The 144,179-nt window shown below is 43.5% G+C and overlaps 2 protein-coding genes across 2 annotated transcripts in view; both read right to left on the bottom strand.

The window, feature by feature from the left end:
• SSTR1 (somatostatin receptor 1) overlaps positions 1 to 899 on the bottom strand; it is a gene marked incomplete at its 5' end in the record, with an annotated part of 1,077 nt that extends 178 nt beyond the window's left edge. The window contains one exon of the mRNA XM_038756049.1: positions 1 to 899. This exon is cut by the window's left edge and continues 178 nt beyond it. Within this exon, the coding sequence (XP_038611977.1) occupies positions 1 to 899 (899 nt within the window).
• A 50,748-nt stretch (positions 900 to 51,647) lies between these two features.
• Positions 51,648 to 143,510, bottom strand: TTC6 (tetratricopeptide repeat domain 6). Its single transcript, XM_038756925.1, is given in 33 exon segments — positions 51,648 to 52,137; positions 53,412 to 53,637; positions 55,863 to 56,033; positions 56,576 to 56,728; positions 59,781 to 59,991; positions 61,866 to 61,939; positions 63,524 to 63,643; positions 66,428 to 66,541; positions 67,028 to 67,168; positions 68,208 to 68,357; positions 68,961 to 69,044; positions 69,046 to 69,096; positions 71,066 to 71,226; positions 74,499 to 74,575; positions 76,232 to 76,314; positions 77,253 to 77,403; positions 80,011 to 80,131; positions 81,417 to 81,586; positions 82,980 to 83,116; positions 85,604 to 85,776; positions 88,148 to 88,277; positions 92,529 to 93,003; positions 95,243 to 95,652; positions 98,426 to 98,506; positions 101,054 to 101,155; positions 102,437 to 102,541; positions 106,383 to 106,539; positions 110,964 to 111,182; positions 114,767 to 114,912; positions 118,582 to 118,782; positions 119,473 to 119,562; positions 136,915 to 137,985; positions 143,422 to 143,510. Coding segments are annotated over 32 exon segments (5,886 nt in total). The 5' UTR covers positions 137,980 to 137,985; positions 143,422 to 143,510; the 3' UTR covers positions 51,648 to 52,000.
• Between the last annotated feature and the right edge of the window lie 669 nt (positions 143,511 to 144,179).

Here is a 144,179-nt window from a genome sequence, read left to right as displayed (position 1 = left end):
CCTCCGGCCCCTCCGCCGCACAGCAGGCGCTGGAAGCTGCGCTTGAAGGGCTCCGAGAGGAAGCCGTAGAGGATGGGGTTGGCGCAGCTGTTGGCGTAGCCCAGGATGACGGCCAACTGGCTGACCGTGGCATCGCCCCGCCCAGCGAACACGCTGACCAGCTGCACCACGTAGAAGGGCATCCAACAGAGGACGAAGACCGAGACGACACTGACCACCATGACGGTGATCTTGCGCTCGGAGTGGCGGCGCTGCTGCCAGCCGGCCCTCAGGGCCACCCCGCGGAGCTTGGCCAGGATGAGCGCGTAGCACAGGCCGATGGCACCCACGGGCAGCACGAAGCCCAGGAGGCACGTGTAGAGCGCGAAGCCCACGAGCCAGCGGCGTGCCGGCTCCGGCATGAGCACGTTGCAGGCCACCGTGCCATCACGGTTGGCCGCCGTGCGCGCCAGGACGGCGATGGGCAACATGACCAGCAGCGCCAGTGCCCACACGGCTGCGCTAACCAGCTTGGCCACGCGTGGACGGCGCAGGCGTGCGGCGCGCAGCGGGTGCACCACGGCCACGTAGCGGTCCACGCTGAGCACGGTCAGGCCGTACACGCTGGTGAACATGTTGAGGGCGTCCAGGCTGAGTAGCAGGCGGCACAGGGCCGCGCCGAAGGGCCAGTGGCGCAGCAGCGCGGCCGTGACCAGGAACGGGACGCTGAGCAGCAGTAGTTCGTCGGCCACCGCCAGGTTCAGGATGTACAGGTTGGTGGCCGTGCGCATCCTCGCGTGGCGCAGGATGACGAAGATGACCATGGAGTTGCCGCCGAGCCCCACGAGGCACACCAGTGAGTAGACCAGGGCGATCAGGACGGCGCCCCCCACGCTCCCGGCCTCGCCTGACCCCTCGCCCGGGATGCCCTCACCCTCTTCTGTCCCGTTCGGGGAGGGGAACAAGGTGTCGTTGGGGAACATATCCCTGCCCGGGCCAGAACGCTGCAGTCTTCGAGCGGGACCTCCGCTACAGCACGTCTCTGATTACAGGGCGGCCCGCGGAAGCTCCGGCTAAGCTTGGCTCTGGCTACAGCGCGGCTCTGGCTACAACACGGTTCTGGTTACAGTGTGGCCCACAGGAGCCCCAGCTACAGCGTGGCTCCGGCTACAGCTTGGCCCGCAAGGCAACACCGCGGCTCTGGTTACAGCGTGACCTGCGGGAACTCCGGCTCCAGCGCGGCTCCAGCCAAAGCGTGGCCCAGGAAAGCTCCGGCTACTGCGTGGTTCTGGTTACAGCGTGGCCCAGGGGAGCTCCGGCTATTGCGCAGCTCTGGTTACAGCACGGCCCGCAGGGGCTCCGGCTACAGCACTGCTCTGGTTACGGCACGACCTGCGGGAACTCCGGCTACAGCGCGGCTCCGGCCAAAGCGTGGCCCAGGAAAGCTCCAGCTACTGCGTGGTTCTGGTTACAGCGTGTCCCAGGGGAGCTCTGGCTACTGCGCGGCTCAGGTTACAACGCGGCCCACAGGGGCTCCGGCTACAGCGCTGCTCTGGTTGCAGTGCGGCTCCGGCTACAGCACGGCCCGCAAGAGCCCTGGCAACAGCGCGTCTCTGGCTATAGCGAGGCCCAAGGGAGCTCCGGCTACTGCACGGCTCTGGTTACAGCGCGGCCTGCAGGGGCTCCGGCTAAGCGCGGCTCTGGCTACAACGCAGCCCGAGGGAGCCCCGGCTATAGTGCGGTTCTGGTTACAGCGTGGCCCCGGCTACAGCGCGGCTCCGATTACAGCACGACCCGCGGAGGAACCGGCTACAGTGCGGCTCTGGTTACAGCGCGGACCGCGGGAGCTCTGGCTACAGCGCGGTTCTGGTAACAGCGCGGCCCAGGGGAGCTCCAGCTACTGTGTGGCTCTGGTTACAGCGTGGCCCACAGGGGCTCCGGCTACAGCACTGCTCTGGTTACAGCGCGCCTCCGGCTACAGCGCGGCCCGCAAGAGCCCTGGCAACAGCGCGGCTCTGGCTACAGCGCGGCTCCGGTTACAGCGCGACCCGTGGGGGCCCCGGCTACAGCGCCGCTCTGGTTACAGCGCGGTTCTGGTTACAGCACGGCCCGCAAGAGCCCTGGCAACAGCGCATCTCTGGCTACAGCGTGGCTCTGGTTACAGCGCGGCTCACGGGGGGCTCCGGCTAAGCGCGGCTCTGGCTACAACGCGGCCCGAGGGAGCCCCGGCTATAGCGCGGTTCTGGTTACAGCGTGGTCCCGGCTACAGCGCGGCTCCGGTTACAGCGCGGCCCACAGGGGCTCCGGCTACAGCGCTGCTCTGGTTACAGCGCAGCTCCTATTACAGCGCGGCCCGCAAGAGCCCTGGAAACAGCGCGTCTCTGGCTATAGCGCGGCCCAGGGGAGCTCCGGCTACTGCGCGGCTCTGGTTACAGCGTGGCCCGCAGGGGCTCCGGCTACAGCGCGGCTCTGGCTACAGCACTGCTCTGGCTACAACGCGGCCCGAGGGGGCCCCGGCTATAGCGCGGTTCTGGTTACAGCGCGGCCCGCAAGAGCCCTGGCAGCAGCACGGCTCTGGTTACAGCGCGGCCCGCGGGAACTCTGGCTACAGCACAGTTCTGGTTACTAACCGGCTCTGGTTACAGCGCGGCCCACAGGCTCTCCGGCTAAGCGCGGCTCTGGCTACAACACGGCCCGAGGGAGCCCCGGCTACAGCGCGGCTCTGGTTACAGCGCGGCCCGCGGGAACTCCGGCTACAGCGCGGCTCCGGCTACAGCGCGGTTCTGGTTACTGCGCGGCTCTGGTTACAGCGCGGCCCGCGGGAACTCTGGCTACAGCGCGGCTCCGGCTACAGCGCGGTTCTGGTTACTGCGCGGCTCTGGTTACAGCGCGGCCCACGGGAACTCTGGCTACAGCGCTGCTCTGGTTACAGCGCGGCTCCGGCTACAGCGCGGCCCGCAAGTGCCCTGGCAACAGCGCGGCTCTGGTTACAGCGCGGCCCGCGGGAACTCCGGCTACAGCGCGGCTCCGGCTACAGCGCGGTTCTGGTTACTGCGCGGCTCTGGTTACAGCGCGGCCCGCGGGAACTCTGGCTACAGCGCGGCTCCGGCTACAGCGCGGTTCTGGTTACTGCGCGGCTCTGGTTACAGCGCGGCCCACGGGAACTCTGGCTACAGCGCTGCTCTGGTTACAGCGCGGCTCCGGCTACAGCGCGGCCCGCAAGAGCCCTGGCAACAGCGCGGCTCTGGTTACAGCGCTGCCCGCGGGAACTCCGGCTACAGCGCGGTTCTGGTTACTGCGCGGCTCTGGTTACAGCGCGGCCCGCGGGAACTCCGGCTACAGCGCTGCTCTGGTTACAGCGCGGCTCCGGCTACAACGCGGCCCGAGGGAGCCCTGGCTATAGTGCGGCTCTGGTTACAGCGCGGCCCGCAGGGGCTCCGGCTACAGCGCTGCTCTGGTTACAGCGCGGCTCCGGCTACAGCGCGGCCCGCAAGAGTCCTGGCAACAGCGCGGCTCTGGTTACAGCGCGGCCCGCGGGAACTCCGGCTACAGCACGGTTCTGGTTACTGCGCGGCTCTGGTTACAGCGCGGCCCGCGGGAACTCCGGCTACAGCGCGGTTCTGGTTACTGCGCGGCTCTGGTTAGAGCGCGGCCCGCAGGGTCTCCGGCTAAGCGCGGCTCTGGCTACAACGCGGCCCGAGGGAGCCCTGGCTATAGTGCGGCTCTGGTTACAGCGTGGCCCGCGGGAACTCCGGCTACAGCGCGGTTCTGGTTACAGCGCGGCCCGCAGGGGCTCCGGCTACAGCGCTGCTCTGGTTACAGCGCGGCTCCGGCTACAGCGCGGCCCGCAAGAGTCCTGGCAACAGCGCGGCTCTGGTTACAGCGCGGCCCGCAGGGGCTCCGGCTACAGCGCGGCTCTGGCTACAGCACTGCTCTGGCTGCAACGCGGCCCGAGGGGGCCCCGGCTACAGCGCGGTTCTGGTTACAGCGCGGCCCGCGGGAACTCCGGCTACAGCGCGGTTCTGGTTACTGCGCGGCTCTGGTTACAGCGCCGCCCGCAGGGTCTCCGGCTAAGCGCGGCTCTGGCTACAGCGCGGCTCTGGTTACAGCGCGGCCCGCGGGAACTCCGGCTACAGCGCGGCTCCGGCTACAGCGCGGTTCTGGTTACAGCGTGGCCCGCAGGGGCTCCGGCTACAGCGCTGCTCTGGTTACAGCGCGGCCCGCAAGAGCCCTGGGAACAGCGAGTCTCTGGCTATAGCGCGGCCCAGGGGAGCTCCGGCTACTGCACGGCTCTGGTTACAGCGAGGCCCGAGGGAGCCCCGGCTACAACGCCGTTCTGGTTACAGCGTGGCCCCGGCTACAGCGCGTCCCGCAAGAGCCCTGGCAGCAGCGCGGCTCTGGTTACAGCGCGGCCCTCAGGGTCTCCGGCTAAGCGCGGCTCTGGCTACAACGCGGCCCGAGGGAGCCCCGGCTACAGCGCGGCTCTGGTTACTGCGCGGCTCTGGCTACAGCGCGGCCCGCAGGGTCTCCGGCTAAGCGCGGCTCTGGCTACAACGCGGCCCGAGGGAGCCCCGGCTACAGCGCGGCTCTGGTTACAGCGCGGTCCGCGGGAACTCCGGCTACAGCGCGGCTCCGGCTACAGCGCGGTTCTAGTTACTGCGCGGCTCTGGTTACAGCGCGGCCCGCGGGAACTCCGGCTACAGAGCGGTTCTGGTTACAGCGCGGCCCGCAGGGTCCCCAGCTAAGCGCGGCTCTGGCTACAACGCGGCCCGAGGGAGCCCTGGCTATAGTGCGGCTCTGGTTACAGCGTGGCCCGCGGGAACTCCGGCTACAGCGCGGTTCTGGTTACAGCACGGCCCGCAGGGGCTCCGGCTACAGCGCTGCTCTGGTTACAGTGCAGCTCCGGCTACAGCGCGGCCCGCAAGAGTCCTGGCAACAGCGCGGCTCTGGTTACAGCGCGGCCCGCAGGGGCTCCGGCTACAGCGCGGCTCTGGCTACAGCACTGCTCTGGCTGCAACGCGGCCCGAGGGGGCCCCGGCTACAGCGCGGTTCTGGTTACAGCGCGGCCCGCGGGAACTCCGGCTACAGCGCGGTTCTGGTTACTGCGCGGCTCTGGTTACAGCGCGGCCCGCGGGAACTCCGGCTACAGCGCGGTTCTGGTTACTGCGCGGCTCTGGTTACAGCGCGGCCCGCAGGGTCTCCGGCTAAGCGCGGCTCTGGCTACAACGCGGCCCGAGGGAGCCCTGGCTATAGTGCGGCTCTGGTTACAGCGTGGCCCGCGGGAACTCCGGCTACAGCGCGGTTCTGGTTACAGCACGGCCCGCAGGGGCTCCGGCTACAGCGCTGCTCTGGTTACAGTGCAGCTCCGGCTACAGCGCGGCCCGCAAGAGTCCTGGCAACAGCGCGGCTCTGGTTACAGCGCGGCCCGCAGGGGCTCCGGCTACAGCGCGGCTCTGGCTACAGCACTGCTCTGGCTGCAACGCGGCCCGAGGGGGCCCCGGCTACAGCGCGGTTCTGGTTACAGCGCGGCCCGCGGGAACTCCGGCTACAGCGCGGTTCTGGTTACTGCGCGGCTCTGGTTACAGCGCCGCCCGCAGGGTCTCCGGCTAAGCGCGGCTCTGGCTACAGCGCGGCTCTGGTTACAGCGCGGCCCGCGGGAACTCCGGCTACAGCGCGGCTCCGGCTACAGCGCGGTTCTGGTTACTGCGCGGCTCTGGCTACAGCGCGGCCCGCGGGAACTCCGGCTACAGCGCGGTTCTGGTTACTGCGCGGCTCTGGTTACAGCGCGGCCCGCAGGGTCTCCGGCTAAGCGCGGCTCTGGCTACAACGCGGCCCGAGGGAGCCCCGGCTACAGCGCGGCTCTGGTTACAGCGCGGCCCGCAAGGGCCCTGGCAACAGCGCGTCTCTGGCTAGAGCGCGGCTCTGGTTACAGCGCGGCCCCCGGTGCCAGGATAAGGTGAAGGCGGAGGCAGAGGCGGAGATGGGCAGCGTCGGGTGGCATGGCAGGACCGGCTGCTTCGGGGTCGCCTGTCGGGGGGCTCGATGCGGGCCGGGAGCCGAAAGGAGAGAGGGAGCATCCACGGAAAAAAGCAGAAGAGCCAGGCTGGGCTCCCTGCCCATCGCCACGCCCCCCCTCCGCCCCCCAGGCTTCCCCCAAACCGGGCGGGGGGCGGCCTCTACCTGGGTCCCGCCTCCCCTCTCGGGGGGCCGACGGGGAGGGGAAGGGACCCCCGGTCACCCCCTCCCCGGGTGCCCGGAAAGATCCCTCCTCCCCCGATCAGCTCCCTAAATAATAGCAATCATATGTTGCCAATTTGTACTTCCCAAGCGCTTAGTACAGTGCTCTGCACATAGTAAGCGCTCAATAAATACGATTGATTGATTGATAGTAATGGTATTTGTTAATAATAATAATTGGCATTTGTTAAGCGCTTACTATGTGCAAAGCACTGTTCTAAGCGCTGGGGAGGATACAGGGCGATCAGGTTGTCCCACATGGGGCTCACAGTCTTAATCCCCATTTTACAGCTGAGGGAACTGAGGCCCAGAGAAGTGAAGTGACTTGCCCAAGATCACACAGCAGACATCATCATCATCATCATCATCAATCGTATTTATTGAGCGCTTGCTATGTGCAGAGCACTGGACTAAGCGCTTGGGAAGTACAAATTGGCAACATATAGAGACAGTCCCTACCCAACAGTGGGCTCACAGTCTAAAAGACGTGTGGCAGAGTCGGGATTCGAACCCAGGACCTCCGACTCCAAAGCCCGGGCTCTTTCCACTGAGCCATATGTTTTTGTCAATTTCATTCAATCGTATTTATTAAGCCCTTAAACGCTTACTACGTGCAAAGCGCCGTTCTAAGCGCTGGGGGCCTACGAGGTGATAAGGTTGTCCCACGTGGGGCTCACAATCTGAATCCCCGTTTTACAGATGAGGTAACTGAGGCCCAGAGAAGTGAAGTGACTTGCCCAAGATCACACAAGCAGACATGTGGCAGAGTCGGGATTCGAACCTATGACCTCCGACTCCAAAGCCCATGCTCTTTCCACTGAGCCATATGTTTTTGTCAATTTCATTCAATCGAATTTATTAAACCCTTAAGCGCTTACTACGTGCAAAGCACCGTTCTAAGCGCTGGGGGCCTACGAGGTGATAAAGTGGTCCCACGTGGGGCTCACAATCTTAATCCCCATTTTACAGATGAGGTCACTGAGGCACAGAAAAGTTAAGTGACTTGCCCCAAGTCACACGGCCGACAAGTGGAGGAGCCGGGATTAGAACCCATGATCTCTGACTCCCAAACTCGTGGTCTTTCCACTGAGCCTAAAGACATTCTCCACCTGCCCGGGCTTGTAGATAATAATAATAATAATAGTATTAAGCGCTTACTATATTCCAGGCACTATATTAAGCGCTGGGGTGGATACAAACAACCCTGTATCCACAATGGGCTCATGGCTTAATGGAAAGAGCACGGGTTTGGGAATCAGAGTTCGTGGGTTCTAATCCCGCTCTACCACTAGTCAGCTGTGTGACTTTGGGCAAGTCACTTCACTTCTTTGTGCCTCAGTTATCTCATCTGTAAAATGAGGATGAAGACTGTGCGCCCCGAGTGGGACAACCTGATTACCTCGTAGCTACCCCAGCGCTTAGAACAGTGCTTGATGCACAAGTAAGTGCTTAACGAATACCATTATTATCATTATTATTATTAATCCCCCTTTTTTACAGATGAGGTAACTGAGGCACAGAAGGGTAAAGTGACTTGCCAACGGTCACACAGCAGACAAGCAGCGCTTAGAACAGTGCTTGACACACAGTAAGCGCTTAACGACTACCATTATTATCATTATTATTATTAATCCCCCTTTTTTACAGATGAGGTAACTGAGGCACAGAAGAGTGAAGTGACTTGCCCACGGTCACGCAGCAGACAAGCAGCGCTTAGAACAGCGCTTGACACACAGTAAGCGCTTAACGAATACCATTATTATCATTATTATTATTAATCCCCCTTTTTTACAGATGAGGTAACTGAGGCACAGAAGAGTGAAGTGACTTGCCCACGGTCACGCAGCAGACAAGCAGCACTTGGAACAGTGCTTGACACACAGTAAGTGCTTAACGAATACCATTATTATTATTAATCCCCCTTTTTTACAGATGAGGTAACTGAGGCACAGAAGAGTGAAGTGACTTGCCCACGGTCACACAGCAGACAAGCAGCGTTTGGAACAGTGCTTGACACACAGTAAGCGCTTAACGAATACCATTATTATTATTAATCCCCCTTTTTTTACAGATGAGGTAACTGAGGCACAGAAGAGTGAAGTGACTTGCCCACGGTCACACAGCAGACAAGCAACGCTTGGAACAGTGCTTGACACACAGTAAGCGCTTAACGAATACCATTATTATCATTATTATTATTAATCCCCCTTTTTTACAGATGAGGTAACTGAGGCACAGAAGAGTGAAGTGACTTGCCCACGGTCACACAGCAGACAAGCAGCGCTTAGAACAGTGCTTGACACAATAAGCGCTTAACAAATACCATTATTATCATTATTATTATGAATCCCCCTTTTTTACAGATGAGGTAACAGGCACAGAAGAGTGAAGTGACTTGCCCACGGTCACACAGCAGACAAGCAGCGCTTAGAACAGCGCTTGACACACAGTAAACGCTTAACGACTACCATTATTATCATTATTAATCCCCCTTTTTTTACAGATGAGGTAACTGAGGCACAGAAGAGTGAAGTGACTTGCCCACGGTCACACAGCAGACAAGCAGCGCTTAGAACAGCGCTTGACACACAGTAAACGCTTAACGACTACCATTATTATCATTATTAATCCCCCTTTTTTTACAGATGAGGTAACTGAGGCACAGAAGAGTGAAGTGACTTGCCCACGGTCACACAGCAGACAAGCAGCGCTTAGAACAGTGTAACAATTCTATCATTATTAGTAGTAGTATTAAGTGGCCGAGGCGGGATTAGAACCCATGGCCTTCTGACTCCAGGCCCGTGCTCTAGCCACTAAACCAGGCTTCTTGGCATGCAGAGATTAGCGCTTAGAACAGTGGTTTGCACATAGTAAGCGCTTAACAACTACCGTCGTTATTATTATCCTTTCTGGTGGCGCACACCTGTTCCTCGTGATACGGTGGGTTTTGACAATCTGCTCCGGGCAAATCCCGCGCACCTGGAATCAAATCAGAATCAACTCCTTAGGGGCACGAGGGGCAGGAGACGGATTAAGTGCCAGGGGGTCGCTAGGAGGGGCGGGTTTTTGTGTAGCCCCTCCTCGCTCCACGGGGCAGGACCTGATGGATGAAGGAGACGGTGCCTTTGAAGATCCACGGTAAGGGGATTTGGGAAAGACTGGCGACGTATTCTCCTCTCCGGAGAACTTTATTCTGGAGGCGACTAAGCAGCTCGCCAGTCTGAAAGCGCCCCACATAATAATAATTGTATATGTTAAGTGCCGTCTACGTGCCAAGCATTGTTCTAAGTGCTGGGGTAGATGCAAGGTAATCAGGTTGTCCCACGTGGGGCTCGCAGTCTTCATCCCTATTTTACAGATTCATTCATTTAATCGTATTGAGCTCTTACTGTGTGCAGAGCACTGTACTAAGCGCTTGGGAAGTACAAGTCGGTAACGTATAGAGACGGTCCCTCCCCAACAACGGGTTCACAGTCTAGACGGGGGAGACAGACAACAAAACATGTAGACAGGTGTAACTGAGGCACAGAGAAGTGAACAGATGAGGTAACTGAGGCACAGTGAAGTGACTTGCCCAAAGTCACACAGCTAAGGGGAGGAGCTGGGATTAGGACCCATGACCAGGAGGCCTTCCCAGACTGAGCCCCCTCCTTCCTCTCTGCCTTGTCCCCCTCTCCATCCCCCCCGTCTTACCTCCTTCCCTTCCCCACAGCACCTGTATATATGTATATATGTTTGTACATATTTATTACTCTATTTATTTTACTTGTACATATCTATTCTATTTTATTTTGTTAATATGTTTGGTTTTGTTCTCTGTCTCCCCCTTCTAGACTGTGAGCCCACTGTTGGGTAGGGACTGTCTCTAGATGTTGCCAACTTGTACTTCCCAAGAGCTTAGTACAGTGCTCTGCACACAGTAAGCGCTCAATAAATACGATTGATTGATTGATTCCCAAGCCCGTGCTCTTTTCACTAAACCACGCTGCTGCTTTGTCCACCTGTGCCCTTTTCCCGGTGTGCTCCATGGGGGTTGTTTCTCTGCTTCCTTTCTCCCCCCTCCCCCACCCATAAACACGCATGGCACAGTGGATAGAAAGTCATGGGTTCTAATCCTGACTCTGCCACTTGTCTGCTGTGTGACCTTAGGCAAATTATTTCATTTCTCTGGGCCGCAGTTCCCTCATCTGTAAAATGGGGGTTGGGACTGTGAATCCCACGTGGAACAGGGACCGTGTTCAACCCGATTGACTTGTATCCACCCCAGCGTTTTGTATAGCACCTGGCACCTAATAAGCACTTAATAAATACCCCAATTATTGTTACTACCACAAACGCACACCCCTGGCAGGTTGCCCCGGATCCCACCCGACTCCCTCTGATTTAGCTCCACGGGGAGGGAGTTAACAAGTGGATGCAGCTAGATTTAATTAGAAGTGGAACTAACCCAGCCACCCAATACTCGCCTATCTCTGTCTGCATTCTGCATGCCACCCTGTCCGAAAACTTCAATGACTAGCTGTTGGTGGCCAACTAAAGAAAAACTCTGTACCACCAGCCAAGCTCCTGCCTCATCTTCCCCACTCTAAAAGTCATCTGAGCCAAAGAGAATATCTGCTGTTGGGAGTGGTAGATCAATTCATCAGTAGTCTTTATTGAGTGCTTATGGTGTCAGAGCACTATGCAAAGCACTTGGGAGTGTTACAATATAAGAGTAGGGAGACATGTTCCCTGTGGTGAAGGGTCTTTATGTCTTATGGGTAGTTGGTGTTTCCCTAGCTTTGCGAGGTAGGAAAGAGGAGGAACTCACTCCCCAGGAGTGAGTAATGGGGAGAGTAGTTTTGCTATGTCCTGTTCACCCACTTAATGACCCTCAAATTAGAATTACCTAATCCCAGCTCAGCCACAAGTAGGCTGCGTGACCTTGGGCAAGCCACTTACCTTCTCTGTGCCTCAGTTACCTCATCTGTAAAATGAGAATTAAGACTGTGAGCCCCATGTGAGGCATGGACTGTGTCCAACCTGATTAGCTTGCATCTACCCCAGTGCTTAGAACAGTGTATGGCACATAGTAAGGGCTTAATAAATTCCATTTAAAAAAAATTATCCAACTCTTCAAGTAAATTACAGGTTCATTTCTAAAACCGTTGCGTGTAGGAGACTAAATATCAATCATTTCACCAACTTTGAAGTGAAGCTTCATCATTATTATCATTAAACTGTGTGCAGAGCTCTCTAATATGTGCTTGGGAGTACAGAAGTTAAAGATGGTTAGTAAGCCTTGGCTTACTCTACCGATTTCCCTATCTGTAGTTTCTTTTAATGCCTGTCTCTGCCATCTAGATCATAAGATGCTTGAGGCCAAGGATCTTGTCTACCAAGTCTATTATAGTATATTCTACCAAGTCTATTGTAATGTATTCTTCCAAGTTCTTAGAACAGTGCTCTGCACACAGTAAGAAGTCAAATACCATTGATTGGTGACATTTGGAAAGAAAGTTCTGTCTGCATATTGTAACGTTTTTCACAAATTCTCTCTTATAAGTACACTATACCTATTTATAGTGCATATTTATGTATATGTATATCTCTAGAGAGTGTTTATGTAAAGGTAGAGGTCTAGAAGCAAAAATGAAGCATAAAAGAGTTACTGAGGTCCAAAATTAGCAATATTGGAGAAATTTGATTGAGAATAATTATTCAGTATAACAATAAAGTCATTACAATGTAAGTCTTAATAAAGAACCTGCACTTATAATTTTGTGGAAAGAAATTAATGGTGCAATGACTAGTTCACTTCTAATTTTGAACAATATTTTTTTTCTAACTAGGACTTTCTAGCCAGTTAAATTGGCTTCCAGGGAAAATCCTTGAAATCATTTGACTGGAGCCATTTAAAATTAAACTAAATCTATTACTAGATCATTGCAAATCAACAGATCCCAAGTTAAGACTTATTTAGGGAGAAATTAGTCTAGTGGGAGTCAGAGAACCTGGGTACTAATTCTGTTTCTACCACTTACCAGCTGTGTGACTTTGGACAAGTCACTTCTCTATGCCTCAGTTTCTTCATCTGTAAAATGGGGATTCAATAACTCATCTCCCTCCTGCTTAGACAGTGAGCTCCATGTGGGACTGTGTCTGACCTGATTATCTTATATCTTCTCCAGTGCTTAGCACATAGTAGTTGCTTAACAAATGCCATTATTGTATGAAATGATGACTTTCATTGTTCAGAACACTTAAGAAATTTCATAGTTCTTTATAGTGTGTGCTTTACAATAAACAAATTTATTGGTTATTTTTATTGACCTTATCACAGCTTTAGCCCTTTTGCTGTCTCAATAGCCCCAAATAGTGCATGAAAACTGAGAGAATTAAATAGAAAATGCCAGCTCGCTCTTTGGAGAAGATAGATTATGTCAAATTTTCTACAGATTTTTTTCATCTGGCATTGTAACATAATTAGGGTTTTAAAGTTTGGTATGTGGCATTTTCAATTATTCAAAAGTTGGCAAAAGGTGGAAAATATAAAGAGCAGGAGAGATGGAAGCATAAGATCATAAGAAATGCCATTACTAGGTCAGACCAATAGTTCACCCAGGGTGATATTCTGTCTCCTCAGTTGGCAAGAAAAGATGCTTGAAGGGACTGTGTAGTAATTGTCCTTTTCAGTGATTCCCTTCAGAATTCTTCTGTAAGGTGATGGTTCCTACAGCCTTCCATGGGCCGATTTGACTATGTTTCTGCTTACATTTTCTGAAGTCACATCTCTTCCAGGAAGCCTCCCCTGATTAATCTCTCATTTTCCTTTCCTTTTATCGCCCTCCCCCAAATATCACATCAGCCCTTCTAGGTCTTCCAGGCAATTAGGTAGGAACTCCTTTCAGTCTGACCCCTCTTCCTGTAGCACGTCAGTACTTCACTGCTTCACTTTACCTATAATTTATGTTAATGTCTGTTTTTCATCCTGGAATTGTAAGATCATTGAGGGCAAGGATCATTTCCTCTTATCAATCAATCAATGGTATTTACTGGATTCTTACTGTGTGGAAAGCTCTGTACTAAGCATTTTGGAGAGTATAATATAACAGACATGTTGGTAGACGTGTTCTCTGCCCACAAGGAGCTTGCAGTCTACTTTGTAGCACTCTTCTAAACAGTACAGTTCTCTGCTCACCACATAATAGGTGCTCAATAAATGTTATTGATGGATTGATTGACTTGAACTTTCTCCCATCCCTAATTTCCTTCTAATAAGTCATTATGGGTCTTTTTCATGAACCTATCAATGAACTATTGATATTTTCTATCTTGCACAACTTACAGTGGTATAGATTCTCCTTGTTTGACCCCAGTATGAAAAGGCATTCCTTTTTGTTTCTTTTGACAATATGACCTAGTCTTAGTGATGTGGGATTTGGTGAACTATAATTTTGTATTTGCCCTGCCTCCACGCCTTTATGATTTTATAGACTTCAGTCATGCCCCTTCTCAGCTTGGGTCTTTTGGCATTAAAAAGTACAGAACTTTATGAAGTGTTCTAGGTAACAGATCTCCCATTACTTTATATAGTGGTAAACTATGCTTTCGATTTGTGTTCTCTATATTTCCATTTTCTTGGGTGTATAAGCTTTTTTATAATCATTGGAAAAAATGTGGGTATCGTGATGAACACCAAATGGGTGTCTCTTCCATTTCATTTATTTCACGTTTGCTGCAAATCTCCCACTTTCAAACTCCAGTGGGTGTTAAAACCCTGAATGACCTTCATTTTTGAGATACCATTATAAGGGATGAGATTGTCCAGTTGAGTGGTAGAGTGGTTGATATAAATACAACAGGGCTGACACTCCATTCCACACAGGGTGCCTGGAATGATAGTCCCTTGTCGCACTGATATAAAAATTGATGTTTCCAGATAGCAAGGATGGAGAGTTGAAATAGCACGAAAGAGGAACTGGGTGGAAACGGGAAACAAATATCCAACTAAGTGTGTTTCCTCTCACTAGTCCAAAGCTGATTACTGTTTCGACTGGAAGCTCGTTATGGAGATCTTGTCCATAAATTCTGTTGTATTATGTTCTTTTGAGCATTTAGTAAAGTGCTCTGCACATAGTAAGTGCTCAATAAATACCATTGATTGCTTACTGATAGCCTGTCCCATGTCATGATTTGGGAGTGAGGAAGGTCAAAGAAAGTAGACATATTCCCTCATTATGGAGAGGGAATGTATCTGTCAACTCTGTTGTATCGTACTCCCCCAAGTGCTTAGTTCAGCGCTCTGGGTTCTAATCTCAGCTCCATCACTTGTCTTCTGTGTGATCCTGGGCATGTCACTTTTCTGTGCCTCACTTACCTCATCTTTAAAATGGGGATTATGACTGAGAACCCTATGTGAGACATGGACTGTGTTCCACCTGATCCACTTGCATGTACCCGAGCACTTGTGCTTAACAAGTACCATTAAAAAAATAAATACTATTGACTGATTGATGAAACCATCCAACAAGTATCAGATTCACGGCAGTAATGAGAACCCCTTTTAATAGGTACTGTGCCCCTGTAGTCTCTGCAGTTTCACAGTCTATACAGCAGGTGGGGTTAAATTGATTTAGAAGTGGGTTGTGTATGAGGAAAAAATGAGGCAGGGAAGGTGTTGGGGGGATGAGAAATGCCCAGAAAGGGAAAATCTGGTGGAATGAGGCTTTGCGCACTTGGGAGAGTACAATATAGCAGAGTTGGTAGATAAGTTCCTTGCCCACTGTGAGCTTACAGTTTAGAGGGGTAAACAGGAAGTTGGTGGGCATACTCATGCCCTGTCTCGTCTTATTTTAATAATGATAATGATGATGATGGCATTTATTAAGCGCTTACTATGTGCAAAGCACTGTTCTAAGCGCTGGGGAGGTTACAAGGTGTTCAGGTTGTCCCACGGGGGGCTCACAGTCTTCATTCCCATTTTACAGATGAGGTAACTGATGCCCAGAGAAGTTAAGTGACTTGCCCAAAGTCACACAGCTGACAGTTGGTGGAGCCGGGATTTGACCCCATGACCTCTGACTCCAAAGCCCGGACTCTTTCCACTGAGCCACGCTGCTTCTCATGGTATCACAAAATGAAGACGGTATAATAATAATGGCATTTATTAAGCACTTACTATGTGCAAAGCGCTGTTCTAAGTGCTGGGTATCTTTTAGCTTGCTTTATGGAGTGTCCAAGGCAGTGGCACTATTGTGGCAATTGTCCAGGCTGAACTATTCTTAATTCGCTGGTTGCAATCTTCCAGGGCAGAGAAATAGGTTTAAAATGTAACTTCAGGAGGCCCTACGTCTGCGTGTGCTTATTTCAAGGGAGAAGGATGATTGTCATTTCTCCTGCCATAATGGTAAAAAGGATACTGTGGGGAAGTTGAAACCTAGCCGAGCTGCTGCTGATGCAGTGTACCTTTCATGGGTGAATATAGCAGCTTCTTCTCCTGTTCTGATCCCTCTAGACTGCAGGTTCCCAGTGGGCAGGGAACATTTCTACCAATTCATACTCTCCCAAATTCTCAGTACAGTTCTCTGCACACAAGCGCTCAATCAATACCCCTGATTATTTGATTCTGATCATCCAGTGAGCCAGTGAGGAGTCATGGGAGGATTCTCATTTACTTAGAGATCACTAAGTGGTGAGATAACTTCAGTGGCATTTTCAGTTGATAGCCTCTCAGGCTCATTGAGCATCTGTCTGTCAGGTGCTCCCTGAGAGAAGAATTTGAGGTATCTGCCCAGAGGGTTGACACCACTCTCCTGCTTTGTTTGGAAATGTGCTCTCACATCTGAACTGGATGATGATAATGATGATGATGGTATTTGTTAAGTGCTTACTATGTGCTAAGCACTGGGGAGATACAAAGTGATCAGGTTGTCCCACGTGGGGCTCACAGTCTTAATCCCCCTTTTACAGATGAGGTAACTGAGGCACAGAGAAGTTAAGTGACTTGCCCAAAGTCACACAGCTGACAATTGGCGGAGTTGGGATTTGAACCTGTGACCTCTGACTCCAAAGCCCAGGCTTTTTCCACTAAGCCACACTGCTTCTCTAAGATCACAGCTGAAGTTAATTGATCTTTCAATAATCACCTCTCACCCAGTCTGAACAGCAAAACTAGCAACTGTGTGCATTCTTTTTGAGGCAAACAGCATGAAGAATGAGGGATCCCTAATATCTTTAATATGTGGCACAGTACAGATCAAGCATTTATTCCATTTATAATAAAATATTTCTGCCAATGTATATTCATCACCAATTGGTATGTGATTGAATATTTCCCATATAAAAATAATGATAATAATAACTGATATTTAAGTGCTTACTATAAATAATGGGACATTAATTAATGTCTGACTCCCCCTCTAGATTGTAAACTTGCTATGGACCGATTACAGATATGCACATAAGAACTGTGGAGCTAGGAGGGGAGGAGAACAAAGGGAACAAGTCAGGGTGACGCAGTAGAAAACAGGAGAAGAGGAAAGGGGGTTTAGTCAGGGAAGGCTTCTTGGAGGAGATATGTCTTCAATAAGGCTTTAAAGGGGAGCGGGAAGGAGGGAGAGTAATTGTCTGTCAGATTTGAGGAGGGAGGGCATTCTGGGCCAGCAGTAGAACATGGGCTATGGGTCAGTGGTGAGATAGGTGAGATCGAGACATAGTGACAAGGTTAGCATTAGAGGACTGAAGTGTGTGGGCTCGGTTATAGTGGAAAGTAATGAGGTAGGAGGGGTCAAGGTGATTAAGTGCTTTAAAGCCAATCGTGAGGAGTTTTTGTTTGACACAGAGGTGGATGGGCAATCACTGGAGTTTTTTGAGGAGTCGGGAGACATGTGAACATTTCTGTTGAAAAGTGATCCAGGCAGCAGAGAGAAGTATGGACTGGAGTGGGGAGAACAAGGAGGCCGATGCAGTAATCCAGGTAGGATAGGATGAGTGATTGTATAAGTGTGGTAGCAGTTTGGATGGAGAGGATAGGGCAGATTTTAGCGATGTTGTGAAGGTGGGACTGACAGGATTTAGTGATGGATTTAAAATGTGGGTTGAATGAGAGAGAGAGAGGAGTCAAGGATAACGCCAAAGTTATGGGCTTGTGAGACGGAGGATGGTGAGATGGGAAAGTTGAGGGGAGAACTGAGTTTGGATCAGAATATACCTTTTGAACACTTGATATTCACCCCACCCTCAGCCCCCATGCACTTATGTACATACCCATAACTTATTTTAATATCCATCTCCCCCTCTAGACTGTAAACTCCTTGTGGGCAGAGAACATGTCTACCAGCTCTGTTGTACTCTCCCAAGAGCTTAATACAGTGCTCTCTGTACTCAGTAAGCGTTCAATAAATAAGATTGATTGATTACTACACTACCCAGGTGATTCAGGGACTGAGAAATTTTGGTGTAAATTGAGCTCCTGGTTTCTCTAATCATAAGACATATGCAACGGGAGATTAGAGTTTTATGTTTGTGCTGCATGGGAGCAAAATGCGTCACACAAAAGCCAGGAGAGTCCTAGGAGGAAAATTATTCCCTCCTTTGTACTGTTTGCTATTATTCCCATACACCAGTAGAGTCATTTTGGATGTGAAAGACACTGCAGCCGACAATAATCACAAATCACTCTGAATGTGGGCAATAAGATAACTGCTTTGAAAAAAAATAATTCATCACTCTGCATGCTTCCAAACTCCCTTTGAGAATCATTTCCAAAGACACTCCCGGCATTTATTTTTACAGCACATCAGATGCAAGCTTGAAATGACAAAATTGGAGACAATCATTTCAGTCTCTTTTTTCCTCTGTGTTTTCGGGTATTTTAAAATCACATTGTGGCATATTATTAACAATATGAAGAATGAAGAGGAAACAAAAGGACTTGATACCTTGTATAAAACTGAAATATACTATGACATATAGTTCAGTAAAAAGTCACTGAAAATGGAACTTCCAATTTTAAACCGTCTAAAAGCGGATCGTTGAAGCTTTAACTGGTGGAAGTTCATTGAATGATAGGACCCACTGGTGATTATCAGCCTGTCTAGCCCAGCCTAGGCCCCCACTTGGTTAGTGGGGTGCAGCTGTTATACAGATACCTAGAAGATGGAAGTTTAGATTATCTCTCCCTCATTTAAATGCTCCCTCCCTCCATTAGAATGAGTGATTGTATTAATGTGGTAGCAGTTTGGATGGAGAGGAAAGGGCAGATTTTAGCAATGTTGTGAAGGTGGGACCAACAGGATTTAGTGATGGGTTGAATGAGAGAGAGAAATCAAGGATGAGGCCAAGGTTATGGGCTTGTCTTTACTAAGCATATTTATTGAGTGCTTACTGTGTGCAAACCACTGTGCTAAGCATTTGAGAGATTACAATATAACATGAGACACATTCCCTGCCCACAACGAGCTTGTGAGACAGGATGGATGGCGGTGCCATTTACAGTGATGGGGAGGACAGGGTTTGAGTGGGAAGAGAACAGTGATTGGCACATAGTAAGTGCTTAACAAATACCATCATTATTATAAGGAGTTATGTTTTGCATGTGTTAATCTTGAGATGACAGGAGGATATTCAAGTTGAGATGTCTTGAAGACAAGAGGAAATGTGAGTCTGCAGAGAGGGAGAGAGATCAGGGCTTTAGATGTAGATTTGGATATCATCCACTTAGAGGTGGTAGTTGAAGCCAGGGAGTGAATGAGTTCTCCAAGAGAGTGGGTGTAGATGGAGAATAGAAGGGGACCCAGAACTGAACCTTCAGTTACCCCCACAGTTAGGGGGTGGGAGGCAGAGGGGGAATCCCGCAAAGGAGACTGAAAATGAACGGCCAGAGGGATGAGGAGAACCAAGACATGACAGTGTCAGTGAAGCCAAGCTTGCATGACATTTCCAAGAGAAGGAGGTGGTACACAGTTTTGAAGACAGCTGAGAGTTAATAATAATGATGGCATTTGTTAAGCACTTCCTATGTGTAAAGCACTGTTCTAAGCGCTGGGGGATACAAGGTGATCAGGTTGTCCCATGTGGGGCTCACAATCTTAATCCCCGTTTTACAGATGAGGTAACTGAGGCACAGAGAAGTTGTGACTTGCCCGAAGTCACACAGCTGATAAGTGGTGGAGTCGGGATTAGAACCCATGACCTCTGACTCCCAAACCTGTGCTCTTTCCACTGAGCCACGCTGAGAAGTCATTAGAAATACCCCCCATAGCAGCAACATTTGTGTTTAAGGATAGATTCTTCGAGGTGGAACATGTGGCCTTCCATTTCACCAAGCTTTGGCATCCTGCTGTTCATTCTTCTCACATGCCTGGCCCAAAGGAACTCTGTCTCCATGAGCTTCTGCTCAGTGCAGGTGAGCTGATTGCATTCCAGGGCCTCACTGTTAGCACTCTTGTCCTGCCAGCTCATGGATGAGTGGATGAACCTGCTCTAGATGCTGGATGAATCATAAACACACACAACATGGTGTGGAGTTGGATGCTGTATTGCTGCTACTCTCTGATTTGCATTCTGTTGGAAGATGTTAGACTTTTTTCCTGTTTTCCCTCTGTGTAACACTGGACAGTTCCCTTCCTTGGTAACAGAATGTGATGACAGCTCTATGTATTGTGTTGTTGAACAATCAATGGTATTTACTGAGTGTTTACTATGTGCAGAGCACTGTACTAAGTGCTTGGGAGAGTACAATACAACAGAATTAGCAGACAGGTTCCCTGCCCATAATGAGTTTGCGGTCCTAGATGATCCAGAGGTGAAAATCTCTGGTTGTGGGTAGGGTTTTCTGGAAGCAGTTGTTTGTTTCTTTCATTCTGATTTAGTATCAGTCCTTAGTTCTCTGCTGAATCTGAAGGCAATTTATAATTATTTCCTTTAAATGGTATTTGTTAAGCGCTTACTTTGTGTCAGGCACTGTACTAAATACTGGGGTAGATACAAGATATTTGGATTGGACACAGTCCCTGCCCTATATAGGGCTCACAGTTCTAACAGGCACAGAGAAGTTAAGTGATTTGCCCATGGTCACACAGCAGACAAGGGGTGGAGTTGGAATTAGAACCCAAATCCTCCAGCTCCCAGGCCCCTGCTCTTTCCTCTAGGTCACATTACTTCTCATTTGCAGTCTAATGGGTCAGATGTTTTGGGGTTTTTTTTCCTCCATGTATTGGAATCACTTGCATTGGAATTTCCCATAATTATGAGCTTGTCAGATTTTGGCATCCATACAATGAACCTATTCAGAACCTTATAGAATTTTTCTTTTTCATCATTGCTCTTTGTCATTGTAGGCAGATGCACTAATGATGGTGCCAAAGTAGCTTTGCTTTAGAGGCAGGCAGATACAGTCACCACCCGCCCCAACCTGCAAATCTTAGGGTATGTTTCACTTATTTGTCATGTTCATAGTCATCTTTTAACTCGAAGTAGTGTGGCCTAATGGGTAAAGCATGGGTTTGGAAATCATAAGGACCTGGGTTCTAATCTGCCTCTGCCACTTGTCTGCTGAGTGATCTTGGGCAAGTCAGTTAACTTGTCTGTTACCTCATCTGTAAAATGGGTATTGAGACTGTGAGCTCCATGTGGGACATGGACTGTATCCAACCTGATTAGTTTGTATCTACCCCAGAACTTAGTAAAGTGCCTGGCACATAGTAAGAGCTTAACAAATGCCATTAAAAGCCTTAAGAAATGTTTCACTTGAAGTTTTAGCCATATTGAGCTGGAGCTGTTGTGCTTCAGTAGCTTCTCTGAAATTATCTGACTTTTGTCAGTGGTCATTTCTCTCTCTTTGTATATTTAGTTGTCCTTCATGTTTGAAGACATCACTGACAGTAAAACCTGTGTATGTGCTTTTGTGGGTATGTCTGTCTGAAAGAAGATTCACAGTATAGCCAGATGCACACACACAAATTGTCCTTTTTGTACTGTCACATTTGGTGCTGTTGGTCCCTGCTTTGGACTCAACTACCCAGTTCTCTGCCCCTCACATCCATGTTCTAGTAATAATATTAATAATGACTATGGTACTTTCTAAGTGCTTACTATGTACTATGCACTGTACTAAAAGCTGGGGGAAATACAAGGAGACTGGATACAGTCCTTGTCCCAATGGGGCTCTCTCACCGGCCCCCACCAACCCCAAACCACCCATCTCTAACAAGACCTACAAAAACTTCACCGCCATCCTCTTCATTACAACCCCACAATTCCCCCTGCTCCCTCCCCCGCCACACACACACCGCCTCAATAATACTGTTTCACTAGGCCGAGTGGAAACCACACTTCATTCTGGACTTCTCCTTTGAACTGGACCTATTTCTGCCCAAGTCCATCTCTTCCCCATCAGTAAGACCTGACTCACTGTTATTTCTTTCATAGTACTAAGAGCTGAGGTAAATGCAACCTAATCAGGTTGGACATAGGTGATATCCCACATGGGGCTTAGAGTCTTAGTCCCCATTTTACAGATGACGTAACTGAGGAACAGAGAAGTTAAGTGACTTGACCCTTCTGATGTTCCTATGCTACCTGATGCTCCAGGCTCCAGAGGAGGCTCCCTTTCTCATCTCCCCTGATTCCTTTTTGCCCCTCAGTGCCATTTACAGGCCATCTTACTTCTTCCATCACTCATCTCTGCATCATCAAGGGTGTTTTTAAAAAGAAAATGTGAAATCTGTTTCTTCCAGTCATGATAGATCACCTGCAGCAGCTGTTGCGTAATCCTTCAGGGGCCTGTAACTGAATACTGGTATGTCTTCAAATGATGCCATGAAAAGAAGTAGCCAGCAATTTTCCAAGTCAGTCCAGAAGGCAAGTTCTGTCCAGCATTTTCCTCCCATCTTGTTTCCTTCCCCTTTGGCCTGCTACCTCTGTTGCTCCCCAGCTATCTCCTAAATGCCTCTTCCCTTTTTCTGGGCACCATTTTTACTTAAATCCGGTTCCTCTTCCGTGATTTGCCTTGAATCAGTGGAGTACACTTTAAGATGGTGAGCCCAGTGCACCATGAGAGAAATTTGCCCTTTTCCTCTCTGGTGAAGACCCAGCCTAAGGGGTTTTGTACAGAGCTGGAGCACATATTCCTGGTAAGGAGAGGTTTCTAAGCAGAAGCAGAGCAAGAGCCATTCTCATCCCTTAGTATTTAATTTACTCCCTTCCAGGAATTCTGTTCTGAAAGAGGCTCTTAAAATCCTTGTGAAAATGCTGGACAGCAAGATTTTGAATAGCCCTTTTCCAGGGGAATAACCTGAGATCTGAAATTTAAGAACAGGCTTCACTCTTTTAGGCTCATTTTGTTCTATGTCACTTTCACTTAACATCTGCCTGTATTCATGAATAAGCCTTAACTTTAAGATGCCATGAGTCTCAAAGTTTACTACAGGGAAAATAGTAGTGGGAGATTGAGACATTAGAGAATTGATGCCAGTATATTTTGAATATAGGGAGTTCTACAGTCAGGATTGTGTTCTTGAAGAACTGCGTATTAGGGAAAACTCTCATAGTAATCTTTGATTCAATGGAAAGTAATGAGCTGGGGGATAGATTATATACATAGATCTATATATATCAAGTGCTTACTATGGACCAGGCACTGTACTAAATGCTGGGGTAAATACAGGCTAATCAGATTGGACACAGTCCATGTCCCACGTGGGGCTCACAGTCTTAATCCCCATTTTACAGATGAGGCAGCAGAGGCGCAGAGAAGTGAAGTTATTTGTACAAGGTCACACAGCAGTCAAGTGGTGGAGCTGGGATTAGAACCCAGGTCCTTTGACTCACAAGCCTGTGCTCTTTTCACTAGGCCACATAGATACCACTATGACTGACATTTGTCTATACAAGCTTGTATATTTTGTTATGTCTACCACTAGCAGAATGCTTCATACCCTTAGTACTCTTGCTCTTTTACTGTATCAAATATTGTAGAGTTGCAAAAAGTACTGTATATTAGAATAGGCTTAGGCAGAGGCTAGAAGGCCTTTTCCAACGCCACAGACATACTCAGAACTGTATTTTTCGACGCCAAATTGTACTCGTGCCAACTGGTGGTAGGGTGGTTGAGTGTTATGATGTCAATAGACCTTCCCCAATTAAGCCCTCTTTTTCCCGACTCCCTCTCCCTTCCTTGTTATCTATGTACTTGGATCTGTGATCTATGGGCATGCCAGGGCAGAATACTCAAAAAAACCTCATTCTTTTACCCTTTTGCCCTTGGATACCTTGAAGGACAACCAGTCCAGTGCAGGCAGTTATAATTACAGCTCCCACAGAATCAGACCATCTCATAATTGAAATGCACTGTGCTTTGTTCACAGCTGAGCTATCTATTAACATTTTTATTGAAAAATCAGAGTAATTCACAGACTCAGCGAATTCTCCGGGGCTAAGAATGGATTCAGCTTCTTGCAAAATACAGTCAATTCAAAGGCTTTACTTAGATCAAGAAGAAAGAGTTTGGATTAAAATTAAGGGGACAGATTTGTTGAAGGGCAGGTCTCTTCACAGAAGAGAACATATTTCACTACAGAGTCTCAGGGATCTCTCCAAGTTGCCTGAAGAGAGACTGTACACCTGTGCTGCAATCTATTCCACAGCAGGAATTCTTGAAACCGCTTCTGAGCAAACCCCTATTTTTCAGGCTCTCTGGAGCAAAGAAGAAGGAGGAACCTAGAGTAAGAATTGTCTTGTGATCCATAGGGGGTTTTTTTTGTTGCTTTTTCTGGTATTTGTTAATTGCTTACTATATGCTGGGCACTGCACTAAGCACGGGGTAGATACAAGCTAATCAAGGTGGACACAGTCCATGTCTTAAACGGGACTCTCAGTCTTAATCCCCATTATATAGATGAAATGATTGAGGCACAGAGAAGTTGTGACTCACCCAAGGTCACACAACAGACAAGTGGTGGAGCTGAGATTAGAACCCAGGTCCTTCTGACTCCCAGCATGCTCTTTCTACGAGGCCATACTGCCCCTCGACTATGCCTGGGACAGCATAGTAATTGTTCCAGCCAGCCTGAATGGAGTCAACTTCTTACTTTCCAAGGTCTGTTTAACTAGTGTGTTGCTTATATAACTACCTCCTGCCAGGCCTGAGGTCAAGCAATAGAAGGCCAGGAGTTAGAACAACCTGTCCGCTCTTTTCTTTTTCCTTTGATCTCCATATCCTTCCACTGTGTTAGTAACACAAAAAAGTTGGGGGTTCATGGGGAAGTGAAGCTTGCATGCCCTGTGCATACTAGAGATGGAGCCCAGTGTAGGAAGTTCACATATTTTAAAATTGGCTTTCCTATTCTTTCACTCTCTGCAAACTAGCCCCTCCATTTTCAAACCCCTTGTGTTTGCCAATATTTTGTTCACTGGGAGTGAAAGTCCTACTCAATAATAGCAAGCAAACTAGATCCTCGCAATAGGGGGCAATAAGCTAGGTAATCAATTTCTCTTTACCTGTTCTTCCATGAGCCTGACCCGGAAAAAGGAAGGGGGTTTCTGGGGAAACAAGGGTCTTCTCTATCATACAATCAGTGGTATTTATTGAGCGCTTACTATGTGCAGAGAACTGTACTAAGCATTTGGGAGAGTACAACAGAATTAAGCAGATGTGTTCCTTGCCCAAAAGGCCCTTACATCTTTCTGGCTGGTGTAGTGCAGAGTTGGGTTTGATAAATTTTTCTAACCTTTTTTTTAAAAAAAATGTTGTTGTTGGGTACTTACTAGGTGCCAGGCATTGTACTAAACACGGGGGTAGATATGAGCTTTCTGTACTATTTCTTAACTATCTACAAATACATCTTCTAAATTATACCCCTTGTTACCAGGGCACTGGGTTGCATTGCAAATTTATTTTTCAGAACACATAGAATCATTTGTAGCTCAGGGACTGGTCAGGAATGGCATCAAGAGTACAACACGGGATGAGATTGGTGAAGCACAATTAGCAATTATTTTCTCCCAAGCACATAGCACAGTGCTTTACACAGAGTAGGCATTAATTAAATACTCTGAATTGATTGATTGCCTGAGCCAAATATTTCAGACAGTCATCCAAGAACAGCAACAAGTTGATAACTATGTTTACTCATTAGGCGCACACACAGGAAGACACGCAATTGATTGTCCACGTTTTGAATCAGCTGGAGTAAAGTTATTCCTTGGTTCCAAGCCACACAAATGCATCCCTAAGTGGCAGTCACGTTGAGAAATGAGATATATATATATATATACATATATACCTGTATATATGTTTGTATGTATTACTTAATTTCATTTGTACGTGTTTATTCTATTTATTTTATTTTGTTAATATGTTTTGTTCTCTGTCTCCTCCTTCTAGACTGTGAGCCCACTGTTGAGTAGGAACAGTCTTTATATGTTGCCAACTTGTACTTCCCAAGCGCTTAGTACAGTGCTCTGCACACAGTAAGTGCTCAATAAATACGATTGAATGAATGAATGAATGAATGAGATAATTTCTTACCCCCTTGCACACTGTCCCCGGGAAAATAGAGTCTGGCCAGTTGCCATTCGGGAAGAATGTTATTCTGACCCCTGTTGGGTAGGGACCGTCTCTATATGTTGCCAATTTGTACTTCCCAAGCGCTTAGTATGGTGCTCTGCACACAGTAAGCACTCAATAAATGCGAATGAATGAATGAATCAAATGGCATGGAGGCTTTGGCTGAATGTTCCTGGTTATTTCTTTCCCAGTGTGTGTCTCCTTCTTCCATCTTTTAGACTTGGAGCCTTCTGTGGGCTAGGGCTCAGGCCCAATTTAATGTCCTTGCATCTATGCCCATTGGTTAGTACAATGTTTTACACACAGTGCCTGCTATATAGAGCACTGGTCTAGGAATCAGAAGAACCTGGGTTCTAATTCCGACTCTGCTACTTGTCTGCTGAGTGACCTTGGGCAAGTCACTTCACTTCTCTGTGCCTCAGTTAACTCATCTGTAAAATGGGAATGAGGACTGTGAGCCTCATGTGGGACAGGGATTGTGTCCAACCTGATTTGCTTGTACCCACTCCAGTACTTAGTATGGTGTCTGGTACATAGTAAGTGCTTAACAACTGCCACAGTTGTTCTTAGTCAATGTGGTGCTTTTCAAGCATAATAGGAGAGGACCTTCAGAAAGAAAGGCAAAAATGAAAGCAGCCAACGGCAATGCAAAATGAAATCAAATAATCAGTCCCTTGTGAGCCTTTTTAAACATGCTCAAAGCCTTGGATACATTTTACTGTCAGAAATACTGTCCTTGCATTCGAAGGAGAGCTAGAGATCCACACACACATTTAATTCTGCTGTAATACATGTTTTCACTACGCTCTTTGTTCAGAATGTTGTTAAGGAAACAGAGAACATTTGTCTGACAATGCGAGCCTGTTCGGATACAGCACACCATGGTGTCAAAAGAAGTAATTTGGGCCTGTGTGTTGGGCACTAGACATGGATTGTGTTGCTATGCAAGATTTCCTTAATATGAGGTCTTACAGAAACACAGTCCCCTGCATTATAGGAGAACATGAGTGTGCATGTATGTGTATGAGTGACTGCGAGGCTGTTGTAACCAGTGCACAATCTCAACACCTATAAGGTGTAACAATGGCCCTTTAATGCATGGTTGCATTTGTACTCACAGTGCCTGAGGACATTTTTGTTTCTATCTCTTGGGTAGCACAATCTTTTCAAAGTTCTCTACTAGCTCTCAAGTGCTGAGTGTTTTCAAATAGACATAAGGTCAAATGGACATTTCATCATATACATATTAGGTCAAATATATATTAGGTCAAATACATAATAGGTCAAATAGATTTCATGAGCTAAGATTAGGTGACAGGCGTGACTCAAATCCAGACAGTCAAAGATCTTTTGTACTCAGTTGTTCAAACAAGTTCCTTTTTCATCATTAGGAAGGGATAAAATTATTGTTCCTGAACTGATATTTATATATAACTTCAAGATCCTTAATTTTAATTGACACTGATATGATTTCTAGACTATCTTTCTTTGACTCCGAAGATGAATAAACTATATTTCTGGAGACTTATTCCCATCCATAGGAACAGCACATCTCAGAACACTGAAAAATGGGCCATTATAAACTTTCATTCTTTCCTGCCCTTTCTCCTCTTTCTCGTCAAACCTTGATTGGAAATGAGCCTCTGACCTTTTCTTCTCCCACACAATTTCTAATAAAGATGCTGTCACACGGCCGTATCCTAGTAACTAGGTTTTACACTGGAAAAGACGATTAAGGGTCCAATAGCAGGTGAAATCTCCCTGCCTCAGGACTCTCCCTCCTTTTCTTTCCAATTAGAAGAATAACCAATCTCAGCTTAATATTCCCTATTGACTCAAATCAGTGTTTTTGATACACATTACTTGCAGTACATTAACAATGCCTCTGCTAAAATGGATTTTGCTACAAATTGTGAGACTAAACGGCCTGTCAACCACACAGTGATGGATCCACCAGCTGGCCGTATCGAAGGCCTCTACTAGATCAATTGATCAATCAATGGAATTTATGGGGTGTTATAGCTGGAGAGAGCACAGGCCTGGAAATCAGAAGAAACTGGGTTCTAATCCCATCACTGTCTCTTGTCTGCTGTGTGAGCAGCTTGGGCAAGTCACTTCACTCCTCTGTGCCTCAGTCACCTCATCTGTAAAATGGGGATTAGAACTGTGAGTGCCATGTGGGACATGGACTGTGTCCAACCTGATTAGCTTGTATCCACCCCAGTATGCAGTACAGTGCCTGGAATATTGTAAGCACTTTACAAATACTATTAAAAAAAACTTAGTTTTTGATGTTTGTGGATAAGGATACCATTTTTGTGGATAAACCTACATCCCTTTTTTCTAAACTTCTGCTTGGCTCTTTCCACATTGAATCTTCTTTTTGACCCCTCCCTTGGGAAACTGCTCTCTCCATTTGTCCTGGTTACGAGAAGCTAATTCCTATGGAGCTTTAAAAACATTTACTTTAAAAACTGGACATGACTATCCGGGACACAGTTATAGGATTATCACTTACAGTAATTGCATTTTACACATATTAGCCATATCAAAATATGATTTCTTCTATCTCACCCAAGGCATTCCACTAATCATTTGTTCTGCAGTTTGAAAGCTAGTTTAGTTCTGCATAGTCTATTGCATGGCCTCATCTTTCTAGTCCTGCTCACAGCTGATTCTATAATCTCTGCAGTCCAACTGAAGCAGTGTGGCCTAGTGGAAATACTGTGGGCCTGGGAATCAAAGGGCCTGGGTTCTAATCCCATCTCTGCCCCTTCCCTGCTGTGTGACTTTGGGCAAGTCAATTCACTTCTCTGTGAATTACCTCATCTGTTAAATGGGGATTAAGACTGTGAGCCCAATGTGGGACAGAGACTGTGTCCAGCCTGATTATCTTGTACCTACCCCGGTGCTTAGTACAGTACCTGGCGCATAGTAAGTGCTTAACAAGTACCATGTGAAAAAAGTGGTGAAACCACTCCAGAATCTGCCTACTGGAGTTGATCCAGGTCTCCCAGCCATAAAGAAAGTTAACTCTTACAGTGACCTGACAAAAACAATTTCCTCTCAGGGCAGACCCAGCTGTCTCTCTTCACTTCCTGAGTGGATGTTGACCCTGATATTTGACTTCTTTCCAATGAAGTTTACCCTTGGCAGGCAATGGAATGATTTTTCTAGAACTACCAGCTTTCATATCTTTAACCCCTCACCTCTACATAAGGGCAAACACCAGGAATGCTCTGAAATTAGCTGAAAACCTTGCAGAATGTGCCATCACTCTCTTTGTAGAATGACCCTTAATATTGGCTTCAAATTTTGCTGCAACCTTTACCAAAGATCAATTTTAATGGTCAAACTTAACCCCTGCTTTGAGGTTTAAATAAAAAGCAAGTTGAAACAAGGATTCACATATTAAACGGTCAGACTAGATTTAGTTGAGATGGACTTTTCTGACATTTCCTTTCTTAATTCCTCAGTTCATGTTAAAATTTCAGCAACTTGCTCTTGTTTCTGGCTTAGTCTTTCCCCTAACTCCTTAATTAGTGTTTGTCCAAAAGGGAACTACACGTGTACATTCTAGCAGTCCAAGGTGCATATTCTATTTAAGGAAATTGTACAAATGTGTATGCAGTGGTTTCACTGGCACTGTTGGAATCATGAATGCACTAGAAAAGAAGCATGTGTTAAACATAAACAGTCAATTATTTCAAGTAAAATTCACCTGAAAAGCAAATGATTTGCCTCCCTTCAAGGTTAACGCAAGGATATGTATTTGTATCCCATTTTTAAATTTCTCATCTAAGGTTCGCAGTATAAACTCAGTAGGATGTCAAATACTCATTACAGCCCTTAATGTATCAAGAATGCATTCTATAGACCGTTTTCGCTCAATTTTTGTGTGGAAAGCATTGATATGTTAAAATTTCTTTAACATATTTCCATTGTATTTTGATTTCAAGTAATGAGTTCTAAGAGTTGTCAATTTACCCAATCTCAGGATCCCGTCCTATTGACTAATTCAGTATCTTCTCCTGATTAAAGTTTCCTTATGGATATACCACCTATTCCATTTGGGGCAGCTCTTATGGGGTTAATACAGTGGGCTAGCAACCGTTGTCATGGCACTTCCCTCACTTTTAGCATCCATGGTGATGTCTTAAAATAGTCCTATTTATGAGTTAGATGAGTTTATTTCTCTTGGATGAAGAGCTGAAAGAATGAGCTGGTGAACAGTGATACCCAAAACAGCATTTTGTGGTTAACAAAATGATAATTGTCTCTCAGAGCCAGATTTTGGCATCCTGACCTACAGCGACTGCCAGCACTTAGAACAGTGCTTTCCACATAATAAGCGCTTAATAAGTTCCTTTATTATTATTGTTATTCTCCACTGCTCTGACAGTGCTGGAACCAGGCAGATTCTACATCCAGTCACTCATGAGCACAAAAACATACACAAAGACCCACACTACACACATGTCCCATGTAGGACAGGGATTGTGTCTTACTTGATTATCCTATTTCTATCCCAGCCCTTAGTTCAGCGTTTGGCACATAGTAAGCGCTTAAATGCTATTATTATTATAAAATGGGGAAAACTGATGAGAACTTGGAAACCAATGGTCAGGAGTTTCTGCTAGATGCTGCTCTGCTCCCTAGCAGAAGAGCTGAAGTCCAGAGACCCTTTTGGCCCAGGTCAGCCCTACCCAGATCCCAGGATAATCTCTATCTGTCCCTGAGAGGAGAGAACTACATCCAGCCTGAAGGGATAGCTGGGAGACACTATGAGAAGTCCATCATGAAAGTTGCCGAGTCTCCCGGCATCCTCTTTTTCCTCTAACTAATAATAATAATAATAATAAAATATCATATTAGTACCATAATTAATAATAGTAATAATAGTGCCGTTATTAATAATTGTGATATTTGTTAAGCACTTACTACATGCTAAGCATTGGGGTAGATACAAGATAATCATGTTGGACACAATCCCTTTCCCACATGGGGTTCACAGTCCTAATTTCCATTTTCAGACAATGCAACTGAGACGCAGAGAGGTGAAGTAACTTGCCTGGGGTCACACAGCAGACAGCAGCGTGGCTCAGTGGAAAGAGCCCGGGCTTTGGAGTCAGAGGTTATGGGTTCAAATCCCTGCTCTGCCAATTGTCAGCTATGTGACTTTGGGCAAGTCACTTCACTTCTCTGTGCCTCAGTTCCCTCTTCTGGAAAATGGGAATTAAGACTGTGAGCACCCCCCCAGCCCCGTGGGGCAACCTGATCACCTTGTAACCTCCCCAGTGCTTAGAACAGTGCTTTGCACATAGTAAGTGCTTAATAAATGCCATCATTATTATTATTAAGTGGTGAGCTGGGATTAGCGCTCATATCCTCTGACTCCCAGGTTCAGGATCTTTCCACTAGGCCACATTGCTTCCCATCTTTGAGAGGAGATCATGAAGGAGAACAGACAGGCCTAGGGGCTCACTGAAAAACCAGAAAACAACTTGCCCTTTAAAGGTCGAGGAGGCAAGCCCTTCTGCCAACTTCCCAAATAATAGTAATTATGGAATTTGTTTTTTGAGGTTTTTAATGGTATTTAAGGGCTTACTCTGTGCCAAGTACTGTACTGAGTGCTGGGACAGATACAAACTAATCAGGTTGGACACAGGCTCTTTCCCACATGGGGCTCACCGTCTTAATCCTCATTTTATAGATGAGTGAACTGAGGACCAGAGAAGTGAAGTGACTAGCCCAAGGTCACATAGCAGACAAACCAGGATTAGAACCCACATCTTTCTGATTCCCAGGCCTGTGTTCTATTAAGTAGGTCACACTGCCTCCCTATTGTTAAGCACTTACTATATGTCAAGCACTGCTCTAAGTGCTGAGGCAGATACAGAATTATCAGGTTGGACATAGACTCTGTCCCGCTGAGGGCAGGAGGAAGTAGGGTTTAGTCCCCATTTTACAGGTCAGGAAACTGGCACAGAGAAGTTGTGATCGCCTAAGGTCACACAGCAGATAAGTGATGGAGCGGGGATTAGAACCCGGGTCCTCTGCTTCCCAGTCCCTTTCCCTTTCCACTAGGCAGCACTGCTTCTCTAGGGAATAAGAATGGGGTAATGGGAAAGGCTTTGCTCCCCTCTGCAACTTTCAGGATACTCCATGATGGAGGATTTTGAATGCAATTCTAACTTGCTCGCAGCCTAACTTCTTTTTGACTTATGCTAATTTCTTTTGGACTTTGGAAGCATGGGGCAATGTTTATTTGTGTGGCAGCACGACCACAGTAAAATGAAAAGCTTCCATTGAAAAACCTTACATTCTCAGCAATTAATTCATTACTCCATCTCTGTGGTTACTGGTACTAAGACAACAGCAAATTGGCCACTGAAACAGAAAGAAAGTCATCATGAGAGACTTGCTTATAGTGTACAATAGTTGGAAGTCATTTCTTTTGTGCTCTCAGCTGTAAGGTGATTTCAAAACTGCTTACTTTCTTACCTGTAAAGTCATAGTGGTGATTTAGGAGCTGACAGAACATCAGATTCCACCAATCATTCCGAGCTATTTAACCAAGCTTCAGCTTTGTCGTCTTGGTTCATCTCAGAAGTGGGATCCCAACAAAGTTATCCCACTTCAACTGAACATTGAGTAGTTGTCTGGGTATCCTATTATCATTCCCTTTCTACACATTGTGTCTGGCAAACATGCAGTATGATGAGCATTGCTTCAGTCCAGGTGATATGACTGAGTTTTAGAATGTCATCCCTGGTAATCGATCATATTTACTGAGTGCTTGCTGTGTACAGTGCACTGTAATAAGCTCTTGGGAGAGTAGAATATAACAGACTTGATGTACATGTTCCCTAGTCACAATGAGCTTGCAGTCTATAGGGGAAAACAGACATTAACATAAATAAATTATATGAATGTAAGTTATGTGGGGCAGAGGGAGGGGTGAGTAAAGGGTACAAGTCCAAGTGCAAAGGTGACACAAAAGGGAGTGGGAGAAGAGGAAATGAGGGGGTTAATCAGGGAATTGTCCATTATATTAAGTTTTGCATGTAGGCAGCATTAGTAAAACTGCTCCAGATGTCAAATGCAGTGCCTATGGCAGGTCCAGTTCTCCCAACCAGAAAGATCAGGGCAGGTCTTTTTTATGGTATTTGTTAAATGATTACTGTGTGTCAAACAGTGTGCTAAGCGTTGGGGTAAGTACAGGTTAACTAGGTCGGACACCGTCCCTGTCCCGCATGAAGCTCACAGTACAAGTAGGATGGAGAACAGGTATTTAATCCTCATTTTATGTAGAGGAAACTTAGGCAAGAGAAGTTAAGTGACTTGTCCAAAGTCACACAGGAATGAATTAGCAGGGTCAGGATTAGAACTCAGGGCCTCTGACACCCAGGCTCTTTCCACTAGGCCATGCTGCTTCCTATATAATGATAATGGTATTTGTTAAGTGCTTACTATGTGCAAAGCACTGTTCTAAGTGCTGAGGGGGATACAAGGTGATCAGGTTGTCCTACGGGGGGCTCACAGTCTTAATCCCCATTTTACAGATGAGGGAACTGAGGCTCAGAGAAGTTAAGTGACTTGCCCAAGGTCACACAGCAGACATGTGGTGGAGCCGGGATTCAAACCTCTGACTCCAAAGCCCATGCTCTTTCCACTGAGCCATGCTGCTTCTCTATTGTTTCATTTGCCCTGTGTAACTCCTTTCCAGTCTGAAACTGGATGTCAGGTGCCATCTGATGGTCTGGTTTCACTGGCAGTAACCAACTCTGTGTCTGTCACTGCTGTTGATCCTTGGTTGTGGGTAGCATTTTCCAAATATGGACTATTCCATGACCCCATTGTCCTTTAGTATAATTGTCCAGGCTGCTGGTTTGGAAAAATATGGATCATCATCTGCATGTCCTTTTGTGTGTGATTTTGGTGTGCTCTCAGAAGTGAATAGGAGCTCCTGGGTGAGTGATTCAAGGATCTTTGGATGATGCTCTCAGCTCGTTAATTAGCTAGTTTGGGCATTCATTAAGTGCAGTGTGCCAAACCATTGTGCAAAGCACTGGAGTAGATACAAGATAAACAAATCAGACATGATCCCACAAGGGCTCGCAATCTAGGTGGTGGGAGTCAGACACACAGAAAGGAGAAATAAATTGTGCTCAACCAATTACAGTAAGAACATTAAAAAAAATGAAGTACAAAGATAAGGAAGATAAAGAGGCTTGTGGGAGAAAGGAGGGGGCCAGTCCTGGTGTTTCTCTCTGCTCCAGGTCCCCAAATTTTGTTCTATTCTGCTGCTGCCTGTCAAGCCTTCTAGTCATTCTGAAGACTTCTGAAATCTCCTGTCTCCTGTGGGGAGTAGGATCTGGCTTCCAGTGAGGTATCTGGTCCAAGGACTGCTCAGAGCAGAAACATCCCCTGGGAAACCCTGGTAGACTGAAATCAGGTTATAATGCCAGATTCCTTCTAAGCGCTTACTTGGGAGAGTACACTACAACAGAATTAGCTGCCAAGATTCCTGCCCATAATGAGTTTACACAATAATAATAATAATAATAATAAATAATAGTGATGTTTAAGTGCTTACTATGTGTCAAGCACTGTATTAAGCACTGGGATAGATACAAGATAAGCAGGTCCCATATGGGGCTCACAGTCTAGGGAGGAGAAGAGGTATTGAATCCCCATTTTGCAGATGAGAGAACTGAGACACAGAGAAGTGAAGTGACTTCCCCAGGTCACACAGCAGGCAAGTGGAGGGGTCAGGATTAGAATCCTCCCAGGCCTCTGCTCTTTCTACTGGGCCATGCAGCACCTGGGGCTAATCCCTTTCTTATCTCCTGAGCCAGAGGCTTTTCCTTCCTGCCTCCTCTCCGCCCCGCTCCAGATTTATAATTTGCCTCTCCCAAGGGCTCACCTTCTCTGGGCTGTTGGAATTGGCAGCACCCGCGAGAGGGCACTGCTGCACTTCCCAGCCAGCCAGAATTCCCGTCTCCAACAGAGGGGTTCCATGATCCTTCCCTGTGGATCTCCTGGAAGAGGGGGGAAGTGGGAGGAGAGGGGGAAGACTCGGCCCACACATGTCCACTTGAAGGTGGGGCTGACCGTTTCCTCCTCCTCTCCCATGTTCCAAGGTCCAGTTTAAACATTCCCCACATCATCATCATCATCATCAATCGTATTTATTGAGCGCTTACTGTGTGCAGAGCACTGTATTAAGGCTTGGGAAGTACAAGTTGGCAACATATAGAGACAGTCCCTACCCAACAGTGGGCTCACAGTCTAAAAGGGGGAGACAGAGAACAAAACCAAACACACTAACAAAATAAAATAAATAGAATAGATATGTACAGGTAAAATAGAGTAACAAATATGTACAAACATATATACATATATACAGGTGCTGTGGGGAAGGGAAGGAGGTAAGATGGGGGAGTCTAGAGGGGGACGAGGGGGAGAGGAAGGAAGGGGCTCAGTCTGGGAAGGCCTCCTGGAGGAGGCGAGCTCTCAGCAGGGCCTTGAAGGGAGGAAGAGAGCTAGCTTGGCGGATGGGCAGAGGGAGGGCATTCCAGGCCCGGGGGATGACATGGGCAGGGGGTCAATGGCGGGACAGGAGAGAACGAGGTACGGTGAGGAGGTGAGCGGCAGAGGAGCGGAGGGTGCGGGGTGGGCTGTAGAAGGAGAGAAAGGAGGTGAGGTAGGAGGGGGAAAGGTGATGGACAGCCTTGAAGCCCAGGGTGAGGAGTTTCTGCCTGATGCGCAGATTGATTGGTAGCCACTGGAGATTTTTGAGGAGGGGAGTAACATGCCCAGAGCGTTTCTGGACAAAGACAACCCACATCTAAGCAACTGTTCGATGATCGTTCTGAGCATCAGTACATCTGAAATAGGAGATAAAACATTGCATCCCAAACCGTTCATGGATCAATCAATCGTATTTATTGAGCGCTTACTGTGTGCAGAACACTGTACTAAGCGCTTGGGAAGTACTAGTTGGCAACATATAGAGACAGTCCCTACCCAACAGTGGGCTCACAGTCTAGAAGATCCACTAGTTTGAAAAGCCAATTTTTTTCTCTAACTTTGCCAGCCAAGCCAGTTCAGGGCACAGCCTAAAAGGGAGCTGTAGTTTCCAGTATGATGAACTGTAAGGGGCTGATGTCACCCAGGAGGATAGGACAACTGTCACCATTATCATCAGTCGTGTTTTTTGAATGCTCACTGTGTGCAGAGCACTGTACTAAGCATTTTGGAGGGTACAATACAACAGATCAGTGGGAAATGGTGTTATGCTGTTGGGGGACCATGGCAGCAGCCAGAACAGCTTGGTTGGAATAATAATAGCAACTATAATAGTGGTACTTGTTAAGGACTTACTATGTGCCAAGCACTGTTTTAAGTGCTGGGGTAGATACAATTGGTCACGGTCCCTGTCCCACATGGGTATCCCACCCTTAATCCCCATTTTACAGATGAGGTAACTGAGGCCCACAGAAGGTAAGTGTCTTGCCCAAGATCCCAGAGCAGACATATGACAGAGCCAGGATTAGAACCCAACTCCTTCTGACTCCCAAGCTCCCTCTTTACTCACTAAGCCACACTGCTTCTCTTAGGCTTGTTCCTGTCTTCGTTAATCCTCCTTCTCCTGGTCATCAATGTAACTTGTCTCAGACCGCTGGTCACTACATCAGTCAATCAATGGTACTTATTGAGCACTTGTGTGCAGAGGACTGTACTAAGCACTTAGCACCAAAGTGACCTCTCTCTCTTCTGAGCCTTGAGGGACTCATAGTTTGGGGTGGAGGCAGAGGAGGAGCTCACGTAAGAGGCTGAGAATGAGCAGCCGGAGAGATTTGAGGAGAACCAAGAGAGGACAGTGTCAGGGAAGCTAAGGCTGGATAATGTTTCCAGGATAAGGAGGTGGTCAATGGCATCAAAGGCAGCTGAGAGTTGTCTTGTTTCTGTAGGGAACAGGACAGATTTTCAAGGAGGAAGTATTTGGGAGAGAAGGCAGGTGAGGAGGTTGTGGTCAGATAGTCAATCAATGGTATTTATTGAGCACTAACTATGTGTGGAGCAACATACTAAGCACTTGGGAGAGTAATAATAATAATAATGGCATTTATTAAGCACTTACTATGTGCAAAGCACTGTTCTAAGCACTGGGGAGTTTACAAAGTGATCTGGTTGTACCATGTGGGGCTCACAGTCTTAATCCCCATTTTACAGATGAGGTAACTGAAGCACAGAGAAGTTAAGTGACTTGCCCAAAGTCACACAGCTGACGTGACAGAGCCGGGATTTGAACCGATGACCTCTGACTCCAAAGCCCACGTTCTTTCCACTGAGCCACACTGCTTCGTGAGTACAATATGATGGAGTTGGTAGTCATGTTTTCTGCCTACAGTGAGCTTACAGAGATTAGTCAAGGAAGGCACTGGGGTAGTAGCAACAGTACAATCATTTCAGATACTGTCCCTGTCCCACATGGGGATTCCAGCCTTAGGAAACTCAACTCTGCTTTTCCCCAGGGCTAGGGACTCACTCCAGGTCATGGACCCCAGATTTTAACCCTGGGGGATAAGTGGGACAACAGGGAAGGAAAAGCATCGAATCTCATTCTGTCAGGAGAAGCTGGAGAGAATTGATCTGAGAGAGGTCCTTTTAAGTAGGGTGTTTATGCAAGCCATGCGGCTCAGTGCTATGGATCGATTGGATTCCTTTCTAAAAGTACATTAGCTGGAAGGAGTGGGAGAATATTGCTTGGCTGCATTCAGTTGGGTGTATTCAGAAGCATTTTAGGTGCGCAGCAACTTGACCAAAGCCCTTCACTGAGTAGCCAGGAAGTTTAAGTATTTCTGAGAACTGAAATCTAGCCTTTCAGCTAGAAAACAAAAGGGGTTGGGGTTGTTTCGTTAGTATCATCTCTTCCATCTCTATTGTGTGTGGAGGGGTGGGGAGTGGGGAAACAGACAGAAACCAGACAGGCTCCTGAGGACACATGGCAAACAATCAGCAAAGTTACCAAGTCCCCAGGCTTCCCAGAATTTGACTCTTTATTAATTGTGGTATTTTTTGAGTGCTTACTATGTGCCAGATACTGTGCTAAATGCTGGGGTAGATACAAGCAAATCGGGTTGGACTCAGACCCTGTCCCATGTGGGGCTCACAGTCTCAATTACCATTTTACAGATGAGGTAACAGAGGCACAGAGAAGTAAAGTGACTTGCCCAAGGTCACACAGCAGACAAGTGGATCAGAATTAGAACCCATGACCTTCTGACTTCTATCCACTACACGATGATTTCTTCTGACTTAATTACCCGAGGCCCTCAACAAGATAAAGCAGTAAGACAAAGAAACCACAAAGTCATGATCACTTCATTGGGGAGTTCAGAGGATTTTAAAAAAGACTGGAAAAAGAGCATCATTACCTGTCCAGCAAAAGCTCTTTAGAAGAACGCAGGGTGGAAGAAACTGTCAATCACACTTGGGTCTTCCCAGCCACACCTGCACACTTGCATGCATCTTACCATCAATAGCCTCATTTTGGAACTTAAAAATCAGCTCTGTGCACATCAAAAATTAGTAACTAGCCCACACATTAGGCAGGGGATTGAACTGGGGAAGAATGGATAGTAGATTCAGACATGATTCAGGGTGAGACAGATCCCAAGGCCTAGACTCCATTTTATTTGGCCAAGATGCCATTTGCTCAAAGGGGGCACTGCACATATGCTACTATCTCATGTTAGCAGATGTTGTTGATGTCCTCGACTGCAGCTGCTGACCCTGAGGGGCTGTGGACCCTGAAGGGGCCAGATAAGGAAGTAGTAGTCTCTCACACCCCTGAGCTAAAGAGGAGAACTAGGCAGGGCCGAGTAACTACCCCTTGAGTGGAAAATTACTTCATTCAGCCAGATACCCCTATGTAAATCGGCACCCCAGAGTGTAGCACACCTGCTCTGCAATGGCACTGCTGGGAAGAAGGGACGCCTGGGTGGTCATTGTTTGTATTTCCGCAGACCTCGCTTAGACCAGGATGTCCATGTAGACTGCTGCCACCGGACAGGGCTTTTCCTAGCCCTAATGAGTTCATGCTGTCTACTGCTGCCAGGCAAGATTTTAAGTGGAGATGAACTAACTAGATGAGCCCAGTCTAATGGCCATGTTGAAATGAATGCCCCTTCGGCAGGTAAACTGGGAATGTGATTCCAGTTCTAGCTTATTATCCGTAATGCATTATATATGGCTCGTAGTCCTGATAGGCTTGTGCTGCTCTTGTGCTTCGTGTAAAGGCCGAGGGGTGCAATGTATGTAGGCATCATCCAGGTACATTGTATTTGAGGAGGAAAATAATGGATTAACCAGAGGAATGTGGCTTTATTTGTGGCCTTACACAAAGGCACCAAGCAGTCCTGCAGACAGTTGAATGGACCCACTGAATTTGCTCCACTGTTTGGCCATCCCGCTTACCTGCTCAGCCGGGCCTCTTATCCTCCCTGTGCCTCTTATCAATTGGCACCAAGAAATGAGACGCATGAGTCAGTCAATAGTTTTTATTGAGCATTTACTCTGTGCAGAGCACTGTACTAAGTGCTTGGAAGAGTCCAATATAACAATATAACAGACACTTTCCCTGCCCTCAACAAGCTTACAGTCCATGACTGGTTGCCTTGCCCCGAAATGGGAAGACCTCGTGCTTTGCACCTTTCAGTGTCAATCATCCAAGGGACTGACTCACCCATAGCATCAACACTGGCTGGAGGAGAAGAGAATTGCTTGTCTCCATTGTACATAGGCCTGGACCAGGTGGTTTGGTTTGGTTTTTTTTGGGGGGGTGGGGGGCCGGGGGCAGTGGATTTTGAAGCAGTCACTGCCCTGGGCAAAAATGCAAAGCAACTGAAGGAAGCTTAGCCTAGGGGATAGAGCATAGGCTTAGGAGTTGGAAGGATCTAGGTTCTAATGCTGGCTCCACCACTTATCTGCTGTGTAACCTTGGATGTCACTTCACTTTTTGTGCCTCATTTCCTTCGTCTGTAAAGTAGGGACCGACTGTGAGTCCTCTGTGGGACAGGTACTGTGCCCAACCTGATTGGCTTGTATCTACCCCAGCGCTTAACAAATGCCATCATTATTATTATCCCAGGGAAGGAGTTTATCTTCTGGAGTGCTCTACCAGGCTGGTGTCATTTATTCTTTCATTCTGCTTCATTTTCAAAACTTCCTTACTAACGATGAGGGACCAAAGAAATCTTCAGAGGTTTCTGGGGCCTTGAAGTCTCTCCCTAGTTCTTTACTTTATGTAATGGTTGATGAAGCTCAAGGCAAAACAAACTGATTTTGTAGTACATTAGTAAATGGCTGAAATCTGTCTATGGAAAAGCTGGTTGCTTTCCTATCATTTGGTATCTATGACTCTCAATCCCCTAGCAGCTCTCTGATTGTCAGTGTGGACTAAGGCAGAGACTGCAAAACAAACACACAAACACTCTCTCTCTCTGTCTCTCTCTGTCTCTCCATCTCTCTCCCTCTCTGCCTCTCCATCTCCCTCACTGTCTCTCTCACCATCTCCCTCACCACCTCCCTCTCCGTCTCCCTCACCGTCCCCTTCTCAGTCTCCCCTATCTGTCCCTCTGTGTGTCTGCCTCTCTGTCTCACCCTTCTGTCTCCCTCTCCTTCTCTCCCTTCCCTTCCTGGGAGTCAGAGGATCTGGGTTCTAATACAAACTCTGCCACTGCCCCACAGCACTTATGTACATATCTGTAATTTATATTAATGTTTTTCTCCCCCTTAAACTGTAAACTCATTATGGGCAGGGAATGTGGCTGTTATATTGTACTCTCCCAAGTACTTATAGTGCTCTGCACACAGTAAGCACTCAAATATGATCGACTGACTGACTGCTGGTTAACCTGGGGCAAGTCACTTAACTTCTCTGTGCCTCAGTTCTCTCACGTACAAAATGGGAATTCAGTACCTGTTCTCCCTTTGATTTAGATTGTAAGTTCCATGTGGCACCTGATTATCTTATTACTGCAGGGTTTAGTACAGTGCCTGACACATAGTAAGTGCTTAACAAATACTACAGTCATTATTATTATTGTTATTAATGGATTTGTAAACCCAAACTCCAGAATTGTCCTAGTGTTGAACAAAATGACAAAGAGCCATGGTTTTGAAAATTGCAAAAATGATTTTCCCCTATTCTTTTATTGACTTTGAACTTAAGTAGATTAGTGCCCCCAAAAAGATGAAAAATATGTTAAGAACAAACAGCTCACAGCATCCCACGGCATTATCTAAAATGTCAAATCAAAGGTCAGCTCTGAAATTTAATTTCTGGGCTGCTCTTATAGACACTGCCAGTCCCCTCCTCTCCATCTACCCCACTCTTAAGAAGCCCCCATAGAAAGACTGAGTCTCTTTCCAGCCAAGCCGTTCTTTCTCCATAAGGCAATCTCACCTCTCTGCGGGCTGTTGCTTTGGATCTTGTAACAAAAATCACTTTGGTTCGGATTGCTTAGGCCTTTCTGGACAGAGGAATGAGCTTGGGGAAAAAGGACAATCCCTTCATGACAAAGATAAAATCCAAAGAGAGGTTTCTCCTGATACAGATGACACTTCTCTTGGGCCTTGCCCTCATTCCTGTCTCTGGTTGTTCTCTTACCAAAACTGAATCAAATAGGCTGGGAGGTCATCCCTATATCCTTCCTTTCGATCTGGTGGCATGTGACAGAATTCCCCATATTCATTCATTAATCCATTTGATTGCATTTATTGAGTGCATAGGGTGAGCAAAGCACACACTATTAACTCTACAGGGAGCATAATATGGATAGGACTCTGTGCTGAGCATCTACTGTGTGCAGAGTATTTTACTGGGCATCTACAGTAGTGAGCGCTTATTGTGAATAGAGGACTGAACTGGGTGTCTACTGTGTATGGAGCACTATACTGAACACTTACTGTGAATTGAGGACTGTACTGAACATCTACTTTTTTATAATGTTTGTTAAGCACTTACTATGTGCCAGGCACTGAACTTAGCATTGGGTTATGTGGAAGGAAAATTTCATGAACTCTGTGATGTGTTTAAAACGGGTATGTCAGAGACAAGTTTATTACTACCATTGCTTCTTCCAGCCAGTGCGGTTTTGATTAAACCAGAGCTTCTTTTATACAGTACAGCATCTAATTTAATCAAAATATAATATAGGATAAATACATCAGGATGGGCAGCAACACCTCTTGGGTGGGGTTTTCTACCTTGTTCTCAAGGTGAATTAACCCACTTGGTCCCACTAAAGGAGTAGTTTCATCTCGTTTTCAGCTACTCCTGGAGAACAAAGTGAAGATGTGTTGTGAACTGTATTGCCTTAGTAACTAGAGGCAGGCCAACAGCTGAAAGAGAATAGGGAAAGGGCAAATGCAGGACCTTGGCCATTATGCTTCCATGCGCTCGGCACATAGTAAGTGCTTAACAAATGCTGTCATTATTATAGATACAAGATAATCAGGTTGGACACAGTTCATGTCCCACAAGAGCTCACAGCTTTAATCCCTATTAAGGCCCAAAGAAACTAAATGATTTGCCTAAATTCACACAGGGGAGAAGAGGTGGAGCTGGGATTAGAACTCATGTCCTTTGACTCCTCTGAGCCTCAGTCTCCTACTGTCTGCAGACAACTATATTGAACATCTAGTTTGAATTGAGAACTGTACTGAATGTTTGTGTGCAGACCAATAATCTGAGGACCTATTGTGTGTAGAGAGCTCTGCCTCTTGCCTTCTGTGACCTTGGGCAAATCACTTAGATTCTCTGTGCCTCAGTTTCCTCCTCATAAAATGGTGCTTCAATACCTATTCTCCCTCCCATTTAGATTGTGAGCCTTTTGTGGTGCCTGATTATTTTGTATCTACCTTAGCACTATAAATGCTTATATGCCAAGTGCTGTACTAATACTATTATTATTATTCCTCATACAAAGGTCTAGGATATTTCTTTGTTTACTTCTAGAGTGTCTGCTGCTTGTTATTTTTCCTTACAGATCACAGACCTCAGGGTTTTTTATGGTATTTATTAATCGCTTATTCACCAAGCGCCATTCTAAACACTGAGGTAGGTAAAAAATAATCAGGGCAGACACAGTCCTTAACCCACAGCGGGCTCACAGTCTAAGTAGAGATAATAATTATGGTATTTAAATGCTTACTATGTGGGACAGAGACTGTGTCTGACCTGATTATCTTTTATCTACATCAATAGAACAGCTCTTGAATTCCCCATTGGACAGTTGGGGAAGTTGAGGAACAGCAAAGTTAGGTGATTTGTGCAAGATCACAAAGCATAGAAGTGAGGGAGTGAGGGTTAGAACCCAGGCTGTAAGACTCCCCGGGTCCATGCTCTTTCCAACAGATTGGGCTGCTTCTCACTCAGTTCCACTCTGACCTTTTCTGGGATCATGCTTGTAGGTCCAGCCTTCTAATAATAATAATGATGACATTTACTAAGCGCTTACTATGTGCAAAGCACTGTTCTAAGCGCTGGATGTGACACATCCAGCTGTGAAATTCTGGGGGAATGAGGATAAGCCCACTTCTCCCTATCAGCTGTTCTTTAGTATTAGTTTAACATATTTTAACATTGCTGCATGCAAACATGCTATTTTAAAAACCCAAACGAAAATGAGATTTGATGTTGCAGTTTCTCAGTCCCTTCCCCCTTTGAAAGAGAAAATGGAAATCCATTTTCCTCATTTCTGATAACATACAATTATTAAGATTGCTTTTCAAGATGGCATTATTTATTGGCTATATATCAATTCCATGGCAGATCCTATAAAGACAGCATTATCACCTAGGAAGCCAATGGTGAATAATATATTCAGTGTTAGATTTGGGACTTATCACAGTGTTCTTGCTTTGATATGTCTTCAGATGCAAAGGAAACCCTGAGCCAGACAGCACTGTTTTATAAAAGCAGAAAGAGTCTTTCTATAATTAAATAGAACTTCTACCATCGGAAGCCTCCAGGACAAGAAAGTAAAATATTACAGCTCATATTACCCACCATTCCTTAAAGGGCGTGGAAAGGCACTATCTTTCTTCTTTTCAATTACCTGGCATAGAACTTTGCCAGGTTCCATAAATGCAAAGGGAAAGGGATAAAAAAGACGACACCCAGTGAAGAAGTTCAGCAAGGACAGTACTGCCACCAGGCAGTGATTCTCCACACAAACAATAAATAATAAATAGCCATAATATTTCTTAATATGTGCCAAGCACTGGAGTGGATACAACTCAATCAGATCAGACATAATCCCTTTCCCACACAGGGCTCCCAGTCTGAGGGGAAGGAGAACTGATATTGAATCCCCATTTAACGGTTGAGGAAACTGAGGCCCAGAGAAGTTAAGTGACTTGTCCAAGGTCCCACAACAGACAAGTGGCAGAGCCGCGATTAGAATCCAGGTCCTCTGACTCTCAGGCCTGTGCTCTTTCCACTAGGTCATGCCACTTTAGGCAGAGAACAAGGAGTACAGTGTTCTACACACAGTAAGCGCTCAGTAAATACGATTGAAGGAATGAATGAAGGAGGTGATCTCAACGAGAGGTTTTCTCCCCTCTGTAGCTCCCAAGATGCCTTTCTGTTCTCTCAAGAGCTCTTATTGAGTCAGGAAAGTTTGGTGTGACAGAGTTTTTAAAAGAATATTCTTAACAAAAAAATTCAGGTAGAAACAAATGAAAAATTTACAGTTGTTGCCAAACACTTTCAAAATTAACTTTGAAAATTTATAATTTTTATGGTATTTGTTAAGCCCTTAATATGTGCCAGGAACTGTGCTAAGCACTGGGGCAGATGCAAATCAGGTTGGACACAGTCCATGCCCCACATGGGGCTCAGTCTTAATCCCCATTTAACAGATGAGGTAACTGTCACACAGAGAAGTTAAGTGACTTGCCTAAGGTCACATAGCAGACACTTGTGGCAGAGGTAGGATTAGAACCCAGGTCCTTCTGGCTTCCTGGCCCAACCTCTATCCATTAGGCCACACTGCTTCCCCATGCTACCAAAAATTATTGTTTTTAAAGTATAGAAATCATAGCCAATATTCAGCAATCGATGAAAATGTTCCTCAACAATTTATCTGCCTTACTTAAACACAGTCTTGCTTTCTTTCAAGCCAAACAAATCACTGCATATTCCTTTAAGAACTGCAAGATTTGCTAGTATAAAGCAATTACATTTGACGTTTCTTCCTTGATTTCTTGTCGTGCTAATTTTCACTTCTTGTCGAGCTGTTGACACCTGTTTTTTCATCAGGGAAGTGGAAATCAGTCAGTGTTCATAAGTAAAAATTCGAAAAGATCACTTCTGGATCATATGTATGGTAACATGACATTCACATGAAACTCATTTCTTTGTCTTGCAATATTTTAAGATTTCTGAAGCTGCTGAAGAAAAATGTTCAAGACAAAGAGTGTCTGTGAAATCCAGAGCTATTGTTTGTGACAGAAAGAAGGACTTCGCTGTCTGGTATGTCTGAGACTTTTAGAATCATGGGTTTGGAATTCAGCCGGTCCAGGCTCCTCCTTCCTGACAGAAAAGCAACTAAACAATCCAGAACATGGGGATGGAGTCTGCACAACCTCTCTCGGTCATTTGTTCCAACACTCTGACAGATGATGGTGATGATGATGATTATTATTATAACAAAATATTTCTTGTGTCTTACCAGAACTTTTCTGGCTCTCTAATCTGTATGTGCTCTTTACTAATTTCTATTTCTCACAGGATTGGGGTAAAATTTGCAGAGGCCTTCATGGCCCAGAGACTCTTGAATAATAATAATGAATGTGGTATTTGTTAAGCATTTGCTATGTGCTGTACTAAGTGCTGACGTAGCTATAAGATAATCAGGTTGGACACTGAACTAAACATTGGAGTAAATACATGCACATGCTCTTTCTACTAGACCATGCAGCTTCTCTAACACCTTTAACTTCAGGACCCTGGAGCCCATTGGGTTGGTCGAGGTCTGGATTCACTGTTTAGCTACTTAGTTTAACATTATTTTGGAGTGTTGAATGTGACCCTCATTGTGGTTCATCATTTCACTCTTCTTGTTCTTTGTATTTGTCTTCCCCATTGTATACGACAGGGATTGGGTCTCATCTTATTATCTTGTATCTGCCTCAGTGCTTACTATGTGGTAAGTACTTAATAAATATTATAAATAGCCAGCCACCTAATTTTCAGAAACTTCTCCTGCTCTCCAGCATGCCCCAAAACAACTGTTAGCAGACCTGCTTAAACACTGTCCAATTCCTAGGCCCTGATGTTTGAAGTACATCATTTATTTGTTGTTTCTCCCCAGCCATTTGTTTTCTTTTCTGGGCTCCTTTAGAAAATAGTCTAGAAAATAGAGAAGCAGCATGGCTCAGTGGAAAGAGCACGGGCTTTGGAGGCAGAGGTCATAGGTTCAAATCCCGGCTCCGCCAATTGTCAGCTATGTGACTTTGGGCAATTCACTTAACTTCTCTGTGCCTCAATTCCCTCATCTGTAAAATGGGGATTAAGACTGTGGGCTCCATGTGGGACAACCTGATCACCTGGTATCCCCCCAGCACTTAGACCAGTGCTTTGCACATAGTAAGTGCTTAACAAATACCATTATTATTATTATTAGTCAGTTAGATGGTCAACTGCCTTTCCTTAGTGATTTGTATCAACCCTTCTTTTGAGCTGGTGGGGTAGGGGGAAAAGAGGGAGGGATGTGTGTGTGATGTCCTCCCTTGTGCCCCGTGGAACCGAAGAATTATTGTTACCTTTTATTTCTCATGTGAGTTGCCTTTTCTTACCTAGACTGAATTTTCTAATCAGACTCCTACATAATGGTGCAACAGTAGGATTGTGCCCGAGTCTCCAAGCTGATGCTTCTGTCAGTGAGAATTATTTTTAGTGTGTCCAACAGAACACCTTAAACTTGGTTAATTTAACAATGCCCAAAAGACTTTTGGTAGCAAAAAAATAAATATATCGGGAGCTAGAGCCTCTAGCTAGAGCTACAGTTTCTTTTTAAGTAAAGAATTAGACGATTTTCCTGGCTCTTTCTAATACTTAGAAAAACAAGTCCTTCGGGTTTCAAGATGTCTGCACTGATGATGAGGCTTTTATCAGAGTATATGGGTATGGCTGAGAAGATCAATGCAGGACTGACAATTCTTTTCATACCATGTACATATAAAGATTGCCTCTTGCTGTATGTCCCCGTTTTTTTTTTTTTTTTTTACAGTATTTAAGTGCTTACTAAGTGCCAGGCAATATACTAAGTGCTGGGAGGAGATACAAGACAATCAGGTTGGGCACAGTCCCTGTCCCAGAGAGGGTTCATAGTCTTAATCCCCATTTTGCAGGTGAGTAAACTGAGGCACAGATAAATTAAGTGACTTGCCCAAGGTCACACACCAGACAAGTGGCAGAGTTAGGATTAGAACCTGGTACTCTGACTCCTAGGCCTGAGCTCTCTCCATTAAGCTGTGCTGCTTCCCATTGGATTTTTTTTCCCTATAATGCCTGGTGCCATGTTAATTTCTCTTTCTCAGGACCTCTGATCCAAGAGAGTAACCCCCTTCCTGACTGCAGTATACCAGCTGACCTGATGGGAACTGCTGGCCCATAATCACCCACTTCTAAGCCACCAAGTTGAGGTTTGCTTCTTTTGTCTTTAAAGAGCTTCTTCTTGGGGATTCCCTCTTTCATCACTTCACCACAGAGTGGCTGTTTGGGAATCCTGCTGCTGTTCATTCTCCTTTCATGTCCCTTCCCAATGAAGATGTAATGTGATGAGCACTGCTTCCAAGATAGTAATCTAACTGCTTCACTGGTACCTGAAATTATTGGAGGTAGGTGGCATTGGTGGAACTATTCCTTTAGACTGTAAACTTGTAGTGGGCAGGGAGCTTGTCTGCTAAATTGCGTTGTATTATACTCTCCCAAGTGCTTAAGCAGTGCTCTGCACATAGTAAAGGCTCAACAACTACTATTTATTGATATTCTAGAATTTGAATGTGGCATCTGTGGTAAGTCCAAAACACAGCACCAGAGAAAGTTGAAGGCTTATAACTACCCTGAACCCCTTCAATTTGATCTGAATTTTGATGCTGTGTCTGCTTTGAACTCTCTTTGAGCTTCATGAAGGCCACATGAGGCTTCTCAATTTAGTTTTTCCACCACCTGGTCTATTCTTGCATCAGTGGAGAGCGTGATCTCTAAGCAAGATATAGGGTCTCCAGGTGTGGCCTGGAACATAATCCATATCTTCTCTAGATGAATGATCTGTCTATGGTGCTCTTTGGATTCTGAGGAGCTGTTCCTAACTATGTCTTTGTTTCTGTATGGGTGTGTGCAACACGGTAATAGGAATAGGACTTCCAGTATGAGCGAGTCACAGACTCTGGATGATGTTCTCAGCCCGTTGAGAAGATGACTTGATTTCCAGAGAGGGAGAATCGTATTCTGATGGCAGCTTTCAGAGTCAGGCTAAGTTGAACCCAGCTGGCTCCAGTAGAACTCCACTTAACACCATGAGTAATGAAGAAAGCCACAGCCGGGCCCTCCAATTCTGATGAGGGCTGACAACATGGTGGAGAAATTTCTTTATGAACTTGTTGGGATGGCCAACTCTTTCTAGCCATACCCTGAGGTGAGTGTTGCCAGAAACTTATTTCCTCCCACAGGCTCGCTGAAAGTATTTTTAACTGATCTTCCATCCAGGTGAACCTCTTTGTTACTTTTTTTTCTTGCCTCACCTCCTCCTCATGCTCCTCTCCACCCTGGCCCCATTCTTCCAGCATTCCTGCCCCAATTTCAAGTGCCAGTGGCCACATTTGCAGAGCAGATCTTGCTTACACAGTAAATAGAGACTTAGCTTAGCACAAGTCAGGCAAGCGGGTGGGTTTGGGGGGAGATTCTGCATAGGAAAGAGGAACATCATTCAACGCTGCTGTGCTCTTGTTTGTAATGGAGTGATGGAGGAAGGAAGCCAGTGCCAAGGGGAGGAGTGGGCAGAGTGAGGGAGTGGGATATGGACTGAAGGTTTCAGACAGTTTAGTGAGGGGTAAAGGCAGGGGAATGGCTAGGTGAGATGGCAGAGACTAACGTGTGCGGGGGAGTCTGGGTAGGGAGGTTTTTTGTGTTCTTTTTAAATGGCATTTGTTAAGCACTTACTACATGTCAAGTGCTGTTCTAAACACTAAGGTAGATGCAATTTGGGCACAGTCCCTTTCCTATGTGGACTCACCTTCTAAGGGAGAAGATGTAGTTCACCCCCATTTCACAGTTGAGGAAACAGGCACTTAAAAGTAAAGTAACTTTACCAGGGTCACACAGAAGGCAACAAGAAGCAACTTGACCTAGTGGAGAGAGCATGGATCTGGAAGCCGGAAGGAGCTAGGTTCTAATCACAGCTCTACTACTTGTCTGCCAATGTGACTTTGAGCAAGTCTCTTCACTTCTCTGTGCCTCATTTACTTCCTCTGTAAAATGGGGATTAAGACTGTGAGCCCCTTATGGGACATGGACTATGTCCAATTTGATTACCTTGTATCTACCCCAGCACTTAGAACAGTGCCTGGCACATAGTAAGACCTCAACAAATACCGTAAAAGGGAGGGAGTAGAGCCAAGATTAGAACCCAGGTCCTTTGATTCCCAGGTATGTCTTCTTCCCACTGAACCATGCTGCTCCCCAGAGTCTTTTCCTCTGACTCCTGCAATTTTCCTAGCTGTAAATAAAAACAGCATAAAATAGTCCATTTCGTTCACTAGTGACAAGCTCTATTCCCTGCCTGTTTCCTCCTCCCCCTCTTCACAGGGGCCAGGTAGAAAAAGGAGTCAATTTCCAGGTGTGACTTTATCCTTTGGTTGGGGAAGATAGCAGCAAAGAGAAAGCACCTTGAGAGTTGGGCAGTTTCCTTAGCTCCACTACTGGCCTTCTGACTAGGTTTTCCGACCACCAGTGCGACATGCCTTTTAGCAATATTTTCCAATTGGTGGGGATGGGCTGTGCTGAACCATCCATACTCTCTCACTTCGTCCCCCCCGACCAGCGACTGCCGGAGAGAAGCAGCTGGCTGGGGTAAAGATGTTATCTGGACACTGGGAAGCAGAAGTGCTCCAGGTGTTTCCCCAGCAGCAGCAGATGCTGCCCAGCCCTCATCTTGTCTTTGTACTGTTGTTGAGTGTGGCGCTCATTTTTCATTTCCTCTGCAGGAAGTGTTGGGCCCCCTGAGATTTCTGTGGGGCAGGATTAGTTGTGTATCTAGAAAGAGAGTGTCACAGAAAATGTGCTTGTTGTGGGAAGGAGATGTGTCTGCATATTGTAATGTTGTACTTTCCTAAGCACTTAGTACAGTGCTCTCCACACAGTAAGTGTTCGATAAAATCAATTGAATGAGTGAAAAGTAAGATTTGTGAGTCTGAGGACACTGAGGAAGTGTTAGCAAAAGGGAGATAAGTGGGAGTGTGAGGACACCATTAGTTCCCACTCAGAGTGCAACCATAGCCTTTCTCCTCATTGATGTATCCCATGGGATAGCATTGTGCAATAATAATAATAATTGTGCTATTTGTTCAGCACTTAGCCCAGGACGCAGTAGTGCTTGGTTTAGAGCCCAGGACTTCCTGGGCTTGGGCTCTTTGCACTGCTTCTCTGCCCAGAGTTGGCATGTCAACCGGGGGAATTTATTCCAATTTGAAGACCATTCATTTCTTTCCCTAACAATTTATCAGTCTCCCAAGAGCAGTCTCCTCCTTACCCTCCATCCATTTTCTCTTCTTCCCTATCTCCTCTTTCTTTTTTTAAATGATATTAAATTGTGGTATTTCTTAAGCACTTACGATGTGCCACGCACCATACAAAGCACTATGGTGGATACCAGCAAATAGGGTTGGACACAGTCCCTGCCCCTCATGGGGCTCACAGCCTTAATTTCTCTGTGCCTCAGTTATCTCATCTGTCAAATGGGGATTAAGTGATTTGTCCAAGGTCACAGAGCTGGGATTAGAACGCAGGTCCTTCTGACTCCCAGACCTGATCTCTATCCACTAGGCCATGCTGCTTCTCTGTTTGTTATTTGTATTTGTTAAGCACTTACTGTGTCAAACACTGTTCTAAATTCTAGGGGTAAGTACGCGTTAGTTTGGACTGTGTACCACATGGGGCTCACAGTCTAAATAGGAGAGAGAACAGGAACACTGAGGCACAGAGAAGTTAAGTGACTCTCCCAAGGTCACACAGCTTTGGCAGAGCCAGAATTGACTTGCCCACGTGGGCTCACACTCTTAATCCCCATTTTACAGATGAGGTAACTGAGGCCCAGAGAAGTGAAGTGACTTGCCCAAGGCCACCACAGCAGAAAAGTGGTAGAGCCAGGATTAGAGCCCACCCTCTAACTCCCAGGATTATGCTCTATCCACTAGGCAATGCTGCTTTGGGGATGCAAAGGCAAGGACAGATTGGCCACCTGATGTGAAGCCTGGTAGGACACTCACCTGGCAAGGTGGAGCAGCCTCCTTCAGGAAGCCCAGTGGCAGGCAGAGCTAGCCAAATGCTCCTCAGGACCTGCAGGTGCTCAGGGAAGCAGCTGAATGAAGATCTGGCAAGTCTTGTGGGGAACCCCTGTCCCTGCAGGGGTGAAGGAGTGTGTATTGCAGTCGTTAAATGGAGGGGAGGACCAACTGAGAGGAGTAAGGATAGAGGGGATTGCCCCATGTCTATATCTCAAGGCAAGGGGGCTCATGCCAGGGTGGTGGAAGTACAAAGGAGAGGAAAAGATCAAGAAGACAGAGTCTTCCCTATGTGGCTCAGGAAGCTGTTTAATATTTGGCACTTGCTGACCACTCACCGCTTTTATCTACAGCTTCAACCTCCATTTAGGGATGATGCAAAACAAAGCATGCTACTTCAGGGGAGGAAAAGCACACTGGAAATTGAAGACAGACAACCCCTTCAATTCTTCATGCTACCAAGAAATTGTCAAAGGTACGGCAATGCTTTCCTACATATTAAGGTACCCAGAATAGGCATTTTCCTATGAAATGTGTTAAAAAGAAAGGAAGAAGATAACCTGCTCTTTCAAACGGAAAATAAGCTTTCACAGAGACATCTGTCTAAAGTAGTCTGCACAGTACAAGCTATCTTTGAAACTAACTTTCTTATCAGTGAGGTCTAGACACTTCTTGAAGGTCAAGTGCTTGCTTATAGTCAGCGATGGCTTCTTTGATCAGTCCCATCTTACCCCGGACGTCAGATCTTAATTTATATGCCAGGGCATCATTGGGTTGTAGAGATAAGGCTGCAAAAGAGAAGATCACATTTCAGGGTCTGTCTAATTATTGAATTCATTCATTCATTCAATCATATTTATTGAGCGCTTACTGTGTGCAAAGAACTGTACTAAGCAAGTGGGAAGTACAAGTTGGCAACATATAGACGGTCCCTACCCAATAGCGGGCTCACAGTCTAGAAGGGGGAGACAGACAACAAAACAAAACATATTAACAAAATAAAATAAATAGAATAAATATGTACAAATGTAATAAATACGTACAAACATATATGCAGGTGCTGTGGGGAGGAGGAGGAGAGGGAGAGGAAGGAGGGGGCTCAGTCTGGGAGGCCTAATCCAATCCTTTGACCTAACTCAGTTTATTTTAAAAAGATCTTGAAATTCAGTGGAACATTCCAGCCTCAACAAGTTTGTCCCCACAAAAGGATCCCTCTCCTCTAACTGAATTTCCACTGGCTCCTGGATCGAGGAAGCTTTCAAAATGGTCAGAACCTCAAATTCTTATTGGAACCATGGCGATTGGTTCCAACTGAGAGAGGAAAGAAAATCTTACATCAATCCAGCTGTAACTAGACCAACAAATAATAGCATTTTTCTTTTGAATTCTTAGATCAGTTATGTATGAAGAAAAGTTGGACAAACCCCTAAGAGCTGATAGGTCCTGAACAATGGGGAATAGGAAAAGATATTTTGGGTAACTGAGCTTAGTAATTGTTTGTATCATAAGCTCCTTGTGGGCAGGGAATATGTCTAGCAAATCTGCTATATTGCTTAGTATGTTGCTCTGCAGACAGTAAGTGCTCAATAAATACCATGATAGATAGTGGTACACATAGAGCAGCCCTGCAAACAGTGGCCCTTTTCATGAGTGTGTGACAGAAAAAAGCAATGCTAAATCAACCCTATCTCCCACATTATTTACATTTATTATGAATAATAATTATGATACTTGTTAAGCACTATGGGCCAAGCACTGCTCTAAGTGTTCTAAGCATTTATGAACATACATCCTTGCGTTTAAACTCCATTGAAATCTTGTCAGGAAACAGCACGGCCTAATGGAAAGAACACAGCCTGGGAATAAGAGGAACTGGGTTCTAATCCTAATTCTGCCTCTTTTCTGCTGTAGGACCTTGGGCAAGTCATTTAACTTCTCTGTGCCTCAGTTACTTTATCTGTAAAAGGGGGATTAAGACTGTGAGCCCCATGTCCCACACAGCTATAGTAAGCCCTTAACAAATACCATTAAAAAATAATCAAAGGAAAAAGAAGAAACACACCTGTATTAAGATCTTCTTCAGCTAGATCATATTGTTTCAGTGTGCAAAAGAGGTGTGCTCGGTTGAAATACACTGCAGCAGAGAAAGGGCAGAGTTGAATAGCCCTCTCAAAGTCTTCTTTAGCATCTTCGGTTTTGTTTAACAGCATATTTGTAATAGCACGGTTCAAGGCGGCAGATTCATTTTCTGGGTCAAACTGTAACGCCTTGGAGTAGTAGTCACTGGCCTATGAAGAATGCAGAGTGTGAGCTTTTTCAATACTTTACATGGTATCTAGTATTCCATGGAGTCTTTATCCTCTAGAAGATACCAAAGTAAAACTGCTACTAGAAGGAAAAGTGTAAATTAATAACAATAATAATAATAATTTTGGTATTTAAGTGCTTACTATGTGCAAAGCACTGTTCTAAGCACTGGGGTGGATACAAGGTGATCAGGTTGCCCCATGTGGGGCTCACAATCTTAATCCCCATTTTACAGATGAGGTAACTGAGGCATAGAGAAGTTGTGACTTGCCCAAAGTCACACAGGGATTTGAACCCATGACCTCTGACTTCCAAGCCTGTGCTCTTTCCACTGTGCCATGCTGCTTCTCTGGTGCAAATTAGCAAGTAAACACTTTGCATAAGAGGAAAAGAGTGGGTTGATCTGTTCCCTGCCCACAAAAAGAAGCAGTTAGTACAGTGGGTCTTTTGTACACAGTAAACAAATTTAAATATTTCCCTTCTGATATGTTTACAACAGTCTATCAGGTTAGCCTAAAATGATCCACATTTTGATCCAACTTCCCTTTAAGAAAATCCAAGTGGAAGAAAGACATCTGTGAGACAAGTACATTCTAGGAGTAACACCACAACTAAGTGGCCTACAGCAAAATCATTAGAGTGAAGAAAATCAGTCCCAGAGCTACTCTCCCAGGCTCTTAGAACAGTGCTCTGCACATAGTAAGCACTCAGTAGATACCACTGATTTATTGACTGGTTTAGAAGTCATAGTACTTGAGTTTTACCCTTGCAATAATGGCACAACCTGAGGGAGAATTGGTAGATTATTTCTTCATTAGCTGTGAAGCATTTGTTTATCTCTCTGTAAGGAATTAAAATAGACTCCCTTCCCTCCCCTTTGTTGCTCACACTCTGATTAACACAGGCTACACAAAACCTCTGAGGGAACTAAAGCAAGCCATGGAAATGAGTTTTGATGAAAACCACTCAAACAACTTAGTAAAGCAGCAGCAAAGAGCAATTTTAGGAAAACATAGAATCAAATTAGATGGATTCTTTAAAATAATTTTACAAATGAAATTCCAGAGTTTGGAGGGTGGCCTTAGAAATAACCAAAGACTCTTGAAAATACATAAGAAGTAAGAATCAATGGCTGGGGACTTTACAGTGTACATTTTCTCATTCTAAAGAAAAGGTGTAAGAGGAGGTTCAAGAGGAGTTTGTACAATTCAGGGATGAGTGATCTATAATGGGTCATTGGAGTTGAAGTTAGGGGTGGAGAGGGATAAGTTAGTGAGGGTGGTTGCTACTCTCGGAGACAGAGTCCTGGGCTGGCTAGGCCATGGGTTTAATCCAGTAATGGCCTTTCCTATTTTTCACTTTTCTATGGAAGAACATTCTCTCTAATACCAGGATTTTTCAGGACTTTAAAAAAAAACTTTGTGTGGAACCTCAACCTATGTCTTTTTAAAAGATACTGTATAAGCAAGAGTTCCCTTCTACCCAGATGCTTATTACCTAATCCTATCAAAGGAATTCAGAAGATTAGTGAAGTATGCTTTCATTTTACAAAAACAGTATTTTTTCCCCAAATAGATTATTGAACCTAAACTTAATTATGGAGTCTACTAAATATCCAAGTATAGAAATGAGACTCAGGAGTCTGTAATTCCCAAGATCAACTTTGAAATCCTCCTTCTAGTTGGCTGTTATATTAGTGACCCTTCTGCCCTTCAATACAGTGGCTATTTGTAACTAGTCTTTTAACCCTTGACAAAAGTTTGACACCTTCCCCTCAGAATTCTTTCAGATTTGGAATCCTTTACCAGGATCTTTCAAACTCCATTACAGCTTCCCCTGATTTCCTGCTGGCACTTGCCCTGGTGCTATAAACAACATGAACTTTTCATTTTTTCAAAGAATGATTTTTTTTCCCCCCTCTGTCACTTAGCCATGCAGGGTTTCTGGTTGATCATTTTGTTTATTCTGTGATCCTAAGAAGTCACTTGATCTCTCTGTCTCAGCTCTTTTTATAGTAAAATGTGAGTAATATCTCCCAAGTGAAAAGAAAGTCCCTCAACAAACTTTGGAAGTTTAGCAATAATGTCCCAAAATACAAGTTTAAATGCTAAGGTATAAAAATTACGTATTTTAAGTGTTAGGGAAAAAAATCATTAAATGAAAAAAGATCTAATAACAATATGAAGAAACCTTGATCTTATCTTACCTGTGAAAATTGCCTATTGTGAAAATAAATATTCGCTGCATTAAAATAAGCCAAAGAATACTCCGGGTTTAGAGAAATTGCTTTCTGATAGTCTTTCATAGAAATATGTTGGAAACCCATAAACTGATTAATGACACCACGAATTGTCAGTAACTCTGCAGTAGTGGTGAGCTGTAAAGTAATGACAGAATAAACATCATCACAATGTTCTGTTCTCTATTTCAAGGAAGAGTGGGCAAAAATTTTGTTCAGAATTCAGATGCATATAAAGGGCTTCTACCATATTCAACAGTTGTACAAAAACTAATCTTTTTTTAAAAGTATTTGTTAAGCACTTACTATGTACCAGGCACTGTACTAAGTGCTGTGGTAGAGCAAGATAATCACATTGGTCACAGTCTCTGTCCCATAGGGATCTCACAGTCTTACTCCCCATTTTACAGATGAGGTAACTGAGGCACAGAGAAATTAAGTGACTTACTTAAGGTCGGGTGGAGAAGCCGAAATTAGAACTCCGGTCCTCTGACTGTTATGTAAGGGATTTTTTGTGGGATTTCAAAAATGAGTTTAGATTGTGATTGTGTAGACTTTCATCAGTTCCTCTCTCCAAGAAGTTTTTAAAAAATACCTTTTGAGAGCTAAAGACACTTATCTGATCTCAACACTGGTAGTCTATTGATATTAATGTTCATGAAAATTCCACCAACCTTTACCTTTAGGCCTGCATTGATATCCTGAAGTGCAGCAAAATTATCACCCATTTGAAGACAAACCACAGCTCTTCCTTCAAATGCCAGATGATATGTAGGGTTAATTTCCATAGCAATAGTAAAGTGATTCCAAGCTTTCTGGAATTTCCCTTGGCCCTGAAATGATTTTTTCACTGTGAAATAGTTCATTGTGTGATAACTACTGAATAGCTCAATAAAAGTATTTAAGAAATCAAACTTAGTCAAGTAAAATGCTTTGAGATAGCATCTGTGGACTTGCACGGCACCATAAATCCATGAAATTATGCTTTTCTTTAAAAAAAATCAATCAGACCTAAGGGTCTGAGAGTTAATTTGCTATTTATCTCTAAAGAAATGGATGGAAATTTCAATAATCTAGCATGAATTTAGTTGCCTGAGAACCTCCTTTACATCTTTTTGGTGAAGTCTAAATCCTGAAAACTAAATTAAAACAACATATATTTCTTCACAACCTCAGTTGAGAATATAAACTCTTTAAGAGTCTATTAAATAGAGAAATAGTCTCTATTTCTGAAGATGAGCCCCAGCACAACCAAGAAACCTTCTGACATATAAAGGTATGACACATCCCAATTATTGAGGAAGTCACCGTGGCAACCAGAAATTTACCTAGATTACCTGCTGAGCTCTACAAGCAAGAAGGAGACACCTTAAACATATGGACCTTCCCAGGAGATATCTCAAAATCTCCAAGATGCCATGATATTCAAGAAGAAAAGTGAGAGGTCTGACCATGACAACTATCAAGGTATCTCATTGCTCTCCATTGCTGACCTGATCCTAAATCGGAATCCTTCTGGACTGGCTACTGAATGAATGTCATCAACTAAACAGTCCAAACACCATACTGTTGCCCAGCCTGGGACACTAGACAGGATTTTTGCCAACTGTCAACTATAGAAAAAGTGCAGGTCATAGCACTATGACCCATATACAGTTATCATAGACATTACGAAGACATCACCATTTGTAGTCCTAGATTCTGAAAACTGATTAGTAAATTTGGCTGCTCCAAGAATATTTGTTAAGCTATTTGCTATTTTTGCCATTTGTTAAGCACTATGTGCCAAGCACTGTACTAAGAGCTGGATTAGGTACAAGATAATCAAGGCTCACATGTCTGCTCTGTGATCTTGGACAAGTCACTTAACATCTCTGGGCCTCAGTTACCTCACCTATAATCTGGGGATTAGGAGTGTGAGCCCCCTGAGGGACAGGGACTGTGTCCAACTGGATTAATTTGTATCTGCTCCAGCACTTAGAACAGTGCTTGGCACATAGTAAGCTCTTAACAAGTACCATAATTAAGGAGAAGGAAGAACAGGCATTGAATCCCTATTCTGCAAATGAGTGACCAGAGTCCCAGAGAAATTAAATGACTTACCCGTGGTCACACAGTAGGTAAGTGGTGCAGCTGGAATTAGAACCTGGGTCTTTGACTCCCAAACTCATGCTCTCTCCATTAGGCCACCCTGTCATTAAGATTCCTGCTCAGGTCAGAGTTGCAGGGAGGCCAGTCTGATCCCCATGAACAAAGGGGAGAAAATAGGGCTATATAGCACCCCCGGTCCTGTTCAATTTATCGTATACAGCCACACAGGATGATGCAACAAGGAACCTAGATACATACATTAAGAATTCCCTGCCACTCCTCAAAAAAAAATCTTCCAATTGTACTGACTTTGAGCATCATTCACAGACTGAGGGACAGTCATTTAAAAGTGCTCGAAGTGGAGGACTGTGAAGTAAACACACACACTCAAGCAGGTGCTCAGCAGTTTTTATAAACTGTTTCCATCAAGTCAGCCAGGCTTTCTGTGTGCCCATAGCTCACAACTGACCATACAACTGGAGAAATCCCCACCAGGGAAATGTTACATGCAACCAAAGAGCTACATTTGCAACTCGGAACCTAAAGCATATTTTTGCTAAATAAAATGCATTCTATTCATCGTCTTTGACAGAGAATATTATTTTCAACAAAATTATTTTCTGTGTGGTGCAAATATTGCATTATAGTTTACACAGGTCCTTTTCTGGGTCAAAAGTGCAATGATCCAGTTGTAGAGAAAAAAGAAAGGGCATTGCGCAGTTTCATTTATGAATCAACTACAGTGAATTTCTCCCTTTCCTTTCACGCATTGAAAATTAGGCTGCAAACTCCCCCATGGGCAGGGATCAGATCTACCAACTCAGCTGTATTTTACTTTCCCAAGAGCTTAGTACAGTGCTCTGTCCATAGTAAGTGCTCAATAAATCCCACTGACTGAACTTTTCCCAAGACATATGTCAAACTAGCAGGACTGAGGGCAGGCTGGCTGTTCAAGCTGCAGTTGCCAAAACAAGTTTTTTGAGTGTGATAAGCATTTCCAGGAGATTCTTTTTATTTGAAGAGAAATACTTAAATCCACAAGGCTTAGATTACATTTCTGGGTCAACTGCCACACTGCAATCTGGATCAATGCTAGGCCACAGAAGTAACCAATACCCTGGAAACCAGTGGGAATGGGAAGGGGAAGACTTTTACTAGGAAATTAAACCAACCTTCTTTTTCCAAAAGAGCTTCTCTCCCCTTCTTAATAATAATAATGGTATTTACTAAGCGCTTACTATGTGCAAAGCACTGTTCTAAGCACTGGGGTAGATATAAGGTAATCAGGTTGTCCTGGGTGAGGCTCACAGTCTTAATCCCCATTTTACAGATGGAGTAACTGAGGCACAGAGAAGTTAAGTGACTTCCCCAAGGTCACACAGCAGACAAGTGGCAAAGACAGGATTAGAACCCAGGTCCTCTGATTCCCAAATCCCTGCTCTTGCCACTAGGCCATGCTTCTTCAAAGTTTTATTGAAGACACATCTCCAAGAGGCCTTCCGTGACTAAGCCCCCTTTTCCTCTTCTCCCACTCTCTTCTGTGTTGCCTTGACTTGCTTCCTTTGTTCTTCCCCCTTTCCATCCCCACAGTACATATGGACATATCTGTTATTTATTTATATTAATGTCTGTCTCTCCCCTTCTAGACTGTTAGCTTGTTGTGGGCAGGGAATGAGTCAGTTTATTTTGTATTGTACTCACCCAAGCTCTGTACAGTGCCCTGCACATAGTAAGCACTCACTAAATATGACTGAATGAATGAAAGAAAGAAAATGGTGTGTTTTCTGAACTTACCTGTAAGTTGTAGCCCAAGCTAATTCTGGCTTCCAAGCACACAGGGTTCAGGTGTAAGGCTCTCAAAAAATCCTTCTGGGCTTGTCTGTTGCCATCCTTATGGCCATATTCCAGGAAAGAATTGCCTCGTCCAACATAGGCATTCAGATAAAAGGGATCCAGTTGGAGGACACAAGTGAATGAGTCCACTGCCTTTTCAAAATCTTGCATTCTGAAAGAAAATAAAGACATTTCTCTCCAGTGGATTTCTTGTAAAATAGTTTTTTCTTAATTTACAGTGTAGCAATCATTTTTATTGAGTGCTTATTGTGTACAGAACAATGTACTAAGCACTTGGGAGACTACAATAGATTAGAGTTAGTAGACCCATTCCCTAACCACAAGGGGTTCAAAGTCTACTGTGTTTTTAAATTAGAACTGTGGAGCTCTGCCACAGGGTTTTTTTGTGGGCGGCAGGGGAGGGAGCGAGGTGGGGGTTAATGGTATTTGTTAAGCACTTACTGTGTGTCAAACACTAGTCTAGGCGTAATTGGAGTAATTGGGTCAGACACAGTCCCTGTCCTACATGGGGCTCAGTCTAAGTAGGTGGGAGAGCAGATACCCTCATTTTACAGTTGAGGAAACTGAGGCACAGAGAACTTAAGTGACTTGCCCAAGGTCACAAAGCAAGCAATGGGCATAGCTAAGATTAGAAGCCAGGTGTGGAGAAGAAACTCCCAGCCTCAGTCACTGGTCCCCACAGCCCCTAGAAACTAGCAGCAGGAGCTTGGGACCACAGGCCTGAACAGTGGAGACCAGTGTATTGCTCTGCATCATCATCGTCATGGATATTCACTGAGTTCTTATTAATGACAGCGCACTGGACTGAACCCCTCCTGTGGGCAGATAGGTAGACAGAGGGCCTATTTATTGAGCACTGTCTGCATGCAGAGCACTGTACTAAGCACTTGGGGAAGTACAGTGTAACAGACATGTTCCCTGCATACTCTCCATATTCTCCTTCTTCCCAACCAATTCTCAAGAGGAGATCTTCCACCTGCAGTCAAAATCCATCCTCCTCACCTTTTACAAAACACTTGCTCCCATCCTCCTTCCCTCCCTAACAGCCACCTTCCACGGCTCACTTTCTGATGACTCCTCCTCCCCTGTTCTCAAACACATACAGGTCTCTTCTATACAAAAAAGGTTTCTGCATCCTCTGATCCTTCAGCACTTGTTCCCTATCCCTACTCCAATTTCTGCCAAAAATCCTGGGGTAGAAAGCATAAACCTACTGACTCCATTTCTTCTCCAGCAACTCGCTATTTGATGCACTGCCATTCTGGTTTTTGGCCCCCTCACTCCACTGAAAATGCTTACCAGAAGGAAAAATAAAGATATAATTGATAGTAGTAGTAAGCTCCCTGCTCTCAAGGAATTTACATAAGTGTTAAAGTTGCCTGAAGTGCTAAGGGTGCCTGTTGTGGTAATACTATGAGAGAAGGTGGAAATTAATTAGGGACTTGTTTCATTTTGTTGTCTGTCTCCCCCTTCTAGACTGTGAGCCTGTTGTTGGGTAGGGACCATCTCTATATGTTGCCGATTTGTACTTCCCAAGCACTTAGTACAGTGCTCTGCACACAGTAAGCACTCAATAAATATGGTTGAATGAATGAATGGTAAGTCTCCTGGAGGGTTCTGAATATGAGGAAAGCTGAGGTCTGGCAGATTTGAATTAGGAAGGAGTTATCAAGCCAAGGGAAGGATGTACATTGAGGAGCAATGTAAACCCAGTTCTTCAATAATGTGTGTTTTTACTGCTTGTTTTGGATAGAACAGCTTTGGGGAACCCGAGGGACATTATTTCAACCCCACACACTTGACTAGGTAGAATTCAAAAAACCTCAATGCACAAATGTGCATTTATTTACTATTTGCTAGGCAAATAGTAAATGCTTACTATTTGGTTTGCCAAATACTGTACTGAGCACTGGATAGATATAAGATAATCAGGTCAGACACAGACCTGAAGAAATGATTGTGTCCATTCATTGGTCAACTAAAATCCCACCATTACCTCCTACAAAATTGAAATACGATCAATACCTGTGATGGCAAATTGCAATGGCTTGATGGAGGTACACATTGGTAGGATTTGTCTGTAATGCCTCAATAAAATCCTGGAAAAAAATTGAAAATTTTCATTATTTGCTTTGAAAGTGATTTCATTCCAAATCAACTATTAGCACACAGTATGAATTATTCTCAAGAGAAATTTTAAAACAATCTGATAGCATTCTGAACAGTATTATTGCTTGGACATTCCTGCTATCCCCATTTCATCAAAAATGGCATTTTTATGGTATTTGTTAACTGTTTTGTGCTAGGCACTGTACTAAGCACTGGGGTACATAGAAGATAATCAGGTTGGACACAGTCCATGTCCCACATGGGGTTCACAATCTTAACTGAAGTACCGAGAATTTAAATGACTTGCCCAAGGTCACACAGCATACAACTGGCAGAGCTGGGTTGAGAACCCAGGTATTTGTCAAGTACTATCTGAGTGGTAAATGAGGAGTTAGGGAAAGATGTGAAATCAGCTGAAATAGTTCAGGGCTTCTGTCACACCAGGTGACATTCAGGAATGCTTTAAGCCATCTGCCTTGACTGAATTTTTCTCTGACTTACCAATAAATCATTAGCATCCCACTAGGGAGTTGGAAAGCAAATTCAGTTTGCAGCTGGTTTAAAATCAGTTTCCAATACGTAAAAAAATGTAATTAGTTCTAATTGATTCTCTTTGCAATACCAACAAACTAAAAGCAAAACTGTTGCCCATAAGCTCATGATTTTGCTTGAAACAAGCTTTAGAACAAACACGCTTTTGAAACAAGGATTCTTGGCAGGGTTATCTTGCATTATAACCATTCACAGTTCTCTTATGGAAATAATGTCCTTCTGTTGTACCATTATGTTTTATCTAAATCACCCTCCCAAAATGCTGTACTCTGGCAGGAGTGTCTAGACTAATAGACAATAGATTTCAAAGATCTTATTCCTCCTTTCAAGGAGCATACAAGCTAATGGATAAGCCAAGATATAAGAATTGACAAAAATATCATAGTAACTATTAGATTGTTAGCTCTTTGAGGGCAGGAATACAACCCTTTTGCATTGTACTGTCTCCCAAAGCACTTAGGACAGTGCTGTGCACACAGTAAGTACTCAATATATACCATTAACTGATTGAAAGAATAGATATAATAATAATGATGGCATTTATTAAGCGCTTACTATGTGCAAAGCACTGTTCTAAGTGCTGGGGTAGATACAAGGTAATCAAGTTGTCCCACGTGGGGCTCACAGACTTAATACTCATTTTACAGATGAGGTAACTGAGGCACAGAGAAGTTAAGTGACTTGCCCAAAGCCACACAGCTGACAATTGGCGGAGCCGGGATTTGAACCCATGACCTCTGACTCCAAAGCCCGGGCTCTTTCCACTAAGCCACGCTGCTTCTCTGAGCCATGCTGCTTCTCTATGAAGCAGATATGATATGAATATCATGATATGAATAACAAGATATGAAAAACAAATAGGAAGGAATCAAAAAGTTGATAACAAATAAACAGATAAATACATGAATGCTGAAGTGATTGATGGGCTGGTATGACCAGAAAAGGTGGGGAGATATAGATGACAGAAAACAAAGACATTAAATGAATGTCAATTTTGCAATTTCTTAAGAAGAATCTTGTACCTCCATTGCATACGCATACTTCCCTAGTTCTGCATAGATCAATCCACGATTAATCAGAGACTTGAATATAATATCATTTCCAGAATCAAGAAGAAGAACAATTCCAAAGTCTATTAAAGCCTACAAAATTGAAATGACTATTTTAAATTTGAGTTTCATATACAACATCAAGCTGTGTTTATCTTACCAGAGCCATGACCTTTCTTTGTGGATTTGCCTAATGTTAAGAAAATGGGTTTTGGGTTTGACTGCTTTCTTCCTCTATTACCATCCCTTTCTTCCTTCTCTTGGTCTGGGAATAATTATTCCCCCAGAACATAGCTTCTTGTCTCTTAAAATTACACAGTGAAAAATAGTTAAAAGATCTACTTCTAAATGCCAGGGGAAAATGGAAGCAAAAAAAAAAAAACCTGGGACACGTAAAAAAGAAGGAAATTTTGTGCATTGAGGTTTTTTACAATTTTTCCTTTTATTATTGCAGTTTTATCATTCATAAATTTTTAAAAAGATGTCCTCTGAAAATTTTTGGATCCAGAGAGTGAAATCTCATATATACGTCGTATGTCACCAAATCCTGTCGGTTCTATCTTCACAATATCTCTAAAATCCACCTTTTCCTCTCCATTCGGACTGCTACCACACTGATCCAAGACATTCTATCCCATCTTGACTGCTGCATCAACCACCTCGCTGACCTCCCTGCCTCCTGATTCTCCCCATTCCAGTCCATACTGCACTCTTTAGCTCAGTTTTCTTAAAAATACATTCAGTCCATATCATCCCATTCCTCAAACTCCTCTACTGGTTGCTCATCCACCTCCACATCAATCATTTATTGAGTGGTTAGTGTGTACAGAGCACTGTACTAAGTGGTTGGAAGAGTAAAATTTCAACTGAGTTGATAGACATGTTCCCTGCCTACAAGGAGCTTCCAGAAACTCCTCACCATCAGCTACAAGGCACTCAATCAGCTCTCGCCCTTATTTTACCAATCTCCTACAATCTGACCCTCACACTTTAATGTCAACCTGTCCCTCTATCTCGCTGTTGACCGTTTGCCCATGTTCTCCCTCTTCCTTGGAACTTCCTTCCTCTTCATTTCTGATAGCCCCTTACTCTCTGTATGCTATAAGCCCTCCTAAAATCACATCTCCTCCAAGGGGCCTTTCCTGACTAAGCCCTCATTTCCCCTACTTCACCCTCTTGTCCGCATCAGGTATGTATTTGAATCTGTGCCCATTAAGCACTTGCTATTCACCCCACCCTCAGCCCTACAGCACTTATGTACATATCTTTACACTCTGCCATTTCCCCTATCTGGGATTTATTTTAATGTCTATCTCACCCCCTAGACCATAATCTCCCTATGGGCAGAGACTGTGCCTACCAACTCTACTGAATTGCCCTCTCTCATGTGCTTAGTACAGTGCTCTGCACACAGTAAGCATCAATAAATAATAATAATAATAATGGCATTTTATTAAGCACTTACTATGTGCAAAGCACTGTTCTAAGCACTGGGGAAGTTACAAGGTGATCAGGTTGTTCCATGGGGGGCTTAGTCTCAATCCCCATTTTACAGATGAGGTAACTGAGGCACAGAGAAGTTAAGTGACTTGCCCAAAGTCACACAGCTGGCAATTTGCAGAACCAGGATTTGAATCCATGACCTCTGACTCCAAAGCCCATGCTCTTTCCACTGAGCCACGCTGCTTCTCTGCTTCTCAATAAAAGCCATTGATTCAAATGTGTTTTTCTGCAATTACTTTTTTTTTGGATCTGATCATTTTCTTATTATACTCAAGTTATAAGAAAATGGATTTCCTTCATTTTGCACTTATTTCTTGTGACATGGAGAGGATTATTTTGTAATGCTGCTGTCTATCCACATGCTTTTATGATTATGGTAGCCATTTTGTAACTATTTCAGCTAAAACTTATTTACATTGGCATATGAGAGGAATTGAATTTCATGTTTTCCTAGTAAGCAGATTACAGGTACAAACCATTTTAAAAATCCTCAAGGAATTAAAAGTTTAGAAAATAAAACGGTACTATATGAATTATGCCATAATCAATAATGCTAGTAGAAGTAATATCTGAGCACCCAGAGGGTACAATACACTGTACCAAATAATTGAAAAGTACAAAACAAAGAAGCAACACAATTCCTGCCCATATGAGCCCATTGTTGGGTAGGGACCATCTCTATATGTTGCCCATTTGTAGTTCCCAAGTGCTTAGTATAGTGTTCTGGACACAGTAAGAGCTCAATAAATACAGTTGAATGAATGAATGAAAGGAATTTCCACTTTGTTTATTAACGTATAATACGATTAATGTATTACTGCAATTCAATACTACAATATAATATTACAACAATACTATAGTGCTTAATTTCCTACATTTTATATTTTTGGCAATTCCCCACATTCACCTTGCTCCTTATGGTCCTGAGAGTCAATCAATCAATGGTATTTATTGAGTGCTTACTATGTGCAGAGCCCTGTACTAAGCACTTGGCTGAGTAGGAAGACTGTAAACTTATTGTGGGCTGGAAATGTGTCTGTTATATTGTTGTGTTGCACAGTGCTCTGCACACAGCAAGCACTCAATAAGTATCACTGCTTGACTGATTGATTGGTGCCCAAAGAACTGATGCATCCTGCCTCTTCTCTGTTTACTCTGTTTCTTTTTCTCAGGACTTGGGTTTGACTGGGAAATTCTTAAATCTATTTTCTGCAGGAAGAGACTGTGTTCTATGAATAAGGATGGGCGAGGTAATTGAGGTAAGTCTGATGTAAGTTTCACAAGAAATTTCTGCAGGTCAAATAATTCTTGAAAAGTATGTTCAAGGATTGGAGAAAAATATAAATCTCATTTATGGGTCAAGATGGTTCTTACCTTTTGAAATTCCTTCATTTTGTGAAAGCACAGTGCTCTGTTATAAAAAGCTAGAAAACAGTTTTTGTTCATATTGATGGTTTTAGTTAAGTCTTCAACTGCAAGTTTATAGGTCTGCAAAAACAAAAACAAAGAGTGTGTGTGTGTATATATTATATATATAATACATATATAATACATATATATATATATATATATATATATATATGCATACAAACACTGTTAAACCTTATTAGGTGTCAAACACTGTTCTAAGCTCGGGGTTAGATGCAAGTTAATCAGGTTGTTCACAATCCCTGTCCCACATGGGGTTTACACTTTAAGTTAGAGGGAGGACAAGTACTGAACCCCCATTTTACAGTTGAGGAAACTGAGGCAGATAAGTTATGTGTCTCGCCCAAAGCCACACACCAGGTATATGTCCACTAGATCAGACCCAGTTCTCCCAGAAAAGAATTCCCACCCCCACCTCACGCCCAGGTCCTCCAGTTGGGGAAGTCCAGAAGCAGGTGAGGCTAAGATTTTCATGATGATCATTAACCCCAAAGTAACTAAAACTTATAAACATATCTACCTGGTACATTACTTCATGTTTCTTACCTTATTGTAGTATTTCAAAACTCCTCTATAAAGAAAGGCTCTCATACTCTCAGGGTGAATTCTGATCGCTTCATTACAGTTCAAAATTGCCTTGGAATATCTGCCTTTCATCCCATAGAAGGCTGCCCGGCTTAAATACGCCTTTAGAGAGGAAGGTGGAAATATGTGTTATGAGATCATCCTTCATGCATGGGTGACAATGTACTTTCCACTTTCCCTCCACCAGTCAAGTTTTTATTTTTATTATTATTATTACTATTATTTTTTTGTTTTAGAATTTAAGTGCTTACTCTGTGCCAGGCATTGTATTAAGTGCTGGGGTAGATACAAAGATAATCAAGTTGGATACACTCTTAATCCCCATTTTACAGAAGAGGGAACAGAGGCACAGAGAAGTTAAGTGACTAGCAGACAGTTGGTGGAGCAGGGGTTGGAACCTGGGTCCTCTGACTCCCAAGCCCAAGCTCATTCCACTAGGCCATGCTGTTTCTCCACTCAAAGAGCTACTCTCTAAAGGCAATTAATTAGAATGCCAGACCAAAAGTAAATCAGAGAGAGCAAACATGTAAACTTTTCTAATGGACAAAGGGAAGAATTGCATGCCTGATGACCAAACATAGTTGGGAGTGTCATGGATGAACAGCAGGTGATGAAATCCACTTGTCACATCGATTCATAGATTTTAAAGGAATTAAAAATTTTGGCCAGGAACTTAAAATGGAAGAGGGATCTTATGCAACAAAGGCAGGCATTTTTGTTAAGCGTTTAGTTCACTATCAGATAAAAATAGCAGAGAGAAGAGAATAGTATACAAATCAATCAATCGTCTTTACTGAGCATGGAGTGCTGTACTAAGTTCTTGGAAGATTAGAATACAACAAAGTTGGTAGACCTTGAGCCTGACCAATCAACTGCATATACTTAAAGGGGAGATCACGTGGACAAGCATAAGAAACAGTGAGGTTTAGTGAATAGATGTATGTACTACTTTAGAGGCAGAAATGCAGGATAGAGCAGAAAAATGAGAGGGAAAAATCAGAAGTGACACTCAGGTAGTGAGTTTGTAGGACAGGGAGGATAGCAGAGTTATTGAACATCATGGCAAAATTTGGGAACAGTAAAGGATTTAGGAGAGATGGATCACACTAATCTAAACCATCGAAATTGAGAATCTAAATACCTGAAAGTGTTGTGAATCGATGGTAATTGCTCGATTGAAATCCTGCACACAACTGTCCTTCTGGAGTTGCAATCTGCACAGTCCTCGTTGGTAGAAAGCCTCAGCATATTCAGGATTCACTCTGACAGCTTTGCTGAAAGCGTCATAGGCCTAGAAGATCGGAAAATCCGAGTTTTAATGAAAATGAAGTCATGGGATATTGTTAAATTTTAAGATTGCCCTACTTATTTGGAGACATGTTTAGTGGTCTCCTTGAAAACACCAAATAGCATAAGTCTAGGCAGTGGGAAGAAGTTAATGGCAAGTATTCTCAATCTCATTTCTTCTTTGTGTTACAAAAACCTTTGAAACTAGATTAATGTTGGGGGAAAATATTTGTCACATTTAAAGTTTTGGAAACTTTTTGTGATTTCTCAGTTCAGGCATTCTCACTACAAGAAGTCATTAGGTTCCTGTGAATTCCCTTAAAATTAAGGTAAAGGTGTGGAAAAAAAAAAACCAAATTGCATCTGGCTTCTGACACACTGGTTGAAGCAGAGTGGCATAATGGAAAGATGGAAAGTGGACTAATGGGCCTGGGAGACAGAGGTCCTGGGTTCTAATTCTGGCTTGCCATTTGTCTGCTATGTGACTGAGCAAATCACTTAACTTTTCTGTGCCTCAGTTTCCCCACCTGCAAAATGGGGATTCAATGCCTGTTCTCCCTCCTACTTAACATAATCATAAAGAATTCATTTAAAATAGAACATTTACCTTTTCAAAACAGGCTTCTTCCATGTAGCAAAGGCCTAAGTGAAAGTGAATCTCTGCTGCCATTAATTCGGAATTTTTTTTTTTTTTCCGAATAAGTTAATATCTTCAAGGAGTGCTTAAAAGTTTCCATGGCCTGCTAAAATGACCAGAAATGAATATTGTTGACTTTCTGATAAACCTCTGAGGAGAACGTGTTAGAATTTTCCAGTGTTCTTTTTTCAGATCCCTAAAATAATTAGGGTTCTGAAATGAAATTTTAAAAAATTCAGCCCGTTTCCCCACTCCTCAAAAACCTCCAGTGGTTGCCCACTGGCATCAAACAGAACCTTCTTACCATAGGCTTTAAAAGCACTCAATCACCTTGCCCCCACCTATCTTACCTTACTCATTTCCTACTACAGTGCTTTGCACATAGTAAGCGCTCAATAAATGCCATCATTACTACAACCCAGCACATTTATTTAACTCCTCTAAAGTAATCCTACTCACTGTGCCTCAGTTTCATTTATCTCGCCACCAACCCTTCACCCACATCCCACCTCTGGCCTAGAATTCCCTCCTGCTTCATATCTGACAAACCGCCTCTCTCCCCACTTTCAAAGCCTTATTAAAATCACATCTCCCCCAAGAGTCCTTCCTCAACTAAACTCTCCTTTCCCCTACTCACCTCTCCTTTCTGCATCATCCTTGCCCTTGGATTTCTACCCTTTATTCACCACCCTGCCCTCCAGCTCCCATGTACATATCTGTAATTTATCTTAATGTCTATCTCTGCCTCTATTCTGTATGCCCCTTATGGGCAGGGAATATGTCTACCAAATCTGTCATAGTGTACTTTCCCTAAGTGATTAAAACACGCAGTAAGTGCTCGCTAAAATGGACAGATTAAGTGACAATTTTAAGAGTTCACAAATATCTGCAAACATTTTCTTTTGCTTTTCCTAATTGGACCATCTTTCCCAATGCTCACTTCTACTTGGACTCCAAGGCATTTCGAAAGGCAGATTCCTTTTTGTTTTATCATCATCAGTATTTACGAAGAGCCAACTGGGTGCTGAGCACTATGTGTTTGGGAGAGTGTGCTGGGAAGCAGCATAGCTTAGTGGATAGAGAATGGGCCTGGGAGACAGAAGGACTGGGTTCTGACTGTGGCTCTGCCAATTTTCTGCAGTGTAGACTTGGGCAATTAAGACTCTGAGCCCTATGTGGGACAGGGACTATTTCCAGCCTAATTAACTTGTATCTACCCCAGTGCTTAACTAGAGTGCCCTGCACATAGTAAACAGTTAACCATAAATACCATAAAAAAGAGAGAGTACAACAGTGCTAATAGACATGGTCCCAGTCATCAGGGAGTTGTGGGGGAGACAGACACTTCAATAATTTAAAGATAGGTGGAAGAGGGAAAAAGATATGTATGAATGCTTAAGTAATACGGTAATATTGTATGCTGCAGGAGGTTGTGAATACACAAGTGTATATATAGGTAGTGCCAAAGTCGCAGTTGGAGGCATATACCCTGGGGAGAGAAGAAATTAATAGAGGAAGCCCTGTTGGAGGAGGTGTGATTTCTGGAGGGTTTTGAAGATGGGGAGAACTGTGGTTTGTCTTATATGAATGGGGAGGTATTCCAGGAAGGGGAAGAGATGAGAACAAGCCACAGTGAGTAGGTTGTAGTGGGAGAGGGGTGAGCATCACTAGTGGGAAGGAGCTAATGAACTGCCTTACAGCCAATGGCTCGGAATTTCTGCATGATGCAGAGAGAAATGGGTAGCAACAATTGGAAGTTTAAGGAGTGGAAGGGAGCCGCCACTCATAGAAATGCTGTCCAACCCTTGGTCAATCAGTAGTGTTTATTGAGTGGCATGCTGTGTACAGAGCACTGTACTAAGCATTTGGAAGAGTACAATGCAACAAAGTTAAGACACATTTCCTGTCCACATACAGCTTACAGTGTAGAAGAGGAATACATGTTGCTTTCTAGGTAATTTGTCCAAGGCAGTGGGATGGATTTAGCTAGGGTGATGAAGCAAACAAAGATGATAAAGTGAGTTGAGTCCCCCCTGAGGTCACTTAATGATGGTGACTCAGCGGACTGATCTTACCTGAAACATGTGGGCCTTCATTTGGGCTTTTCCCAACAGAAAAAAAGTGGTGGGTATCGGCTTACTCAAAGTGACTGAGCGCAGGATCTCTATGGCTTTTGCGTGGTCTTCACAGAACGAAAACACAAGAGACTGTTGAATCGGAGACCAAGAAAAGGAACCTAAAAGTGAAATCCAATCATCACAAGATTTGGGGGCATTAAAAATAAGGCAACAAGTACATGAGGTATGGAAAAATAATTGAGAGCCTTATGTCCTAAACCCCTTTAAAGAAACCCTAAATAATGATTAAGATCCTGGCTCTGCCACTTGTCTGCTGTGTAACCTTGGGCAAGTCACTTCTCTGTGCCTCAATTATCTCATCTGTAAAATAGGAAATAAGACCATGAGCCTCATGTGGGACCAGAACTCTGTCTAACCTGATTATCTTGTATCTACCCCAGCACTTAGTACAGTGCCTGTCACAAAGAAAGCACTTAATACCATAAATAATGTGACACGACTATTTACTTCTAGCCGCAAATAAAAAACAATAACCAATGATTAAACTAATACTGGAAGAAGATTTGACTTTGTCACATAATCTAAATAACTGCTATAATATTCTGATACTGATATTTACCACACCCTCAACCCCATAGCACTTACGTACTTATCTTTAAATTTTATATAATAAATTATTTATATCTATGTCTGCCTCCCCCTCTATACTGTAAGCTCATGATGTGCAAAGAACATGTCTGCTAATTCTGTTTCATTGTACTTTTCCAAATGCTCAGGACAGTGTTCGGCACATAAGCACTAGATAAATACCATTGATTGATTGCTACAACTATTTTAAAGCATGGTGATAATGGTGCTATGAAAATTTCTTAGGTTCATATGAAACAAATGTTTATATTTGTTTCAAAATCAAATTTTCCTTTTCCTAAGCACATCATAGCCTCATCTGCTGGAGGCTACAGCTTCATTACGAGCCTGAAGTTACACTCTACCAACCGCACCGTCCAGCTGATTAGAGATTTCCCAAGGCCAGGACTCAGGCTGATGGGGTGAACAGGGTCTGAACTGGGGAAAGGGTTGCCAATGGAGGGACAGAGTGCATGAGGAAGAGGAAAAGAATAAATCATTCAGTGGTATTTGAGTGCTTAGTGTGTGCAGAGCACTGTAATAATAATGATGGCATTTATTAAGCACTTACTATGTACAAAGCACTGTTCTAAGCACTGGGGAGGTTACAAGGTGATCAGGTTGTCTCACGGGGGGCTCACAGTCTTAATCCCCATTTTACAGATAAGGTAACTGAGGCACAGAGAAGTTAAGTGACTTGCCCAAGGTCACACAACTGACAGTTAGCAGAGCCGGGATTTGAACCCATGACCTTTGATTCCAAAGCCCGTGCTCTTTCCACTGAGCCACGCGCTTCTCTGTACAGCACTGTACTAAGTGCTTGGGAAAGTATCAATATAGCAGAGTTGGAAGACATGTTCCCTGCCCACAGTGAGCTCACAGTCTAGTGAGGAGGAGGAGGAGGAATGGGAAGTGCTCACCCTTTCTGCTATGCTGTTTCGTCCTCCTCTGACGGCCTCTACCACTTTCCTGGCCCTAGGATGGGGCAAGACACGGAGCTGCTATCTTGATTTTATTGCTGATCCTTTTCCAGTTCCAAGTAAGTGGGGGCAAAAAGCCGTGAGGGGCAAAGCTGATAGATTCTCCCCCAAGGTGCCAATTCCATGGGGATGACCTTGCCTCCACCCGCCATGAAGTTAGCACTTACAGGTGAGAGGACTTACTCCAGTAACACTCTATATGTTGCCAACTTGTACTTCCCAAGCGCTTAGAACAGTGCTCTGCACACAGTAAGCGCTCAATAAATACGATTGATTGATTTAGCTTCATGTTTGCCCATGGAGATTTGGACCAAAATAATGTGATTTCAAATTTAAAATTCATTTCAAAGTATATCCCTGCCCCTTGCAAAAATGTCCTTTATCTTTCTGCCCAATAAATGGGTTTCCTAAGCAATAAGGGCCCAAAAGAATTTTCTAGAGGCCCTTGTAATAATTATAATAATAGTAATTGTGATATTTGTTAAGCACTTACTGTGCCAAACACTGTTCTAAGTTATGGGGTAGGTACAAGGTAATCAGTTGGACACAGTCCCATTCTTAATCCCCATTTTACAGATAAGGTAAATGAGGTACAGAGAAATGAAATGACTTGCCTACGGTCATAGAGCAGACAGGTGGCGGAGGCAGGATTAAAACCCACAACCTCTGATTCCCAAGCCTCTGCTCTTGCCACTAGGCCATACTGCTTCAAAACTGATGACTCCTATCACTAGAGCAGTAATCAAACAGAAAGCCCTACTCACTCAATTTTTTCAGCTTCCCTCCCAATTCTCCCTACTTCCTCCAACTCCCTCACTCTTGGGAAGTGCAAGTGTCAACTTCAGAGGGCGACTAGAGGTTTCTAGAACAAGAACCTCCCCACCCCCATGCCCGGCCCCCCGCTTATGTTGGGTTCAAGCAGAAAACTTCTTCTAAGGACCCGGTGGGCATCTGCATCTGCCACCATACAGACGCAACCAAACTCAAGCTATGTCTCTCAGATACTTAGGGAGAGGGGAGGATGGGCACCTCCAGGGTCAGTGTCAGCCTCAGCAGTGTCAGTAGAAGTTTGCTCTGCCCTTCTCCAACCCCAAATCCCCATTTCTGGGGGGTACTCTGAAGCATTCTTGAATGCAGCTTAAAGTGGGGGGGATATTGGCACTTCTCTCCACGCCCACAAGCCCATGGTCCACTGCAGGCACCCCCCCAAACCAGCTAGACTGTACACTCCTGGTGGGCAGGGAACATGCCTACAAATTACTTTGGATTGTACTCTCCCCCAAGCTTTTGATACAATACTCTGTACACAGTAAGTACTCAATAAATACCACTGATTCATTTTATTTAGTAACATCTTTCCCCAAATTTCCCTCCATTCTCTCTAAATGCCTTTCCTCCCTTTTTTAATGGTATTTGTTAAGTGCTTACTTTGTACAGCACTGTACTAAGCTCTGGGGTAGATATAAGCTAATGAGGTCCATGCATGGGGCTTCACAGTCTTAATCCCTATTTTACAGATGAGGTAACAGGCACAGAGAAGTTTTGTATTGACCCTAGTGCTTAGCACAATGCTTGGTACATAGTAAGCACTTAAATACTACAATTATTATTGCTTTTTGCTTTCTTCCCAGTTACCATTCTGTTTCTCTTACCCTTAAACTCCTTGTTCTCTTTCCTTCTTCCATCACTAAAATTATTCACATTTTCCTTGACTTTTCCCTCCTCAACTTCTCATGAAAATCTTTATGTTTTACAAACCATCAGAGCAAGTCTTACCACTGGTTAATTAACCAAACAAGCAAAATTAATATCGAAAACCTTACCTTTGTTCATTTGTGCTATTTGGTAAATAGTAAACTTGGCTAGTTCATAATTCTTCATCATATAAAGATAATATCCTCTAAAAGAAAAAAAAATCTTAGCTGATCCTGATTTGCTGAAACTAAAATCCACTTTATTTCAACATCAGTATCCATTTTGATTCACATTCATACATGGCAATCATTCAATCAATAGTATTTATTGAGCACTGTGTGCAGAATACCACACTAAGCCCCTAGGAGAGTACACTACAATAGGGTTAGTTTTTTATGGTATTTAAGTGCTTATTGTGTGTCAGACACTGTACTAAACATTGAGAGGGGTAGATACAAGCTAATCAGGTTGGACACAGTCCATATCCCACATGGGTCTCACAATCTTAATCTCCATTTTACAGATGAGATGACAGAAGCAGAGAAGTCAAATGACTTTACCACAGTCACACTGCAGACAAATGGTGGAGCCGGGATTAGAAATCAGGTTCTTCTGACTCCCAAACCTGGGCTCTATCCACTAGAGCATACTGCTTCTCAGCAGCATTAGTTGATAAGATTCCCCACTTCAAGGCATTTACAATAATGGATGTCCAAGATCCAATCAGAGGTTTTGTCTTTCCGTAAAGAGTCCCTTAATCGGTTAATCAATGGCATTGATTGAGCACTTACTGTGTGCAGAGCACTGTACTAAGCACTTGGGAGAGTACAATGTACACTATAACAATGTAACAGAGTTGGTAATTGTCCTCTTCTTCACCTATTGTAATATCAATCAACCAATCAATCAATAGTATTTATTTAACACTTACTGTGTACAGAGCATTTCCAATGTCAAACCATGACACTTTCTCATCTCTCTAAGGATGAGAAAGTGTCATGGTTGGCACTGAAAGCAGCATGGCCAAGTGAAAAGAGCACAGACCTAGAAGTTGGAAGACCTAAACCCTAATCCCCTGGTTCTTCCCACTTGCCAGGGGGCAGGAACTGAATCCAGCCTGATTATCTTATATCTACCCCAGCACTTAATACACAGCCTAACAGAGTAGTAGTAGTATTTACTAAGCGCTTACTGTGGGTCAAAAAATGAATTAAGCACTGGGAAAGAATACATGGGTGAGAATTAGACACAGTCTCTGTCTCTCAGAGGGCTCACAATCTGAACACTTAGATACACGATTGTTGGTACATGAGGCTGTAAGCGTGGGGAATCCACAGCCAGAATTTTGGCCATGCTTCCTGTGTCTGCCGGTCCTCTTCTTGCTGAAACTACAGATTTATCTATGTAAATGGCATTTGTTAAGTGCTTACTATGTGCCAGGCACTGAACTAAGCACTAGGTTAGGATACAAGATAATCAGGTGGGACACAGTCCCTGTCCCACACAGGGCTCACAGCTTTAATCCCCATTTCACAGATGAGGTTACAGAGGCACAGAGAAGTTTAGTGACCTGCCCAAGGTCACACAGCCAACAAGTGGTGGAGCTGAGATTCAAACCCAGGTCCTCTGACTCCTTAAGCGCCCAGGTCCTTAAGCGCTTAGTACAGTGCTCTGCACACAGTAAGCACTCAATAAATATGATTGATTGATTGACTCCCAGCTCCTCTTTCTAGTAGGCCACATAGGGTGGACAGCTAGTGATTCTGTCCCTTCACTCTCCATTTGGAGAGAAAATAGCCTTCCCTCTCCCACCAATTCCATCCCCCAACAAGAATGAAACCAACCTCTCACTGTGTCTTACCTTAGGATGTACAGCTTAATTCCATCTGGGCAGAGATGGATGGCTTGGGAGATATCTCTCACCGCATTCTTATAATTGTGCATCTGTTAGAGTACAAATAGAACTCAGTTTCTCATTTTGCTTAATTACATCCTCTTGCCCATCCCTAGGTCTGCCTCATGGTAAAAGGGTCTTTGAGGCTGAGGAAAAAAGCTCCCTTAAATGATGTCTGATATCCACGGACAAGTAAAAGTCCAAAAGGTAAAATATACACCTGTTTGTACTGTGATACCAATTTCAACTGAGTTTTGATCGGTTACTTCTTCTTCTTCTGGGATTTTGTTTTAGAGAGGACTTGGAGAGTCAGAATCAAACAGACAGATCCTCTGACCCCTTGTTAATTGAGCTAAGATTTTATTATTGATTGACCGCACTCAGTTCATGTTCAATAAATGATACTGCAACTACCAAGGAAGGCAGAGCAGGATTTATGGATGCTCCTGGGACTCCAGGTTGGCAAAACTTTTCAGTGGGAGTGGAGTCACTGATGGCACTCAGGTAAGCCTGAGGGTGCATTTTCCAGCATCCTCCTGGCACAATGACACAAAACAAAAATGATAAACTGGTGGATCTTAAAGATAGTACCAAACATGAGATCCTGTGAAGTCTCCCAAAATAAACCGTGATTGGACTGAACACAGAATAAACTTAAGAGAGTCAGAAGACTTGTAGGTAAAACTGGTAAGTACAGGCAATATTCAGAGAAATAGCTTCACTCCACAGATCTTACCTATGAGAGCATTCTTTTGTATGACTATGCCATGTCCCTAATCCAATTCAAATCAAAAAGGAGTTTTAACTGGGAAAAACTGAATTGGAAAAGCAATCATACCTAAATCATAAGCAGATATTTTACAACCATAAAATTTTTAACCTATTTGGATTGCTCACTCAATGCTCGTTAACTATTTTTTTTAAAAGTAACTTCAGGTTGATAATTTAAAATAAACATATTAACACAAAATCCAAAAGAAATAAGTACCTTATTATAAGCTTCTGCTCTACAGATGTAGCTTCTAATACCCTGAGGATCAACTTTAATAGCTTCAGAAAACTGCCGGATTGCTTCAAAGTTATCACTCAGGTGTAAAAAGAATATGAGGCCAATATTGATAAAAGCCACAGAAACACCTCTAAAATGAAAATACCATTTTTAAATTTTTTTCTATCTTCTCAGTCATTTCTCACATAGTTCAAGACACAGTTTTGCTACTGTATAAAACATTTGATGTTGAGAGCCAGGATACCTGGGTTCTAATCTCAGCTAGTCCCTGCTTTGTTACCTTGGTCAAGTCCCTTAACTTCTCTGTGCCTCAGTTTCCCCACCTGCAAAATGGGGATTAAATCCCTGTTCTCCTGTCCCCTTAGAATGTGAGCCCCCTGTGGGACAGTTGTATGTCTGATCTCAATATCTTAAATTTACCCCAGTGCTCAGTACAGTGCTTGGAATCTAGTAGGCAGTTAACACAGAATAATAATGATTATATATGATATTTTGATATCATATACAATAAGCCTCTGAGTGTAATAATAACAGGCATCATATGGCATTTTTTCTCATTATGCCAGCCATAGACACTGTCTTGTGCCATCCCTTTGACTTCATATCTAAAAGATTCTGTTATTACACAAGGAATCGCAGTGCATTTACATCCTGAAAGCTTTCTATATATTTAGAGAGTTGGTACGGGTGCAAATTATGTTGAAAATATAATTACAAGGATTTTCGTTATTGATATGAAAGTTTATGGGGGAGGGTGTTTCCTCCAGAATTTCCCTCCATCTTTCCCCTTCCTGCAAATTTTGATGCTTTAGGCTGGGACTCATAGGGTACTGGGAATCCACCTCTAGGGACAACCACATCAGAAACACTGCATCTCGGCAAGAACAAACAGAACCGGAGAAGGGTCCAAGAAACTCGACCTGTAACAGCTCATCTCTAGACTGTAATCACATTATGGGCAGGGAACATGGCTTTTAATTCTGTTGTATTGTACTCTCCCAAGTGCTTAGTATAGTGCTCTGCAAATAGTAAGCACTCACTAAACACCACTGATTGATTGGCTGAAGTCGATAAAATGTGAAAGAGTGGAAATGACATTAAATACAAAGAAAATATTAGGAGCCAAGATGTCGACAGAGGGCTGTTGTCACTATAAGCTCGTTGTGGGAAGGGAACATGTTCACCACCTCTGCTGTAGTGTACTCTCCAAAGCACTTAGTATAGGGTTCTGCACACAGTAAGTGCTCAAAAAATACCACCAATTGATTAAATGCCGTACACTTTGTTAGGGATCATCAACCAGAAAGATGCCCACATTTGAATAATGGATATAACAATTTTGTATTGAGATACTAATTAGAAAAGGCTTTTGGCAGGTAATGGGTTTTGGGGATTTAGCAGTCACTTATTGGCAGGGGAGGGAGGTCTAGGTAGGAGGAGGGAAGTGATATCTAACTATAAGTGTCCCTTAGGGTGCTACCCACAGCTGTTACAGATGTGTCTGGCTCCTGCCAGACAATACAAGGTTTATTCTTGACTCTTGTCCCCATGGCAGGAGGGGTGGGAGGGAAGTTTTTCATCGCCTCTTTCCCTCCCTGCCTGGCATAGCTGGCTCACCTTGGCACTGCTGCTTCTTGCTGCAATATGTGCACTGGCAAGGTGGGGTAGAGACCGAAAATACTTTGGGTTAACCCTACAGTTCTCATAAGGCCGTGAGCCACCATCCTCGCTCCTCCTCTGCAGGTCAGGGAGGCCCAGCTACTTCCTGAATAACTTCATGCTGTGAAGGTAAAGCTGATGGCATTACCCTCTTGAAGCCAAGTCCGCAGATGGGCTACTCTGCTCAAGAGCTTCAAGTGATTACACATATGTGTCTCATGAGATATAGGTTCCTGACCCCTGTCCTGGAACAATCCTCTCACAAAAAAATATTATCTCAGCAGAAACAAGAGCTGGCTCCAAACTTCCCTGGAAAGTAAGAGTGAGTGAGTGAATGTGTGTGTGTGGCTTTTCTGATGCCTTAAGACAATGGAAAAGCTATGTAGACCAAGTATATTAATTATATTCCATTCCTCACTAACCTATTAGTTGCACCTGAGTGCACAAGACAGGCTCTACCTAACAGTGTTATGTTCAGATCAGAGAACCGTACAATACTTAATGAACAAAATGTGAAGGATAGTAAAATTATAATAACAGTAATTAAGTGATTTCTCTGTGCTAAGCACTGTATTAAGCACTGAAGTAGCTCAAGATAATCAGGTCATGCCTGATTATCAGGTAAAATGAAAAGATGATGGGAATGGGAGGTAACAAAACCTAATTTCAAGGGTTTCATCTCAATTCTATTATCACTACTTACGGTCCTCTAGACTATATGCTCTTGTGTGCCGGGAATGTGTCCAACAAGTCTGTTATATTCTCCCAAATTCTATAAAATGGGGATTAAGATTGTGAATTCCATGTGAGACTGAAACTGTTTCTAACCTGATTATTTTTTATCTACTCCAGTGCTTTGCAAAGTGCTTGGCACATAGTAAACACTTACCACATACCATAAAAAGCACTTAGTACAGTGCTCTGCAAACAGTAAGTGCTCAATAAATTCCATTGATTGCAATGTCTTTCAAGGGATCTGTTTTTACAATTAATTTCATAAGCCACCATAATTCACTTTCCTTCTTTTTTCCCTGGGGTATCAAAGAGCAGATAAGCAGGGGCTAAAAGGAAAAATTACCTGTCCAGAGCAAGTACACTTTGAAAGTCACAGATGGCCAATACCCACATCTTTAGATAGGTATATAAGATTCCCCGGTGTAGGAAAGCTCCAAGGTTTTCATAGCCATCATTGATGAGAACTGGAAAAGAAAAACCTGAATCTCATTTCAATTCCAAAAACTCTCATTTGCCTTATTTTGCTCTATGCTTTTATTATGGCTCATAACAAATTCTTATTTTAGACTTACAACTATTTCTTGCTACAGAGTTTGGTTTTCAATATTCTCTGTGGGTAAAACCTTGGTTTGGAGGTTTATGGGATAAATGTGATTTGACACTCACCACTTCAGTCACGCAGGTAAAGTTCAAGGTTAAAAACAGCATTGCAAGCCTGCACTAAACACAGTCAAAAGTGATACAGAACAAGCATCTTTGCTTCCTTTTAAATAAAATAGAAGTTTGTCTAAAAAATTAACTGTTAAAGAAGTTGCATTTTATTTTTACACATCACAAATTGCTCTATTCACATTTCACAGGGACTGAAAGGGCAAAAAAGGCAAGACTCAAAATGAAGTTGGGAGAAAAAGGCGGATCATGGAGATTGACAAGTTTAGTGAGCGACAGAGCACGAGGCGTGTAGACCCACATCTCCATCTGAACCCCAGGATGGTGACTGGGGCGAGTACAGGGGATTTGAAATAGCAGTGGAGGAGATAGAGACTCCTCAAACCCATTCATAGGAGTAGCCAAATGATCTGTAGAATGAGACATGTACACTCAAACTGGGGTTGGCAGACCCATGCTTGCAATGAGATAAATGGTATAGACACATTGATTTCATTACAATTAATTCATTGAAATGGCCAGATGAGTATCCCACATTGCTTTTGTGCCTATTTATTAAATAGCAGATTCCTAATTTTCTTTGGTCTGCACAGCCCAAATAAAGTGGAGGTCTGAGCAATAGGCTCCATTCACATCCTGTCAGATATTCCAAGCCCTTGAGTGGATTTTTTTTGGCCTAAGAACTACCTGAATGGAGTCACTTAACCACACAACTTCTCTATCCTCCATTTCCCAGACAGTTCCTCAAACTTGCATTTCCCTTGGCCAATGCAGTAGCAGACTGAGGAATGAATTGATACAATCATACCTCAAATACGGCCCAGGCTTACTTTTTCAAAGCATTTTTATATTGTTTTACCTCATTTATCATATTTCAGTTTATCTTCAGCCCAACCCCAGGGGTCAGGGAAAAGTGGATGTCATTATCCCCCTTTCACAGATGGGGAAACTCAGGCACAGAGAATCCTGTGCCTGGAATAAGTCATTTGCTAGGTGCTGGTCTTTGTCTGATACCCAGGTTAGCATTCATACAGAATCAGTGTTCACTGCACATGCAAAGAAAAGGAAATGATACAGTACCAGAAACACTAAAATCCTGTAGCGCTTTATGTGGGTTACTTTTCCTCATTAAGCACCCACGATGATAGAATGCCAGCCAATTATTAGGGTCTAAGTGAATTGCAGCAGAAAAATCTTCAGTTGCTTCTCTGTTTTGGGCACATTTAATATATGCTCTGCCTCGGTATGTCCTAGTATGGAGAAGTAATAAATGCTATAAAATATTTTTCCCCTAAAAGGCAACTCTTTTCAGGATTCTTCCAAGATCACTTTGACATGCACCTTATAGATGGATAAATGACTGTAGTACAAATTATTTTTAATACCAAAATATGACACCATCAAAGTCTATTTGAAGTCAGTTTCAAGCAGGGCCTCTTAGACTCTGGGTGTTTTAACCCTGGCAGGAAGACAAGAGAGAACTTCCTGAGCAGTGTCAATTGGGTTTCTAGTTCAGGATGATGGCTGCCAGGAGATTCGACCCCCCAGCCTTGCCCCAGAGATGCACAGTTCCCCAAAACCATCACCATGTTGGAGAGAGGGCAGAGTCTACAACAGAAGCAGTGTGGCTTAGAGGACAGAGCATGGGCCAGGGCATTAGAATTACCTGCGTTCTAATTCCAGCTCTGCCGCTTGCCTGCTGTGTGACCTTAGGCAAGTCACTTAACTGCTCTGTGCCTCAGTTACTTCAACTCTAAAATGGGAATTAAGACTACGAGCTACCCATGTGGGACATGGACTGTGTCCAACTGATTAGCTTGCAACTACCTCAGTGCTTAGTACAGTGCCTAGCAAATAGTAAGTGCTAAATACCATAAAAAAGAGGCTCAGAGTAGTGAGGGACTTGGGAGACCATTACCGCAAGGTTCATCTCCCTCCTCTCTGCTTTCTGCCAGTGTCTCCACAAAACTACTGGAGGCCCAGGTACATATCAATCAGCTCTAGATGCCCAGCTAAAGCAAAGACTCTTAGCTATGCACCATTTAGAGGGTGGGGCTGTGATTAAGCTTTCCTGAAGAGTCTTCTTTTGGGAGTGAAATCATCACTTTGCTACCTGAAGACCCCAGTGATGTGGGTCTGAAAGAGTCTCATACAGAGAAGTCCCAAAGAAGAGAATCCCATAGAAGAAGGGGCATTGGAGGTGACTACTTTAAAGGTTCAGGCAGCAATTCCCCCTTGGAACCCAGCCTGGATCCAAGATAAATCAGGCGGTGAGGGAAGCGGATAGAGTACAGGCCTGGGAGTAAAAAGGTCATGGGTTCTAATCCTGGCTCCACCACTTGTCTGCTGTATGACCTTGAGAAAGTCACTTAACTTCTCTGGGCCTCAGTTACCTCATCTGTAAAATGGGGATTAAGAGTGTGAGCCCCAGGTGGGACAGGGACTGTGTCCAACCTGAATGACTTGTATCTACCCCAGCAATTAGGACAGTACTTGGCACATAGTAAGCGCTTAACAAATACCACAATTATTATTATTCTGAGCTGGGATCTCTTCTATGCCATTCCAGGGGGTGGGTAAAATTTATCCATACATAAAATGAATATTTCATTTTTGAACTCTTTCTTGGAAGAGACTTTTTACCTTGCTTGAGAGTTAATGGGTTCTATTTTAAGCAACGCTGTAAAATCCTGAATGGCTGCTTTCCAATTTGAATTTTCGAAATGATACACGCCGCGTTTCATCAGCGCATCTGTTCTTCTTGGGTTATAAAAGATGCACTAAGTTGAAAATAAAATAAACACAAAGCAAAATCAACACTCTAAGGCCCAGTGTCTCCATTGTTAAAAATTATCCTCCCTCCATTTCTCCCATTTTCAAACTACCAGAATGTTTGCAGTCTCTGTTCCTTTTCTTTTCATCTGTAAAAGTAATGGCATGGACTCATGGGCCACTAATGACCATATGTATACACATACATATATAGAGATATTATTTACACGTACACACACATTAGTCAGACAGCAGGGTTGGACTTCATTAAGGTGTGACTAAATAAAGGGCTTCTGGGGAATGAATAGGACTATCTCATGTTTTGCCAGCAAAAATTCTGAGCTGCTCAGGTATAATATACATCATTATATTATTTATTCCGTTACTGTAACATATTCTATGTTACATTAAATATATATTTAATTTGGGTGCATGAGTTTGGCTGGTAAAACCAGTGCATGAATGACAATCCTTTTACTCCATATGCATACAATGATTGTCCCTTGCTGAGCTCCTTTCTCATTTCCCGCCTCAGTACCCCAATCTTCCCAGAATCTCTATTCCGAGGCAATCATCCCATTTCTAACTGTTATATGACCAGGTGACCTGCAGTTCGCTCCCAGCTGTCCACTTTAAGGACACTTTGTCTGAGGTTTGGGTACATTGTGCTTTAGAACATTTCTTCTGCCATCCTTTCAACCTTTTCCCGGTTTCAGTTCACCATACAGCAGCTTCTCATATGACCTGCAGTCACTTGCCTCCTACGTCACACTGGCTGTCACACAGTTAATCTCCCAAACATCGGGGGAGTGAGAGATCCCTAAGAAAAGAACAGCTGCCCACTTCCACTGAATCTCATCTGTGAGGCCTGTCTAGCCTCCCAGGGAGTGCCCATCGATTTGAGATTTTTCACTTCAGAACCTGTGAATCTATTGCCTTACTGAGGAAATAGAAGTGGGCTGTGTCCAACCTGATTAATTTATACCTACCCCAGCACTTAGTACAGTTCCTGGCATATAGTAAGCTCTTACCTCCTTCTCTTCCAAGAGGTCTTCCCTGACTAAACCCTCATTTCTTTTTCTCCCACTCCCTTCTGCATCACCCTTGCACTTGGATTTCTGTTTTCACCTCTCCCTCAGCCCTACAACACTTATGTAAATATCCACAATTATTTATATTATATTAATGTCTGTCTCCCCCTTTAGTTTGTAATCTTGTGGTGGGAAGGGAACATGTCTACCAACTCTGTTATGCTGTATTCTCTTAAGTGCTTGGTACAGTACTCTGCACGTAGTAAATGCTCAATAAATGACTGATTGATTGAAATACTATAAAAAAAAAGTTTCAACGAAACTGGACCTTCAGTCCCATTTTACTCCACTGCGATATTCAGTATATAAAGCACAGAAATTGGCCTCCCCAAAGGCAGATGGAGACATAATGAAATAGATTCATAAGCCCATACATTATTGAAGAATAAAGGCTGCATATGCAAACTATTTTCTCAATCTGGGTGGCTCTCAAAGAGATGGAAGCTGATTCGGAACAGGTTCAGAAGGTCAAGAGGCTGAAGCAACATTTGGATCTGTCACCTGCGAAGATCTGGAGTGTGGCCCAGGCTCCTGCCTCACTTGTGTCATTGGCAGATTTGTTTAAATTGGAGGTTGTGCTGGCTTGATCCCTGACCAGAGCATCACCTTCCTGGTTGGTCAGATGCCAGTGCTGCAGTGAGTTCAACACAAGCCAAGAGCATTTGGACAAGGTCCCTTTGGAGACTGCTTGTGCTAAGAAACAGGGCCAAATGAAATGAAAAGTTTCTCCTGTGGCTGGTTGTATGTTATCTGTCCATTAGAAGGCTAGTGCCCTCTGGACATCAAAGGTGTGCCTTCTGGCTGTCACCGGGCAAGTAGGAGAAGACTACTGGAAGGATTATTTATATATATATATATATATATTTTTTTTTTTTTCACATTTGAAAATGACCCTGCTGGTGAACTCTGCAGAGGTGAACTCACCTGGGGCTCACAGTTTTAATCCCCCTTTAACAGACGAGGAAACCGAGGCCAGGGAAGTAACTTGGCTCAAGGTCACACAGCAGACGTGTGGTGGATCTGGGATTAGAACCCAATTCCTCAGACTCCAGGCTTTTTCCACAAGGTCACAATGCTCCTCAAAGCAGCCTTTTTCTCACTCATAAACTGGGGAAGAAGGGAGGCCATGGGTTGGGAGGAAGTGTTCAGATTGGGGTGAGAAGTCCAGACAGCCAGATGAAGCTTCAGGGGTTTGGCTAGGACCTTAGGGTGTTCATTATAAGGGGGCAGTCCAAATAGGTTTCTGCATCATTCATATATTGTGGTCCATATCCTAGGTTCAAAAATCCTCTGTCAAAAGTGACTTTAAGTCAACTTATATGTTCATATGAAAGGACTGTTATGTTTCAGCAAGTTATCAAGTTAAGAAGTTACAAATGAAAAACCCATATAAAGTGAACTTACTTTGCTATAATCATCAATGGACAATACTTTGTTTCCTTTTTCATACATCTCTCCCCTCTTGAAATAGATGTTGTCATCGGTAGGCTTACATTTGAGAGCTTGAGTGTAGTTCAGAATTGCCAAAGTAATATCGCCTTTATTTCGGAAAATTTCAGCCTTGGACAAATATACCTCTAAGAAAATTTATATATATATATATATACACATACACACACACATAAACACAGAGAGAGAATTCAAAATTACAATACTTTTGATTATCTGCATAAAACTTGCAAAGAGTTGGCCTAAAATTATTTTATTTTCATAGAGGGGAGAGATTTCTCTCAAATTCTCTTTAGTGACTTTGAGAGTAAATGTGCAAGAACTGGGCACCCCCTCTAACTGTGGAGGTCCCTCAAGGCTCAGTTCTGGGTCACCTTATATTTTCCATATCCACCCACTTCCTTGGAGAACTCATTCACCACTACAGCTTCATGTGCATTACCATGCCTATGAGGATGATTCCCAAATCTACCTTTCTTGCCCTGACCTCTCTCCCCTCTCTCCTTTCCTCCTGCCTTCAGGACATCTCTTCATGGTTGTCCCACCAGCACTCCAAGTTTAACATGTCCAAAATCCTCATTTTGTAGATGAGGTAACAGGCACAGAGAAGTGACTTGCCCCAGGTCCCATAGCAGACAAGTGGCAGAGGCAGGATTAGACCCTCTGACTCCCAGATCTGTCCTCTTGGTCATGAATTTCCTTCAGGACACCTTTCCAGACAAAGGCCTTTATTTCCCCTATCTGTTGAATATGAATTTGGTTGTGTATCCCTTTAGCATCTTGATATTCATCCTAAACCCATAATACTTATGTAGATATTCTTATACTCTACTATTTCCCCTATCCCTAATCCACTTTAATGACTGTCTCCTCCTGTAGCCTGAAAGCTCCTTGCGAGCAGGGAACATGTCTACCTACTCAGGTATATTGCTATACCTGAAGAAGCAACGTGGCTCAGTGGAAAAGATCATGGACTTTGGAGTCAGAGGTCATGGATTCAAATCCCTGCTTCGCCAGTGTCAGCTGTGTGACTTTGGGCAAGTCACGACTTCTCTGTGCCTCAGTTCCCTCATCTGTAAAATGGGGATGTAGACTGTGAGCCCCCCGTGGGACAACCTGATCACCTTGTAACCTCCCCAGCACTTAGAACAATGTTTTGCACATAGTAAGCACTTAATAAATGCCATTATTATTATTATTATTATTATAAAGGCTAAGTGCTTAAGATGATGATGGTATTTGTTAAGCACTTACTATGTGCCAAGCACTGTTCTAAGCACAGGGGTAGATACAAGGTAATCAGGTTAGACACAGCCCCCTACGTAGGGCTCAAAGTCTTAATCGTGGGACAACCTAATCACCTTGTATACCCCCAGTGCTTAGAACAGTGCTTTGTACATAGTAAGCACTTAACAAATATCATTATTATTATTAATCCCATTTTACAGATGAGGTCACAGTCTTAATCCCCATTTTACAGATGAGGTAACAGGAACAGAGAAGTTAAGTGCCTTGCCCAGAGTCACACAGCTAACAAGTGGTGGAGCTGGGATTAGAACCCACAACCTCTGACTCCCAAGACAGTGCTTTTTCCACTAAGCCATGCTGCTTCACTGTATTACTACAGTGCTCTGAACACAATAAGTGCTCAGTAAATACCACTGATCAATTAAGAACCTTGCTCTGTTTCCTTCGCTTCTTTTCTGTGCCTGGAGAACAAGGAATCATTACCTGAAGCTCTTTGCTGGCCACAGCACCTTAGTAGTAGTAGTATTCATTGAGTGCTTACTGTGTGCAAAGCACTGTACTAAGTGCTGGGAAAGAACACTCAGTTGGGAATTAGACAAGGTCCCTAGCCCTCAGGGGGTTCACACACTAAGCTCCTCATAAACACTAGAAATGAACGCAGGTAATGCCCTAGACCAAGCACTTAGTACATTGCTTTGCACATGGTAAATACTCAATAAATACCATTGATGATGATGACTAGGGTCCAAGTACACCAACAAGTTCATCTCTAGATTGTAAGCTTATGAGCAGAGAACATGTCTACCAACTTTGTTGTATTGAACTCTCCCAAGCATGTTCTCTCCCAATCACTTAGAACAGTGCTCTGCACATAGTAAGTGCTCAATAAATATGATTGATTTATCCTAGAGAATCAATCACTGACATTTATTGAGTACTGACCATATTCAGAGCAGAGGGAGAATGGCAGGGAAAGATGCTCCCAGCTCCTCCCGTGTCCTGTCAACCATGACCCTTTTGGGGCACTCTGCCCAGTTGCCCAGGTTTGAGGGTGGAAGTAACCACCAGTTCACAAGAAGATCCCAAAAGTTCTGAATTCCCAGGAAACTAATATGAATTCCACTGGAAACTGGATCAAACCCATTTACCTCAACCCCCTTTTTAAATTCAACAAGACTGCTATTTTTGTGGAAAGAGAAAAGGAGACATCTCCGTAAAACATGATTATTCTTATTCCTTAGGCCAACCCACCTGCATTGTTTTTATTCCATTTAAGGATGTAATTCAGGTCATTCAAAGCTTCGATAACATTTTCTTGGAAAAGGTAAATGAAATGTCGATGCCAATAGGCATTAAGTAACAGTGGTTCTAAGTAAATAGCCTGTGGAAAAAATGTGAAGTCAGTGCATCTTTACATTGGAAGTGACAATGTTATGAAAAATAACATACAGTTCCCACAAACCAGTGCAAAAATATAGGCACACAAAAACGTCCATTTGATCCAAATCTTTAAATCTTCAAACATCAGTATCTGTAGTTGTTTTAAATATGGTAATTCAGCAAATATGCTTGCAGTTTAAACTTGCTGTGGTGGCATTTAACTTACAACCCTATCAACTTGGCACATCTTCGGCTAATACCAGCCAAAGTCAATATAAAGCTATAAGCTAACTCTGCTGGGTTGTTGGTTATGATGGCTGGATACAAAATGAATTATGAAACTTGGAGAAGCACTGGAGTTGTATAAGAGAAAGGACAAGCTTGACTAACACATGCTAAGAACAAACAAAGTGATCAACAGGAGGTGATCGTGCACAATAAAGTCAGAAGTCATATTTAGTATTTATTAAGCAATTACTAGGTACACTTCTCACTGTGCCTCTATCTCTCCTGTCCCACCATCAACCCCTGACCCACGTCCTACCTCTGGCCTGGAACACCCTCCCTCCTCAAATCTGCCAAATCATCACTCTTCCCCCCTTCAAAGTCCTACTGAAGGCTCACCTTCTCCAAGAGGCCTTCCCAGACTAACCCCACCTTTTCCTCAGCTCCCTGTCCCTTCTGAATCACCTTGACTCGCTCCCTTTGCTCGTCTCAACTCCTCCCACCCTACAGCACTTATGTATATATTCATATATCTATAATTCTATTTATTTATATTGATGCCTGTTTACTTGTTTTGATGTGTATATATCTATTAATTTATAATGACGTCTGTTTACTTGTTTTGATTTCTGTCTCCCCCTTCTAGACTGTAAGCCCGGTGTGGGCAGGGATTATCTCTCTTTATTGCTGAATTTTAGTTTCCAAGCACTTAGTACTGTGCTCTGCACACAATAAGCGCTCAATAAATACAGTTGAATGAATGAATGAATGTACAGGGCATTGTACTAAGCACTTGTGGGAGTATAAAACATGGCTGCAATGCTCCAGGAGCTTACAATCTAATAGTGGTGGCAGGAAAATGAAAGACTGGAAAGATGGATATGTGGCTGACCAAGTGCTTAAATAATTGCGGAATTTGTTAAGCATTTACTATATGCCAAGCACTGTACTAAACACTGGGGTAGATACAAGATAATCATGTCCCACCTGGGGCTCTCATAAGCAGGAGGGAGAACAGGTGTGGAATCCCCATATGCTGATGAGGGAACTGAGACACTGAGAAGTGAAGTGATTTGCCCAAGGTCACACAGCAGCACCTGGGAGAGCCATGATTAAAATACAGGTCTTCAGACTCTCAGGCTCTGGCTCTTTCACTAGGCCATGCTGCTTCTCAATTCAATGTCCCTGCTTATGCTCAAACCACCATCCTTTCAGTTAACAGCCAACTGCGCTGACTACTCCACATTAGGGTAAGTTGAAATATACAGGAATGCTTTGGGTATCAAGAATCCCCAGATGAGAGTTGGAAAGATAAGATTTGGGGAGAGGAAAAATTAATCCAGGAAATCCTCCTAGAGGAGGTGGCATTTCACAGGGGCTTTGAAGATGGGGAGAGCTGTGGTCTAGGAGATTTGAAGGGAGAGCGAGTTCCAGGCCTCACACTGCATAGAGTTAGAGGCAAGAAAAATGAGGAGGTCCAGTGTGTAGGTTCACTCGTGGAAAAAAAAAGGTGAACTGGGGTGCAGTGTGAGTCATGTGACCCAGAATCCTTCAGACCACAAAGATCCTGTGACTAACTTAGCAAGCAGAGCAAGAGAGACAAATGAATAAAGTCAACTGAATGGGTGCACACCTCACAGAAAAAGAAAAACCACCAACAAAATAGCTTTTGAACAAATCAGGAGATGGTCAAGATAGCTCCCAAAAGGAAGATTCCTGGTATTTCTCTAATTTTGGAAGTCTAAACAGAGGAACTGGGAATGAAGCACAGAATCAGGAGTCTTAAAGGACCTTAATTGGGTGAGTCTGTCAGCAGGTTCTAAGCATTGGTTACCTTTCATTCTCAATATTCTAATGTACCCATACAGTGTGCAGAGAACTGAACTAAGCTTTTGGGAGAGTACAATGGAGGTGGTAGGTAAGGTCCCTGCCTATAATGAGCTTTGGATCAAAGCATGTGGGAAGTTGAGACCATATAATCTTTCTAGGTGAACAAGGAGGGAAAAAACTCCTCACTCAGCTTCAAGGCTGTCCATCATTCACCCCTTCCTACCTCACCTCCCTTTTCTCTTTCTACAGCCCAGCCCTCACCCTCCACTCCTCTGCCACTAACCTCCTCACTGTTCCTCATTCTCACCTGTCCCACCGTCGACCCCCGGCCCACATCCTCCCCCTGGCCTGGAATGTCCTCCCTCTGCACATTCGCCAAGCTAGCTCTCTTCCTCCCTTCAAAGCCCTACTGAGAGCTCACCTCCTCCAGGAGACCTTCCCAGACTTAGCCACCTTTTTGTTCTCCTCCTCCCCATCCCCCCACCCTACCTCCTTTCCCTCCCCACAGCACCTGTATATGTTTGTACAGATTTATTACTCTATTTTACTTGTACATATTTACTATTCTATTTATTTTTTAATGATGTGCATCTAGCTTTATTTTTATTTATTCTGATGAGTTGACACCTGTCCACATGTTTTGTTTTGTTGTCTGTCTCCCCCTTCTAGACTGTGAGCCTGTTGTTGGGTAGGGACCGTCTCTATATGTTACCAACTTGTACTTCCCAAGCGCTTAATACAGTGCTCTGCACACAGTAAGCGCTCAATAAATACAATTGAATGAATAAATGAACTAGTTCTGGGCTTTTGACCAAAGGAAATGAGACCTTGGATGGGAAGGAAATTGACGGTGGCTCATCTTCCTATCCCTTGTGGAAAGTTGTTTTTTAAAGCCTATACATTGGAGCCACATCAACTCACCTCAGGGACTCTTCAAGCATCTCCTGTGACTCAGAGGGCATTCGTTCAAAGCCCAGTATTAAACTGAACTCCAATAAAATCAATGCTCTTTTCAACAAAGCAGTGCAAGAGCAGTTGATTTCAAGGTTGAATCCCAACTTTAAGAAGGAAGGAGGGAAGGAGCTAGAGCCCTTGATCCTGTGGCTACTTGGGACCAGAGCGGAGGGACTCTGAAAAGGACTTCTGTTGTGCAAAAACCAGCCAGCTGTTGTTTGAAGTAGCCTCCACCTTCATTTGTATACACAACTGAGAAGCAGTATGGCCTAGTGGAAAGAGCACAGGCCTGGGAATCAATGGACCTGGGTTCTAATCCCAGCTCTGCCAATTGCTTGCTATGTGATCATGGATAAGTCACTTACTTCCCTGGGCCTCGGTTTCCTCAACTGTCAAATGGGAATTCCATACCTGTTCTCCCTCTTACTAAAACCGTGATTCCCATGAGGGACAAGGATTGGGTCTGACCTCATCAACTTGTACCTAACTCCAGTATAGAACACACAGCTCTTAACAGAAACCATAAAAAGCACCACTGCCTGGTGGTTACAGCATGCGTCTGGGAGTCTGAAGGCTCTGGGTTCTAATCCCAGCTCTGCCACCAGTCTGCTATGTGACCCTGGACAGGTCACTTCACTTCTGAACAGCCCATTCCTAACTAACTAGGGCTATCGGCTTTTCTGCCGTTGACTGCCAATAGCCATTAAGACCAGACAGCCGGTTTAGGACAAACCCATTGGCAGATCAAGGACCTGTGCTTACATGCAAATATTTGTAACATATATAGATAGGATCTCACTAGTACAAAAGGCAGCTATATTCAGACCCACTGTGCCTCCTCCCCAGTAACAGGGAGATTGCACATGCAGGTTGGGGGTGCTCATAATGAAAAACAAATAGTAGGACCCAGTGGAAAGAGCAGGGGACTGAAAGTCAGGAGATCTGGGTTTTGATCCAAGCTCCACCACATGCCTGCTATGTGATCTTGGGCAAGTCACTTCACTTCTCTGTGACTCAGTTACCTCATCTGTAAAAGGGGGCTTCAATACCTGGTCTCTTTCTCCTTTAGTCTGTGAATCCTGTGTGTAGGATGGGGACTGTGTCCAGACCTGATTACCTTGTATCTACCCCAGTGCTTCCCATGGTGCTTGGCACACTGTAAGCGTTTAACAAATACCACAGGTATCCTAAAAGTAAATTGTGGCTATTAATAGAAAGTTCTAATTATGTGTTTCACACTCACCTCTTGCAAATCATCCATGGCTGCCTTTAATCTGCCCAGTTTCCGGTTTATAGCTCCACGCCTGCAATAGTAAAATGCAGAAGGAGCCCTTTGTCCTTCTATTTTTTCAGTCAGCTTATTCACTTCAGTTTCCAAAGCTACAACATCTGCTTCAGTCAGATCAGGATTTGAGTAATCACGTAATTCACCAGTCAATTGCAGGGGTTCTTTGTCTTCTTCGGGTTGAAACCGTTCAACAGAAGTCATTGGTGTTTCTTTCTCTTCATCCGAAGAAGTGATGGATGGGAAGGTGCTTTCAAACCAATCGCTCCAGATGCTTCTGACCCAACTGAAGACATCATTATCTTTGGGAATTCCACCTTGGACTTGGATAAATTGATTAAAATCTAATGCGGAAGGCAGACTTTGAGTTCGGCGGTGGTGTAGAGATATTGCATGTGGCCTGTATCCCAGCTGGTCACTAATGGATTCTGAACTAATATTTTAAAACAGATAATAGTGGTAGTTAGACTTATTTTGCTCTTTCAAACACAACCAAATTAAATACAGTAAGCCTGCTCAGTAAAATACTATTGACTGATTTGGTAGGAATGACTCAGTTTATAAAACTACTTTCAGCAAAACAATCAATCAGATTTATTGAGCTCTTACTGGGTACAGAGCACTGTACTAAGTGCTTGGGAGAGTACAGTATAATAGAGTTGGTAGATACGTTTCCTGCCTATAACCAGCTAACAGTCTAGAGGGGGAAACAGACATGAATATAAATTTTAAAATTACAGACATATATGTAAGGGCAACCATGCATCCTCTAGATAAAAGGGATGCTTCTCAAAGTTTATGGTTTGGAATAGCGATGATCTAAGCAGCATCGTCAACTAGTGGAAAGAGCACAGGCCTGGGAATCAGAAGGAGCTGGGTTCTAATTCCAGCTCTGCCACTTGTCTGCTGTGTGATGTTAGGCAAGCCACTTATACTTCTCTGTGCCTCAGGTATCTCATCTGCGAAATGGTAATGAAGACTGGGAGCCCCGTATGAGACAGTTATCTCATCTGTAAAATGGGGGTTAAGACTGTGACCCCCATGGGGTACAGGGACTGTGTCCAACCTGATTATCTTGTATATATCCTAGCACTTGGTACAGTATCTGGAACATAGTAAGCTCTTAAATACCATTTAAAAAAATAAAAAAATAAGAGGGCAATCATCAATTCTGTTACTCCAAGTATCTGATTGTGACAAAACACCAGGTCGGATGGACAAATGGTCTAACACAGTAGTGGTATTTCTTAAATAATGTTTCTTATGTAATATTCTATTATTCATCTGTGCCCAATGAAGCCTTTCAGATGCTCATAAACTAGGCACTTTTTTATGTCATTTCTTTGTATTTGTTCAGTTTGTGGAGTAGAGTAAAACTATACAGTGAATCAGCCAAGTGGATATCTCTGGTACCCTTCACCATCAGATATTAACCTACCCTAGGGGTTCAGGCCTTCTTATTGTAGATCCTAGAAGTAACAGAATTGGTTTGACCATTATACCTTATTTAAAGGAAAATTCAGAACCACTGACTCCCACAACTGATCTAATCATCAAAAGTGAATACCTATAAAGTACTTGAGAGAGTACACCCAGGAAAGAGATATAGTCTTTGTCCTCAAGGAATTTATCATCTAACAAGGAAGTCTGACAGACACAGGCCATTCACAAATAGTTGGAGAAAGAAACAATGGTAGCATTGCTGCTTGGAATAGTGTGGCCTAGTGGAAAGACTGGAATTAAGAATTTAAAATATGAGTCCCAACACAGCCACTAGCCTGCTGTGTGACCTAGGGCAAGTCACTTAACCTCTCTGGGCTTAAGTTTCCCATCTATAAAATGGGGATAATAGATTTTGAGCCTTGTGTGTGAAAGACACCTTGTCCTACCTGATAACCTTGACTCTAACCCAGCGCTTAGTCTAGTAAGGGCTTAATAAATGCCATTGTTAAAGATAAGCAAAAGTGTAAATTAACGTAACTTGAGAATATGCAGAAGTGTTAGATTTTGGTGAATAAACATAAGAACTAAGGAGGGGGTGATGGGATGAGTTTGACCTGGGGAGGTGAATCTAAATCACAGTAGGCTTCCTGAATATGGGGAGATCTGAAGTCTGTTAAGTTTGAAGGGAAAGGGAAGAGGAGTTCCAGGAAGGAGGAAGGTCACAGACCAAGGGGTCAGAGATGGAAGAGTGGAGAATAAGACATGGTGGGAAGGTTAGTTTGGGAGGAACTTAGAGAGTGAGCAAGGTTGTAATGGATGAGAGGAGTTGATGAGAGAGAAAGAGGCACAGAGAGATCTGATGAAATGCCTTAAAGCCAGGGTTCAAGAGTTTCTGTGACTTTCAAACACTGCCCTGCTGTTTGATCTTGGTCAAGTTAGTGAACCTTTCTGTGTCTCAGTTCCTCATTTGCAAAATGCAGCTAAGACACCTGCTCTTCCTGAGACACTGAACCCCATATATGACAGGGACCATGTCCAATCTGATTGTCTTGTATCTAACCAAAGCTTAACTATACTAAACCTTTAACAAACATCACAAAATCATTACTATATGAAAGCAAGCAACGCCTTAAATTAAAAAAATTCTCCTTTAAAACAATGAAATCCCCAACTGCAAAGAATGAGTTCAAACGTGATTTTTAAAGTAATGATCACTGAGTAAAGAAAACCTTTTGAGGATCCTTGAAGGTTTGCTTAGAGTTCTATATGCAGCATTTAGCTTTTCAGTACTGATCTTTTTCTTGGATTTCCTTTTTCTTCTCTTTGGGAAAATAATGTAGTTGACTCCAGCCTTCCGAGCTGCTTCAACGAGGGCAAGGTCTTCTGCACTCTCTGGCTTATCGGAGCTGGGTTCACGGCTGCTTTGCCTTTCTTGAAGAATCTGTAAAAACCTTTTACTCAACGCAGGCTGTTCAGGGGGGCTCTCCACGGGCTTTTCTTCAGGTTCAGGCTCATTTATCTGCTGTTTCTGAATTTTCATCACTTTCATGTTGCTTTCGAAATCGTCAGCTATCATTAACTTTGCTGAGTCCTTTGGGGTAACAAGCTCAGGGGCAGACATTGCTCTGTGAAGATATTCCTGAGCCAGAAAAAAGGGGGGTATTTTATTACTCATTTCAAGTCATTAGTATGAACTTCTGGATTAATCAGACGTAGAAAGTCCTCCTTCTTCATAGCCACCAGACGATTACTCTCTCAACCTTCAAACCCTTATTATTAATAAAAGCACATCTTATCCAAGAGGTCTTAGCTCCTCTTCCTCTTCTCCCACTTCCCTTCTGCATCACCCTTGCACTTGGATTTAAACCCCTTATTCACCCCTCCCCCAGCCCTGCAAGATTTGTGTACAAGTTCATAAATTTATTTACATCAATATCTCTCTCCCTCACTAGACTGTAAGCTTGTAGTGGGCAGGGAACAAATTTTCTAACTCCATTATGCCATACTCTCCCAAATGCTTAGAACAGTGCTCTGAATATAAGTGCTCAATAAATACCTTTGATTGGTTGTTAAAGGGAAAACAAGCGTGACATTTACATTGGGCCCCCTGGGTGCTATGCCTTGTACTAAGCACTTGGTAAATTGAAAACAAGCAAGTGGCCCAACCCCTGTCCACGAGGAACTTACATTCTACTAGGGGAGACAGATGTAAAAGTATATACCAACAGAGTAATTAAAGTACACAACTGTTTGAACACCTGAACAAGCATATGTAACAATGTTGTGGAACAATTTTTACTATGCCCAAAGATGGGCCAGGAGACTTGGCCAAAATCAGGTTATAGAGACAAGGGGTTGAAGAACAGCAAAAAGGGCCTTAAACCAGGAGAAAGCATACTATAGTGGAAAAAGCACAAGCCTGTGAGTTAGAAGGTCCTGGGTTCTAATCCTGTCTCTGCCACCTGTCTGTTGTGTAACCATGGGCAAGTCACCAAACTTCTCTGAACTTCAGTTACCTCATCTGTAAAATGGGGGTTAAGACTGCGAGCCCTATGTGGGTGCGATCTGATTGGCTTGTAGCTACCCTAGCGCTTAGACCAATGCCTGGCACATAGTAAGCGCTTAACAAATACCATTTAAAAAATAATAAAGCCCCAGTCTGTGACCTGAGAACATGGGCTTTTGCCACTGAGAAGACAATTAATCAATAGCATTTGGAAGAGTCAATTAGGAAAGGACACGATTCAGGATAAAATTTGTGAGGTCATTTTGTTTGCAAGTGGGCCATAAATGAGGGTCTCCAGGAGAAAAGAAAAAACTAGGGAGAAAATTGTTGAAAACAAACACTGTCCTTTCTATCCCATATCACTTTCGGGGAATGTAGAATGGGTCAGGGACTGTATCCAACCTGATTAACTTCTACCTACCCTAGCATTTAATACAGTGCTTGGCACAGAATAAGAGCTCAAAAAATACTACAATCATCATCAGCAGAAGCAACTAATGATTTATGCATACTTATCAGATTTTCCATTCAAAGGCAACAAGAAACATCAGATTATAGTAAGCAGTAATGTAGGCTCAATCAATCAATTGTATTTGAAGGCTTACTCTCAGCAGAGTACTGTCAGTACTAAGTGCTTGGGAGAGAATACCCAAAGTCAGTAGATGATGTACTCCCTGCCCACAACAGTTTACAGTCCAGAGGTGGAGAGATAGACATTAGTATAAATGATTCTATAACACAGAAGATAGAAATATCATTTGGGATTTCGGAATAGGAACATGGTTGGCCTATTTTGGGATTACAATCCCAAAGCCCACAGGGAAAGAGAGAGCTCCAGGGAGGAACCAACTCTCTCATTTTCTCCAACTGAACCAGCCCTGTGAGGTCCAGTTAGTCTTTAGCATGCTCCTGTTGAGGGTGTGATTTCAACAATGGAATCAGTGGTCTACTGTTTCACTGTTGGGGAAAACATCTGGGATGTTTTAGCCAAAGGAGTCATATCATGCATTGCCTTATCACAGTGATAAGAATAACTGTAGTATTAAACACATACTGTGTGTCAATCACTGTACTAAGTGTTGGGATAGATACATTACAAGCACTTTACTGATGAGGAAACTGAGGCACAGGGAAGTTAAGTGACTTGCCCAAGGTCACACAGCAAGCAACTAGCAAAACTGGGGGATTAGAGGCTAGGGTCGCCTGATTCCCATGCCCATGCTCTTTCCATTAATGAGGTTTAATAGTATTTTCCCCCTCATTATACCACCTGTGACATATTTCTTATGTTTTGCTACTGAATCATCTGCTTTTAGTTACTGAAAGTTACATAAACAGAGATTGCTGTACATCCTGTCTCCTTATTTCTGAGCATATTATCCTGCTTCACCACAGGAACAATATTAACAGGTGCTGAACATTTATAGAACTGTCCATCATCTTTTAAGATGATGACATTAACTGAGAGATTCTGTCTGTGCTCATGAGTGTGGCCAAGACAGCCTTAGCACTAGTTCAAGGATGCAAATGCCTAGTAGCTCTTTAACAATCATATTTATTGAGCACTTACCTTGTGCAAAGCACTGTACTAAATCCATGGGAGAGTACAATATAACAGAATTAGTAGACACGCTGCCTGCTCACAGCAAGTTTACAACCTAGATGTGATGCTTCTAAGGATAATAAAGAACAAACAGCAAAGGGATTTGGGAAGGACTGGGGGGAGGTCTAGGAATTACAGCAAAGTAAGATGACAAGTTCAAGGAAGCAAATGACTAGTACTGCTTTAATGCACTGTTTCACCTGGTGGTATGAGAATTCCATTAATAATGCAGGCAGCTGGAGAAGTCTAAAAGATTTCTTATTATTAGTAGGCAATAGAGGAACTGAGAACAACTCACAATACCTCAGTTTTTTCCCCTGGTAATTTTAGAGATTCCGTCATCACATCTAGGAGGGATTTGTGTCTTCTGGGTTTCAGCAGTGGCTGCAAACACAAGAAAACAAGGAAAGCAGGATGAACTATAATCCAAGATTTTTGCCTACATGTGAATAATTAAGACGATGTGGTCAGTGCTGTCACATCCAACGGAAAGGAAGTATTTGCCTTTGTTTTCATGGGATAACATTGGTGGTCTAACAGAAGCTCTAACATTCCAGAGTGAAAGCGTGAAATTCAGGATTTTACTTCAGACTAAATAAAGGAAAGTTAAATGGATTTGAGTCATTCCACCTTTCAGTCTTCAACCTTGGTGCCTTTAGGGCAAACATGGCCCTCTCTGGGAGCTATGTAACAAGGATGCCCTGGGAGCAGCAGCCAATGATGGCCAGAGGTTTTGCTACTTATTATTACTACTACTATTATTACTATGGCATTTGTTAAAATCTTAACACCCTTTATCTAGCTTCTGTTGTTAGCAGGCCATCCTAAGGGGAGGACATTTACTCTGTCAGTCTCTGTGCCTGTCCTTCTCCCTGTCTCTATCTCTCTCTAGCTCTCTCTTTCTCCTCTCCCCTTTCCTCTATTTCGCTGCTTTTCCCAGTTTTTTTTCCTCTTTACTTAAGACCATAACCTTTCCCCTCTGTCCCTAGTGAAAGCTAAGCCACTGGAAGTCACCCATTCTGCTCCTATTAGAGCTGCATAAATATGGGTGTTTAAGGATTAACACACATTCACAAAACAACCACATCCCTAGCAGCCCCCCTCTCCTCAGTCAGTCTGAGCCTGGCTGGTTGGATGGTCATTCGTCTGATTTTCAGCTAATCTGCCCGGGCGCCTTTGGATCTGATACTTTTATTTTAAGCACCCAGCATCCCTCCGCCTCAGTTCCTGCTGAGTTCCATGATTCAGCAAAGGCATCTGTGTTCAGAGGATTCTGGGAGGGAAACACAGCAGTATCAGAGCTAGTGAGGTGGTCAGGAGCCCTAGCAGATAAATGCACTAGGATTAAGACTCCGTAGTAAAAATATTCCAGTCGATGTTATTAAAACGTGCTGGTCATCCAGCATAATGTATGTAATGTGCACCTGGGTGTCCTGGATCCACGTGTCCTAGCACTGGCCACTCTACTGGACAGCTTTCAGTCTGGGAACAAGCTTTTGTTCCAGCCTGGCCAATCCAAGCCAGGAGAACAGAATTTTGGTCAGGTCTGATACCACAGTCATCCTGGACTAGCCTTGTTTGACCACTCGGTGACCCCTGGGGCACCAGAACAATAGATGTCAAGAGAAAACTCCCTGATTTGTTTCCAGAAACAAAGAGAAAGCTTAGGAAGTCACTGAGACAGCGGCTGGTTGTCAGCAATCTCTCTACATGAATCCATCTTATACCTAAGTCCTTAAGGCCAGAATTACTCCCAACTCAGCAGTCATTCCTATTTATTGAGCACTTACTGTCCAGTCATTCCTATTTACTGAGCACTTACTGTGTGCAGAGTGCTGTACTAAGTGCTTTGAAGAGTGCAGGATAGCAATAAACAGACACATTCCCTTCCCACAATGAGCTTATCTAGACTACTGTAGTGACTCATTAAACAGAATAGGCCCTGGCCCAATCTCGGTGGAGTCTAAGAAATCTTTTCAGCAGAAGCTTCATTTGGGGTAGAAATGTCTCAAGGTGAGCTGGAGGGGGGAATGGAGGGGGTGCAAAGAGCGGGGCTCTTGGCCTTTGCCCATGGAGCTGTCTGGGGAGCAGGGCTTTTCCAAGGTAAATTCAGATGGGCATTGAAAACCCATTCATCTCAGGCTCTGCGGATTGGTGACTTAGTCGGGGCAAAGATGGGGTTTGTCTCTTGGGTTGGGTCTCCTGACCAACCCAACCTGGAAGTCTGAAGCTTGGCCCTGAACCCCTCATCCAGACGGAGCCGGATGCAGGCCAGTGGAGGAAATCAATCAATCGTATTTATTGAGCGCTTACTGTGTGCAGAGCACTGTACTAAGCGTTCGGGAAGTACAAATTGGCAACATATAGAGACTGTCCCTACCCAACAGTGGGCTCACAGTCTGGAAATGTCAGTTTGGGGCTCTCGGCAGAGGATAGGAATACTCCAAGGAACTGTAAAGGGGGTGGGGAAACTGGCTAATTGCAGGGAAGGATTAAAAGGCCTGCCAAAGGTACAACTAGAGGTAGCTGCCTGATGAACATAGCAAAACCACTGGGAACAAACATGGACTTTTTTGGTCTTACATTCCCATTTGAATGCTGCTCATAATGGGAAATTTGCACGCTAGGCATGTTCTTCTGTCCCTGTATATAAATAACTGGAGTCCTTTTTTGAATATATCATTTTCACTGGATCCATACTGAAGAGAATGTAGTTAGTTTAGTTTCTTGGAGCAGGGAAGACAATAATCTATTACCCCCAAATCTCCTTTTGCCTCAGGAAAACTGCCTAGAAAAATCATGCAAAGTTTGGTCACATTTAGGGGTAGTCAACTTTTTCCACTAAGACACTTTTAAAATAGCACACACTGAACCCATCTACAAATGAATACAAGCCCGTTCGTGAATTTCTGAAACAATTTCCATACGTACCCGTTCAGTAATTTTGGTTTTTTCCTGCCCCATGAGAAAAATGTCATCAATTGTAAATTCTGAGAGAAACCTCCCGAGTATGAGTCTATCTCTGTAGCTACTCTGTGAGAATAGATAAAATATTTCACAGTTATTTTCTTAGTAACAAAGCAAGAGGATTACCAGAGCTAGTATCCGGATACATGATTTCTTATTTTCTTATTACTAAAGTTGTTATTTAAGGAGAAATCAATTTATTGAAGCATACTTCAGTGGGCTATGCTCTCAAGAAACTTGTAACCTAATGGGAGAAGACAAGCAGACATCAACTGAACAATTTGCAATAGTTAAGAGTATAAACATAATAAATACCAAAGGGCAAACAGCACTAATGAACATATTTATCATTTATTTATATTAATGTCTCTCTCCCCCTCTAGACTGTAAGCTCACTGTGGTAGGGGAACATCTACCAACTCTGATAATGTAGTCTCCCAAGTACTCAGTTCAGTGCTCTGTACAAAATAAACACTCAATAAATACAACTGATTAGTGAATCAAGAGTGCTGTGGGGCCTGAGGAGTGAAATGACTGAGACAGTGGAAGGATTAATCCTGGAATGACTTCCAGGGAAAGTGGCCTTTAGAAGAGTTTTAAAGCTAAGCAGGAAGCTCAGTCCAGGCAGGGAACTGCCTCAAGCCATTTAGCGGGGCAGGAGAATTGACAGCAGTGACAATTAGGTTTTACTGAGAGAATTGAATAGAGCATGGGCCTGACGATCAGAAGGACCTGGGTTCTAATGCCAGCTCCACCACTCCATTTAATTGTATTTCATTCAATCACATTTATTAAGCACTTACTGTGTGCAGAGCACTGTACTAAGCACTTACCCACTTGTCTGCTGTATGACCTGGGGCACATCACTTCACTTCTCGGTGCCTCAGTTACCTCATCTGTAAAATGGGGATTGGGAATGGGAGCCCCTCATGGGATAGGGACTGTGTCCAACCTGATCAGCTTGTATCCACCCCAGTGCTTAGTACAGTGCCTGGCACATAGTGAGCACTGTAATACCAAAAAAAGAAAAAAGGAAAAAAAAGCACAAGTTGAGGTGTACTGGGAGAATTGAGCAACTTAGTATGCGAGAGGGAAGAATCCAGATCCCTGCTTCAAAGAGGTGAGATTGTCAATGTTGCTTAGATATGGGAACTGGTACATATCTGAAAAATCACGTAATTTTCAGGATGACATCCACACTATTACTCGTCATGGAGGAAACCACTTTTCTCAACATGTTCTCCATATAAAATGTCAAGCTCCAATATCACATAAGGCAGTGTTTCCTTTGGAGACTGAACATGCTGGAATGCGGATGGTAGGATTCTTTTATCAGGTGAACATTACCTCATATTCTGGAAATAACGTTTCCTTCATAAGGGCTATTGGAGCAGAGAATTTTGGAGGAGCTGGAGTCCAGAACTGTTTAATTGCTCCTGGATACAAGAAAATCTGGAAAACCAAAGAAATACAGTCAGTGATTACAATAAATGCTACGGGGAAAAAAAAGAATTTCCATAGAATTTATTTCCTTAAGCTCCAGGAAAGAACAAGGAAATCTATTGGGACAAACTCTCCAATGCCACTTTTAAGAGATTTCTAGAAGCAGAGTGGCCTAGGGAAAAGAGCAAAGAGCTAGAATTCAGGAGACCTGGGTTCCAATCCTGACTCTGCCACTTGCCTGTTAATATAGCCTTGCTCAAGTCACTAAACTTATTTGTGCTTTGGTTTTGTCATCTGTGAAAATGGAGATAGGATACTAGCTCTCCCTCTATGAGCCCCATACAACAGAACCCAGTTACATCCTACAGAATATTTTGCAGTCCACACATTTATCTGAGGCTACAAATAATATAATCATCATGAAAAAAGATGAATGCATTCTACCAGTAATTTCCACCTTACAATTGCTAAGCTTCAGAAGTTCTGAAGAGAAAATACAGTGCACTCCAAGGAATCTGTCCTCCTTAGAGCTGATGGCTATAGCCACCTCCACATGAGTAGAGGCACCAGTTTGAACAGGAAGCAGAAACGCTTCCTATCGTAGGCTGACTGGAAGCTCGCTGTGGGCACAGAACTTGCCTAACAACTCGAGAAGCAGCGTGGGCAGGTGGATAGAGCACAGCTCTGGGAGCCAGAAGGGCCTAGGTTCTAATCCCGGCTCAGCCTCTTGTCTGCTGTGTGACCTTGGGCAAGTCATTTCACTTCTCTGGGCCTCAGCAACCTCATCTGTAAAATGGGGAATGAGACTGGGAGCCTCATGTAGGATATGGACCACGTCCAACCTGATTAGTTTGTATCTACCCCTGTGCTTAGTACAGTGCCTAGCACACAGTAAGCGCTTTAAGACCATTTAGAAACAAAAAACCCTTATATTGTACTCTCCCAACTGCTTAGTACAATGCCCTGCACACAGTAAGTGGTCAATAAATATGACTGATTGATTCCTCTTCCTGCCTCCCTCTCCCTTTTCCATCCTTTCCTTTCCCCACTCCCTCTACCCTCAGCCCCAGTTCACTTCCAAGCTGAAAGTGAAAAGCCACTCCGCCTTGAAGCTCCCTGCGCTGTTCAAAATTTGGTCATGTGGGTGTATGCTACACTCAGTATAATGAAAATACACAGGACTCTAACTTTCTGACACTTGATTTGGACAACAGCACTTCCAGACAGGAAACTTTGTCTTAAAAAAAAGTGGTCTTATCCCTCTCTGTCCCTAGCATTCTGTTTTTTCTTCATCCCCAGAAAACTAATTCCTAAAATCAGTAGAATGGGGCAAAGCTGTTCTAAAATGAGTAAAGACTTAATAAATACTATTACTACTACTACTAAAAGCAACTGATAACAGTGACAGCTACTGGTGCCAGGGACTGCCTACAGTAGCCAAGGGAGAGTTTCTCATCAGAGCATCAATTTAGAAGCCTCCCAAGTCGTATAGCTTCAATCCCTTTCCAGACAGGCTACAGAATACTGGTTAACCCCGTCGTTATCTGTGATCCCACTGTTGGGTAGGGACTGTCTCTATATGTTGCCAACTTGTACTTACCAAGCGCTTAGTACAATGCTCTGCACACAGTAAGCGCTCAATAAATACGATTGATTCACCCACTCCACCATGTGTGCATCACACCCTCCCCAAAGTTCCACAGTTTTTCATGCCCCCAAATTTCACTCCTTGTCCCTTCTTGAACCCGTTTCACAATGCCCCCTCACACCAGCATTCCACACCCTAAAACCACCCCTCCTGCTCCTCCTATTTACTTACGGTATTTCATTCATTCAATCATAGTTATTGAGCGCTTACTGTGTGCAGAGCACTGTACTACGTGCTTGAGAAGTACAAGTAACATATAGAGATGGTCCCTACCCAACAGCGGGCTCACAGTCTTGAAGGGGGAGACAGACAACATATTAACAAAATAAAATAGAATATGTAAAGACGTACAAGTAAAATAGAGTGATAAATCTGTACAAACATATATACAGGTGCTGTGGGGAGGGGAAGGAGGTAGGGCGGGGGGGATGGGGAGGGGAAGGAGGGGGCTCAGTCTGGGAAGGCCTCCTGGAGGAGGTGTGCTCTCTAGGGTTTTGAAGGGAGGAAGAGAGCTAGCTTGGCAGATGTGCAGAGGGAGGGCATTCCAGGCCAGGGGGAGGACGTGTGCCGGGGGTTGATGGCGGGACGGGCGAGAACGAGGCACAGTGAGGAGGTTAGTGGCAGAGGAGCGGAGGGTGCAGGCTGGGCTGTAGAAGGAAAGAAAGGAGGTGAGGTAGGAGGGGGCAAGGTGATGGACAGCCTTGAAAAAAATATGGAACGCTTCACGAATTTGCGTGTTATTTGTCAAGTGCTTACTGGGTGCCAGGCACTGTACTGAGCAATGGGATAGATACAAGACAATCAGGTTGGACACAGTCCCGTGTCCCACATAGAACTCACAGTCTTAAACCCCATTTTACAGATGAGGTAACTAAGGCACTGAGAAATTAAGTGGTCACACAGGTCTAAGTTCACACGGCAGATAAGTGGTGGAGTCAAGATTAGAACCTTGTTTCATTTCCAAAATCCCCCCAGTTTCCCCGCAATTCCCTTCATTCCATCATCCCACTCCTCTTCCCCCCACAGGAAGAAGGGGTTGTAGGGAAAAGCCTGAGTTCCTCTCTGAGCCCTCCCTCCTTCTTTCAGCCATCTCCTCCAAGTCAGCCACCACCACCAGATCTCCCCTTGACCAGGGGTTGCCCCTTTGACTGTTGCCCCGGAGGCTGAGGCTTGCCAGGCACAGAAGTGGTCATGGTGCTGGCAGCCCTGTGGTACAACACATTCGAGCCACAGGCAAAACAACAGAAGTTACAAAACTAGATTCATGACAGAGGGAGGTTCGGAGGACAAGGTCGGGGGAAAAGGTGAAAGAGGGATTGAGCTCAGGGTAAATACAGGAATGAGGATGACATGGAGGGGCTACCTTCCAGGCACACATACTAAACTTGAATTATGGTCGAAGTGATTTCCACTCCATTGACGTCGATCTCAAGGGAAATACATTGCCCCCAAATAAACACGAGATTACAGGATTCACTTGCTGAGATGGGATCCGGTGAAGTCACTTCCTTTTGAACAGGCACTTCAGGAAAACTACATGGGTCTTTCTTGCAAGTCCCCAGTATTCCTAGAAGACAGTCTGCTGGCTTTCTTGGTTCCAGCATCTCCCAGTGCTTATAGCTAAGAGCTCTTTCCTATTTGAGTGAACACTTGCACTGGAATTAGAGGCCTAAGAGCTCTAACAAAGACTCCAGTCAGGTCAAGTGGCTTCAGGATATTCCTTTCAAGAGGGAGAATCAGGGTGGCCTAATAAAAAATTCATGGGCCTGGGAGTCCAAGGAGCTGGGTTCTAATCCTGGCTCCACCTCCTTTCTGCTTTGTGACCTCGAGCCAATCACTCTGTGCCTCGGTTCCCTCATCTGCAAAATGAGGATTCATTTAAGTGTATTTATTGAGCGCTCATTTTCTGCAGAGCACAGTACTAAGCACTTGGGAGACTACAACAACAGACACATTCCCTACCACAATGAGCTTACAGTCTAGAAGTGGGGAGACAGATTCAATATCTATTCTCCCTCCTACTTAGACTGTGAGTTCCATGTGGTACCTGATTATTTGGTATCTTCCCTAGTGGTTAATGCAGTGCTTGACATATAGAAGTACTTTAATTCCACAATTATTATCATCATCATCATCATTAATTTGAGCATGAGCAGTAGTGAAAACATTAGAATACATGGTCATCCAAATTCTCCTCCTTACTTCTTCACCGCAAAGTTGCAAGTCCGGCTGTTCCGATGGGTGCTTCTCCACATTGTGTTCTCCTACATTTTTCCATTCAACTGGATATTTTGACATCTGAGGAAGAAAATCTTTCCCATCATCCTTAACTCCTAGAACTGGGACTCCATGTAACACCCTGCAACCGAAGGAAAAAAAACACACAAACACACACACACACAAAACTTGCTTTGTGTTGTCATCAAGTAAATTAGATACTTCACTATACTTTATGTCCAAACCAAGTGGGGCACTTTTTAAAAAAATTAATCTTCTGGTGCCAGGCATTTAAATTAGAAAAATCCCATGATACAAATGAAATGCAGATTAAAAAGGATTTATCCTCCCAGTGGAATTATTGATGCTTCCCACAATGAGAAGATGATGTGTTTTACAGTAATTCTAAAAACCACAGGGCTGTGAGGAACTTCAAGATACTTAGTCTATGCCTCTACCTAGGGCTTCACTCAATTCAGAAATATAGCTCTCTTCCCTTTTCTTAATTCTCTGCAGGATTTTAGTTACGGGTTTGAGAATATTAAATTCATAGTTTGTTTTTAAGATTGATTTGTTTCCTTGATTATTTGATTTTCTTTATGCTTCCCAACTCTGTACATTGTTGGCAGGCAAATAGTGACATCTGTTGGTAGTACACTGTTTTGTTTTTTAAATGAACAAGTCTATTTGAGTTCATACATTGTTCCATATTTTCTTTTACTTTGTAACTTCTGAATACAATATTTTTCTTTAAGAGCAGCAAAGTCAAAAAAAGTTAAAACAGACCATATTCATCTTTGAACAAATTTTCATCACTTTATCATCTTTTTTCTTCCAATGTTCTGGTAAAAAAAATGTTACTTGACAATATAGATTATTTTTTTCCATTCCCATACTTCAACAAAACTCTACTTACTTGATAACTAGGTAGATCTTACCTGAATAGGAAGCATATTATTTTTCATTCTCATTATTATGCTTTCTATATGTAAAGAACTGTTCTGAGAGCTGAACTATGTAGACTATATTCAGGTCAGACACAGTCCCTAGTACTCTTCTAAGGCCTTAGTAGAATACTTTCTGCACGTAGTAAGCACTCAATAAATACTGTTTATTGATTGATTTTTTAAAAAACAGTACTCTATCTGCCTTCTGACTGGTATTCTTGAAAGAGCAGGATCGAGTTCTATTTTCAACTTTCTGTAAACAGGCTGAACACGACAGGAAGCACAAAAACACTTGGAAGAAGTGGAGAAGCCTAGCAGGCCTTCATGTCTAAACTCCAGTCAAACTGTGATGAGATTTAACGCACCCTAAAAGCACGGTAACGGTTAATTCAAGCAGCGTGGCTCCGCCATTTACCCGCTCTGTGACCTTGGGCAAGTCACAACTTCTCTGTGCCTCAATTCCCTCATTTGAAAAATGGGGGATCAATACCTGTTCTCCCTCCCACTTAGACTGTAAGCCCCATGTTACTCTATTTATTTTACTTATACGTATATATTCTATTTATTTTATTTTGTTAATTGTTTGGCTTTGTTCTCTGTCTCCCCCTTTTAGACTGTGAGCCCACTGTTGGGTAGGGACTGTCTCTATATGTTGCCAACTTGGACTTTCCAAGCGCTTAGTACAGCGCTCTGCACACAGTAAGCGCCCAATAAATACGATTGATTGATTATCTTGTACCTACCCCTGTGCTTAGTACAGTGTGTGGCACTTAACAGATACTACAGTTATTATTACTTTAGACTAAATGATCAGGAACCATATTTTGCCACTTGATGCCTCTCTGATCACTCTGAAATGGTGATAACTCCCTTCACTCAAGATAAAACATGAGTGGAGGACATGCATTTTTATTATCCACCTTAGTGGATAATACTCCAGTATGCAGAAGCGGCATTGACTGCATTTTCCCTAAAGGCTTGGCATAACCGACTCCATTGTATGCGGGGCTTAACAACAGGATATGTGAGGAATAGGCGGCCTATTATGGAAGATCCCTTAATCGAGGAGGGCTGACAGTGATCAAAGAGGCTACTCCCTGTTTGAGAGGACCCCATCCTTTGTGGGCGATGTCTCCTGCTAACATCTCCTGATAACAGGGTTCCAAAGTTTCCTGCAAGAGTACTTTGTGTAGCTCCGATGGGGTACCAAATAAAAGGGAAGAAGTGGCTAGGATCGGGGCTGTTCATCACTCGTACCTCTCAGGAGGTGAATGGGGGAGCAGTCAGCTCTCCTACTTTTCCTGTTCTATCTGAACTCAGGCCTCCTAGTCATTTTTCCTGTCTGCATCACCACCTTGGGTTCCCGAAACCTGCGGCCGATTTACACCGGTTAACTTATTTTGCCCCCTACTTGTCGATAATTTCAAAACAGCATTAATAAACCAAATTAGTATGGTTTTTTCCACTTACTAGAAAGAAACCAGCATTAATAAATCAAATTAGTATGGTTTTTTCCACTTACTAGTAAGAAACTGTAGCACCAGAATACAACAAGAATTATGATGACTGTTCAGGAATTTCCAAAAAATAGAATCTTATACCATTTCTTTCAAACAGCAAAATTCAATTCCTGTGAAGAGAAGCAGCATGGCCTAGTGGAAACAGCACAGCCCTGGGAGTCAGAGGACCTGGGTTCTAATCCAACTCATCCACATGTCTACTGTATGACCTTGGACAAGTTAATTAATTTCTTTGTGCCTCAATTATCTCAACTGTAAGATTGAGATTAAGGGATTACAATTGAGCCCCACAATGGGACATGGACTGTATCCAACCTGATTAGCTTGAATCTAACTCAGAGTTTAGTACAACTCTTAGTAACATAATAAACACTTAACAAATACCATTAAAATCTGTGGATTACCAAGGTATAGTTGGAACTGTAGGTTCCTTTTTGATTTTGCAGTCACACTTTTACCCATAGGTACACTTCATCATGTCAGTGGGACTGTCTTTGAACAAGAAGGACAAAGTCCACTAACAAGAGGGAAAATAAAGGTGGCTCACTAGTTCAAGTTGATGAATTGTACTTTCCAAGTGCTTAGTACAGCGCTCTGCACACAGTAAGCACTCAATAAATATGATTGAATGAATGAAGGGTGAGAGAATTAATCTCTGAAACCAGATGTCTTGAGTTTGCATATCACCTGATCCGTAACATTTTCCTACAGCACTTATATACATATCTGTAATTTATTTACACTAATGTCTGTCCCCCTCTAGACTGTAAGCTTGTTGAGGGCAGGGAACTTCTCTACCAACTCTGTTATATTGTTCTCTCCCACGTGCTTTGTACAGTGCTCTGCACACAGTCAGCACTCTATAATCATGATAGATTGATTGATTGGAAAGGACCATAAAAGGCATACCACATTCTGACATGGCCTGCTATATCATCATCGAGGCTTTAATAAGTTCTGTGAACACCAAGTAGAAATCCTGCTATTGATCACTATACTATGCCTGGATTTGTCATGCAACAAAGTACGGGTGCAATGTGTTAGCTCTGACCTGAAGCCACACTAAGGATATGTTCAACAATATTTTTGAGGAGTCAGCATGGATGTGTGGCATGAAGGGGAATTGGCATGAAGCAGGGTAACAGCCTGAAAACCAGACTTGAGACTTGAAACACGAAAATATGAAATAAGGCAGAAAGACAAAGAGGACCAAAATAGTGGATCTTCGATAGAATGTTTGGGTTTTGGTTAAAAAGGAGTAGAGTCTCAGGACCACAGGGAGGAAACTTGGAATGACCATGCTGTTTATGTCCCTCTCCAGGTATACAGCAAGAATTAGTTCTGGACCAATAAATCTCAAGCCATAATAATCAATCAATCGTATTTATTTAGTCTGAGTGCAGAGCACTGTACTAAGGGTCTGGGAGAGTACAATAAAACAGAGTTGAGAGACATGTTCCTAACCACAACAAACGTACAATCTAGAGGGGCAGACCTGAAATACATACATTATAGGTATGTGCATAAGTGTTGTGGGGCTGAGGGAGCGGTGAAGAAAGGGAGCAAATCCAAGTGCAAGGGATATGGAAAAGGGAGTGAGAAAAGAGGAAATGAGGGCCTAGTTAGGGAATAAACATTAAATGAAGCATCGATTAGAGTTCTTAGATTTTGGCCATGACAGTTAAACTCTGTTTTCATTTTCTCATCTTTCATTAGCTAAGCTTTCAGAGACTACATATAAGTCCTCCTATTGGACCTGATTTTCAGATACATTTGAGTAGTGCTTTTTTCTCCCCTCACAGAAAAAAAGAAAAATGTGGGCAGTGTTTAACTTAGCCAATCCGTTAAATGTTTAGGAACTATATAAGAGAAATAAAAGAAGATGCACTTCCCCTCAGAAAGTTTGCAATCTAAGAGGGGAGGCAGGAGGCATAAACTGGCAAACATGCCACAGTTAAAAGAACTTGAGACTAGAGACTGAAGCACCAGAGCAAGTAGGGAAAGCTACAGTTTCACTTTAATCTCATCCCGAAACTAGACCAAAATACAGGGAAAGTTTCAAGAACCATAAATGAAAATAAGTGTAGGAAATTTCATACCTCACTTTTTCCTCTTCAAGGTTCAGATCACTTTCTTTTGAATAACAGACCATTTCCTCTTCGAGGTCTAACTTGCCTGAATACAAAATCTGATCATGGCCTCTTCTGTCTACAGTGTGGTATACTCTTGAAGCTAGTTGTAAATCAGAAGGCAGTACACAGCGAGGCGCAGCAATACACAGGTTATGATGAGTTTGAAAAGTTGATGGTTGGGGAATTCTGGGGAAGAAAGGAAAGTCACACCATTTTGTCACGTAGTGGTCTGAAAATTAAAACACAAGTATTCTGTGTAAACCTGAGATCTGCTTCTACCAAATACTTTCTAAATCTGGAAAATAATTAGGAGATCAAAGATTAAATGGTCACCAAGGCCTGGGGGCAAATCAATCCAAATAAAATTGAAGAATGGATCAAAGTATCTGAGAAATTCAGAATAGTCGAAGTAACAACTTCTTTTGCCTGAATCAACCAAATGCCCTCCCTCCGCACATTCATTCAATCGTATTTATTGAGCGCTTCCGCCAAGCTAGCTCTCTTCTTCCCTTCAAAGCCCTACTGAAAGCTCACTTCCTCCAGGAGGCCTTCCCAGACTGAGCCCCCTCCTTCCTCTCTCCCTTCTCCCCCTCCCCATCCCCCCACCTTACCTCCTTCCCCTCCCCACAGCATCTGTATATATGTATATATGCTTGTACATATTTATTACTCTATTTATTTTACTCATACATATTTATTCTATTTATTTTATTTTGTTAATATGTTTTGTTTTGTTGTCTGTCTCCCCTTTCTAGACTGTGAGCCCGCTGTTGGGTAGGGGCTGTCTCTATATGTTGCCAACTTGTACTTCCCAAGTGCTTAGTACAGTGCTCTGCACACAATAAGCACTCAATAAAAATGATTGAATGAATGAATCCCCTCTCAAGGTCACACCTGGAGTCTTTCCAGTTCTCTACCAGTCTCGACTATGGGAGGGAGAGTCAAGCAGAGGCATTTCCATTTCTAGCTTGGGCAGTGGCTAACGAGTGAAAGACATTCTGCTACAAGTCAAAACTCAGCGGTACTGGGCAGCAGCCGCATGGGAGAGAGTCGAGGGTGGAGACTCACGTTTACTACTCGGAAGGAGGCAATGGTAAACCACTTCCATATTTTTATCAAGAAAACTTTATGGATATACTACCAGAAGGGTTGCAGATGAAGATGGGGCGTTCTGGGTAAGATGTGTCCGTGGCATCGCTATGGGTCGGAGATGGCTCGACCGCATAAGACAAGACTATGTACTAAACACTTGGAAGAATTTATCCAGATTAGCTATTTGGATTGCCCCACCTTCAGCTGAAAGCAGTAACTTACATTTCTCTTTTGGTGCATAAGAACTAACATATGGATTCACTGAAGGTCGCTGTGCAAAATTTAAACTGGAAAAATGGTTAATTCTGAAACACTGAAAATGATGGAACTCCAGTTGACATTCTACACAGCATGAATCAGAGAATAAATTCACAGAGAGAATTAGAGAATAAATCAAGCATTTACATTTAAAATCATGCATTTACAATTCTGTATAAGATAAAGAGTCTCCTTGGATGGGGTCATCATCTGATTATCTACCTCAGTGCTTAAAACAGTGCTTGGCACATAGTAAGCAGTTAACAAATACCACAATTATTATCATTATTATTATTATTTGGATGCCTGTGTGTGTGACTGGGGCAATTGTCTTCCTGATCCAAGGTGAAAAGCAGCCCAATCTACTAGTTGTTGTGAATGGGAAGAAATCATGATTTTATTTCACTGGGCTTCCACCTCATTCCTCTCCAAAAGGGGAATTTAATAGAAAAAAAAAAACATAGTTCTGAATATCAATAAAACCTGCACATATTTCAAATGAGTTTCAAAGAGAGTGTGCTTTTCTTTAAAAAATAAGATCCAAAAAATACTCTCTGTGTGGCCCACACTATTTAAGGCACTAATAATGTTTCCTCTAAGAAAAAAAATGCAATTTCTGCACCATTAATAATCTGACAGCAACTATTTATTGAAGGTAAAATGCTCATTCTCTGCCATCACTATTTGTTTTAATATATAATCTCGCTAACTAAATGGACTTAAAGCAATGCAGATAAGCATTGGCATGTGCAGGGTCACTTGGATGCCAATTGGACTGTTTCATAAACTCTGGCATTCTTTCCCAGAAGCCTGTTCTCTCAGCTACTTAATTGTGAGTAATCTCCATTTACAAACTTTGGGGCTGCCATAAAAAGGCTCTCCTTGGTACCCGGCAAACCTTACAGGGCCCTAAGCCATAACAAAAGCTAATAATTAAAGCTTCTTTAAACCTCCATAAAGTGGGAAGCGAAGAAGTAACTAAAGCAATCCCGGATAAACCTGGTCATAAAGATGCTTTTGAGGGAACAGAGACAAAATTAGAGCTCCTTATTTGCCACATGGGGAAAAACGGAAGGCAAACCAGATTTTAAAACCATCTTCTTTCTGCCTACATTTCTCCCGCAATATTGCCTCAAAGCATGGATAGATTTTTTTTTATTCTACCAGGGTAATCAGCAAATGGACTCAAATTCAGGCAAAAACTACTGAACTGAGAGTTATAAAAGTGACACCATGCACAGATAACCATAAACTCTTTTCTATACACTGGTTATATGTTTCTCACATGAGAATACAATGTTCTCAACACACTCATAGCAAGATGCATCTCTGCAAATTATTTACCATAATAAAAATAATAATTTTGGTATCTGTTTAGCACTATCTTAAGCTCTTGGTTAGATACAAGATAATCATGTCCCACATGGGGCTCACAGTCTAAATATGAGGGAGAACTGGTATTAAATTCCCATTCTGCAGATGAGGGAACTGAGGCACAGAAAAGTGAGGTGACTTGCCCAAAGTCACACAGCACACAAGTGGCAGAGCCAGGATTAGTACCCAAGTGCTAATGTTCTTTCACTCTCTTTCTGCTAGGCCATGCTGCATTTCACCATGGCAGGCATCCTTCCAAGCCATGATGAGATTCCAGTCACGTGGCTACAACTGTCATTTTGAGAGCTGGACTCCCTGGATTCAAAAAAAAAGATTGGATTCCGACATATTGCCCCAGAAGATGTACTCGCCTACCTCACCCAATGACTTTATACCTCCTCGTTCCCAAACGAGAAGCAATATGTTCTAGTGGGTAAAGCATGGGCTGTGTGACCAATGGTCACAAGTCAATTTACTTCTCTGGGCCTCAGTTACCTAATCTGTAAAATGGGGATTCAGACTGGAGAGCCCCAGGTTGGACGGTTCCCAGCCTGATTAGCTTGTAACTACCCCAGGGCTTAGAAGAGTGGCTGGCACATAGTAAGCGCTTAATACCACAAAAAAAAAGAGAAGCAGCTTGCTCAAAAACAGGGGGCAGACTGACTGCTTCAGGGCACACCTCTCCCCTGTGCACCCATTTCCTATCCATTGCCCGTTCTGACAAAAGAAGGACGCCCATATTTGTGTCTCCCTCTCTAGGCTGCAAACTACATGTGGGCAGGGGACATGTCTACCAACTCTGTTATACTGTACCCTCCCAAGTGCTAAATGGCACCAAATTGACCTAATTGGCAGCTCCCTCATCATTCTTCCCCCCACCCCCTGACCTCACAAAAATGGCAAACAATAGTCTCTGCTCTGAAATGTTTTGTCTCTCTAAAAGAAAAATGCACCATGCTGTTTCATTAACAAGAACACTGAGGGGAAAAAAAAATCACCATACAGTGTAATTGGCTCCATAGAAACTATAATTGCAAGAGCATTACCCTCGAGTTGGCTTTGGAGGCCACTGGTAGAAGGGAGGCACAGTCTCGATTTTAGATTTTTTTCTTGGAAATTTCTTTGGAACAGCAACTGGCTTTGACTTTACGGATGCCACTCCTTTCACTTGCAGGAATTCTGATGACTGAGTCTAAAATGAAACAAAACGTAAGACTAGATGAAGACTCCAGCGGAAGGATTAAACAAAGTGGCTCTATCAAAATGGTTACTGTGACCTGGGGGAAGAGGATGGGCAGGGAGGGCGTTACTCAAAGACAGAGCAAAGCACCAAAGTGGCATCAGGAATCAGCAAACTGAAGGTATATAAGGCAGTTAGAATTTCCGACTGTGGCTGAGAGACAGGGACCTTCTACTGACAACACATTCCATTTATAAGGCAGTTCCTCCCATATTAAGTGCTAAGACCCAATGACAAACAGCGAGGTTTGGGAATACTGTCAAGTTACCCATAATACTTGGCCCGGCTGGATGGGACATGTGCAAAGAATGGAAAATAGTGTGATACCTAAGTATTGAAAATGAAGGAGATACATAGAGAGATAAACACATACACATTAATCAGTCAATTCAATCGTATTTATTGAGCGCTTACTGTGTGAGGAGCCCTGCATATAGAGAGAGAAAAAGAGTGTTAGTTCTACTGAAATGTGCAGAAGGTTATTGTAGAACCCCACGCTAAGGAAAATTAGTACGTTGACCTGGTGGCCCTAAACCATAACCAATAATTGATATATTTTTCTATAGTTTTATAAGCAGCCCAGGGCAGTCTATAAAAAAACAATTTGGGAAGTGTGGTAAATTTCTTCTGGGCTGCTGCATGCTGGAATTTATAAAGTATTGGGGTGTAAGGACCTCAGATCTTATGCTTTAAAATACATATTTTGAGCAGTATTTAAAGAATGGTACACCCTTAAAATGCATACAGTTTATATGGATTTCTGTGCCTGGAGGTATGTTTTCATCCGTATTGTTTTTTTAACTAGATTTTCTGTCTGTGTTTGTGTGGCCCTTCCTGGTATATGTCTGCCAGAGTGCGTGAGGAGATGTCCTTTCACATTGCTTCCATGTGTGTATCTACCCCACCACTTGATCACAGTGATGATGTTGATGATGGCATTTGTTAAGCACTTACTATGTGCAAAGCACTGTTCTAAGCACTGGAGTGGATACAAAGTGATCAGGTTGTCCCACGTGGGGCTCACAATTTTAATCCCCAGTTTACAGATGAGGTAACTGAGGCTCAGAGAAGTGAAGTGACTTGTCCAAGGTCACCCAGCAGACATGTGGTGGAGCAGGGTTTAGGACCCATGACCTCTGACTCCCAAGCCCGGGCTCTTTCAACTGAGCCACGCTGCTTCTCGAGACACATAGTAAGCACTTAACAAATACCATTACCATTATTATTAGTAGTAGGGAGTGGCTGTGCACAATTGTAGCAGCACTGTAGCTTCCATGCCACAACACGGAGTCTAGCGTGTCCAAGGCGAGAGAACCTGAGGAACACTATGGTGATATGTGAATCTAGCTTACAGGCAGGACCCTAGAATGGGCCGGGCACATCTAGAAAGCAGACCTTTCCTTCCATTGAAAGCCTGTGGCCAAATAGGAACAGCCTTTAAAAGGGGAGTCCTCTGCATTCTTCTGGAAAGGGAATGCAGTTAAGTACCCACCATGTTTGATTTGAAATTATGTGGCGTATATTTGTTTTATTCAAGTTTCTATGGCACTATAGGGTGTCTGCCAAACAGTCCCCCTGGGAAGTAAGGTGACCATATTTTTTGGAAGCAATGTTGGGTAGGGACTGTCTCTATATGTTGCCAACTTGTACTTCCCAAGTGCTTAGTACAGTGCTCTGCACACAGTAAGCGCTCAATAAATACGATTGATTGATTGACCCGAAAGGCAGTGTCTCCAGAGGGGTGGGGCCAAAAGGAAAAGGAAGCAGAGAAAGAGAGGGTCAGAGAGAAAACAAAAGCAGGCATATAGAAACATGCCACAGCATTAAGTGCCAGCCATTCACCAACATCCTGGGCACCAAGTTAGCTACTTGCCACCAAGAGATTGCTCTGGCAGCAGCCAGAGTAAAACAGCCCTAGCAGCAGGTAAAGAGAAGTCACAGTGGATACAGGACAACCTTTCTGGTGGACACCACCTCCTCCTTAAAGCTGAACACAAAGGTAGGCTGCTCCCGGAAGGTGTTGCTGGTTGCTGGCTGCTGCAAGGAAGAGCTTAACAACAACAATTGTGGTGTTTGTTAGGCGCTTATTTTTTGCCAAGCACCACTCTAAGGGATGGGATCGATACAAAATAATCAGAAGCAGAATGGCCCAGTGGAAAGCACACCGTCCTGGGAGTCAGAAGGACCTGGGGTCCTAACCCGGCTCTGCCAACTGCTTGCTAGGTAACTTTGGGCAAGTCACTTAAAGTGCCTCAGTTCTCCTGTTCTCCCTACTACTTAGACTGTGAGCCCCATGCAGAACCAGGACTGTGTCCAACCTTATCAGCTTGTATCTACCCCAGCACTTAGAACAGTTATTGACACAGAGTAAGGAGGTCTGTGGAGATTGGGAGATAATGTTCCAAATGATTCCAGGGGGGCAAGATACATAAAAAGCTCTATTTATGTAAACTTTTCTAACAGTGGAGAGTGTAATAAAGGACAGGAATAAGAAGAAGAATCAGAGGTAATAACAGAAGTACTTATTGGCAACAAGCAATACACAATCCTTTAGACACTGTGTCCAACCTTATCAACTTATATCTACCCCAGCACTTAGAACAGTTGTTGACACAGAGTAAGGAGGATAATATTCCAAAAGATTCCAGGGGGGCAAGATACATAAAAAGCTCTATTTATGTAAACTTTTCTAACAGTGGAGAATGTAATAAAGGGCAGGAATAAGAAGAAGAATCAGAGGTAATAACAGAAGTACTTACTGGCAACAATACACAATCCTTTAGACACTGTGTCCAACCTTATCAACTTATATCTACCCCAGCACTTAGAACAGTTATTGACACAGAGTAAGGAGGATAATGTTCCAAATGATTCCAGGGGGGCAAGATACATAAAAAGCTCTATTTATGTAAACTTTCCTAACAGTGGAGACTGTAATAAAGGACAGGAATAAGAAGAAGAATCAGAGGTAATAACAGAAGTACTTATTGGCAACATGCAATACATAATCCTTTAGACAGTAAGCTCCTTGGGGGCAGGGAAAGTGTCTATTAATTCTCTTGTATTGTACTCTCCCAAGCACTTATTTTGGTGGTCTGCATATAATAGGACTCTTATGACTCTTCTCTAATGTTGGACATGTTTATCCCACTGCAATTATAGACACAACCAGTTCAGCTGAGAAAAATCTGAATTCATTTTGGATCGGGTTCTATGGGGCTAAAGACATCTATATATTTTATTTCACATTGAAAGGAGATCTGGATCAACAGTAATAAAATTGGCACATAGTCAGAGATGTTACAAAACTTAACAGGGTAGGATCAAGCTCAGTTCTTCACCAAGATCTTTTGCTGATGGAATTATGGCCACAGCGCAAATTCAGATTGAAAACAAAAAGACTCCTACACAGATGAGCATTAGAAATCATTGTCATCATCAATATTTATGCATAGCAACTATGTTCAGAGCACTGTACTAGGCTCTGGGAGCACGCAAAAAGATTTTTAAAAAAACATAGGCACTGACCAAGAAGAGAAAAGAATATGTAGCAGGTGAAGAGAGCCAAGGGAACAAATGAAAAAGCTGTAAAGGAACGACTGTCAGTCAGAATTTCTTTACCTCTGAAGGCAACAATCCGGTTATTTGGGATCCATCTGGTCCTGGAATATTCTCCTCAGGTTTTAGCAGATCTAAAGTTTGAGGCTTTGAAAAGTCTTGGAGTTTGGGCTCCTCTGCTTCTCCAGAGCATTCTAAAAAATCTTCTTGGACAGCCTCTACGATACCTTGTGTTTGATCAATGGCTTCTTTAGGCATATCTATCTGCAAGAAAACAAATCTAAAATTAATACTATTTTTAAGCAGTGCCTTGACCCTCTGGAATTGTAAACAGTACAACTTTTCCCACCAAACTTAATAATCACAATAATAATTGTCACACTTATTAAGTGCTTACTATGTACCGCGTACTGGGGTAGATACAAGAAAATCAGGGTGGATACAGTCCCTGTCCCACATGGGGCTCTGAGTCTAAGGGTAAGAGGAAACAGATATTGAATCCCCATTTTATACATGAGGACAGTGGGGCACAGAGAGGTTAAGTAACTTGCTGAAGTTCACACAGCAGGGAGGTAGTGGAGCCCAGATTAGAACCCAGGTCCTTTGATTCCCTGGCCCATATTCTTGTCAGTAGCTTGTGCTAGACCAGTAAAAATCAAGGCCTTGGGCCAATTTTTCTCCTGGTTTGAGGGCAGTGAGACTGAAGAGCTGATCAATATTTGGGCTGCAGGCCTGGGAAAAAGCTATACTAAGGGACAAGAACTGTGTCCAACTTGTTTATCTTGTATGTACCCCAGTGATTAGGATAATGCTTGGGCCATAGGAAAGAGGGAAGGAAAGAGGAAGGAAAGAAGGGAAAGAGGAGAAAATTCAATGCTGTACTTTAGGTGTAAGACCAGCCATGAACAGCCCTGACTCAAACAATAACACATGTTTTTGGAGATCAGAATTTACCTGTTGAAGTTCCTCTACATCTGCTGGCGTTTCTTGTTTAACTTGATATTCTTGCAATTTAAATGGGATGTTTCTAATAGAATAGGCCTCCTTAGAAAAACAAAGGACAGAAAATCAGTGTAAAACTATCAGTTAAAACGGTTTTGATAAAATCACATCAACTAAACCAAAATCTGTAAGTACAACAAATGGAACTCAGTCATATTTACAGAGTACTTACTGTGTGCACTGATGAGATCAGCAGGCACCAAAACATGCTTACTGACACAAAGCCAACCAGTAAAAGCCACTATTGTGACTTGGAAGTTACTATCAAGCTGAGAAAGAAGCTTCGTAGAGCCAAAAAAGAAAAATTGGAGAATGGCTAAGCACAGTGCCAAGATAGATGGTTTCATTACCCAAACTAAAAATGAAAAGTAGAATTTGCATTTCCCATGTGACTTTTAGTATGATTCCCTTGTTTCATTTATCCCCCTCTAGACTGTGAGCTCACCTTAGGCAGGGAATGTTTGGGCCATCTCTGTTGCATTGTACTCTCCCCAAGTATTTAAGTACAGTGTTCTGCACACAGTAAGCACTTAATAAATCCCACTGATGACAACGATGGTGCACTGGGCTAGAGAAGCAGTATGGCGCAGTAGATAAAGCATGCTTGGGCCTGGGATTCAGAGGTCACGGGTTCTAATCCCGGCTCCACCAAGTGTGTGCTGTGTGACCTTGGCCAAATCACTTCACTTCTCTGGGCCTCAGTTGCCTCATCTGTAAAATGAGAATTGAGACTGTGAGCCCCACATGGGACAGGGACTGTGTCCAACCTGATTTGCTTATATCCACCCCAGCACTTAGGACAGTGTCTGGAACATAGTAAGCACTTAACAAATACCATAAAAATAATAATACTAAGTGCTTGGGAGAGAATTGGCTAAACGCCACCTTTGGGTCTCTTGCCTTGAAAGCAAGAAAAGTAGAAGTATTGATCACACTTTCCATTATTCTTTCTTGGCGACTATAAGTGATTTTTGTAATAACTGTAGATTTCCATATTTTTGGGGAGTACTTAATATGGACCACTATGAATTTTGTGAGATTTTGCACGGTTCTTGAAAAATAAGACTGTCATTGGAATCCTCTGATGTGGTGTTTCAAAAAATCAGAATATAAAATTCAAAGTATAGTCATTTAAAATCTTTTATTATTAATAATAATAATGATGGTACTTGTTAAGCACTTACTATGTGCAAAGCACTCTTCTAAACACTGGGGAGGTTACAAAGTGATCAGATTGTTCCACGGGGGGGCTCACAGTTTTAATCCCCATTTTACAGATGAGGTAACTGAGGCACAGAGAAGCTAAGTGACGCCCAAAGTCACACAGCTGACAGTTGGCAGAGCCGGGATTTGAACCCATGACCTCTGACTCCAAAGCCCGTGCCCTTTTCCACTGAGCCACACCACTTCTTTTATATTTCAGATACAAAATATTATAAAAGGATGTATCCAGCCTCCCCTTCCCTAAGAGGTAGATTCTGAAAACTCTATTTTTAATAGGAAACAGCAGTTTTGATCCTTCTTATTAACATCTCCTTCTCCTGACATGTTTGAACCTGGATTCTACAAGCTTTCTTTGAATGCAGTGCACTTTTAAGGCGTCTCATTTCGCCTACAGTTTTTTGCTAGACACTTTTTCTACTACGGAAACAGGCACAGAAAGGCACGATTTCACAGGCTAAGGGAAGTGCGGAATTAAGAAAAGTTTTCTAGAACGATCATTTAATATTAAAACGTCATTTTCCTAAATAGCAGCAGAGTTTTGCATCTGAACCCTGTTCAGTTCTGAGTTTGCCTCCTTAACTTTCTCACTTTTGATGACCCGCTTCGTTGAAATTACTAGATAGAGCCACAAGAGGGCAGCAAACCATGCTCTAAAGACATCTTCCCTTTAATTGCATTTTAACCTTTGAAAAAACTTAATTATTCAGCACTTAGAAAATTTTTAGGTATTTCCATAATTGTTAGGCATAGATGGTAAGGAGGCAAATACAGATTTAGTTTCAAATGCCTGGATAGGTATAGATGGAAGAGGAAAAACCTAACAGCAGAATTCCATCAGCAATTATGAGTCTCCAGAGGGACAGACTGTGCCTATTTCATGCTTTCTCTCCCAACGCTTAGTACAGTGCTCTGGACACAGTTATCACTTAATATGCTTACTATTCATTCATTCATTGAGAAGCAATATGGCCTAGTGGCAAGAGCCCGGGCTTGGGAGCCAGAGGTCGTGGGTTCTAATTCCGGCTCCGTCACTTGTCAGCTGTGTGACCTTGGGCGAGTCACTTAACTTCTCTGGGCTTCAGTTATCTCATCTGTAAAATTGGGATTGAGTCTGTGAGCCCCATGTGGGACAACCTGATTACCTTGTATCTCCCCCAGTGCTCAGAACAGTGTTTGCCACTTAGTAAGCGTTAACAAATACCATTATTATTATTACTCATTCATTCAATCATATTTATTGAGCACTTACTGTGTGCAGAGCACTGTACTTAGCATTTGGGAGCGTACCATATAACAATAAACAGACACATCCCCCACCCACAATGAGCTAGTTGTCACATTAAGCCAATTTTCAGAACCAGTGCATCCTAGGCACCTCACAGAAGACAAGGTATCAGTCCTCAAATTATGTCTAACAGGCTTTACATTGCTAACTTTCAGAACAGGAATATCATATCGCCTCCAGGAAGCCTTCCCTGACTACTATCATTTTCCCAGGCTATGCTCCCTCTCCTCCATGTCCTAGGCATGCTTAAGTCCATACTCCCTAGGTATGTTCTCTTTGCACACAGTAAGCACTTAATAAATTCCATTATTATTATCATTATTATGTTATTTACTCCACCAACACTGCAGTAAGTATCAATTAATGGTATTTACTGAGTGCTTACTATAGGCAGGGCACTCTACTAAGCACTTGTGAGAGTACAATACAAACCAACTTAGCAAGAACCTTCCCTGCCCACAGTGATCTTACAGTCTAGAGGACTTACGCACATAACCACAGAGTCTCTTGCTTTCCCTACTTGAAATATACTGATTGGTTGTCTCCCCCACTAGGCTGTAAGCTCCTTGAGGGCACGTATCATATCCATCCATTCTACTGTATTCTCCTAAGCACTCTGTAGAGTGTTCTGCACCCAGAAACTGCTTAATACCACTGGTTGATAGATTATTGATATGATCTGAAGTTTTTGGCTAGGCCAAATGCTTTTCAGTCCAACCTTTCTAAAGATTTTTTTGATTTCCACTTTGTAGGCAGGTAGGTCCCAAAATGCCCCCAAAACTAGCAATGCAGGAAGTCAGTGTTGCAACACTGCCTAGCCCCATTTGGTCATACCAGATTCTGATTCTCTCATAACCCCAACTGGAGAGATTCAGGGCGCGTGGCCTCACTACCTCAAAGTACACCGAAGTTCAAGTTTCTGAGAAAGAGATGTTTTACTGAACTTCAGCCCTAAATACTTGTCCCTGCAGGTTACCGTCTTGGGAAACTGCCCGAATTTGCATTGGCTTTCAACAACTTCCTGCAGGTAAACTCCAGAAGGTGCTCCCCTGAAGAATCCTGCTTGCAGGCACAAGAATGATTAGGTTCAACACACACACACACACACACACACACACACACACACACACACACACACTCCACTCCAGTTCAGTCCTAAGTGTTGACCATTCTGTGTTGTCCTAAAATACAGTAGAACAGCCAGTGAGACCACAACTTGCAGAGTTTTAACATGTAAACACACTCAATCACTTCCTGAACTACACACACACACACCTGTTCATTTCTGAAGATGACTCTGAAAGCAAGACACTACTATTCATACAACTGGATGCATAAGACAGACTGATGCTTGCCCAACACTCTGCCCTTCTGCCTTATTAACAAACCAAGATACTTCCTTGCTTTGCTGAAGCATTTATCCCAAACAGCATCTGCCTCTGTTTTTTAAGACTGCATTCTGACATCCAAGTTTCCAAAAGCCTCTGCTCAGCGGGAACAACTCCCTTCCAATTGGCTCACCATCAAGCTGGCTAGTCAGGCAGCAGTGGAAAAGGGCAATCAGAGATATCTGCCACAGTCTGGGTCCCAAATGGCCATCTATGTTTGCTGTTGGTGATTATCATCAGGGGAACAGAAGAAGGGGTGGATGAGTCAGCACAAACCATCACCACTTCTTAAAACTCAACTCAGGTGTTGTTTTAAACACAACTCTAAAAACACAACTCTACCTTCTCCTCTCCATTATCTTTCTTCCTAGCTGCCCTTCAGGAGGAAATCACAAATCATCTCAAGACATTTTTCTTTTAAAAAAAAATGGTATTTGTCACAAATCATCTCAAGACATTTTTCTTTAAAAAAAATGGCATTTGTTTAGCATTTAGTATGTGCCAAGCTCTGTATTAAGCACATGGGTAGAGACAAGCCAATTAGGTTGGACACAGTCCATGTCTCCCCCCAGCATTTAGAACAGTGCTTTGCACATAGTAAGTGCTTAACAAATGCCATCATTATTATTATTATTATTAGGGCTCACAATCTGAATCCTCATTTTACAGATGAGTTAACTGAGGCACAGAGAAATGAAGTGACTTTCCCAAGGTCACAAAGCACACAAGTGGTGGAGTCAGGATTAGAACCCTGGTCCTTCTGTCTCCCAGGTGGTCTATCCACTAGGCCTCAGATTCCTTACCTTTCACCTCACTGCTACCTCTTCCTATCTTGAACCTCTCACTTTATGATAGCTCCTTCCATTTTGCTGTAGAACACACTGGAGATAAAGCTATACTGAAACAGCCTTCTTTGGATTTACTGCCCCTCCAGCTGTGGCCCCATCTCCATTCTAATTCTTGTCCAGACTCCTTGACTGGGTGACAAACTCCCTCTAACTTCCTTTCCACCAACTCTCTCCTTGTCCCACTACAATTAGGCCAAATGCCCTTTGCTCCACTGAGACCACACTATATCCAAGGTTATCGATGACCTCCTCATAACCGAATTAGTCCATGGCATTTATTGAGCACTTACTAGGAGCAGAACACTGTACTAAGTGCTTGGGAGAGTGCGGAGTTAGCAGATATGTTCCCTGCCCACAATGATCTAAAAGTCAATCATATTTACTGAATACTTACTGTATGCAGAGCACTGCACTAAGCACTTGGGAGAGAATATAACAGAGTTGGTAGACACGTTCCTTGCCCACAATGAGCTTCCAGTCTAGAAGGGGAGCTAACTATTAATATAAATAAATAATCCAATAGGCTGTAATTCTCCTTACCCTTTCAACCACCTTAATACCCCTAACCCTTCTCCCAAGCACACTCTTCAGCCAATACATCTCTGGCCACTCCATTTCAGCCTCCCGCTCTCCTTCCACCCCTTAACTAAGTGTCCCATAACATACTGTTCCGGATATCCTATTCTTCCGGCTATACACTCACCTCTCAGGGAACTCGTCTGCTCAAATATCTTCAGCTGGGTCTACTTCACTATTCCCAGTCTCTCACCTGCCTCAATTTCAGATTTCCCTGGCCTCCAGGAAATCCCCACATAGATGTCCCACCAGCAGAAGAAACTTGACGTGCCTAAAACCAAACTCCTTATCTTCTCCCCCAAATGCACTATTCCTCCTAATTTCCCCCTCTCTGGCAGAAACTCCACCATCTCCCTTCTCCTAGACACCTACAGTCTTATTGTCATTTTTAACTCCTCACTGTTGTTTAGCTCCCGCTTTCGGTCTTACAGGAAATCTTGCCATTTATTCCTGCACAATATTTTCGAATCTGTTAACATCCCCTCTCCAGATGATGCTTTTCTCTCCCACAGTCACCGTTGGCCACAAGGGCTGCACCTAATTATGACATGCAGCCATCTTACAGTTCTGCCATTTCCAAAGGGCAGTTTCACAACTGAAACCTACTTTTAACTGGTGTTTTCTCTTTTTGCAACACAGAATTTCCCATGAAACCATGGAGAGTCTAAGCTTGTTGTGGGCAGGGAACCTATCAACTCTGTTATATTGTACTCTCCCAAGTTCTTAGTACAGTGCTCTACACACAGTAAGCACTCAATAAATACACTTGATTGATTGACTGGAAGCCACTGGAAAATATTTCCTCATATTTGTCAACTAGATCAACAAAAAATTCATATGCTCTATTATAACAATACCTGATTAAATATCTCTACAGGAGGAAGTTCTATTTTTCCTTAGGATTCTAGTCTAATGTCTAATTACTCATAAAATAAATTTTGCTTTGTACTCTAAATCTTTCTTAACACATTTACTTTCATTCTGCCTTCTGTGGAGACGAACAGCTGGTTACCATTAACCTTTAAAACCATCCCCCTTCAATCTTCTCTAGGTGAAAAAAATTAAAATCTTACCAATTCTAAATTTGGGGCTAGGAAAAAGCATGTTGAGAGGAAGATCCAGAAGAACCTCATTTTACCAATATACAAATCAAATGGGCTTTTAAAGTTAAATCATTTCAAGATTGCCAGTCAGCTAGCAATCCTACAGCCAAGGTTCAAAAAGCTCATCTTCAAAGCCCTTCAGTACCCTGATACCCCTCTGAATACAAGTTTGTCCAAATGAAGGTAATACTTTACAGAATTGTTAACATTCAACAGAGAACTGCAAGTTATCCCAGCAGTTTTATTGGTGAGCAAAGTTGTATTTCTCCAACAAAATTTAGATATACTACTGAAGGGGGAGAAATTGAAAATATTACAATGCTTCCTCTGGAAAGACACAGGCTGAGAGGGGACAAAGAAGTGAAGTTTTTGAAGCCATGAAAAAGGTGGCAGGGAGAGCCCAAATCATTGTTCCCCAAATCCCACAGCAACAGGATGAAGGGCACCAATGAAGTTGGAAGGTTACAAGTTCAAGACAAATGAAAACAAACACTTTTCTACGCAGCAGGGGGTGAGCACATGAAATGTGTTCACACATGAAGCTGTGCAGGCCAAAAAAGCCAGCAGGTTCAAGACGAATTTGGACAAATGAATGGGTGATGGATTCATAGGGAAGCAGCATGGTTTAGTGGAAAGAGATGGGCCTCTAGTCTATAAGCTCACTGTGGGCAGGGAATGTGTCTACCAACTCTGCTGTACTGTACTCTCCCAAGCACTTAGTACAGTGCTCTGCACACTGTACACACTCAGTAGATACAATTGGTGGATTGCCTGGGAGTCAGAAGACCTAGTTTATAATCCCAGCTCCACCCCTTGTTAGCTGCATGACCTTGGACAATTCATACTCTAAGCCTCAGTTTCCTCATCTGTAAAATGGGAATTAAATCCTACTCCTTCCTTACTTAGACTGTGAGCCCCGTGAGAAACAGGGTCTGTATCCAATCTAACTATCTTTTATCTACTCCAGTGCTTGGTATAGTATTTGGCACATAATAAGTGCTTTACATTGCTACATTACATTAACATTACATTTACAGTGCTTTCCATTGGGAAAAAAATACTCTAGGGAAAGTTTAGTATTTAAAGGGAAAAGACTGGGGGTTAGATAGCACATCTCTAACATTAGGCTTGATGTCCAAGAGGACAACCATCTCACAGTCCCTTTTAGTCTCATGTCTTCTGGTAGCTTCAATTACTTATTTTCAACGATGCCAATATTTAGCTTCTTTTCTCAGAGAATGCAAGTTAACCAGGCTTGGTAAACCAGCTGTATGATATAATGAAAGTTATCATTAGCGAGGCTAATGTATGCAGAGATCGCTTGGGTTTAAAGATAGCCCTACAGTCAGCATGATGACCTGTGTCAGACATCAATCAATCAATATTATTTATGAAATGCTTAATGTGTGTAGAGCAGCATAAAGAATGCTTTAGGGGAGTACAGTGTAACAGAGTTGGTAGATATGCACCCTGACCACAAGTAGTTTACAATGTAGGGATACGCCACTTTCGAGAAAACTTAAAACTCCCCCTGTTTCTGGTAGTGATGGTTTGCAGCCTGGCATCTTTTCAACTTCTTCCCTCACCTGGGGCTCAAGTGTAATATTCATTTCATTATTACTATTATTGCCATGGTTAGTATTATTAAAAACCTTTACTCCACACTTACAAACTGCAAAGAACTGTACTACACTCTGGACAAAGGCAGGAAAATGAAATTAAGACCTAGACCCTGTCCACCGAGGGCTCAAAATCTAACTGGGGGAAGGCAAGCACGCCCTACAGAAGAATGTAATGGGAGCACAATGAGAACAAGTTAAAATAAAAGAAAAATATTGATGACAATTCTGTCAGCTCCCTGTACTTCGAGGGCAGCTCTCCAATACCGGCGCAGAGTCGTCGCTTGCCATCCACTGAAACCAAGAAGCCAACTTTACATGTTCAGTGGGGGCTAGCTTAAGATAGGTATTGGGGAAGTGAGGGGCTCAAGGAAGCTAAGTGCTTTCCCGTCACCCTCAATCTGACAGCACTGATGAGTCAGACTTGTAGTGAAGGAGCCAAAAGCTCGAGGACAGATATGTGTGACTTTAAATTATATATTATAAATTATTTATATATTCATATTAATGTCTGTCTCGCCCTCTGGACTGTAAGCTCGTTATGGGCGGGGAATATGTTTGCTAATTCTGCTGTATTGTACTCTCCCAAGTGCTTGGTCTATTGCTCTGCACGTAGTAAGTGCTCAGTAAATAAGATCGATTGTCTTTTTGAAAAGCATATGTGGTTCTTCCAAGCCGCTGTACAGGGCTAGTAGAAGGCCAGTAAAGGGTCAGAAGTGAGTTTGCCAGATCCTACCAACTACAACAAAGCTGACTCAGAAGGCAGCTGCTCCGGGAAGATGTGTACTCTCAATTTATGAGGCACGTCCTAGTGGAAAGAGAACGGGCCTGAAAGTCAAAAGGACATGGATTCTAATGCCGGCTTTGCCACTTGTCTGCTGGGTGACCTTGGGCCAGTCACTTCACTTCTCTGTGCTTCAGTTACCTCAACTGTAAAATGGGGATTAACACCATGAGCCCCACATACGACACTGGCTTTGTCCAAACTGATTAGCTTGTATCTGCCCCAGTTCTTAGTACAGTGTCTGGCACATAGTAGATGCTTAACAAATACCATTAAAAAAAGGGGACTGCGTCCAACCTAATTAACTTGTATCTACCCCGGCGCTTAGAACAGTGTTGACATATAGTAAGCGCTTAACAAATACCATTTAAAAAAAAATGTATCTAAGTCCGTATCCAGCAAACTCTGCCAAGTCTGGACTTGGATCCCAAGTGTCTGAGAGCCACCACCATGTTGCCCTGGTGGAAGAGCTCAGCGGTCAGTCGCTGAGGGAATATGTCTGTTATATTGTACTCTCCCAAGCGCTTAGTACAGTGCTCTGCACACAGCAAGCACTCAATAAATATGATTGACTGACTGACATTTTGCTGCCTTTCCTCAGAGTGCACCCTCCATTTGAAGGAGGGAAGATGGCGAGCAAATGCGAATGGGGCCTCCATAGGCGTTCTAGGCTGTAACAAACTTTTGGGTCCATGGTGGGTTGACTATTACAAGCTGTTAACTGTAGAAATCTCTGTCTGGGGGCCAAGAAAAAGACGGTTGAGTGTGTGATCCCATCAGAAATTTAAACTGAGAGATGATGAAAGCTGGCCTGTGTTTTGAAAGAGCACAGCCTGAGACATTTTTGTGGTGGCCTTGATATCATGCCATTAGCTCAGCACGGTGGAACAAAAGGTGAAGGGAAAAAAAATAGATTCCTCAGAGTTTACACAGCTTTCCACTGCTTCAGACTGGAATAATGACATAAAATCGAGGAAAGTCCTAAAAAGCAGATATGCAATCCTAAAGCCTTATTAAGACCACATCTCCTCCAAGAGGCCGTCCCTGATTAAGCCTTCTTTTCCCTATTCATTCAATCATATTTATTGAGTGCTTACTGTGTGCAGAGCACTGTACTAAGCACTTGGCAACTCTCCCTTCCTTTGTGCCATCTATGCATTTGGATCTGTGCCCTCTGGGCATTTGATATTCACCTCACCTTCAGCCCCACACCATTTATATTCATTCATTCAATCGTATTTATTGAGCGCTTACTGTGTGCAGAGCACTGTACTAAGCGCTTGGGAAGTACAAGTTGGCAACATATAGAGATGGTCCCTACCCAACAGTGGGCTCACAGTCTATGTACACTTCTATAAACCATATTATAAAGTATTTGTTTTTATTAATGTCTGTCTTCTCCGCTGGACTCATTAAGCTCATCATGCGCACGATGCATCTACAAACTCTGTTTGTCTACAAATCCTGTGTTGCATTCTCCCAAGCACTTAGAATAGTGCTCTGCACCTAGTAAATACTCAGTAAATACCAATGATGTCAATGATGAAAAGTCAATAGTCTATTCACTCCAATATTCTGCACCTGACAGCAGCGACATGATGCTTGGAAGAAGAGTGTGATAGTTGCCTTCCTCAACAACCACCACATGGCTAATGGTGGGCTAAGGTGCATCATTAAAATGTCCTTCTCTAACCATTTATGTCCAGAAATATATCTAGACCCCCCCCCTTGAACTTGTTGATATTTTCTGCCTCCATAACTTCCTGAAATAATGAATTTCATATATGTAGTATCTTTCAGTGTTTCAATTTAATTTTCAATTTTACAGTACTTGTGAAGCACTGATTATGTGTCAAGCACTGTTCTAAGCACTGGGATAAATACAAGTTAATCGGGTTGGACACAGTCCCTGTCCCACATGGGGCTCACAGTCTAAGTAGGAGGAGAAAGATTTAATCCCCACTTTACCGATGAGGGAACTGAGGTACACGGTACCTGTTCTCCCTTCTAATTAGACTGTGAACCCCATATGGAACAGGGACTCTGTCCAACCTAAATAACTTGCATCTACCCCAATGCTTAGAACAGTGCTTGGCACATAATAAGTGCTTCACAAATGCCAGTAAAAAAAAAAATGAAAGGGGAAAGAGCTTACAGCAGAAATAACCAAAGGTCTCACAACTCTCAGTGGCTGGCGAGATTCTAGCCCGAGTTCTCTTAGACCAACTATTGATCCAGATTTCATTCATTCATTCATTCAATCGTATTTATTGAGCGCATACTGTGTGCAGCGCACTGTACTAAGCTCTTGGGAAAGTTGGCAACATATAGGGACGGTCCCTACACAACAACGGACTCACAGTCCGCAATGTGGCTTCAGGCCATAGCATGATATGGTTGATATGATAATCATGACAAATGTTAAGCACTTTGTATATGTTAAATCCAGGGGTACATTTGTTGTCTGAATGATATCGTGGAAATCCAGTGTACAGTATTAAGACCTTTATACATTGGTTTAAGTATTTAATGTCAACAGTACACGGGCTCTAGTAAGTACTAAAAAAGTTTGGCTGCTCTAAAAATTTATCAAGATCCTAAGATTACCCCGCTTTATTAGGGATATTATTAATAATAATAATGGCATTTGTTAAGCACTTACTATGTGCAAAGCACTGTTCTAAGCGCTGGGGGGATACAAGTTGATCACGTTGTCCCACGTGGGGCTCACAGTCTTAATCCCCATTTTACAGAAGAGGTAACTAAGGCTCAGAGAAGTTAAGTGACTTGCCCAAGGTCACACAGCAGACACGTGGGGGAGCCGGGATTAGAACCCATGACCTCTGACTCCCAAGCCCGTGCTCTTTCCACTGAGCCACACTGCTTCTATGAGGGCTAGATGCATCCCTAAAGTTTCGGATGGTTATCAAGGACAACAGTGATTAGAAGAGCAGTATGGCTTGGGAGTCAGGAGGACCTGGGTTCTAATCCTGACTCCACTAATTGTCCGCTGTGTGACCTTGGGTAATTCACAACTTCTCTGTGCCTCAGTTACCACACTTGTAAAATGAGGACTAAGACTATGCCCCCTGTGGGAAAGAGACAGTGTCCAACCTGATTATCTTGTATCTACCCCAGTGCTGACTGCAGTGCCTGGCACGTAATAAGCGTTTAATACCATTTAAAAAAAAAAAAAAATCACACTTTTCCTCCAAGCAGCCTGTTGCCATTGTCAGAGAGAGAATACTGGATCAATTAATCATATTTATTGAACACTTACTGTGTGCTAAGCACTGTACTAAGCACTTGAGAAAGTACAATAACAGTCAGACAAGTTCCCTACCCACAACAAATGTACATTGTAGAGGAACCACTGTAAAGGATGGCTGCCATTATCCAATTACAGTATTTCTTGGATTCCTTAAACTGTAAACTCCTTGTGGGCAGGGATAGTGTCCACCAACCCTATTATACTTTACTCTCCCGAACACAGTACAGTGCTCTGCACACAATAAAGACTCAATTAATATCATTGATTATGTTATTTACCTTTTCAGGGGGCTGAATCCAAATCTTTTTAGGATACCCTGTTATAGAGTTGTTTCATTACACCTGATTTTCGATTTAAATATTAAAAACACATATCTTAATCCTTCAAGAAAGCAGTCAAAGTCAACTAACAGCTGAATCACTTATGCTTTTGTTTAGTTTTTGACAGACAGACTTCTCTAAATGGCACCTCTCTCACAAAGCTTTGCTAATACGGTCTCCTTGACATAAAGTCAAAAACAACTGAAGTGATGAATGATTGAGAGATATCAAAGGTTTGGATTTGAGAACACACGGTAACTTTAAAGCATTTCTGTTAACACTCCAAATTGACTTATAAATCAAGCCTTAATCATTTAAATTCAACTTCAAAGAAAATAAAATGAAAACTGAAAACACAAAGGATATTATATAATTTCTTCCATTTTTTAAGGAACATGAAAGTGAAAATTTTGGAACTGGAGGCCAAAAAAGTCGCCTTCAAACAACACATATTCACAAAATTTGAATTAACCAAATCCCTCCAGTTGACACACTTGCACATTCAGCTGTGATTTTCATCGTTACTGTACGCAAACTCAGAGTGGCTCAGGAGGCAGACACCTCACCGCTCTGGGATTAAATGAATGAAAAACAGAAAAGTATGACCATTTAAAGTTGAAATGTACCTGCTGCTTCATTACCTAGAGAGAGCACCTTTATTTTGCTTTCACTTTATTCCAACATCTCCATGAGTCCCCTTTTAGACTGTGAGCCCACTGTTGGGTAGGGACTGTCTCTATATGTTGCCAATTTGTACTTCGCAAGCGCTTAGTACAGTGCTCTGCACATAGTAAGCGCTCAATAAATACGATTGATGGTGATGATGATGATGATGAGTCCTATGCAGAGTACAATTACTATCTTATGTAAGGGCCGCAGTGTGGCCTAGTGGAAAGAGCACAGGTCTGAGAGTCGAAGGACCTAGGTTCTAAATCTGGCTCTGCTCCTTGTCCGCTGTGGGACCTTCAGTCACTTAATAATAATAATGATGGCATTTGTTAAGCGCTTACTATGTGCAAAGCACTGTTCTAAGTGCCGGGGAGGATACAAAGTGATCACGTTGTCCCATGTGAGGGCTCACAGTCTTAATCCCCATTTTACAGATGAGGGAACTGAGGCACAGAGTAGGGAAGTGACTGGTCCAGAGTCATACAGCTGACAATTGCTGGAGCCGGGATTTGAACCCATGACCTCTGACTCCAAGCCTGTGCATTTAGCCACACTGCTTCTCTAACTTAACTGCTCCGTGCTTAGTTTACTCATCTGTAAAATGGGGATTCAATACCTGTTCTCCCTCCTAATTAGACTGTGAACCCCATATAGGACAGGGACGCTGTCCAATGTGAATAACTTGTATCTACCCCAGCACTAAGCACAGTGCTTGCTTAACACCCCATCATCAGTCCCATAGCACTTACTTACATATCCATAACTTCTTCATTTATATTAGTGCCTGTCTGTCCCCCTAGACTGTAAGCTCCTTGTGAGCAGAGAACATGTCTACCACCTCTGTTGCTTTGTACCCTCCCAAGCTCTTAGTATAGTGCTCTGAAAGTGAGTGCCCAATACATACCATTGAGGCTCTTAGTATAGTGCTCTGAAAGTGAGTGCCCAATAAATACCATTGAGCTACATGGCCTAGTGGATAAAGTGCGGGCCTGGGAGTGAAAAGGAGCTGGGTTCCAATCCCAGCTCTGCCACTTGTCTGCTGTGTGACTCTGGGTAAGCCACTTCACTTCTCTGTGCCTCTGTTACCTCATCTTTAACATGGGGATTAATATGTGAGCCCCATGTGGGCTATGGACTGTGTCCAACCTGACTAGCTTATATCTACCCTAGCGTTTAGTGTACTAAGGACATAGTAAATGCTTATATACCATAAAAAATACCATTATCATTTTAGATCCCAGTTTGTGGCTTGCCTCTGCTTTATAGGCAAGGTAGGCTGCAATAACACACCTCTTTCCCCCAACACACACACACACACTCTCTCTCTCTCTCTCTCTCTCTCTCTCTCTCTCTTTTCCTCTTCCCCCTTCTCCTCTCCCTTGTCTTCCCCACCTGCCCTTGAAGCTGGCAAAGTCTCCTTTCCTCCAACTAGCCAGGGAACCCAGCAGAGCTGTGGATGTGGGCAAGGATTTCCTCATGCCCCCATCGAGTTCCAAGGCATAGCATAGCCTCCTTCCCAGTTTGGCCCCAGCCCACCAGAGGCCTTGTACACAAGAAGGACATTTCTCTGGCCAGAGGTGGACGACCTGGCTCTGGGACTAACCGGAGGCTCTTTGATCTCTAGCTAAGCTTCGGGGCCACACAAGGGCTTTGTCATCCTCTGCCAGACTCCTGGACTAAGCAGGGGTTTTTAACACTTGCTCTCCCACCCCACCATTGGCTTCCAACCTCAGGTCAATCAATCAATCAGTGGTATTTATTGAGTCCTTACTGTGGGCGGAGCACTGTACTAAGGACTTGGGAGAGTACAACGTGACAGAGTTAGTAGGCATGTTCCCTGTCTACAGTGAGCTCACAGCTTAGAGGGGAAAAGAGACATTAATATAAATGAATTATGGATACATACATAAATAAATAAGCTCAGGGGAAAGCTTTAACCCTCAAAACCCTGCAGTCAGAATGAAGAGTTTGTACATATTTATTACCCTATTTTATTAATGATGTGTATATACCTATAATTCTATTTATCTATTTTGATGATGATGGTGGTATTTGTTAAGCGCTTACTATGAGCCAAGCACTGTTCTAAGCGCTGGGGTAGATACAAGGTTATCAGGTCATACCACGTGGGACTCACAGTCTTAATCCCCATTTTACAGATGAGGTAACTGAGGCATAAAGAAGTTAAGTGACTTGCCCAAAGTCACACAACAGACAAGTGGTGGAGTGGGTTTAGAACCCACGACCTCTGACTCCCAAGCACGTGTTCTTTCCACTGAGCCACGCTGCATCTCGTGATGATTTTGATGATATTGACACTTGTCTACTTGTTTTGTTGTCTGTCTCCCCCTTCTAGACTGTGAGCCGGTTGTTGGGTAGGGAACATCTCTATCTGTTGCCAAATTGTACTTTCCAAGCACTTAATACAGTGCTCTGCACACAGTAAGCGCTCAATAAAGACGATTGAATGAATGAAGAGCTGACACCTATAGACTCTGCCAAGAGACCACTTGCTTGGACATTTGTAGGCAGGGTCCACAACTGCTAACTCGTATTGTATTCTCCCAAGTGCTTAGCATAGTGCTCTGCACAAAGCATTCAATAAATATCAGATGATGAGGACTTCTAAATTTCTAAAATTTCAAAAAGCAAAATCCACCAGGTAATATTTCAACTAATGAACAAGCCCATCTTCAAGCTTATAGACTGATAACTGACACTTGGCATTCTATGCTAAGACTGTATTACAGATTATGTGGCCAGAACTATGGGAAAATATTCCAAACAGAAGACAGGTGATTGCAAATATGACTGCTGAAAATGTTAAGGATGTTGGTAATGATAATGGTGATGGTATTTTTAAGCACTTGTGTGCCAAGCACTTTCTTAAGCACTGGGTAGATGCAATATAATCAGATCAAACTCAGTCTCTGTCCCACAAGGGGCTCACAGTCCGAGAGAGAAGGGAGAACAAGTGTTTTGTCCCTTGTGCTGTGTGACCTTGGGTAAGTCACTCCACTTCTCTGTGGCTCAGACTTTGAAACCCGTGTGGGACAGGGACTGTGTCCAACCTGATTTGCTTTCATCCACCCCATTGCTTAGGTCAGTGTCTGGCTCATAGTAAGCACTTAAATGCCATGATTATTATTATTATTACTATGGGGCTCACAGTCTAAGTGAGGAGACTTAGACTCCCCACAGCAAAGTGGCAGAGCAGGGACTAGAACCCATGATGGTCTGATCATCGTGAATCTACTCCAGTGCTTATCCCGTAGTAATAACTTTCCTAGCTTATTGTTATTCCACTGTTACCAGTGGAAAATACTGGAGGATAAAAGGGTTCTGCCGCAAAGTGATGCTGAGATCCTTTGATATAGAAAAGGGACAGATCGATAGAAGACTCCTGCCTCAAGGGTTGGGAAAGAAGATGACCTCTCAAAATCCTATCCAGCTCTGTGATTCTCTGATTCTATGGAAGGGTCATCCCTGAACTGACTAAAACATAAATTAGTGCCTTCACATGCAAAAGGCTCCATATGTATCGAAAGTTTCCAATGACAAAATGGAGAATTCATCAAATTGACCCAAAAGGTAAAACATTAATAGACTGCTGAAGGAGCCACTTATTTTGTCTGAAGTGGAAAGAGCACGGGTTTGGGAATCAGAGGTCATGGGTTTTAATCCCAGCTCCGCCACATGTCTGCTATGTGACCTTGGGCAAGTCAGGCAACTGAGCCTCAGTTACTTCATCTGTAAAATGGGGACTAAGACTGTGAGCCCCACGTGGGACAACCTAATCACCCCAGCGCTTAGAACAGTACTTTGCACATAGTAAGTGCTTAACAAATGCTATTATTATTATTATTATTATTATTCCTAATGATTGAAAAAATGTTCACTCTGAATGGTGCTAATAAACTGCTAAATTCTCAAACAAAATAGTGATTTTGTAATGGCCACTTTCATTCCAAGCATTTAACATCTGAATTGATATTGGAATGTGACTAACTATACCCTTTTAGTAAAAAAAATCCTGGTAGAATATGAGGTGTATTATTTCAGGGGTCAGGAACTGCTGCATTTTAAAGGATATTGAAATGCTTCCCCTTTAATTAATATCCTTAAAAAGGCATTGGATGGTCGGTGACAGAAGGGAATGAGAATCAATGCATTTCAGTGTTTATGTCCATTCGACTCATCTGGAGTCTGGGTTAGAACACATTGGGAAATCTGAAAGAAAACATACAACTTGCATAAAAATAACATTTGCCCAACTGAAAATTTGACTTCAGTTAAGGTTCACCTACCTCCATTTTAATGTCGTAGTTCTGGCCAAGGATACCCTCTATGAGCTCTTTGATCATCCGATCCGAAGCCGACGGAGAGGTGGACTGCAGGGAAGCAATTATTTCATCGATAGATCTTGGAACCAGTTTAACAAGCAAACTGGGAGACGAAACAGGCTCCTCTGGAGTGCTCTGCTGGAAATCCTCCTTGGCTATTTTTAAAGTGCGGCGTCTGGCTCTTCCCTGCAGCTCTGCACTCAACCTCCCGCTAATCCTCTTGGAGCCCCGAATGCGTCCCATTCTCTCTTCAGCGAATGAAACTCTCTGTGCTCCTTTCAGATCCTGTTTCACCTGTTTTTTCTTTTTCGTCAACTGTCCGAGTTCACTCTCCCTTCTGCTTGAGATTGAAATAGCGGAACTCTCAGTGGTCATGCTCAAGGTGGCATTTTCTTCACTGGGGTGGGTTCTCTGGACAGGGGGAGTGTGAGACTTGCCTGCCGGAAATTCTTCGATTTTCTGCAACACAGTGGGTTTAGGAGTCTGTGGCCTTCGGCGAACAATAAATCTGTGATGCTTAAGCTTCTGGGGACGAACCGAAGGTTTAAATAACGTGGCTTGTTTGGTGGTGCCGGCTAAAGAAGCTATAACTGGCTTCTTTGCTCTTTCGGATCCACCGGGATCATCTCTGGCTCTTGAAAGACCACTTGGTCCACTTCGATCGACCTCAACCTTGCTCTCTTCTGGAGGCGATTTTCTTTTTTGAATCTGAGGTCTGAGGTCACAAGTTTGTTTTGCAGAATCGCTGACTGACGAAATGCTCCTACCTTTTCTCTGATCTTTCTGGCTGCCGAAAACTTCAGTTGGAACTGTCCCTTTTTCTCTCCAGGGGGGCTCCGAGGTCTGGGAAGTAACCCGTTCACCTGGATACACCAGGCCATGGGAAATGCCTACACTGGTGCGAGCAACCAATGCCTGTTTGAATTTCAGAAAATCCTGCCGAACCTGCTTGCGGACCTCGTCAAGTTCCTTTTTCATTTTTATTTCTTCATTATAACTTAGTCCAAAATGCTTTGGTATTCTAGCCATGTTGTCCTGTAAAATAACCAAAATCAGAAAAATGTATGAGGGATTTTTAGACCCTTATAGGTTCAAAATCAGAAGAGTGTATTACAAGCATATTCTTTGATGTTTAATTACCCATTTAGTCTATCGGATTTATTATTGTGCTACACCAATCATATTTATTGAGTGATTACTAAGTGCTTGGGAGACTATGACAGAGGTGGTAAACATGTTATCTGCCCACAAGGAGCTTACAGTCAAGAGCGGGAGATAGATATTAATAAAAAGAAATTATGGATATGGACACAAGTGCTGAGGGTTTCAGTGTTGATACCTTAAAAAAGAAGCGTGATTCAAGCAGCCACTCACTTCACTAAGAGTTTCTTTTCTTTAAATGGTATTTGCTTATGGCTCTTTAAATGGTATTTAAATGAGAAGCATTAAGGTGTGGGATGAAGAAAGCAAAGACATCATCTTTTTCAGCACTCTTTCATCCCCAACATTGTAAGCTCATTGTGGGCAGGGAATATGTCTATTATATTGTTATATTATACCCTTCCATGCACTTAGAACAGTGCTCTGCACACAGTAACCACACAATAAATGATTGACTGACTAAAACAACAACAAGATAAATCAATGGGAAAAGGGAGCAAGTGGGCACAGAAATTAAACTGGTATACTCTCATCTACATATGGCCCTTCTACTCTAGACTGTGAGCTCATTTTGGGCAGGGAATGAGTCTACTGTTGTATTTTACTCTCCCAAGCACTTAATACAGTGCTTTGCACACAGTAAGCACTCAATAAATATGACAATGAATGAAAGCTAATGGACTGAAGGAAAATAAAATATTTCAAGCTGCACATTCACTCACCCAGCTAACTTTAATGAAAGGCTGCCCTTCCTGAAGTAAATCAGATTTTGCTCAGGGGAGTAATGTCAATACCAGAGCTGCCTGTTCACATGCTATGAGAGGCATCCTTCCTTGTGGATGATGATTTTCATCACATGATGTTCTTCTGGACCATGATACCATGGTTAATAGAGTCAAATACATTTCTTTTACACAGAATCCTTTTCAAACTCTGGTTTTTGTATCCACCCTTAGGATTCCTTTTTGCCCCTAGGTATAGGGTTTGGAGTAAACGCTTCTCCATTTCAAGTTGGCTGGGCTCTTGTTCAACACCCCAAGATTTAAAGCCCCTCAGGTGCAGCCCTCTGGTGAGGAAAGACATGTTGAAGGCCCTTATTTCATCTCCTTTTCCATTTGGGGTGAACAGCGGGTGAACAAATAGGGCTATTTCAGACTCTTATGGGGACTCCTGCTGTGACTTCAGTGAGCATACTCAGCCTGCCTATTTATCTAAATCTTTAGTTTAGAACAATGCTGTGGGGTATGCCACAGCCAGCAGGATGACTGCTTAGTTTCATTGGTAATAGCTTGCCCCACCATTTTCTCTGACCCTGTACAATCCATTGTTGCTTTAGCTGTGGGTGACTGGAAACTTTATCATTTTATAGAACAGTGTGGCCTAGCAGTCAGAAGGACCTGGGTTCTAAAGCCAGCTCCACCACTTGTCTCCTGTATGACCTTAGGCAAGTCAATTCCCTTCTCTGTGCTTCAGTTACCTTACCCATAAAATGGGGATGAAGACTGTTAGCCCCACATGGGGCATGGACTGTGTCCAACTTGACTGCTTAATCTGCCCCAGTGCTTAGCACGGTGCCTGGCACAAAGTTCACAATACCATAAAAAAGGGTAAAACCTGAGGCTTGGCTAGAATTGATTCATCTGACATCCAGTGGCAGGAAGAGCACAGACTCCAAGTTTATTGATTATCTGTTTAGAACAGGGGTCGGCAAGTAAAAGAAATAAAACCTGCGCACAACTGAAGAAAAAAAGAGCCATACAATTTATGGTCCTCATCCATGACATATATGACGTCAATTAGTCATGCTGTGCATGGTGTGGTAAGTTGGGTAGGGATTGTCTCCATTTGTTGCCTAATTGTACTTTCCGAGTGCTTAGTACAGTGCTCTGCACACAGTAAGCACTCAAATATGACTGAATGAATGACATCATTGAGCCACGTGGCTGCTTCACAGCAACAGCTGTTCAGAGTAAACTTACTCCTCTGTGGCTGTTACTGCTGCCTCCACTTAACTCAGCTGCTTTCAGACCTAGCCTGAGTGGGAGCCTGTGAAAAATGCTCATGGCAGACAGTGCCTGGTAAAGGGACTGCTTGCTTCAGGTGGGTGGACAGTGCCCCTGAGGGAGCAGGGAGACAGGAGCAACTTGTGCTCACCCTGCTGAATGATAAAGCATGGAACTGCCATCTTGGCTCCTGCTCAGCCCCTTTCCAGCTCAAAGGGACAGGGTGGCCCAGCTGCTTCTTGCTCAGCTTCCTTCATTACTTTATGCTGTGCAGGCTGAGCTAATAGTGTCATCTTTATGGTGCCAAGACCACGGATGGGGGCTGATGCTTAAGACACACATTTTATCCCAAGAAGAGTCATACGTGGGGCACAAGCTGCAAGGACTGAGGAGGGGACAGAAGCAGCTTGCACTCACCCTGCCACCTGATGAACCACAGAGCTGCCATGTTGGCTCCCCCTCAGCCCCTTTCCTGCTCAAAGGGACAGGGCAGTCCAACTACTTCCTGCCTATCTTCTTTCCTAGTTTTATGCTGTGGAGGAAGATGAAAAAGTGTTGTCCTTATGATGCCAAGTCTAGGGGTGGGGGCTGATGCTTAAGAGCCATATTTGATTCCAAGGAGAGCTGTAAATTCCAGACCCCTAAATCTAAAATTGAATCACAAGCAGAGTCTATTATTCAAGGGTAAGAACTGCATTTTCATGAATTGGGCAGTTCCCTCAAGACATGGACCCTAAATGACCACCCAGTTGGGACATCCCTGTGACCAGATCGGCTCAGGCCTCCTAAATCTCCCCGGAAACAGGAGCAAGTGAATGACCATACACCTCCCTCTACAGCAAAAAGCACTTGGTACCTTATTGACAGGTTCACCCAAAAAGGATAACAATCAAGACAAAGAATATCTCTGTAGACATCTGGCAAGACTAACCCCCACCACCATCATCATTCATCAACCGCATTTATCAAGCAAGCATCTACTACGGGCGGAGCCCTGTATTAGGAATCTGGGATAAACAATTGAACTAAAAGACCCAATCCCTACCCTCTAGGAGCTTACAGTTGAATGGGGGAGACACAAATAAAATACCCAGATCAACATTCTGCTGCTCAGACTGTTTTTTGAGAAAAACATTCTGTCCATTTTCCCCTCACTCTTCAAAAACCTCTAGTGGTTGCCTGAGAGTCAGAAGGACCTGGTTCTAAAACTGACTCTGTCACTTGCATGCTGTGTGCCTTCGGGCAAATCGTTTCCTGTGCCTTAATTACCTCATCTGTAAAATGGGGATTACTATTTTGAGCACCATGTAGGACAACGACAAGCTGAAGCTTCTATCTACCCTAATGCTTAGTATGGTGCCTGGCAATATAGTAAGCGCTTAACAAGTACCATGTAATAATAACAATAGTGACTGAAGTGTTTGTAAAGCCATGTGCCAAGCACTGTGGTAGATATTAATCCGGTGGGATGCAGTCCCTATCCTTCATGGGGATCACACTATAAAGCGTTTGTTTTTCATTTCAATCGTATTTATTGAGCACTTATTGTGCACAGAGCACTGTACCAAGGCCTTTAGGGAAGTACAACAACAGACACATGCCCTGCCCACAACGAGCTTAGAGGGGGGAAGACAGACATGAATACAAATAAATAAAATTACAGATATGTACATTACTGTTTTGGAGCTGGGAGGGGAGGAAAAGCAAAGGGAATAAGTGTGATGCAGAAGGGAGTGGGAGATGAGGAAAGGTGGGGGGGCTGAGGGGTGGGGGATACTTCTGCTTTGGCTGCCTCATTCATTCAATCGCATTTATTGAGCGTTAACTTTGCAAAGCACTGTACGAAGCGCTTGGGAGAGTCTTTTTAGGATCCACCGCGCGACTGAGGCTTGTGCACACCCGTCCAACAGCTGCTCAAGCCCTGACTTCTGCTGAGCAACTTGTAAAATCCTCTGAAAAAGATCCGGCTTGAAGAGGAAGCAATAAGGCACGGGGACTGTGCCTTGGGGCTCTGTTTCAGGGTGAAAGACTGGACTGACCCAGACACCAGAGTTCAAGTCAGCGGGGCCACCGCTGTCCTGTAGGCGAGCCAGGGTCCGCAGTGGGATGGAAAAAATGGAAACAGTCCAAAGAGCCCCAGTTCATTCAATCGCATTTATTGTCCTTTCCCTTTTCATTCATTCAATCGTATTTATTGAGCGCTTACTGTGTGCAGAACACTGTACTAGGCGCTTGGGAAGTACAAGTTGGGAACAGATAGAGACGGTCCCTACCCAACAACGGGCTCACAGTCTAGAAGGGGGAGACAGACAACAAAACAAAACACGTGGGCAGGTATCAAGTCGTCAGAACAAATATCAAGCTAAATGCATATCATTAACAAAATAAATAGAATAGTAAATATGTACAAGTAAAATCAATCAATCGCATTTATTGAGCGCTTACTGTGTGCAGAGCACTGTACTAAGCGCTTAGCACTGTACTAAGTAAAATAGAGTAATACATCTGTACAAACATAAAGAAGCATTGTGGCTCAGAAGAAAGAGCACGGGCTTTGGAGTCAGAGGTCATGGGTTCAAATCCCAGCTCCGCCAACTGTCAGCTGTGTGCCTTTGGGCAAGTCACTTAACTTCTCTGTGTCTCAGTTACCTTATCTGTAAAGTGGGGACTAAGACTGTGAGCCCCACGTGGGGCAACCTGATCGCCTTGTAACCTCCCCAGCGCTTAGAGCAGTGCTTTGTATATAGTAAGCGCTTAATAAATGCCATTATCATTATTATATATACAGGTTCTGTGGGGAGGGGAAGGAGGTAGGGCGGGGGGGGGGGGATGGGGAGGAGGCCCTACTGAGAGCTCCCCTCCTCCAGGAGGCCTTCCCAGACTGAGCCCCTTCCTTCCTCTCCCCCTCTCCATCCCCCATCTTACCTCCTTCCCTTCCCCACAGCACCTGTATATATGTTTGTACATATTTATTACTCTATTTATTTATTTATTTATTTATTTTGCTTGTACATATCTATTCTATTTATTTTGTTAGTATGTTTGGTGTCGTTCTCTGCCTCCCCCTTTTAGCCTGTGAGCCCCCTGTTGGGTAGGGACTGTCTCTAGATGTTGCCAACTTGGACTTCCCAAGCGCTTAGTACAGTGCTCTGCACACAGTAAGCGCTCAATAAATACGACTGATGATTCATCAACTGAATCAAATGAATCGATGATTCATCGATTGATGATTGATTGATTGATTGAGGAGGAAACGGGCCAGATCCCTGCGTCTTCCCAAGCCTCCCGGGGCCCATCCCCTTCTCACCGAGTAGGAAGAGATGTCTCCGCCGCCTGTCGCCTCCCGTCCTGGGCAGGTCCCGATCCTAAACCTGCAGGGCCGGGATGCTCATCGAAGGGAGGAGGGACGCGCTCTGTTACCTAGCAACCCGCCTCTGCGCCTGCGCACATCCCCCTCCTCCATCCTTCCCAGGCCCTTGAGCTAACCGTGAGACCCTGCAAGCCTCCGGGAGCAGAGCAGGGGTCTTCCTACCTGATGCGGGGGGAGGTGGTGGGATGGAGAAAGAGAGGACGGTGCACTGAGCATCCACGTGCTTCCCCGTGCCTGCTCACAAAACCACCCCCTCACACAGCTGTGCCCTGCATCTGCGGCACTGCCTGATCAAATCCACGTGGGACAGAGCCAAAGTGCATGTCTGATAAGATCAATGTAGCCCCTTCCTCGCCTTTTGCTGCACGTTGCATTTGCTACCCACGGGGCTTTCAATTGTTCAAAAGAAATCAACAGTGGCATTTACAGAGGGCTTCTGCCCAGGTTACATTTCCCCAACTACCACCTCAGGGCTAGTAAGCCTGCTGTGCAATTATGCAATCAGAACCTCCCGTAACACGTTTGTATATATCAATTTATGTAACCTACTATCTAAGCAATCAGTCAGCCACACATCCACGTTTCTTTCTTCCCCCTATGGGTAGAATAGTTTAGGGTCTGTTTCTCTTGCTGGATTGTAAACTCGAGAGTAAGGATCATTCATTCATTCTTTCAATCGTATTTCTTGAGTGCTT

Source organism: Tachyglossus aculeatus, chromosome 14, assembly GCF_015852505.1.
Source record: "Tachyglossus aculeatus isolate mTacAcu1 chromosome 14, mTacAcu1.pri, whole genome shotgun sequence".
Taxonomy (NCBI): domain Eukaryota; kingdom Metazoa; phylum Chordata; class Mammalia; order Monotremata; family Tachyglossidae; genus Tachyglossus; species Tachyglossus aculeatus.
Note: the sequence above shows the minus strand (reverse complement) of the source record. Positions and strands in the feature narration are given on the sequence as shown.